The sequence below is a fragment of the Dromiciops gliroides genome, chromosome 4 (assembly GCF_019393635.1).
Source record: "Dromiciops gliroides isolate mDroGli1 chromosome 4, mDroGli1.pri, whole genome shotgun sequence".
NCBI classification, from domain to species: Eukaryota; Metazoa; Chordata; class Mammalia; order Microbiotheria; family Microbiotheriidae; genus Dromiciops; species Dromiciops gliroides.
In genome coordinates this window covers 378,665,849-378,810,027 of record NC_057864.1, presented here as the reverse complement: position 1 = coordinate 378,810,027, position 144,179 = coordinate 378,665,849, and the positions used below count along the sequence as shown (strand labels likewise).

The window sequence follows — 144,179 nt, the reverse complement described above, 5'->3', positions numbered from 1 at the left end:
TTCCACTGAGTCACCTAGCTGTCCCAAAGTATATGGTTGTGATGAAAAACATATTCTGCCTTGAGAAATGATGAGCGGGATGGTTTTAGAACAGTCTGGGAAGACTTACATGAATTCAGAAGTAGAAGCACATTGTACACAGTAACAGATTAATACAATTCCTACTCTGATCAATACAATTCCTAATGACCCATGATAAAAAATGCTATCCACCTCCAGAGAGAACTGATGAATTTTGAATGCAGATTCAAGTCCACCTACCCACACATACATAAACATATATTTACATATATATGTATATATACATATATATTTTTATTTTTATTTTGTTTGTGTTTTCTTATACAATGTAGCTAATATGTTTTGTAGAAATTCACATATAGAATTGGTATAAAATTGTTTGCCTTCCCAAGGAGGTAGGAAAGTTGGGACAGAGGGAGAGAATTTGAAACTAATTTCTTTAAATGCTTGTAATTGTTTTTACACATAATCAGAGAATATTTAATCAAATAAATAAAAAGAAAACAAAAATAGCAAATAATGTGAAGGAGCACACCCATATTAAGTCTTCCAAGTAATGAATCCTTTGGTGGACAATTGTTCTTTTATGGCTAGGGGCTTTAATTCCCTTTAGGTTATTATTCTCATTTTTGCTAAAAGTTTTGCCTGATTATAAATTATGATCTGGATTAGGAGTATTGTTTCAATGTTTCTCCAATATGTATTTGACTCCCAGAGGGAGAATTCTTAAACCTTATGCTGAAGTGGGATTTTTCCTTCTGTCATTCTACAAATCAATTCTCCCCCAGACTTCTATGAGGAATTCTGTGATTTATCACACAAGAATTAATGGTTTATATATTGTTTTATATAAAAGGGGAGTGTGATATTATGAATGGAAAAAAAGAATCAGAGTGAAGCAGATAAGTAAAGTTAATTGAATATATATTAGCCAGATAATAATATTTTATTTATTTATTTTAAAATTTATTTTAATTTTTTTTTTTTTAGTGAGGCAATTTTAGTGACTTACCCAGGGTCACACAGCTAGTAAGTGTTAAGTGTCTGAGGTCAAATTTGAACCTAGGTACTCCTGACTCCAGGGCTGGTGCTCTATCCACTGCACCACTTAGCTGCCCTGCCAGATAATAATATTAACTAAAGAAGCAGAAATTCCCTTCTTCCCCTTTATACACCTTCCCCATCTTTAAGGGGGAGAAAAAACAAAATTATAGCACACCGAGGCAGTTAGAGAAACTTTTTTTCTTTCCCCTCTTCTCAACAGAGGCAGAAGAGAATTAAATTAACTCTGAGGGCCATTTGGATTAGTTCATCATCATTCTAATTCTTTTTAGTTTATCAGCCAAAATTCTGTCTTTCTAGGACAGCAAATCACTAATTACAGCCACAAAGCAGCACCAGCAGTGGCTTGTTGAAGTGATTCAGAAATGAAAAGCTGGGAAGTAAATGTTTATACATTTTGTAACTGCTTGGTCCTCACATGCCTATATGATCTATGATCCTAAGATTAAAGACCAATTACTGAACTTGTTCTACTCTTTCTGGCTTCCTTCTCCTAGATATCTTTGCAACTCCTAATTTCAAAACATTAGAGTTGGTGGATTTGAAAATAAATAATCCATACTTGAGTACCTCTCACCTGCATGGAAACATGAGTGTAACAAAACAATATTTATTAATAAACTCACCATTTATAAAATGACTCTCATCAAAAATCCCTTTCTAATTAACAGAAGTGTCTATTCCCATCCATTAGGTTAATGTCATTGTTATCAGTCTCTTACCAATTGCTGATAGATATTACAAAAGAGAATTCCATTAATATCAACAGATTAAGAAATGAGAACATGGAAAAAACCTTTGGGATATTTTCCAATAATGATCTTAATGAATTTCCTTCAAATTTCAAATATGAAATGAAAGGTGTCATAATAAACTTTATGCAATTTCCTAAGAAAATTATATCTCCTCTATACCAAGTATGATGTTTCATTTTATGGTTCTAGAAATTATGAAAATAAGTTTATTTAAACATAATTTTGTTAAATATAAGATAACTTATTTTCATATGTGTTCATTTGTTTAATAAGGTGACAATCAAAATTTTCTCAGTATTTACTATGAAATATTATTTAATAACTACTATGTGACAAGCACTGTGCTTTTTTTTCTAGTACTAATTATATGCAGATTTCAACTTCCTAGATTTCAATGATCTTATATCATTTCATAATTTATTTTCCTTATACGGGATTTCTGGATTGTTATTTTGTAATTAAGTGATGACAATAATATGTGGTATACATGGCCCTCCCCCATGTTTGTGTGTATGTATTTTCAATTTATAGATTGGAATTTTATGTGGAAAATAATTTTTCTTCCTTTGGCTAATGATGTGATCCCCTCACTGCTTTAAAAGCATAAAGTATTTACATATCCATATGTATGTATGCATGCATGCATATCTATATACACATGCACAAATATTATATGTGTGTAGATGTCATTATTTGTGTATATGTATATGTGTAGATAGACAGACAGATAGATGTTATTATTTATCTGTTTGTTGGATGCTATATTCACACTAATAATTTTAGAGCTCTTCAGTCTAAAAAAATGAACAATGAGTGAACTCTAGGATAACATATTCTTGAATCTTCATAAAAATACTCTGAAAGCAAATTCTATACAACTCTGAAGTTATATAATTTGTGCAGATATAAATACTTAATTTATGTTCTTTAGGCATTTCCATATATGACATTTTTTTATTTATTTGTTTGGCTCTTCATTCATTCATTCATTCATTTATTTAATTCATTCCTTCATTTATTCATTTATTTATTTCATTATTTGTTTGCTTGTACATTTATTTATTTACTTGTTTATTTGTTTATTCATTCATCCATTTATTTGTTTGTTTATCCATTCATTCATTCATTTATTTATTCATTCATTTGTTTGTTTTTTGGGACAGTGAGGGTTAAGTGACTTGCCCAGGGTCACATAGCTAGTAAGTATCAAGTGTCTGAGACCGGATTCGAACTTAGGTCCTCCTGAATCTAGGACTGGTGCTTTATCCACTGTGCCTCCCAGCTGCCCCCTACAAGTTATTTTTAAGAGAATGCATACTACATTAGCCACCTTTATATTCCTCTCAAGATACTCTACCTCCCAATTATAGACATTTTCAATGACTTTCACCCATACTAGGAATTCTCTCCCTATTCCTCTCTACCTCCTGCCTTGCCAGCCTTTCTTCAAGTTTCAACTAAAATCTCACCTGCAAGAAATCTTTCTAGGTCTTCCTTAATTCAAGCGTTCACTCTGACATTATCTCCAATCTATATTGTATATATCTTATTTGTGAATACTTTTTCTCTTTTTTCTTTTTCCTTCTTTCTTTCTTTTTCTTTTTTTTGCATATTCTCTCACCCCTTAGATTGTGAGCTCCTTGAGGCAAGGGACTGATTTCCCTTTTCTTTATATTTCTAGGGTTTAGCAAAGTACTTAGACCATAGTAAACACTTAATAAATTGATGTTCTACTGACTTGACAACCCACTAGTAAGTATTATTGAAAAGGCTAGGTGGAAAAAAAACAACGTGTAGAACAAGCCAAAGTGCATAAGGTTCTTGATTAGGTTCCTTTCTTCCCTCTAATAGGAGATGTTGTAATGTAATTATGTGATAATTGTGAACAAATAAGAGAGTAGGAATAATTTTTCAGTGTATAAAAATATGTCACTGGGGTAGTTTTTTGATTTTCCAAAATGGAACAGCACTTCAAAATGCTCCAGGGTGGTTATAGCCCTACAATTTTGGGTAAAAATAGAAGTTGCAGAATTTTGGAGACAAGGGAGAAAAATGACACAGAATGAAGTCGAAAAATTTTAATACTTGTTACAATTGTCCAATATGTTGTTGTATAAAGCTAATTTATAACTAAATTATAACTATAACAGCAGTGCCAAGGGCAATATTTACTAGGCTTATGAACATATTTTGACACTGCCTCATACTCTAGTTGCATTTCTCACTTAATGAATATCACAACTAGTCTTGGGAATACTCTGACTGAAGTACACTTAGGAAGCTTCATGATTCTACACATAAATTGTGATATTTTCCCAGATAAATTATAGTAGAATCATTGATGAAATTAGCACAAGCAACAGAGTAGACATTTAATAAGAACTTGTTGAATGGCTGGAAGGCATTATACTATGAATCAAAATCCTTCTGAGACCATTTAATGTTGAGAATTTCCATTTCATATGGGCATGTTCATCCCCGATTTCAAAGAGAAATATCAAAATGGTCCTCATCATGAATATCTTTAGGGATAAACCACTTGCCATTGTATCTGTCTAAGCATATGACATCATTAGTAGGAACATGGTGATGTCCTATGTGTGTATTTATAATATATTAAGTAGATAAATGGTGTTGAATAAATAAGAGACAATACTTTTACCATAGAAGAGACATGAATGAGGGCTGAGAAAACAGTAGTACAGTAACCAATGCATCCAAAGATGAAGACAAGGACAAAAAGAAAAAAAGAAAAAAGAGAAAAGATACTGAGCTTAGTACAAGTTAGAGACAAGGAAGATATTATACATTTTATGTTCCAGGAGACAATTATCTCGATCTTTACCAGAATAGAAAAAAAGAGTATTAATGGTGGTGGAATTTAAGCAAGAATTCAGACTGAGAAGAGATCAGATGTTAAGGTGAAATATTGACTTGTTAATAGAAGGAAACCAGTAAGATTTAGCTTTGAAGCTCTAAGCTGTACTCTGTATTTATAATTGACACTTTTGATCTTTAGATTAACCTTATTTTTTAAAGGTGCTTACATTTTGTCAAAAGAGATAAGATGTATCTATACCACCCCCATGTGATATATGATATATACATCCATGGGTATGTATATAGCACCTCTCTCTCTCTGTACATATACACATGTACATACATACATACATATACATATACTCACACACATACAAAATATATGTATATATGTATGTGTGAATTATATATAAATATATGTGTATGTATAAGCTCAGGCATCACAGAAGTGATACAGCTGTGTATGGAATAAGATTATCCCTGGCATTTGGGAATTCAACTGTAGGGAGGAACAGACTCAGGCACCCCTTTTCAGTGATCTTCCCAGGATAGACAATGTATTCAGGGCACAGCATCTTAAGAACACGGAAATATCAGAGTAGCAGAATATCAGACCTCATATGTATTTGTGTTCTCTCTTCCCACTGATATAGTGTGTATCTGTGAGAGAATGAACACCTATTTTATGAGAAGAATATTGCATAGTTATTCTTAATGCATTCTCTTAGTACATAACTTTGTTTTGAGCTAAATGTCTACTGGCTAATTCCTAATGGTAAATATGCTGGAGGTGGGGGTGGAGGAGTCCATGAGTTGTAGTTTTAGTAGTTTGGAAGCACAGAATAATTTTGAACTTGGGAGTAGTCACTCTCCTGGGGACCCTATCTGCAAAATGTAAGTGTCAGAAGGAAGAGACAACTCAGGCAGATGCAACAAATAAAAATTAAATACATGAATACTATATTTGGAGCCAGGAAAACTGGTTGTGGGACTAGATCTATCACTACCCAACTGTATAATTGAAGTATCTCACTAATCTTTAATTTCCTTATCAGTGAAACGAAAACTTGGAATAGTGACCTTTAAGGTCCCTCCCAAATTTGACATCACATATTTTCTACCAAATAGAGTCTTTTAACTGGGGTTTCTCAGGTTTTACCAATTTGTCTAGGTCTTGAACTCACTGGGCTGTGGAAAGTGACTTCTTCCTCCATTACTGAACCCTCAGGCATTGGAAAACAATGGCAAGTGTGCATAAGTAGAGTTCATCATAAGACCAGATGGAGGATGATTTCCCCAAGTCTCTGTAAAGATGGAATATGATGGAATATGTTGGGCATAACAATCAAACTTAATTTTACCATTAATGGTTAGAAAAATAACTAACATAAGGCCCTAATGATCTCTCTTTTAGACCATTTAGACATCATAAAAAGCTGCCCAACCAAATACAGTATGTTGAATGTTCATATGCCTTTTGCTTGTTTGAAATAAGTCCAGCATTTGACAACTCAAACTAATAAAAAAAATGATGGGGATTTGGTAATTTCCCTACTGTATTTTAAAAGTGTTTGATTTATAAAGTATTTATTGTTTTGTATTGTTTATACAAAACTTTAAAGGAAAATATACAAAACAGAGGGCAGCCAGGTGGTGTAGTGGATAAAGCACCAGCTCTGGATTCAGGAGGACCTGAGTTTAAATCCAGCCTCAGACACTTGACACTTGCTAGCTGTGTGACCCTGGGCAAGTCACTTAACCCTTATTGCCCCAAACAAAAAAAAGATAGATAGAGATACATATACATATGCATATACATGTACATATAGATAAGAAAGTATACCTGCATTATTATAACTAAAGTACTTTTATCATTGTAGCTTGGGAAGAATGGAAAAAATAATATTACATTTATGATATGGAATAAAGAAGATACTTAACAAAAAGAACTTAAAACAGTAAATTTTTTATGATTAAACTATATAAAATTTAGAGAGGTAGAGATGAAGAAATAAATAATTTCTATCTATCTTTATATTTTAGTAGATTGGGAAAGAAATCTCATCCATGTGAGTACCCTTTTCAATGAGACCCAATGAAACAACCATATATTTTAATCCTGTGCCAATATCTTAAAGATTCTCCCTTAAATCCTCTTTGAATAGTTAATTCAAAATTCTGAAATCCTTTATCTATAACTTTTATCATACTGTATGTACCAGAGCACTTCAATTTAAGAAATATATATTAAACCCAATTATGAGCAAGGCACTCTGCTAACTTCTGGTGCTGCAAAGCAACTAAAATTTGTGGGATATCCTGCATATGTGTGTGGGTACATTTGAACTGACATCTTCCCGACTCAAGTCCATAATTAATTATATAACATATCACATATATAATATGTAACACGTGTATTATAGACATATAACATACAATAATAAATACATGCACTCATGTATGTGTTGCATGCATACATATATCTACATCTACATCATCTATATATAATACAATACAATACATTATATAATTAAATATGCACTTGAGTCAGGAAAATGTGAATTCAAATCCCACTTTGCATACTTAGCTGTGTGATCTTGTAAATTTCCAATTAACTTACTCTGGCCCCCCCCTCCCCAGAATCCTTAGTTTCTTCCCATTATAGGTGAAATGAAGCTCATAAACCCACATATCTCATATAATCATTGGAAATATCAGTTGAGATAATGTTCATAAAATTCTTTGCAAAACTTAAAGCATTATATAAATGTGAGTTATTATCATTGTTCAGTTCTCATCTTTCCCAGTAGAATCCAGATGGAAATAGTCCAGGAAAAGTAACTCTCCTGCTATTATTCTTTTATATGTTATGTTCTGCAGACTTTTGCCAAAGTAAATGAACTAAGAACTTAAAAAAAATGAACAGAAGTCTTCCTTCAGATATAAGTTCATTTTCTGTAGACTCACTAACAGGATTTTCAGGATTACTCCTGTCAGAGGTGATAGGTAAACATCTCTGTTTCTTCAAGGTTTTTCTTCTGCTAGATCTTCATATTTTCATGTCATGTGGTTAGGAGACTATGATTATTTGGTATAACAACATCCATCTAAATGTTAATAAAATGTATGTATTTTTAATGTTATTGTACAACAATATTGAGGTCTGAAAAATCATTTAGCCAGTCAATAAGAATTTTTGACATGAAGATCTTGCTTTCTTCCATACACTGTGCTAAATACCAAGGATATATAGGCAAAAATATAGTCCCTAATGTCTCTTGATAGATAGATAGATAGATAGATAGATAGATAGATAGATAGATAGATAGATAGATAGATAGATAGATAGATAGATAGATAGATAGATAGATAGAAGATATAAAGGTGACAGGAGATATTCTGATGGGGGGGGCAAGGCTATAGAGCCTACACAAGGGAAATACCTCCTGGAATAGGTGGGAATTGAGCTGAATCTTGGAGCAAGTTAGGGAGGCTAAGAGATGGAGGAATGGGAAGAGAGAGCATTCCAAGTATTAGGGATACTTAGTGTGGGGGCAGCTAGGTGGCTCAGTGTATAAAGCAATGACCCTGAATTCAGGAGGGCCTGAGTTCAAATCTGGACTCAGACACTTGACACTTATTAGCTGTGTGACCCTGAGAAAGTCACCTAAGCCTAATTTCCCAGCAAAAAAATAAAAACAAAAAATATGAAAAATAGGGATATCTAGTGAGAAGTGCAGTGTTCTGTTTAGGGGTGGGGGGAATGAAGGTTAAGTGAATTTCCCAGGGTCTCAGAGAAAGTAAGTGTCAAGTGTGTGAGGCTGGATTTGAAATCAGGACCTCCTGAATCCAGGAGGATTCAACCTTTTCCTTTACATTCACAAAAAACTTTCAAATATCTCAAAAAGTAGCTCAGCAAGAATATCTGCCTGTCCTCTCAGTACCCAGTGGTTTATTGTATATAGTTCTCATGAAAAAACTTAATGAGGACATCTTGGAACTCTTTTACCATGTCCATATTAATTTTTATTTTTATGTTCATTAACTATTTTTGCTCTGTTCTTCTAAATATACATATTATAATGTGAAATGCTCTCCATCATAAGCCCTGCCCAAGTTTCTTGGATTTGCTCAAATGACTATATCTTCTACTTTTATTTTTTGGTGAGGCAATTGGAGTTAAGTGACTTGCCCAGGTTCACACAGTTAGTAACTGTCAAGTATCTGAGGCCGGATTTGAAATCAAGTCTTCCTGAATACAGGGCTGGTGTTTTATTTACTGTACCACCTAGCTATCTTGTGACTATATCTTCTTTTTTTTCCTTTTTTTAGAATTTTATTTTTTTCCAAATTACATGTAAAAACAAATTTTGACATCAATTTTTTTTTTTTTAGTGAGGCAATTGGGGTTAAGTGACTTGCCCAGGGTCACACAGCTAGTAAGTGTTAAGTGTCTGAGGCCGGATTTGAACTCAGGTACTCCTGACTCCAGGGCCGGTGCTCTATCCACTGTGCCATCTAGCTGCCCCTGACATCAATTTTTTAAAACTTCATGTTCCAACTTCTTTCCCTCACTCCCTTCCTATCCCCCCCTCCACTTCCAAGAACTCTAGCAATTAAATATCAGTTATGCATGAGTAGTCATGGAAAAAATCTCCACATTAGCCAGGTTGTGAGAGAAAACAAACAAAAACAAAACTTCAGATTAAGGAACTATCAAAAATATGCTCCAATCTGTTTTCAGATACCATCAGTTCTTTCTTTGGAGATGGATTGCAATCTTCATAAATCCTTCAGATTTATATTGGATCATTTCATTGCTGAAAATAATCACATGCTTCCCACCAGGTCATCTTACACTATTGCTGTTCTTTTGTATACAATAGATTTCACTCTGCTTCACTTCATGCAGGTCTTTCCAGTTTTTTCTGATAGCATCCTCTTCATCATAACCTTTATATAGTACCTTATACTTGACAAAGAATTTTCTTCACAATAACCCAGCAAAGTAGGTGCCATACATTTTTCCGTTATAATTAATCATCATCATTATTTCCCTCCATCCTATTTCCTTCCCATGTTAGTTACTCTATTTTCTATCTTATTTTACCCTATTCCTCCTTAAAAGTGATTTGCTTCTGACTGCCTCCTCCCCTGCTCTGCCCTCCATTCTTTCACCCTTCCTTCCTTATTCTCTTTTCCTACATTCCTGCAGGTTTAGATTACTCTTCCCAATTGGGTGTGTATGTTATTCTCTCCTTGAGCCAACTTTGATGAGATTAAGGTCTTTGAGCTAGTTCTGTGTTCTAAATTTTCTTCGTCCCTCCCTCCTCAACCCTCCCTATGAAATCAAGAAATTCAATATATGTCAGACATGTGCAATTATGCAGAACATTTTCACCTTCCATGAAAAGGATTTTGCTCTGTTTGGTTGGAAAATAATCTCAGCCTGTCTTTGTGTGGGTTTTTCTGCTCTACAGGTTGTTTTATGGTTGGTTTTTTTTGGGTAATTGTGTCAAGAGCTCTGTGCATTTAATGTCTTTTCTTTTCTTTTTTATGAGATATTTTATTTTTTCCGTTACATGTAAAGATAGTTCTCAACTTTTGTTTATACATGCTTTACAATTTCAGATTTTTCTCCCTCCCTCCCCTCCCTCCCCCCTCCCCTAGACAGCAGGTAATCTGATATAGGTTATATCTATATATCTCTATACATATACATATATATATACACACACATATATATATACACATAATAACATTAATCCTATTTCTGCATTAATCCTGTTACAAGAGAAAGAATCAGAGCAGTGATGCAAAACCTCAAAATAGAAAAAAAAAACAACAGCACCCAAAACAAAAGAAATAATATGGTTCAATCAGCATCTATACTCCACAGTTCTTTCTTTCTTTTTTTTTCTTGGATTTGGAGATCCTCTTCTATCATGAGTTCCCTGGAACTCTTCTGTACCATTGCATTGGTGAGAAGAATATAGTCCATCACAGTAGGTCAACACTCAATGTTGATGATACTGTGTACAATGTTCTTCTGGTTCTGCTCATCTCACTCATCATCAGCTCATGTAAGACCCTCCAGGTTTCTCTGAACTCTTCCTGCTCATCATTTCTTACAGCACAATAGTACTCCATTGTATTCATATACCACAACTTGTCCAGCCATTCCCCAATTGATGGGCACCCCCTCAACTTCCAATTCCTTGCTACCACGTAAAGAGCAGCTATAAATATTTTTGTACATGTGGGTCCCTTTCCCCCTTCCAAGATTTCTTTGGGCAAAAGACCTAAAAGTGGGATTGCTGGGTCAAAGGGTATGCACAGCTTTATCGCCCTTTGGGCATAATTCCAAATTGTTCTCCAGAATGGTTGGATCAGCTCACAGCTACACCAACAATGCATTAGTGTTCCAATTTTCCCACAGCCTCTCCAACATTTATTATCTTCCCTTTTTGTCATTTTAGCCAATCTGATAGGTGTCAGGTGGTACCTCAGAGTTGTTTTAATTTTCATCTCTCTAATCATTAGAGATTTAGAGCATTTTTTCATATGGGAATAGAGAGCTTTGGTTTCTTCATCAGAAAACTGCCTGTTCATATCCTTTGACCATTTCTCAATTGGGGAATGACTTGGATTCTTATAAATTTGATTTAATTCCCTATATATTTTAGAGATGAGGCCTTTATCAGAAGCACTGGCCTCAAAAATTGTTTCCCAGCTTTCTGCCTCCCTTCCAATTTTGGATGCATTGCTTCTGTTTGTACAAAAAATTTTTAATTTAATATAATCAAAATCATCCACTTTGCATTTTATAATATACTCTATCTCACGTTTGGTCAAAAACTGTTCTCCTTTCCAAAGATCTGATAGGTACACTATTCCTTTCTCTCCTAATTTACCTATGGTATCACCTCTTATGTCTAAATCATGTATCCATTTTGACCTTATTTTAGTATAAGGTGTAAGATGTTGGTCTAAGCCTAATTTCTGCCATACTATCTTCCAGTTTTCCCAGCAGTTTTTGTCAAATACTGAGTTCCTATCCCAGAAACTGGAGTCTTTGTGTTTATCAAACACTACATTACTAGTGTCATTTACTACTGCATTTCCTGAGCCTAGCCTATTCCATTGATCTACCACTCTATTTTTGAGCCAGTACCAGATAGTTTTGATGACTGCCGCTTTATAGTAAAGCTCCAGGTTTGGTACCGCTAACCCACCTTCCTGTGAATTTTTTTTCATTATTTCCCTGGATATTCTTGATTTTTTGTTTTTCCAGATGAATTTTGTTATTATTTTTTCTAGCTGTATAAAATAATTTTTAGGTAGCCTGATTGGTATGGCACTGAATAAGTAAATTAATTTAGGCAGTATTGTCATTTTTACTATATTAGCTCTGCCTATCCATGAGCAATTGATATCTTTCCAATTATTTAGATCTGATTTGATTTGTGTGAAGAGTGTTTAGTAGTTGTGTTCATAGAGTTCCTGGGTTTGTCTTGGCAAGTAGACTCCCAAGTATTTTATATTACCTACCGTTACTTTAAATGGAATTTCTCTTTCTATCTCTTGCTGCTGGACTTTGTTGGTCATGTATAGAAATCCTGATGATTTATGTGGATTTATTTTATATCCTGCTACTTTGCTAAAGTTGTTAATTGTTTCAAGTAATTTTTGACTTGATTCTCGAGGATTCCTGAAGTATACCATCATATCATCTGCAAAGAGTAATAGTTTTGTTTCCTCCTTGCCTATTCTAATTCCTTTAATTCCTTTCTCTTCTCTGATTGCTAAAGCTAACATTTCTAGAACAATATTAAATAATAGGGGTGATAATGGACATCCCTGTTTCACCCCTGATCTTATTGGGAAGGCCTCTAATTTATCTCCATTGCATATAATACTTGCTGATGGCTTTAGGTAGATACTGTTTATTATTCTAAGGAAAGCTCCCCCTATTCCTAAACTCTCTAGTGTTTTTATTAGGAATGGGTGCTGTACTTTGTCAAAAGCTTTCTCTGCATCTATTGAGATAATCATATGATTTTGGTTGGTTTTCTTATTGATATGGTTGATTATGTTAATAGTTTTCCTAATGTTGAACCAGCCCTGCATTCCTGGTATAAATCCCACCTGGACATAGTGTATTATCCTGGTGATCACTTGCTGTAATCTCCTTGCTAATATCTTATTTAAGATTTTAGCATCAATATTCATTAGGGAGATTGGTCTATAATTTTCTTTCTCTGTTTTTGCTTTGCCTGGTTTTGGTATCACCACCATATTTGTGTCATAAAACGAATTTGGTAGAACTCCTTCTTCACCTATTTTTCCAAATAATTTGTATAATATTGGAATTAATTGTTCTTTAAATGTTTGGTAAAATTCACCCGTAAACCCATCTGGCCCTGGGGATTTTTTCTTAGGGAGTTCATTAATAGCTTGTTCAATTTCTTTTTCTAATATGGGTTTATTTAAGGATTTTATTTCCTCTTCAGTTAACCTGGGCAGTTTGTATTTTTGTAAATATTCATCCATTTCATTTAGATTGTCAAATTTATTGGCATACAGTTGGGCAAAATATTTCCTAATTATTGCTTTAATTTCCACTTCATTGGTGGTAACATCACCCTTTTCATTTTTGATACTGGTAATTTGGTTTTCTTCTTTCTTTTTTTTAATCAAATTAACCAATATTTTATCTATTTTATTGGTTTTTTCATAAAACCAGCTCTTAGTTTTATTGATTAATTCTATAGTTTTTTTGCTTTCAATCTTATTGATTTCTCCTTTAATTTTCAGGATCTCTAATTTAGTGTCTAATTGGGGATTTCTAATTTGTTCTTTTTCTAGCTTTTTAAGTTGCATGCCCAATTCATTAATCTCCTCTTTCTCCTTCTTATTCATGTAAGCATTTAGAGCTATAAATTTTCCCCTAAGCACTGCTTTGGCTGCATCCCATAGATTTTGGTATGTTGTCTCATTATTGTCATTCTCTTGGATAAAGTTATTGATTGTTTCTATGATTTCTTGTTTGGCCCATTCATTCTTTAGAATGAAATTATTTAGTTTCCAATTGATTTTCATTCTACTTTTCCCTGGCTCTTTCTTACATGTAATTTTTATTGCATCATGATCTGAGAAGGATGCATTTACTATTTCTGCCTTTCTACATTTGACTATGATGTTTTTGTGCCCTAATACATGGTCAATTTTTGAAAATGTGCCATGTACTCTTAGAAAAAGGTATATTCCTTTCTATCCCCATTCAATTTTCTCCAGACATCTATCATGTCTAACTTTTCTAGTAATCTATTCACCTCTTTCACTTCTTTCTTATTTATTTTTTGGCTAGATTTATCTAATTCTGAGAGGGGGAGATTCAGATCCCCCACTAGTATAGTATTACTGTCTAATTCCTCTTGTAACTCATTTAACTTCTCCTCTAAGAACTTGGATGCTATACCACTTGGCGCATACATATTCAATATTGATATTACTTCATTATCTATAGTACCTTTAAGTAAGATGTAATTTCCTTCCTTATCTCTTTTAATGAGATCTATTTTTGCCTGCACTTTGTCTGAGATAAGGATTGCTACCCCTGCCTTTTTTACTTTAGCTGAGGCATAATATATTCTGCTCCAGCCTTTTACCTTTACTCTGTGTGTATCTCTCTGCTTCAAATGTGTTTCTTGTAAACAGCATATTGTAGGGTTCTGGTTTTTAATCCACTCTACAATGCGCTTCCGTTTTATAGCAGAGTTCATCCCATTCACATTCACAGTTATTATTACTGACTGTCTATTCCCCTCCATTCTATTTACCCCCTTTGTACTTTTCCCCCCTTCTTTCACCCTATTCCTCCTCACCGACGTTTTACTTCTTACCCCTGCCTCCCCCAATCTGCCCTCCCTTTTTATCACCCCCCTCTCTTTTCTTTACCCTTTTCTCCCTTGCTTTTGTCCTCCCTTCTATCAGTCCCCCCCTTTCCCTTCCCCTTTTGTTTCCCTAAAGAATGAGTTAAGTTTCTTTATCCCAATGAATGTATATGTTATTCCCTCTTTGAGTCAAATCTAATGAGAATAGGGTTGAAACCATGTTCCCCCCTCCTTTCTTTCCCTCTATTATAATAGGTTTTTTCCACCTCTTCATATGATATAATTCATCCCATTCCACCTCCCCTTTCCTCTCCTCCCCATAGACTCCCTTTTTATCCCCTTAATTCTTTTGTATCATCACATCAAAGACAATTTATATTTATACCTTCTATATAAAGTCCTTCTCTCTGCCCAAATACATTTACAGTTCTTAAGAGTTATGAGTATTATCTTCCTGTGTAGGGATATAAACAGTTTAACCTAATAGGGTAACTTTTTTTTTTCCCCTCTGTTTACCTTTTTAAACTTCTCTTGAGTCTTGTATGTTGAGATCAAATTTTCTATTCAGTTCTGGTCTTTTCACCAGGAAAGATTGAAAGTCCCCAATGTCATTAAATGTCCATCTTTTCCCCTGAAAGAAAATGCACATTTTTTGCTGGGTAATAGATTCTCGGCTGCAATCCAATCTCCTTTGCCTTCCGGAATATCACATTCCAAGCCTTGCGGTCCTTTAATGTTGAAGCTGCCAGGTCCTCAGCAATCCTGACTGTGGCTCCATGATAATTAAATTGCTTCTTTCTGGCTGCTTGGAGTATTTTATCCTTCACCTGATAATTCTGGAATTTGGCTACAATATTCCTTGGAGTTTTCCTTTTGGGGTCTCTTTCAGGAGGTGATCGGTGGATTCTTTCAATGATGATTTTATCCTCTGATTCTATGATATCAGGGCAGTTCTCCTTAATAATTTCCTGGAATATGGTATCTAGATTCTTTTTCTGGTCATGGCTTTCAGGCAGTCCAATGATTCTCAAATTGTCTCTCCTCGATCTGTTTTCCAGATCAGTTGTCTTTCCAATGAGGTATTTCACATTTTCTTCTATTTTTTCATTTTTTTTATTCTGCTTGACTGAATCTTGGTGTCTCATGGATTCCTTATCTTCCAACTGTCCCACTTTAATTTTTAAGGCATTGTTTTCTTCAGTGAGATTATGCACCTTTTTTTTCCATTTGGCTAAGTGAATTTTTTAAGGTACTGTTTTCTTCAGTGAGATTATGCACCTTTTTTTCCATTTGGCTAAGTGAATTTTTTAAGGTATTGTTTTCTTCAGTGAGATTATGCAGCTTTTTTTCCATTTGGCCAAATGAATTTTTTAAGGCTTTGTTTTCTTCAGCTTCTTTTTCCAAGCTGCTGATTCTTTTTTCATAGTTTTTTTGTTTTGCTTTCATTTCTCTCCCCATTTTTTCTTCTACCTCTTGCAATTGATTTTTAAAATCCTTTTTGAGCTCTTCCAGGAAGGCTTTTTGTTCTTGCGACCAATTCACCTTCCCTTGAGAGGCTTCAGATGTAGACAATTTGAGGCTATTGTCCTCATCTGAGTTTGTGTTGGCTTCTTCCCTATTGATACAGAAGCTCTCAATGGAGAGGGCTCTTTTTTGCTTCTTACTCATTATTGCAGCTTATTTATTTATTCTTTAAGTTGAGGTCTGCTCTGGGGGCACCAGGGTCCCTGTTTTGGGCTTCTTGTGCAGGTGTATAGGTGCTGTGTGACCGGGCTTTTACTCTGAGGCCTTTATGGTGTGTGGAGATCCCCTGCCCTGCACTTCCTGTCTGATTGTGCTCGGCCAGCCAGGCGCCAGACCCCGGCGTCTGATCCCGCCGTTCGTGGCCCTCTCGGCCGGTGCAGGTAAGTTTTTCCACTGTCCTTCTTGGCTACCAGATTTTTGAACCAGGTTCCGGGAGCCTCAGTTGTTCGGCTGTGGCCCGCAGCTCCTGCTGACTAGCCCCGACCCCCTCGGCGCTGGGTTGCTGCCTTGCGCTGGGCCTCCCTTTTGCCCGAGTCAGACCGACCTTTTCCTGAAGTCTTCTAAATTATCTCTGTTTGGAGGACTGTGTCTCTCTGTCTCTTTGCAGGTTCTGTAGTTTCAGAATCTGTCCAGAGGCTTGATTTAATGTTCGTTTTGAGGGAACAGAAGGAGAGCTCAGGCAGCTTGCTGCTTCCTCTCTGCCATCTTGGCTCCCCATTTAATGTCTTTTCAACTATATCTTCTTAATGTAATTTGAATAACAACTCTATTGCCTAAGTTGTTCTTTCAGACCTAGAGAAATTGTCTTCAATATTAATATGGCTTTTGTTCTTCATACAATTGCTTTATTTCATCATTTACAACAAGAGATGTTGGCAAAAGCTCCACTTATCGTCATGATTGTCTTGGTTTTTCTTCCTATGTGAATGTTTCGTCTCAGGCTCCTTTCCTGATTTATATTGAATATCATGATCCTTGAATCTGAGTGTAACTCAAGGCTCTGTCATGGACTCTCTTCTATTCTCTCTCTACCCACTCTCATTTTCTGACTTCATCAGTTCTCATGGGTTTAGCTATCATCTCCATGTAGATGACTCCCAGTAGTCTCTCTGGAGTTCAAGTTGTATATCAGCAACTGTTTCTTTAGTATTTTCAATTTGATGCCCTATACTCAACTTGACCAAAATGCTTCACTGTCTCCCCCTTTCAATAGCAAACCAACTTCTTTTCAGGACATCCATATTTCTGTCATGGGTGCTATCCATTTCCCAGTCTCCTAGATTTCAAATTTGGCACATATCTAATCATTTGATGGATCTTACTGTTTCTATACCCACAATATTTCTAGCATCTATCCCTTTCTTTCTATTTATTCAGACATTATTCTAGTTTAATACCTCATCATGTATCACCTAGACGTTATACTATTCTTTTCCATCAAGTTTTTCCCCTCTCCCATCCATCTCCTACACAGTTGCCATAATGTTTTAAATATGTACATTATGAATATTTCATTCTCCAGCAATAAACTTCATTGCTCCAACCTAGGTTAAACCTACCTTTCTAACTTTGCTATGACAAGGTTATATTACTTCTCACCTTGTACCTTATGGCCAGTTGAAATTAATATTGCTGGGTTTTGTTGTTGTTGTTTGTTTTGTTTGTCTTTGTTTTTGATTTTATATGTTAAACTACATGTCTATGCCTTTATTTTGACTGTCTCTCATGGTTGTTTGCATTCCCAACTCACATCCATCTATTGAAATCAGTTGCTTTCTTCAAACTCTGCATAAATCACTCCTTCTATAGGATGCCTTATTTGATTCCCCAAATTCTTGGTCTTCTTCCCCTACAATTTTACCATGCATTTGCTTTCTATATATTTATATTTTGTTTCTTAAGATAGAATATAAGTTACTTTAAGGCAGTGACTATTTCATTTTTGTCCTTGCATCTTTAGTCCCTGACATAGTAACCAGAGAAATGGATTAATAAATGTTTGTTTATTGATAAATTCATTTTTTAAACTTTTGATTCTCATGAAAACACCAAGGCAAGATATCCCAAAGTATCAGCAAATGATATTTTTTTATATCTTCTGACACATGATTAAACCATTGCCTTTATGTGGCTTTCCAAAAATATTCTGTTACATATCCTTCCTTTTAGCTGTAACTTCCTCATATATTCTGCTTTCATTTGTATTGAGAATACCAATTTAAAAGTTTCCATTCATTATCTTTGAATCATTGGTGGTTGGATGTCCATAAAATCCCACATTCCTTTCTCATCCTGGTTTGAAAGTGACTAATAATTTTTCAACTCTGTTAATGGGAGCAAGCCTTGGAAGATTCTATCATGGTAGAAAATCTATAGTTTTGTTCCTAGTGACAGACTTTCTGCTGTCTGAGGAGCAGTTTAGCTAAGTAAAGTGAAACTCTTCACCATTTGAATAACTAATAGATCTTGAATTCTTTAGCTATGTCAACCTTTGAAACAACAAACAAAAATTGTTTGGTCCTGTTTTCTTTCTGTTTCTGCAGTGATAGAGTGGCATAAAAGGGGCCAGAGAGTATTGAGGAAAAGGGACTATGAAACCATCTCTAAATATGATCTTAGCTGTCAGTGTTCTAAATGTGATGACAATGTCTAATGATAAAGATAAATTAAAATTTAACATTTGAAAAAATGTAATTTTGGGGTAATGTGTGGAGAATGTCCAATAAATCATTTTACTTATGTGTATACACATGTATATATACATGATATATATATATATATAATATGTCATGTTATTTATATGTGTATCTATCTCTGTCTCTATCATCTCTATCTCTATCATCTCTCTATCTATCTATGTGTTTCTATTCTCAGTTTCACACAGTGTCCTCTTTGAAAATCTGTTGACCTCAAGTTAATGATCAATAGTTTATGCAGGTAGACTCTGCAATCAGATTAAAAACTGGCCCAAACTTCCAGAGAATGTTTTATCAATAGTGCTAATGTATCATTTCCTTTATATTATAATTGATTGTGATAATTGATAGTGACAGAATGGGCCTTAGAAATCACTTGCTTAATTTCTTTCATTCTACACATAAAACACAGCAATAAGAGGGAAATAAATTGGTCAACATCACAAATGTAAAAATAATAGCTTGAACTTAAATTCAGGTCTTCTAACTTTAATTTTAATGTTCTTTCTATAACATGAGACTTTCAGAGGATATTTGCAATTACTTCTACTTACTTTCTGGAATTGGATAGCAGAGAGTATGCATTGAGGATATTTATGAGCACTTACCAAAGTAGACCTAGAGAGAACCCCACTAACCAAGTTCAAGTCCTTTAGACAATTTCAATAAAGAAAATAACCAGGCTAAAAAGAAAATGTATAATGGTTAATACTAAAATTTGCTTTCCTATCCAAGGTATTAATTTTTCTACCTGAAGAACTAAGAAAAAAACCTGTAGTTATATTTTAGGAGGAAAATATTACAGGTCATAGTCAATATTTATCCTTAGTTGTGAATTACTAGTAAGCTATTAATACCATCTTTCGTACATATCAAGGATATTCTTGTGGGAAAGAATATAATAATAGTGGTTTAAGTCTTTGTAAGTCTAAGCTATATATGTAAAATGACTACTGAATGGCAACTTGGAATTCAGTTAGGTAATAAGGATCTTTTCAAAGAAAAAAACATCTCTTGCTCTGGTAGTGTGATTAATAAGGCCTATTTGAGATAGTTTCTAATGACAGAATGTTTAAAGTTCTCTTATTGCTGAATGTGTGCAGGTTCCCCTCCTCCCACCTATTCCCTGATAGCAGCTTACCTGTTCTGATGAGCTGGATCAGCCTTGTGACTTCTATAAATAGATAGCTTGCCAAAACCTCTGATTCTATTATTAGCGATTAGATAGATGACAACTAATCAGCATTCACTATTCTAATTGCACTGCATCTGGGTTCTTCACAGCCCCCTGTAATTTTGTCTGTTAGAAGTGAAAAATGGAAAAGGAAAACTCTCCCATTCTTATTTGAACATTTTTGCCAAAATTATGATTTAATGGCAATAAAATTTTCAACAGCAAGGCAATTTTTCCCTGTTTTTATCCCAAAGTCATATCAAGTGAACCTGAATCAATGATAAATGTCGACATTAAAGCCATCATTGCTAATAGTATTCTATATCATTTGTCTTTTGTTCAGTGAGACCAAATTACAATCACCACATGACTGTAGCTTATCTTGTGATTAATGATGGTTTTACTAAGTAACTGACAGTGAAGCTTCTTGGAGGAAAATCATAATGTATTTCAAAATTTATATATATATATAATTGTGATCCAGTTTTTAAATATCATTTTTAATTTCTTAATATTCCAGAATGTTTGTGAGTGTTGGAAGGGACCTTGAAGAACACTTAGTCTAACTCCCTCACTTTTCATATAAGGAAACTGAGTCCTTAAAACCTAGAAATTTGGATAGTTTGGACTGGAACCCTTTCTTTAATTACTCATAGTCCATTTCTCTTTTCAGTGCACCATTTGAGGGTGACAATAATATACCAGGTATCAATTCTAATTTTGTATATTTTCCAATGATCACCTATCAATCTAGTTAGAGTAGAAGACTTAAACATTGCTATGAAAAGGAACCATATTCAAAATACAATAATACCTTTCTAGGGAGAATTGTTCCCCCTTATTTTTACAGAATGACCAATCTAAATCCATATTGAGAAGGAAAAAAATCAGAAAATAAGGCTTACTGATGCATTGAGGGTTATTCCATGTGAGCTCTTGATTGACCTCAGAATCACTAAATTCTATTTCCTTGCACAACAAAGCCTTTGATGTGGGACCATCATCATCATCATATATTGATGTTTTGGTATTTTCTAAGTGACTTTAGCCTGGAACCTAATAGGTATTTACATTACTCTTGATCCTAATTGACATTTACCTGTCACTCTTTGAAAAGAGTGACATACTTAATTTATGTTTGTTTAAGGAAACAGCCATTGAGGATAGGTGACAAATGTGATTCCTGTAATTCTACTGATTTCTAATTTTAAATCTCAATGTCTGACCCTTTTCCAAAATTGGTTTTAGTTAAATTCAGTTCAATAGACTCTCTTGAAACTATCCCCTTAAAAAAGTAGAATAAATGCTCTAAAGTAAGTCACCAATGGCTCGAGGTCATGTATTTTAGTAATTAGTGCAATGGTGTCCTGGGCTATTTTCCCAGATCTTCCATATGCTAATTGGCTGTGCCTGTAGTGGTTGGAAAATGTTGATCTTCTAAAAGCTAACAATTTACCATAAGCTATTAATTCTACCAATGTCTTTGCAACACATTGGCTAAAAGAAAATTTTCTTTATTTTTTGAGATGTAGATATTTTATCTAGAATTTTGCTAGAATGTTGCACTTCATGTCTTACATGCTATATGCTATTTTGCTTCAAGAGGATCAGGAGATTATGTTGTTGTGGTTGTTATTGTTATTATTATTATTTAAATCTGAGTACATATTTGATTAATGGCTTCTTTCTTAATTAGTATCTATCTGTTAGTGAATCTAAATACTCTTCATATTGTTTTTAAATCTGAAAATGTGATTAAACATGCTCCTGTTTATTCATTTTTTGGGAGGCTGGTTATTATGTGCTCCATTTTGATGCTCTAAAAACTTCAATTAAGGCATTAAATTCACACACTTTTAGAAATATTTTTGCTTCTCTAAATCTATGAAACCAGTATATTACTAGGGATAGTACTATGTACAAAATGCTTATTTCTCAGGACTGGTACAGATATTTGTTTATCATTTGTACAATGCATCAATTTTCTTAATAGATAAAACTCCTTATTATGATGTTATAATTGAATGGACAAAATGGAATGGCTAGTGTACGTGATGACAACTTTTAGAGAGTCTCATCAGGTAAATTAAGTTGGAAAATTGTGCTAATTTTTCAGATTTTGCGGGAATAAAATAGTCTTTACTAACAAAAAGTGATATGCTTTATTGACCTATTTTGACTAGAAATATACATTAGAAATTATCATAAAATCATTCTACTGTCTTTAATTTTGCTTGCATAATGATATGGCCATACCAAATATATTTTTGGCCATACTAAATATATTTTGCATCTAAGAAGTCAGATTAAACTAACCCAAAAGATGATATTCAAAGACTTCTTTTTTTTTTTACTGGGAATATCTGCTCAGCTTTCAAGGAACTGAGAAAAAAATGTTCTAAAACATATTTCTTTTTTGTGTGAATTATTTATAAATATAATCTACTTAGATTCACTATTTCTATTTATCAATTTGAAGGTGTTTTAACCAAGTATTTCCCAATACAAGATTTTTCTGGACCTAAAAGAAATACCTCAAGAATGTACTTTTAATCTGAAAATGTCAGAACTTCTAGCAACTAAGATTATACCATGACCATGGCCTCTTTGGTTAGTGTATTTTCAAAATGTGTGGACATGGGCAGCTAGATGGTGCAGTGGATGAAACACTGGCCCTGGATTCGGGAGGACCTGAATTAAAATCTGGCTTCAGACACTTGACACTAGCTGTGTGACCTTGGGCAAGTCATTTAACTTTCATTGCCCTGACCCCCCCCAAAAAATGTGTGGACAGAGCTCCCACAAAGAGTATTTATCGACATCATCTTGCCACAAAAAGATGTTGACAATTTATCAGCTACAGTTAATCACCATTCATCACAACACTAATCCCAACAGTGCATTGAATCATGAATGGACGCAAGATTAGAAAAGTTTTGGAATTTTTTTGAGTCATTGAATTCCTTCTTCTGCCTGTAAGTAGGACTGCTAAAACCACCCATTACAATTTAAAGGGCCCAACAGTTAGTACATTAACTGCAGCAGTGTAGAAAGGATTATGCTTAACAACTAATTAGCTACTGTTAACAACACACATCTGTAAGATAGACTAGTAACTAACCCCTTCCCTATTCAATTAAAATATTCTCAGTTCAACCTTGTATTATTTCCACATCTTGAAGTTGAATATATAAAGTTGATTTGAGGCTGTGGGGCATGTGCTACTTGACCCGGGTGCCAACTTTGCTAGTTGTTGCTCAAGTTGAACTTAAACTATTCCAGATAAGTAGAATTTTAAAGTTTAAAAATGTTTTTCCCTTTACAGATCTCTGTGATAGGAAAAGTCCACATTAATATCTCTATTTTCCATTTAAGAAAATGGAGTCTTAGAGCACTGGGCCTTGAGTTAGGAAAACATGAATTCAAATCTTGACTCAGACACTTATTAACTGTGTGACCCTGGGCAAGTCATTTAACCCAGTTTGTCTCAGTTTCCTCACATATAAAATGAATTAGAGAGGAAATGGAAAACTCCTGACAAATCTTTGCCAAGAAAACAGTACATTGGGTCATGAAGAGTCAGACATGAGTGAAAAATGACTGAACAACAACAAATATCCATCTTCTCAACTGTTCTTACTTCCAAATGAGTATGTATTTAATTGCTTTATTTCTGTTTATATTCATTCTGTGTATATTTATATCTAATCTTATAGTTTCCTTTCTAAGAATGTTAATTCTTTTATACCTAGTAGTCCTTGGAATTTAGTAGATTCTTAATAAATGCTTGTTGATTTATTGCCTATAGCTTACCACATTGTTAAGAGATAGAACTAGAATTCAAAAACATATATCCTGATTTTAAATGAAGCAGGTTTTTAATTGCATAATATTTCTTTTCTTACTTAGTATTTATATAACACTTTAAAATCTGTAAAGCATAGTAAATGTGTTATTTCATTTGATCCTCCCAACAACCTTGCTAATAGAAGTGCTATAATTCCCTTTTATAGGATGAGAAAGGTAAGTGACTTGTTGAAGATCAAAAAGCTAAGCAATAATCTGAAGCAGAATTTGAACCCAAAACTTCCTAAGTATTTTTAATCACTATACAAGGCAACTTACTAAGCTGCAACTTCATTATATTTAAAATCATTTCTAGGGAAGAAGATTAACTTGAAAACACCTTCCAATTACATAACAATTTTGCCATCATGACATTTTTTTAATGGAACCCAAATATACCTTGAAAAAGTTATTTCAAGGTTAATTTATCCATCTCCTTTCAGCCCTTCTTTCAATCTCAGAGGGCAGCTTGTTCTACCTCAGTTAAGCTTATAGAATCATAGATTTAGAGTTGAGGGTACTTAGAAGGTCATATAGTTCAATCCTCTCATATTAAAAAGGAGGAAACTAAATAATGAGAGGTGAAATGAGGAATCTGATGTCACAGAGTTATTAGCAGACTCTAGATTTAAATATAGGCCTTTGGTCTAAAAAGCTTTCAGTCTTTATATTGTACCGTGATGCCTCAATTCAATGGTCAATTGTGGGTGATGTTAAAGAAGGAATTGTTGCTTGGTTCAGATATAGATGGAGAGTTTATACAATTTATTCCAACTCTGATATTCTTTTTTTTTTTTTTAGGGCAATGAGGGTTAAGTGACTTGGCCAGGGTCACACAGCTAGTAAGTGTTAAGTGTCTGAGGCTGGATTTGAACTCAAATACTCCTGAATCCAGGGCCAGTGCTTTGTCCACTATGCCACCTAGATGCCCCCCAACTCTGATATTCTTATTCCCTAGTTCAGCATAGAATTAGTTTAGTGTTATTTAATATTATCCAATTATTGTTTTTCTGTTTTTGAAAATTACCTTTGTCTCTCCCCCTAATAATGTGGATACAAAAGAAATAACATGTTCAAATTTCAATTTTTTTTTTTTGATGAGGCAATTGGGGTTGTGACTTGCCCAGGGTCACACAGCCAGTAAGTGTCAAGGGTCTGAGGCCGGATTTGAACTCAGGTCCTCCTGAATCCAGGACCGTGCTCTATCCACTGCGCCACCTAGCTGCCCCCTTTTTGTTTTGTTTTTTGTTTGTTTTTTTGATGTCAGTTTTTTTAAAGATTGTTTTCTACTCAGAATAATTCATTTGACTAACCATTTGTCCCACCCCCTCATGCTTAAGTCCAAGAATAGAAGAAGAGATTGTGAAGTATTTTAAAGTAGAGTGTAATTTGATGAAGGAATACATATCCCTGGAATATATTGCATTTACTAAAAGAAAATAGTTGGAAATAGGAGAGTAGAAAGGCTTTAACTCTGGTCAGTTGAATTAGGTCTCAGCAGTTGCTGAATAATGGTGGCTGTAATTAATGATGATGATTGGTGACTACTAGATTTTGCCAATTTAACAATGAATGCCTCCAAGAGAGAAGAGAGAAGAAAGAGGGAGCTATGACTAAATGAGACAACAATAGCAATAAATGACTAGAGAGAGTACTCTGCCATTAAATCACCAACTTCTTCTAAAAGAATGAATGTAACATTGAAATATAAATTGAAGGGCTCTATAAATTGTGAAATGTCATTAGACCAATTTTTCCCATTAGTTTTATATATGTTCTTCATTAGGGGTGTGAGAACAATAGTGCAATTCAGTGATATCAGAGGGCCAAAGTGAGAGAACAAACATTAGTTCAGCCTTAAGGGAGAGTCTTCCTTCAAACATCATTAACTTCTTCCTTGTTGCTCTTCTTCTACATTTACTCTGTCAAGATAAAATTCCTCATATCTCTTTTCTATTCTTGAAGATACAGAGATTTTTGTTTGCATGTGTGTGTATGTGTGTGTGTGTGTGTGTGTGTGTGTGTATTAATATGTTTTGGGAGGTTTTTGGAGGAGAGGTAGTATATAAATGTAAATTAGAAATAAAATGTAAACTACACCAGCTGCTTTCCACCTGCCAGTCATTGTATATAAACCCTCTCTAAGGGAACAATACATGTCTATTCCATAGTCCTCATGAGAAAAATTCTGTTCAGTGAATGGAAGTTAGTACTGACTCTCCATACTTTAACTTTATTACTTGGAATTTAGCAGTAGCATAGGACAAAATACCATCCAATTCATCTAGAAGTCCAAAGTCACTGATGCTGCTCAATTTATTTTTTTCTTGTTCAAGAGACAGAAATTTTAAAATGACTACTTTTATTGACAAAACAAAACAAAAACATGATGAATACTATTTGATTGTCTCATAAATGAGAAGGAACTAGAAGTGAAAGAATGTAAATAATAAAATCTAACAAACACAAAAGAAACCTACTCATGTTTGCCAATACATTTCTGTATGAAGACCATTAGTGCCTTATAATACAGGGCTCATAAATCAAATCTCATACATTATTGCAAATCTTGGAGGAATTACTTTTTCAATGAGATCTGGCATAACATCCTGCTCCTAATCTAATCGAGGAAAATGTTAAATTAGAATCCTTATTTAAGGACCGTAGATTAGAATGATAAAAATAACAAGATAGACAAAAACAACACAAAAGAACAAGCAGACATAGGTTTCTGTTTAAAACTCCAACTTGTATGTTGGCTAGAATATTATCAATGTATTATTTTCTTATTTCTACTTTAACATTTTTGGTTAACACTTTTGTGAATTTGACCAGATTGAATATTTGTCTTTTTCTATGTGCATGCTCAAAAAAAAAAAAAAGGAATTTAAATGCAAGTGAATATACAACACCCAAAAACCTAAAATTAGAATCACCCAAGCATCCCTGAAATGAAATTATGTTACCTGTGTACTTAGTCATGTGAGAGAATGAGAGAAAGGTTTTCTTCTGAATCATATTTGTTGTGGAGGAAAAATATACAAAAATGTATTTTCTGTACTTTTTAAAATAGAAAGGAGAAATTATTTTATCTTTAATATGATAAGTTCATACTTCTGAAAAGAGATAACCTTTAGTAACAAGCAGGTGAATCATAGATCACATAAAAATGCAGAGGAAATGCAGAAAAAATCTCTAAAACATTGAGAATATTCATGTAGGCAGTTATATATTTTTAAATGACCAAAAATTATTTACCTTCTTATCAGTTAAATGTATTTTCTTTACATATTTTTGGTTTCTAATTTATTTAAAAATTATTCATTCACACAGTTCAATTTTCATTAATTTACTCTCCAAGGAAAATAAAATTGTATTTCTTTTTACAATTGATCTAGAGCATCTTCAAGAATCTTTTTGTAAAAAATCAACTTCAAGAACTTGCCTTCCTTTCTCATGGAAATCTTGTGAATACTGAAAGTTTTTCAGGTGGGTTTGGTATAGATTTGGACTTATGTATGTCATCGATTCTCATAGATCTGTGTGGGGCAGTGTTTTGTTTCATTTGCTTTGTTTTCTGGGTTTGTTTTTTTAACCTTGTTTGTTTTTATTGACAAAGTTTCTCTAATGTCACTTGGTTTTGAACTCTAAGTGAATAGTATTTCATATAGAAATAACTAGATAAGCTCTCCATAAATTTGATTGTCCAAGTTTAAGAAAATGATGGGGAACAAATAGTTGTTGTTAGCACTTCTATATCTGTGACTGGTAGACTAAATCAAAGTAGGCTAGGAATAAGTGAAAGACCTGATAGGGATGATGATCTTCTCAGCTTGTTGGTAACCAAAATTGACAGCTGAAGGAATCATTAGAACTAAAAGGTGATAATCCCCATTACCACTTCTGCTGGTACTCTACCCTGAAAATTCTTAGAAAATGGAATAAGGTAGCTCAGTAGCTTAAAAAAACGATTTGAGTAAGGTAGAGCTCTCACTAGGATTTTTCATTCAGACCATAATTCATTTAAGGAAAACCAATTTTCAATGACTTCACACTTTGGAACATTTAAGGTTCCAGAAAGTTCATGTGTATCTCAACTTTTGGCAACAAATAATCTTTCATGAAAATAATTCCTCAAAATAAATGAAAAATATATTTTCCAGAATATCAAGCAACCATGAATGGGAGACATTATTATATTTTTAAATGAGGGAAACATTTTAAATGACAAAAATATATAAGCATTGCCCAACTTATATTTTGGATTGTATTCCAAAAAGCCATTAATAAGTCAGTTATTTGGAACTTAGAATGCATTTTCCCATAGCAGTGATGTTATAAGAGGTGGTTATGTTCCCAGGCCATTCCACAAATTTGTATTTTACCCATAAGCTACATGAAGTATAGTGTAAAAAGTTAACAATATTATAAAATCTAACCACTAGGAATGATGATGTATTAATGGCAAACTTCCAGGGAATGCAATTTAAAACCATGGAATATAAGATTGGCCTGACGGAACATTTACCCTAATGCAGAGAGTTCAAGGACCACTTCCCTCTCTTCCTCTTCAATCTTCTCTTCTTCACATCTATGTAGAGGGACTGGGGGCATCTTCTTTTCAAGTTTCTTATTAGTAGTTGCGCCTGTGGCATGGTGTGTTTGTGTGTGTGTGTGGGGGGGCCTCCTGTGGGTGAAAGAGATGTAGGAGGCCTTGTTTTCTTTACTTTCACCCTTATTTTCCTTTTCCTTTGTAGGGCAGGGATTGGCCATCCTACTTTTGTTTCTTTCCACAGACATAACTTGTTGCTTCATACAAGAATTACAGAAGAGCAGAACATATATGATAAATACTTCCTGTGCTTCTTTTCCTTAAAGAAGCAAATAGTTCTTTTTGAGGTTTGCTAAGGAATTTCACAACTGAGGAGGAAAAAGCAAATATGCCCGAGTTTCTCTTTCTCTCTCTCTCTCTCTCTCTCTCTCTCTCTCTCTCTCTCTCTCTCTCTCTCTCTCTCTCTTTCTCTCTCTGTTTTTCTGTCTCTGTCTGTATCTGTCTCTTTGTCTCATTTCTGTCTCTGTCTCTGTCTTTGTCTCTCTCTGTCTCTGTCTCTCTGTCTCTGTTTGTCTCTTTTTCTGTCTCTGTTTCTGTCTCTGTCTCTCTGTCTCTGTTTCTCTCTCTCTCTCCCTCTCTATCCCTCTTTCTCTGTCTCCTCTCTCCTCTTTCTCCCCTTGCTCCAATTAGATCTTTAGAGAATTGCCTGAGACATTGTAGTTTAAATGATGTGCTTAGGTTCACATAGGCAGAATTTATCAGACACTGGCCTGGAACATAAATCTTTCCGACTCCAAGGCCAGCCTTCTAGCCACTGTTCAAAGCTTTCTTTCTAAGACTATACTGCAAAACAGATGAACTACATTATTTTTTTTTAAGTTTCCCCCTTGGGAATTCCCTAAAGCAGTGATTTTTCCTATGCCTTGGAAAGCCCTCAAGGGATTGTGGCATCAACCCAGGGGAACATTACTTGGTTTTAATAGGTGTGTGACAAACCAATTAGAAGCTAGAAGTACAAGTTACACCCACCTTAACTTCCATTGCCAATCTTAGAGTCAAACTCTTAACACAACTGCCCTTGCCTGCACCATCTTTTGCTGTTCAAGATTCCAACTTCCCAACACTTCTGTCTTCTTAATATCTGTCTGAGGGGTTATAACATAAACTAACAACTCCTCTCAGCTTCTGTTGGGAAAGAAATTTTCACGCTTAATTCTTTTTTTTTTTTTTTGGTGAGGCAATTGGGGTTAAGTGACTTGCCCAGGGTCACACAGCTAGTAATTGTTAAGTGTCTGAGGCCGGATTCAAACTTAGGTCCTCCTGAATCCAGGGCCAGTGCTCTATCCACTGCACCACCTAGCTGCCCCCACACTTAATTCTTGATCCTAGATCACAATGTGACTACAGCAGACACCTCTTAGAGGGTATACTTTCTACATGGGGGAAACGACTAGTGAGTAAGAGCCTTTCCTTCCCTATTTTAATTTTAGATGGGATAAAATGAGTTGCATACTTCTCTATTGAAAGAAAACACAGACATAAGGATCTGACTTACAAGTATCATATTTTTCCCTCATCCAGCCTTCTCTCCAAACTCAATTATCTTCCAAACTTCCCTGGCATTGCAGAAGGCAGAGGAAGACCACCAAACTTCTAGTTACTGCAGTGTCTATAATCTTCATTGTTAACTTTGGCTTCTTACTTTCTGTCACCCTATATCTAATAGTTGACAAATCTTGTCTTTTTTGGGGGGGGTTTTGGGAGAGGAAATTGGGGTTGTGACTTTCTCAGGGTCACACAGCTAGTAAGTGTCAAGTGTCTGAGACCAGATTTGAACTCAGGTCTTCCTGAGTCCAGGGTTGGTGCTCTATCCACTGCACCACCTAGCTGCCCCCATTTTTTTTTTTACCTACACATCTCTCGCATATGTTTCCTGCTTTCTACTGACACAGCCACCACCATAGTTTAGACCCTCATTCTAGCCTAGGATAGTGCATGGTCCAAACATGTCACTCCCTTACTCAATAAACTACTATACCTCCCTATTCATTTCAACTCTAATGTTTAATCTTTATCACATTCTTTTTAGATTTCTCACTTGTTTAATTTTATAATGAATAAAATTTATATAGTACTGCATATATGTAATTTATAAGTAAATGAATACACATATATGTATATGTGCTCAAAAATTTGCCTGATAGAGGTGTCTGATCAAAAACGTTTGAAGCCTACTACGTAATACCAATAAAATCAAAGGTCTGGTTAAAAAAAAAAAGATGTTATAAAAGAGACCACCTTAAAAAATAGGGACAAATCATGAGTCTTTTTACAAAAAAAGGGAAAAAATTAGATTCCTCTATCTCAGAAAAAAAATCAAATATAGGCATTTTGTCAAGAATTAGGGTAGAGACAGTAGGAATGATGATAACCAATAATTGTACATATTTATATAATGCTTTGAGATTTGTAAAGAAAGGACTTTCCTCACAAAATCTTGTAAGTTAAAGAACAAAATGAGGTGTCAGGGTCTGGCTTAAGAAGGGTTCAGGGAATCCAGCCTAGTTTAATTAATGTAAGTAAGACTATAAGAGATGAAAGGAGCTCAAGAACAGAGATAACTGAGAACTGATAGAAAGTAGAAGTTTTCAATTCCTAATTAGCTTATATTCTCTATCAATATGAATGGTTTTCACATTGCAAAGGTGAGAACAAAACAAGCTGACAGGGGAAATGAAAGCTAAGGCAAATGAGGACATAGTAGAAGAGCACCAAGTTATAGTAAATGAATTTAAATTATCTGGCATGGAATAGATTACATACTAGGCTAGTGGCCTAATGCATGGAAGTGATTGTTGAAATATTGTTGCTGATGCTCAAAAGATCATCAAGAACTAAAAGGGCATCACAGGACTTGGGAAATTTTGTCTCAAATTTAAATGGGGAAAGAAGCAGAATATTTATGTGGCAAGATGGGCAATTGATAATCAGTTCCCAGCAAAAAGTGAAGCAATGAACATTAAGGATCAGCATAATATTTTGTAAATGGTTTCTACCATTTGATCCAAAGATCCCACTTCAGGTTAAATCCTTCAAGGAGGTAAGTGATTTAAAAAAATGTTTCATAAACAACAAAATGTGGCAGCATGTTTCATAGCAACAAAGTACTGGGGATGAAGTAGATACCAATTATTTGAGGAATAGCTCAATAAATTATGTTACATGTATGTGATGAATATTATTGTTCTATAAAAATGATGAATGGAATCTAAACAGATAAGCATGGGAAGACTTGAATGAACTGATTCAAAATTAAGCACAACCAAGAAATTATAGACATAATTACTACAACAATATTAATAGAAAAACAACACATAAAAAATTGAAAAATCAGTGCTATGAAATTATATTGATCAAGCATGGCCCTAAGAAAAGATATGAGAATAGATGTCCCATTTCATTCACTGCAGAGATGAGTCTATGATTGTAAAATACTACATATGATATCAGACTTTTTCAGTGCTTTGTTTATTTTTGCTGAGCTGTTTTTCTTCTCTATTAATGCTTTTTTTTTTATTACATAGATACCCTGTAGAAGAGGAGTAGTAAATTACAGATTAGGAAATGTAGGTAATGTAAAAATAACTAAAATAGAAGAAACCAATTTTTTAGAATATGATTGTTGAACTACTATCAGTAATATTCAAGAAATTATGGGAAACTAAAAATAATTGTTAGAGTTCTAATCAAGTCTTTTTGAGTTTAGAATACCAAAGAACTAGAACTGTTACTCTTGAGCCTAGGGTCATATTCCCTTTTTATGGGATAGAAAGAAAGAAAAATGAGTTGGTCCAGGGGCAAGATTAAAGATGGATAGTCTATGCACTTTTTTAGAAACATCACAGTATGAAGAGATCTTGAGGAGGGTGTCCTGAACTTTGGGGAGCAAACTTACCAATAACATGGATGAGACACAGGGTGGGCTGGTATGGATTGATTGTGATCTACATTGTACAGTTTCATGTTTTCCTTTCAGCTTACATTGTTGTAGTTGATCATCCTTTACATGATTTTCCTAGTTTTGTTTATATTAAAATGCATCAGTTTGCTTTTGTCTGTATGGAATTTTGTATTATTTTAAAAATAATCCCATCTCATATTTCACTAAAACAATTGTAAAGAATATTTTAAGGACATTGGGGAAAAATTAAATGTCATTCTAGGGTATCAGGTACTGGAAAAGGACTCTGAGTTCTGGCTTGATCACTGACTTTTGTGAAATAGATGAAGGAATTGAATGAATAAATGAATTGATGAATGAATGAATTATAAAGCATTGGTTTAGCACTTACTATGTGCCAGATGTGGTTTCAAGGACTAGAGACACAAATGCAAGCCATAGTAACATTTACCCTCAAGGAGTTTACATTCTAATTGTAGAAAGCATCACATTAAGGGGGAGGAGTACAGGAAATCATATGGGAGCAATGTGGAAATCTGGTCCTGGCAAATTAATTCTCTGGGGCTGAATCCAAAATCTTTTGGCTTCCACTTTTAGAAAAGGAATGAGGAAAATGAAGATAATGGCTAAAATATATAGAACATAGTTTGCCAATGGTTGGAGACTAAGTTTTCCCCACATTCTCTAGGAATTAGTGATGTTTTCAACAACCAAAGAAGAATATAAATATTACTTTAAGCTTTAGGAAGATACTATGAGGACTGCTAAGATAATGTTTGAGAAACCCTTTGATCTCCTAAAGTAAAGGTCCAAGATAAATATAAAGTAGTCTGGGAGAGAGAAATTTTGCTATTATATAAACAAGAACTTACTTTGACATTCTTTTTTAATAGGCAATTGCCTCTTTAATCAATTTTCTAGGTTGCTGCAAAGTGAACTTCTTTAAGGGTAATAAGGAACATGATTAAGTATAATATTTGCAGTTTTAACAGCTTTAGATCAGTCTGTTTAACTATTAATAGTATGCTTGGTTCTTGATGACAGATCTTGATGCTTTTGCACAGGTGGTAAGCAAATGAAAATTATTACACTCAGATTCTTCAGAGATTTGTTATGCCCTGAATACTGATAAACTCCACAGTATGAAACTCTATTTCAGAAGTTCATATGGTTGGTTCATTTTTCTTCGACTTCTATGTACTACTGAAAGTAAAGAGAAACTTAGCAATTATCTGATTAACTTGATCAAGGCAGTGAGCCAAACAGTATAATTCTCAGTGAAAAATCCTCATTGGGGTGAAAGTTTTATACTTTTCTCATTTGCCTGGACTAGATGAATATAACTGAGAGTTATTTGGATTTTTACATAGATTTACTCATATTAGCTTTAAAACAACCTTTTGGAGCAGGTACTATTGTTATTCCCATTTTATAGATGAAAAAATATTTAGACAGAAAAATTTTGTAAAAGGAACAATCACAAATTAGGAACCAAAAGCAACTCTGAAGACATAGTTGAATATATTGTCCAACTGAGGAATCTGAGTCCAAAAACGGATAATATTCCCTAGGTCACCTAGTAATCTTGAGAAGCAATATTTGAACATAGTTCTTCCAAAATAAGAACCACTTCAAAATTAAGTACAACCATATAATTACTCCAACAATGTTAATAGAAAAACAACACATAAAAAATTTAAAAAAATTCAGTGCTATGAAATTATATTGATCAAGCATGGCCCCCCAAAAAGATATAAGGGGCAGCTAGGTGGCGCAGTGGGTAGAGCACCAGCCTTGGATTCAGGAGGACCTGAGTTCAAATCTGGCCTCCGACACTTAACACTTACTAGCTGTGTGACTCTGGGCAAGTCACTTAACCCCAATTGCCTCACACACACACACACACACACACACACACACACACACACACACACCAAAAAAAAAATAAAAAAAAAAGAGATATGAGAATAGACTATACTAAGTGTATATATATATAACTTGTACATAGTCAGTAATGCTTGTAAAGTGAAAGAAGGAAAAACAAAAACCCAGGCCTTCCTGACTCTAGATTCACTGCTCTACACAGAGCAATTGCTTCATTAATTTAATAATTATAAACCCTCTCCTTCCTTTGAGTCTATGTAGGTCAGTTTAGGAGAGGTAGAATAAAGAGAATGGGATGATTATGTATTCTAATTCATCCCTTTGGTGATTTTTTTCAGTGGTTTGGTTCAGTGGTTTTCAGTGGTTTAGATAACCAATTAAAAATAATAATTACCATTTTAATAACAATAATAACATTTTTAGAACTTTAAAGTTTGCAAACTACTTTATACATATTAACTTTTTTTTTGAGTCAACCCTTCAAAGGATGGTTTACTTATTTTTATCCTATGATCAAAATCTGATCATATATATATCATAGCTGATATGGCCAGCTATGACAGTGTAAAGAATTAATTGTTATTTGAGGTTTTTATGCCTCGGTGCACACTGGCCTGGGGCTCTGCAAACCACATGGTGCTCCACCCAGTGTTTGTAGCTGTTGCCATGGCGCTGGCACCTCACATCATCACCACTTGCCAACGCCTACATGGGCCTGGCAAAATTATAATGATTGGAAGCCTAGTGAGGGTAGTCATGTGACTGTCAGAACAGCCATCCCATTGGCTGGGGCTGTGTCGGGTTTTTCTGGGATTGGGGAAGGAGAATTGGGCATTCTAGCTGGACGCTGGACTGACAGGAGTTCTGCTGCGTATTCTCAGCTGATTCCTGGGCAGTGGTGTCTTTAGAGGTTGTATAATTTCCCTTTCCCCATTTTATTTCCTTTCCCTTGATCCTACTGATCCTGTTTGTGTTTTTTTCCTTAAGTTCATTCTTATTAAAAAAAATCCTATTCTGTTTTGAGGGAGGCTGCCGGTCTCCTTGCTCCAATATTGTGGCGAGCTGCTTAGCTAACACTCCCCAATTAAAAATTGGTGCCCGCAACAGTTACCGTTTATTAATTGAGAAAAAAACAAAAGAGTTATGTGGTTATCAATTAAGGAATTATTAAATAAGTTGCCATTCAACTATTTAATAGAATACATTTCTATACTATAAAATGTTGAAAATAATGAATATAGAAATAGGAATATGTATATAGAGCTGGCACAAAATGAAGTAAAGACAATGAGAAAATATTTAAAATGATTACAATAATATACATGGAAAAAACAAAGTTTTAAAAAATAAAAATGAATGTTATTTATATGGTAGGAGCTGGACAATGAGAATCCAACTCTTAGAGCCTGGTCATATTTGCCCTTCCTACTGGGCATATACAGATAATGGACAAATATGTCCAAACTTCCTTTTAATCAAAACACATATGGGAACTTAGTGAGCCAACTTCTAGGCCTGAGGAGCTGAGGGTAGTGTGTCATTAGTAACAAGGAATATTCTTATTAGTTGTGGATCCAAAACCAATTGAAAACTAAAGAGTTGCTGGGCTAGAACTCTTTGATTACAAAAAGATTGTCTGCCATTCTTCTTTTTTTTGGTACATTTCTTTGTGAATTAAATGTATGTATATACATAAATTTAAACAATGCAGACAGAGAGAGAAAGCAAGAGAGCAAGGGGGAAAGAGAGTTAGTAATGTAGAGTTAGGCAGTTATATAACTTAATACAAGAGTTTTCTTTTTTCTTTTTTTATCTGTTTAGAATTTTATTTTCCAAATTACATATAAAAACAAATTTTGACATCAATTTTTTAGAACTTTGTGTTCCAACTTCTCTTCCTCCCCCCCTTCCCACTGGCACCTCCAAGAATTCAAGCAATTCAATATAAGTTATACATGAGTAGTCATGGAAAACATCCCCACCTTAGCTAGATTGTGAGAGAAAAAAGAAAAAAAACAAGACTTCTGTTTAAGGAACTGTCAAAAGAAAAAAAATATGATTCAATCTGTTTTCAGATACCATCAGTTCTTTCTCTGTAGATAGGTTGCAATTTTCATAAGTCTTTCAGGGTTATATTGGATCATTGCCTTGCTGAAAATAACCACATGCTTCCCAGCAGATCATCTTACACTACTGCTGTTATTTTGTATACAGTACATTTCACTCTGCTTCACTTCATGCAGGTCTTTCCAGGTTTTTCTGATAGCATCCTGTTCATTATAACTTTTATATAGTACCTTAAACTTGACAAAGAATTTTCTTCACAATAGCCCTGCAAAGTAGGTGCCATACATTTTGCCATTATAATCAATCATCATAACTATTTCCCTCTATCCTATTCCATTCCCATGATATTTACTTTATTTTCTATCTTATTTTACCCTATTCCTCCTCAAAAGCATTTTGCTCCTGACTGCCCCCTCCCCTGCTCTGCCATCCCTTCTTTCACCCTTCCTTCATTATCCTCTTCTCCTACCTTCATCTTCCTTGTTACTGAAGAAACTTTCTATAATTCTCAACTTTTTTTACTTGTTCATGAGAACTGCCAAATTTATGGAGAACTAATTCTCTTCCCCCCCAACCCCTAGTCCCCTCTTTCCCAGGCAGGTGAATTGCCTAGGGCTGACTGTCTTTGACATTTCCAGACTCTTGATGGACTTATGGACCTTCCCCCAAGCAACTTATCCCCACCCAATGTTCCCCACCTATTCAGAGTCATTTATGCCTATACTTAAATTAAGAGCTGTTCATTTACATTAATTAGCTATATGTCACTCTGGAGCAATCTTTTGGTTCCCTTTTTGTTCTGTTGCCCCATTAAAAACCCTGTCCTCTGTCCCCATCTTTGGGTATTCCTAGCTTCCCAGCTTTGCGATACCATGAGCTATAGTTCCTCTGCCCCGATTAAAGACCTTATTTCTCCTATATTGATTGTTTCCTTAATTTCCAGGTTAACATTCATCTTGCCATCTTTTACTTGACTTTTATCTCCCTCTTACAGTGGGGCCCTACTTCCAAGCTATACTGTCCCAAGCTTTAGAGAGTCCCAGGTTTTTCTGTTTGAGGAAGGGCAGAATTTTCTCTTGCCTGGCCAGTTCTCTGGTCCTAAACTAATCTCAAATCAACTTGCTAATTAACTATCCATCAGAACTTTGTGTGCTGTGGTGGTTCTTAGCTCCTACTAGCCTGTGCCCCTCTCCCATCTGGGCCTCCCACCTCTCAAGATTTCTTCCTGGTTCTCTGCTGGGTGGCATAGCTGGATTCCTCCTTAGGCCCCACAGACACCCCTGCACTACCCCCCAACCCCCACCAGAGCTGTTCAGCCCTCTCACCCAACCATAAGGTAAATTCCAGAAGATGCTGTAGCTGCAGCTGAATTGGAGGTATAGGGGTAAGTTTCTCTTGTGCAGCCTGCATGAGGACTGTGTAGGCACAATCGTGGGTTTTGCCTCTACTTTCATTCCAGCACAGCCCCCTTTAATCTGTTTTTGATTGGAAAATGATCTCAGCCCATCTTTTTTGTGGGTTTTGCTGCTCCAGGGGTGGTTTTATTGCTGTTTTGGGGGTAGTTGTTTCTGGAGCTCTGTGTTTTTAATGTCTTTCCTCTGCTCTCTTGGTTCTGCCCTTGGAAGTCCCAGATCTATGACAATGCAATTTTACATTTGGACAGATTATCTCTGTCAGACTCTAGGTTGATTGAGAAAGAGGCTCTTTAAGAAGGGCCTTCATATCCACAGAGAATACTCAAAAACAATCAACAATTCCACAACAAAAGACCTATTGAACCAGTTAGTTACTCCCTTCAGATGAGGAAGAAGTCAGACATAAATATGTAAATTTTGGCAAAAGGTCACTTTTTCTTGATCCTGGGTCTTTGTTTTAGTCAGAAGTGTTGCTCTCTTGTGTGAAATGAAAAGGAGGAGAAATCTGAGGACAGTCATAGAATAAAGAAATTTTACAACTTTCCATCCATACCCCCACCACCAGTCAGTTCTTAGTGTAACTTTGTTATTCTAATTACAGTTTAATGAGTTCCTAGAATGTCTGACAGAGCTATATTCAAATGCAAATACAAAACAGAATCCCCAAGTGATGTTAGTATTATATGTCATCCTGGATTATCCACATAAGATAAAATTTCCCAATGATCTCTAAGGAGAGCCTGTTTATCCCCCTAAACCCCACCCACCCATACTTCAAGCTTAATATAAGCAATGTTCTCATTTTCAGCTAGGCATTACATCTAACTTTGGGAAAAGTTGATGGTAAATGCTTCATATGCCAGATAACAGTTGGACAAAATCCAGAATGAAAACATCTTCTCCTAAACTTGGCTGACCTTTAATGATCCAAAAATCTGGGAATAACATCAGACATTGTAAAGTCTGACAGTATGTATTTTGTGCATAATAATGCCTTATCTATCATTGCAAGATAATGAAAAAGATAATAATGAGATTTTCAGTCATTTCAGTCGTATCTGACTCTTCATGACCCCATTTGGGGTTTTCTTGGCAAAGGTACTAGATTGGTTTGCTATTTCGTTCTTGAACTCATTTTACAGATGAGGAACTAAGGCAAACAGGGTTAAGTGAGGTACCCAGGGTCAAACACCTAATACATGTCAGAGGTAAAATTTGACCTCATGAAAATGAGTCTTCCTGATTCCAAGCCCTGTTTGCTATCTGCTGTGCCACCTAGTTGCCCAGCAATAAGAGAACTTTGTCTAAAAAAAATAAAATTCTGGTTCTCATACTCTTGCCATTCACTTTGTATTTCACATGCTGATCAGGCCAGAATTTATAGTATCTAGTTCTCATTGATTTCTTTTACAACACATTTTTTTTTTGGTCTCCATCTTTTTTTTCCAAAGAAGACCTCGTCTTAACATACAGGTTGTGCTTTAATGGTGGAAGGCAGGTAGCCATCCCCACACAGTGTTAGGCAACTCTGGCTTTCTAAGGGTTATTTAAAGCTTCTAATTGTCTTTTCTGTTTGCTGCACCTGAAATTATCTAAGTCACTCTCTTTTGTTTTATTTGTTAGGATCCTTTCTGTAGTGCACCTGGAATCTCTGTTACTGAGCCAAGTGTAAATTCTAAGAATACAGGATGATTGGCATTCTTAAAGGTGAACCAGGAAGTGTCTCAGCCAGATTCCATGGAGTACATTGCTCCTGCTGCTTCTGGTACAAATTTTGATGTCAGCTTTATCAGCCATGGTACTGAAGGCATAAAGGAGTACATACAAAGAAAAGTAAGTAAGCCTGCTGAAGAAATCTAGATATTAATCATTACCATAAGTTTTATCGACTTCTCCTCAAAGGCTAGGACATTACAATGAATAAAGAGAATGCGACCCTAATCTAAGGATCCCTTATGTGTACTGGTGAAACGACAGCTTCATAATCCAAAATTGTGTTAACTTGACTTTGATAGCCAAAAGTCTTTATTTGCCATCTGGACACATGAATATTACATTAAAAAGGTTGATATTGCTAATGGTTAAGAAAACAAACAAACGTTAAATCAATGCTGGATTTGTTGTGTAATCATTATTTTCAGTCTGGCAGGAACTGAGAACAATCAGACTACACATTATCAATATATCCAAGAATATAGTGTCATTGGGCATAAAACTGCCCATTTCCTTTTGTGTGTATTTGATTTTGTCCTACATTAACCACAAACCTGGTAATTAAACATGTAGACATTAAGCAAATGGTCTTCATGGTTAAAATGATTTTATCTTTCCTAAAAATTCAAAGATAGAGATTAGAGATCCCTCCACTTTGACCCTGGGAGCCATGGTATATTTAAATAATTAAAAATTGTTTTGTGTGTCTTGCTCCTAATTTCATTTTATACATTTATTTAATAAATAACCTTACTCCACTGGATCCATTTTATGACATCTAAGTGAATACTAGCTAGGATTTTTAAAGACCATGAGCTTTGATGACAAGATGGCATGGATAAAACATTTGCAACTTTCCAAAAACCAAATGGAAAGGGACACACTGTCCAGACACTGTCCCCTAGGTTTCATTAGCATTCTGTCCTGATAATAGTATTCTTCCCATTCAAATTTGTTTAAAGAACTCTTCCCAGAGGGTCTATCTCATCTTAGATGCAGGAGACAAACAATGAAAAACACTTCTTCCACAGCTATTAGCTACACCCCCACAGGTTTATCTCCCCCATTTTTTTTTATAAAGCCAGTAAAGGAAAATCCTAATGTGCAGGGAAACATTGAAAGATGGCAAAAGGAAGAAAGAAGATAGCTTTGTGGCTTTAGATTTCCCATGTGACTTGTCATTTTCTTTGAAATTTGTTGAAATGCAAAATGACAAAGGATTCCTGTAGATGAGCTCTGCTCATTTTGGGGATGGAAGACAGGAGGGGATAAAAGTGGATGAGCTCATCATCCTGATAAAATCTCAAAAGCAAGAGGAAAATATAAGGTATAAAGATAAAAAATTGGAATAGAACCTGACCTCCTGGATCTTACAATCTATTAGGCAAAGGGAAGTCAATACACATATATGCAAATATATACAAAATATATAAAATAGAAATACAAGATAATTTTTTAGTTGACAAGTGATAACACTATTAATAATTGTGTGCTAATACCTTTTCACCATTATCTCTTACTTTCAATATTTTCCTTTTTAACATTCATTGTGGGCATAGAAGTCAGCATCCTCTTTTGATCTTAGCTCAATCAGCTTGTCTTTAAAAGTTATTATGGGATCAGTTTTCACTGCATTTTGGAATATTTTCACACCTTCATGTTCTAAAATGATTAAAGTAGAGTGATGACCTGGTGTTATGGGGCAAAGAATCTATCTAAGTAGGGGAGAGGCCAGTGATTTACATTCCTTTGGGGTTCTCACCATGAAGTATGCAATCATGAATCCATCAATGTACCATTTCCCACTTAAAGTTGACAGCTGTCAGTCAGGCAAGATTGACTCTAGCTCATCACCAATCAAAAGGCATGCATGGGGCCATGGATGATAGCCCAGAGTGACAAACTATTTCAGTTTCTTTTACAAGACAATAATTTACCAGTTTGTCTGAAAATCTCTCTTTCCTGGGAAAGAATAATAATTTCCTAGAAGTGTTTTTAAGAAAGCTTTCGTCAAGTAGATCTACTTATGATACTCACATGTCCCAGTTTACTCTCCCCCCATCTGGGCTTTTTGTGGAAATAGTATTTAGTGAAGTACATGGAAAGAAAATTTGTTTCAGTGATTATTGTAAATAATTCCTGATGACTTGAGCAGTAATTCTGTTTTTAACATTGAAGTTTATGTGGTTTATTCAGCTTTTAACATTGAAGCTTTAAATTATCCCCAAGCTTCCATGCAACCAATGAAGACATTGCAAAAAGAAGGAGGCTGTTTAATGCTACAATTCCCTAAATACCCTCTGGATATACTCAGGGTCGAACAATCAGACAAGATTTATGTAATGCTACAAAATGACCTTTCTTTTATTGTTAGTGCAAATTGTCAGTGATGTTACTTTACAAGAGAGGTGGGTCATAACATGTTAAGAGTAAAAATTGTAATGCTAGGATTCTGAGGGTATTGTGCCATTAAAGTAGAAATTCACAAATTGTAGTTGGCAGGCCCTGGGTGACCATTGAGACCCTTTCATAGGTTCAATGAGGTCAAAACTATTTTTAAAATAATGCTAATATACTATTTATAAAATCCATATTAAGAAAATCACTTTGGGATCCTCGATATTTTTAAGAGTGTAAAGGTGTCCTGAGACCAAATAGACTGTGAATCACTGCTTGAGAGAGCACATGAGGAATGAAAACATAAATGATAACCTGTATGAGACTATGGAGCTGTTAATCCTAGACAGAAAGAGTGCCACTGCACTGAAACATCCCCCTCCCCCAAAAGTAGTTTGAAGAATACACACACACACACACAAATATGTATGTGTGTATACATATAAAACATATATGTGTGTGTGTATATACATGTGTATGTTTATTTATTAAATTCAATGACTGCTCATTAAACTCAAAACGTATTAGCCATATGAGTTCTGCATTTGGGCAGGACTCTGGAAAAGGAAGACAGGACAAACACTTGGATAATAAGGCCATGAGAATGATAAGCAACTTCTATTCACTTCCCTGGACTTAAATTCCAACTAAAATCCCATCTTTTATAGGAAGCCTTTCCCAAGCCCTTTTCATTTTAGTGCCTTCCATCTGTTAATCATTTCCTATTTGTCCCACCTATAGCATGCTTTGTATATATTTATTTGCATGTTTTCTCTTCCATGATATTGGAAACTCCTTTTGGGCAGAGACTGTCTTTTGCCTCTTTTTGTGTCCCCAGTACTTAGCACAGTATCTGACACACAGTAGGGAGTAAATAAATGTGTATTGACTGTTTTTTTTTTTTTAAGCTTTGTGGCCTCTAGAAATAAATCACTTTGTTTTCTTTTTCTACATCATTAGATTAAACTGAGTTTCATCTGAAGGGTAGATGTAAGAGGTGGCCTGGTACACTGAATAGAACATTGAATTAGGAAACAGGATACAAAATTTCTCTTCTCATTTTTACTACTGTGTGACTTTCAGCAAGTAATTTCGTGTTTTGTTTCACCATTTATTTTCATCCATAAAAATGAACCTGCTGAACTATGTGATCTCTAATATTTCTTCCACCCTTCATGTTTTTCATTATATTTTATTTTTCCCCGTACATATAGAGACAATTTTTAGCATTCATTTTTACAAGATTTTGAGTTCCTAATTTTTCTCCCTCCATTCCTTCACCTCTTCTGAAAATGGTAGGCAATTGATATAGATTATATATGTGTTATCATATTAAACATATTTCCATATTAGTCATGCTCGTGAAAGAAGAAACAGATTAAAATGAAAAAAAAACCACAAAAATGAAAAAAATTAAATAGAATATGCTTCTGACACTTGCTAGTTGTTTGACTCTGTACAAGTAACTTAAGTTTTATTCGTCTCAGTTTCTTTATCTATAAAACATAGGGATTAATAATAACACCTACCTCCTAGGATCGTGAAAGTCAAATGAGATAATGACTATGTTGTTGGAGGAGCTTAATGTTATGGGAGGAGCTCTAACCTGGGTCGGGAGGGCTAACTCACTCAAAGAATTGGAAGCTCACAGCAAATCTTGTAAAACAGAGAGATTTACTAAGAGAAAGGAATATATGGCCAAGAGACACAGTTAAGATGAAGACTGCCTCCTTGAATGGAAACAGAGTTGACCTTAAAAACATTTACAGAGAAGGCTACATGCCAATGAGGAGTTTGAATAACAACTGGGAAGGGAGTAGATGGAGGAGACATGAAAATGGAGAATTACAGCTTTGGGGGGGCTGCGGATACTTGAAACAGTTATGTTTATATTCCTAAGTTTCAAGGTCATCTCTACCTCCTAGTTCATATCACACACTATGCATACCTAGCCTCCACTAATTTGTATGTCTACTTGTACCCTTGAGGCACACCTTCCCCATTAGCAAGTTGACTGAATGTCTTGTTCTTTACAAGAAGAAAACTGTCAACAAGTTGCCTCGCTGTTTGTTCTTCATAGAAAAAACCTTCTCTCTGACCCTAGACCCAGTACAATTATAAAGAACTTAGTTCAGTGACTAGAATTTGTTTTGTTTTGTTTTGTTCAATCAATTTTCAGTTGTGACAGACTCTTTGTAGTAACACTATTTGGGGTTTTCTTGGCAGAGATACTGGAGTGGTTTGCCATTTCCCTGTCAAGCTCATTTTATAGATGAGGAAAGTGAGGCCAACCAGGTTAAGTGACTTGCCCAGGGTCACACAACTAGTAAGTGTTTGAAGCCAAATTTGAACTCAAGAATGAGTGTTCCTGACTTCAAGTTTGGCATTCAATCCACTGTGCCACCTAGTGGCCCCTACAGTGCCTGGTACATAGTGATATATTAAAGTCATTATTCTGATTATTAGACTAGGGATTAGGAAGTTAAGGTTCTCGGTCTAGCTTGGTCCAGGTCTAACTAGGTATATACTGGGGCAAATTGTTCAAGTTCTTGCTCTCAGTTTATTTGTAAAATAAAGAAATTGATTTTTATGATCTCATTTACTTTGATGTTTTCCATTGAAGCCCAACATTATATAATTTTATAAGTTTTTAAAAGATATTTTACCTTAATAAGTTTTCCATTCATTTATTATTTTGAATCTTACATTTTTCCTATGAGAGTTGGCATGGTATAGTGGCTAGAGATCTGGCCTTAGTATCAGGCTGACCTGTGTAGAAGACATGCCTTGAACATATGCTGGATGTATAACCCTGAGCAAGTTTTCTCTCAGTGTCCTGGGCAGTTGTCTAAGACTACATTTCAAAGAAGATGACAGTCAGCTTTGGTAGAGGGAGTTCCTCATCGTGAGGTCCTTATACCAATGGAATAAGAAATCTTGTTAAAAACAACTAAATAAAAACTATCTTTTATCTGCCACTATTAATAACAAAAACTCTTCACAAATCTAAATAAGTTAATGTTTTATTTCAGAGATATTATATGTTAGGTTAGATAAATGTAACTTTTTTTTTCTTTTTGGTAAGTTAAAAGGAATATATATTAACTAAAACAGTTACATTACTGAATGAATATTTAGAACCTTAATAAGAAAAATTAGCCTTCTAAAATTATCTTATGATAGCACAGTGTATGGCTTGATAAATGCTTTCTTACTGACTGAGAGATCTTCTGATATATTCCAAGAAATATAACCCCTTTCAAAAGATTTAAGTGGAAGGAACTCAACATGAGTAAAGTGGTTATAGCAGCCAATGGAGAGTTAATGTCCTAGCAAATGGAGAGGAAGGATGTAGATGTATCTTCATGGGATTAAAACAGAACACAGCAGGAGAATTCCCCATACCTTCCTTTCAAGCACATAACAAATCTTAGAAATGCAGAGAAACAGCTAAGTTAATGCAAAAGCTTTGCCATGACAAATCAGGAAAGGAAATATGATTAAATGAGAAAAGCACAGGACTGGGAATCCTAAGACCTGAGTCTTAGTTCCAGCTCTTTTACTAAAAAGTTATGATCCTCTAAAGGAATTAGTCAAATTCTCTCATCTTGCAATAAACTAATAGAGGGCTTCCCCATAAATGTTCATGACACTCTGACTTCCAATCTGTGAGTCAAAAATCAGGATGAATGATTTTACTGAGTTGGCTAACACTAATTCTTAAAAACCTGTTTTACTATATATCTCTGTGTTTATTTTTGAGTCACTAAGCTCCTTGCTATCAATTCTTTCAATTCTCAGATGCCTTTTTCTTCTATTTTGGAGAAAGGATATTTTCTTGCCCTCAGAGTCCACCTTTCAATTTCCTACTCAGCTGGTATCATTGGCATATGCTCTACAAATTCAAATCTAGAATTAGATGTTTGAAGCAGTTAATGCCCTAAAGCTTGTGAATAACATTCAGTGCATTGAGCAATTTTTGATAATGGGTTAATTCTCTTCTTTCAAACTTAACGATTTGCCTGAACAGAGAAAGGAAGCAGCAGTAAGTATTTTACTAAGTGTGTAATTTAAATACTTTGGAGGACCCATGAGTACCTTCTAATGATGAGTAATCTAACTATGCATTATCCACTCATGTAGTTTCTTTTAGTACAGGAATTTTTATTTCATTTTCAAGAAAATGCTGAACAAGGCATGCCTGAATTTATAAATTATCACAGGTTCACAAGAATGCAACTTTATTTGACCGGTGGGGTAAAAAGCAAGAGTGAAATTCTTCTGTTTCCCATCCCATATTTAACATAACATTTTATTCTGTTCTAAAAGGGAAACATAATGTAATTTCTAGACCTCTTATGTAGAGATTGTAGAAATTATGGAAGCATCCTTAAACTTTGCTAATTCATTGATACTTGAATTAAATTTTTAGCAGACTTATGATCAAATGATAATGACTGCACTTCTTAATTCATCAACCTCTCTATCACATGAAATAAGTCCACCTATATTATCTACATCACAGCATTGCTTTGAGGAAAACATTTTGTAAATTGTAAAATGCTATATAAACATGAGTTTTTGCAAATCTAACTTCTTCAACTGGTTTTGTAAGAATAGTTCAGGGGAAATTATGTATATGGAGACAGTTCCTTATTTAAAATGTTGCAGATAGACAATGGTATCCAATGGTATCATAAATGTATCTTTTACTAAATGAATGAACATAACTTATGTGACTACTATCTGCTAGCTACTAGAACACAAATGCAAAAATAAAACAATCCTTGTTTTAAAGAATATTAGATTTTTGGAGATAACAAATACACACATGTATATACACATACATATACAGAAACTATAATAACTCAAAATTTTGGGAAGACTTTTGGAGCACCATATATATATATATATAAGGAAAATAGATATGAAATAATTCAAGTTACTTTTGTGGGAAAGAGAGCACTAGTAGCCATGGTATAATGTATTTCATGATTTTGAAAGGATTTTGATGGGGAATTATTACATGTATTATTCTTATACCATTAGACAATTTTCAAGGTTCTGTCCATCTTTGTAAATAAACTTAAAATGAATCAATTATTTAGTTATTCAATTATGAATCAAATATTTTAGTACATATTAATGAATTTTTGATCTCATAAATCTTAGTATCTTTTTTAAAAGTACATATAACAAATGCAATTGTGCATCTATGTAACATCCACCATGTTGTGAACTTCCTCAAGTTTTCTTTACATTGTATGGCTCTGAGAGAAGTCTTTGAAGTGTTTATTTTAATTGTCCAACCTCTAATGATTCTTCTGATATTTCCTCAGAAGCAAATGCCTATGGTCTGAAATCAACACTTCACAGGGCATTCTGAGATTCATGATCCTATCACTATTTTCAACTTTTGCATTTATCCTTTCTGGTTAGATCATTTAGCAAAGGGTGACACTAAACATAACTTTATAAAATTATAGAAACATAGAATATCCAACATGGAAGTGCTCTTAGAAAACAGTCAATCAAATTCTTTAATCTATAGATGAAAACATTCAGGTACAGAATAGTACATGATTTTTTTTTTCAAAATCAAGGATTAATTTTTCACATTATATTGAGTCATATAGAGAGAAGGTCTAAAATTCCCACAGGTTATCAACTTGAAGTTGCCCTCATCATTACCAACTTTGAGTTCTTAGTCACAAGATGACTTATTTAATTAAAATGTGTTCAGTGGTGTTTCATAAATCAAACCTATCATTTCCATTTGAGTCCCAGAGGAATGATAATCACATGTAAACTATTTTTGGGTAGCCTAAAAGCCATTTAAAAACTTGAAATTCTGATAAGAAAAGCTCTATTTAATCAATCTGATAAAGGATTTAGTAGTTCTATGTCCTGTGTAAACTCTACCTTGGTACTTCTTTTGGTGAAACCTATACCTGATTTATTGAGTTTTAATAAATAACAGATATAAATGGTTACTATAAATAATAACACTGATTATCCTGTGTAATCAAACCCTTCACCTGCTGAGATATGCAGCACATTTATGCAGATCAGCTGTAGGCCTTTCATCCATGAAATTATAGAATGTATAATGTGATGGGCCATGATATATTCAGTGTAATTGCTTATTTATAAAAAGAGCTATCAACAGCCCACTTTAAATAAATTCAGAAATCACCGTAGGGCATTTAGAAATGAATATTTTATATGACATTTTAAAAAGATTATGAGCGTTTCTTTGAACAGTAAAATTAATGGCTGTTTTGCTGTTTAAACTCATCCAGTGTAGATTCAGGATAATAGCATATAAACTGTAATTACTGTATTTGTGTTTTAATTAGGAATACCCATCTACCTTTTGAGTAATTCAGGGAGTTAAAAAATCATAAAATTTTAACAAAGGGAAAAACAAATTTACAAATGTGGATTTTTCTTATGAATAATTTGAAAGTGACTATTCAAATGATCCAGGAGCAAATATATTATAAATCATACAAGTTTTGAGTAGTTCTTCCCCTTTTACTAAAGACCTCAAACTAGCTTAATTTTATTCCTATGCACCTAAAACTTATAGTATATTTAGAAAAAGTAGTTTTGTGGAGCTTTTGTTATAGTGGTTTATTCTTGGAACAAATGTATTATGTAATAAAATGGAATATAGTCTCAGTATTGTAAATCTCAAATGCATTACCAAAGGAAAGGTGACAGAAGTTCTAGTATAACTAAGTTAGCAAGAAAAAATGCCAAAAAAATAATATGTTGGCATTTATATCCATGGCAACAGGAATTTGACAAAATGAAAAGAGGTTGACAAAGTTAATTTAGAATCTAAGATTATTGTAGAAAGATAATGCAGATGATAAGAAATAAGTGAGGGGCTGCTTAAAACTCAAGATTCAACAAATATTTGTTTGGCACCTACTGTATTCATGGCATTTTGTTAGGTGTATATAGAGAAAGTCTAAGATTTTATCCCTGTCAAAGGAGATTTGAGTATATTAAATGCCTTTAAAAACATTTTTACTGTATTAAAAAGAAGTAATCATCAAAATAATCTGGTTATTGCCTAAGTAATAGTGTGATAGAACAGTGAAAAAATATTAGATGTACCCTATTCAGTAGTAAATTACCATAGTAATCTAGTATTTGATAGGCACCAAGGATTCAATCTTTAAGGTAAAAACTTGCCACTTGACAAAAATTGTTAGGAAAACTGGAAAGCAATTTTGAAGAAACTAGGCAGAGACCAACATATCACACTGTATAATAAAATAAGGTCAAAATGGGTACATGACTTAGACGTAATTGAGGATAACATAAATGAATTAGGGGTACATGGAAAATTCTTCTGGTCAGATATATGGAAATGGAAAAACATTTATAACCAGAGATAGCATCATTTAAAACAAAAAGGATAATTTTGATTACATTAAATTAAAAAGGTTTTGTACAAACAAAAGCAATGCAGCCCATATTAGAAGGAAAACAAGAAACTCAGAACATTTTACAGTAAGTTTCTCTGAGAAAGGCCTCATTTCTCAAATAAATAGAGAACTGAGTTAAATATATGTGTCAAGTATATGAGTTGTTCACCAATTTAAATGATAAAATTATCTAAATAGGCTGCTTTCAGAAGAAAATAAAGCTCTCTATATACCAATTCAAACTTGTCAGATTGATTAATATGAGAGAAAAGAAAAATGAAAGATATTGGAGGGATGTAAAAAAAAATTAGGAAACTGAAGCTCTGTTCATGGAGTTGTGAAGTCATCCATTCTGCAGAGCAATTTGGAATTATGATCAATGGACTATAAAACTGTGCATAGTATTTGAAACAGCAAAACCACTAATAAGTCTGTATCCCAAAGATATCAGTGAAAAGGGAAAAATACTATTTTTGCTAAAATATATTTATAGCAGCTCTTTTTTGCAGTGCCAAAGAAGTAGAAATTAAATGGATACTCATTAACTGGAGAATGGTTGAACAAGTTTTGGCATATGATTTTGATGGAAAACTATTATACTGTAAGAAATGACAAGCAGAATGGTTTCAGAAAAAAAAAAAAGCAAACAACTGGAAAGACCATATTCCAGGAAATTACCAAGGTGAACTGCCTTGAAATTACAGAATCAGAGAATAAAATCATCAATGAAAGAATCCACCAATCACTGGTCAAAAGAGAACCCAAAAGGACAACTTCAAGGAATATTGTAACTAAACTCCAGAATTATCAGGTGAAGGAGAAAATACTCCAAGCAGCCAGAAAGAAGCCATTTAAATATCATGGAGCCACAGTCAGGATTGCACAGGACTTGGTAGCTTCAACATTAAAGGATCACAGGGCTTGGAATATGATATTCAGGAATACAAATAAGCTTGTGTTACAACCCATAAACAACTACCCAGAAAAACTGAACATTCTCTTTAAGAAGAAAAGATCAACATTAAGTGAAATAGGGAACTTCCAAGGTTAAATTGTTTATATCCCTATGAGGGAGGATAATACTTTTAACTCTTGGTGTTTGTATCTCTGTAAAGGTATTGTTATTAAATTGACTTTGATGTGATGATATAAAGCAATTTAAGGGGGAATAAAATGAGACTAGTGGGAGGAGAGGAAGGGGGAGATGGAATGGGGATAATTATATTATATGAAGAGACACCAAAAATGTATATATATTACAATAGAGGGAAAGAAGGGAGGGGGTGAGCATTGTTTCAAACTTACTCTCATCAGATTTGGTTCAGGGAGGGAATAACATACACTTCAATTTCTATAAAGGAACTTAGCTTACTCTTTAAGGAAACAAAAGGGGAAGGGGAATAGGGTGATACTGATTGAAGGGAGGATAGAAGCAGAGGGGGGGAAAGGACAAGAAAAGGAAGAGCAACTGATAAAAGGGAGGGAAGATTGAGGGAGGCAGCAGTCAGAACCAAAACACTGGTCAGGAGGAATAGAGTGAAAGAAGGGGGAAAAATAGTGCAAACAAAGGGGAAAAGAGAATGGAGTGAAATAAATAGTAATCTTAACTGTCAATGTGAATGGGATGAACTCTTCCACAAATCAGAAGCAAATAGCAGAGTGAATTAAAAAACAGAATCCTACAATATGTTGTTTACAAGAAACATATTTGAAGCAGAGAGATACACACAGAGTAAGAATAAAAGGTTGGAGCAGAATATAGTATGCTTCAGCTAAAGTCAAAAAAGCAGGGGTAGCAATTCTGATCTCAGACAAAGTAAAAACAAAAATAGATCAAATTAAAAGATATAAGGATGAAAATTACATCTTGCTAAAACATATGATAGATAATGATGTAATATCAATGTCAAACATATATGCACCAAGTGGTGTAGCATCTAAATTCTTAGGGGAGAAGTTAAATAAATTACAAGAGGAAATAGACAGCTAAACTATACTAGTGGGGGATCTGAACCTTCCTCTCTCAGAATTAGATAAATCTAACCACAAAATAAATAAGAAAAAAGTTAAAAAGGTGAATAGAATCTTAGAAAAGTTAGATATGATAGATATCAGGAGAAAATTGAATGGGGACAGAAAGTAATATACCTTTTTGTCAGTGGTCCATGGCAATACTCAAAAATTGACCATGTATTAGGGCACCAAAACCTCATAGTCAAACGTAGAAAAGCAGAAATAGTAAATGCATCCTTCTCAGATCATGATGCAATAAAAATTACATGTAATAAAGAGCCATGGAAAGTGTAAGGGGCTAAAATTCTAGCTAGGCTGTTTAAAATATCTAATGAGTGGTTGCCAATAAATTATAAGCTTTAGCAAGAGTTTAGACTTTTAAGAATTTATTAAGGAGAATAAGAATTTGGTGAAGAGAAAGAGGAAGGCCTAGATTCACCTATCTATTAAAAGGAAAGCACATTTCTAGCTCTACTCTCCATCAGTGTCCTGGGGAACGAGAGTGAGAGAGTCAGCCTTGACCCCTCTTCTTCCCACCAGCAAACGTTACTTCCAGATGCCAAAAAAAAGCTGCATGGCCTTGCCCTCAGAGGCCTTTTCCTCATGGTGGAGCTTTGCTATAGTAAGTCTCCAGAAGGTGGCATCATTCCAATCGTTACAGTCTCCCCTTTGTTTCTTCAAGAAACATGGGGTGTTTCCTTGATGAAACAGTCAAAAATAACAGAATACAATACCCCATGTTAGCAAACAATGTGTTAATAACAATATAGAAAAGGGAGAGAGAAAAGTTTTGTCCAGAGGGGCGGTCCTTCATGAACTGATGCTTTGACACTAGCCTGCAGAGGGAGGGCCTATGCAGAGAATACATATTAGAAATGGTGTACGTAACAACAGAAAGGAATCAAAATCAACAAAACAAAACTGTTCATTTAATGTCTTTAAAAGTCTTTTCTCAGATCATTCTTGGGATGTCCTCTGGGTATAATCATGGAATGGAAGTCTTTTCAGGGGTTGATGTGTGGATGCTGGTAATCAGACAGGAAAATTTCCTACAAAGGTGAGCTTAACACAACTTTAAAATAGCTTTGTCAATAATCAAATCAAACAATGAGAGTTCTCAAAAACATGTCTAAGGGAATTCAGAATCTTAGTTGTTATTCATGAAACATAATAAAACAAAAATTGAAACATTCTCTAAAACTTAATATTACTATAGTCCCCCCTTGTAGAGGGTAAATTGAGAAGACAATTCCTGCAAAATTAATTTTAAAAAATAATTTTTATCTTTGTCTCATCATTTTTTTGCATCATTTGCCTAATTATCCTCATGCCATTATGAGAAATTAAAGAATCTAATATGATTGGCAACAGATGTCAAGGCCAAATACAACACTGTATTTATCATGACACCTGAGATAATTATGGGAGTTACCATAAAAGAACAGAGAAATGATGGGATATGAGTATTAGTACACTTGAGCAATATATACTGTCCATGCAGTATGCCAGGCTTAAAATAGTTGGATGGGATATACATCCATGCCACCAAACATATTGGAGGAAACTGAGTCAGACTTAATCAGATGCATGGGATTGAGATGTCCATGACATCAGGTATATAGGAGGGGGCATAGGAACCAGGTGTAGAATGAAATAGGTAGGATGAAAACTTCCAGCCATCTGTACTTTATTGTGGGAAAAATATTAAACCAAGAGAAACCAACCTCAACATTTGTCAAAAGCTATTCCCTCAGCTGTACCTTGATTTCATGCATGTCTCTCTTCATGTGACAGTTCAATGTCTGCTCTTGCATGTATTCCTCTTGTGATTGGATCGCATCTTGGCCAATTGGCATCTGATAACTCAGAATGAAGGCAATTAATGTCTTAAATGATAAATTCCCATAATCCAAGTCTCATATAGATTAAAAAATTGAGGATAATATGATCGCAAAAAATTTGAATGTACCTTAACTCAGAATACAATATACAATTACACAATAATTTCAAATAATACCTTTTTTTACTAAGTATACAATTGCTTTTGTGAAAAATCATAACATATACAAATACAAATTAAAACACAACACAATCTTAAAGAAAACTTTTTTTTTTGAAAAAAGAAAACTTTTACAAATGTTCCCCTCTTTTTTGGGGGGAATATACTTATCAAAAATAATACTTCTAGAATCAATTTATACTTGCCATGGCAACCAATTTGCCAGGGAAATAGAGTTCGATCAAATGATCAGTTGAGAGAAAAAAAATAACAAATACAAACAACTCAGAATATGGGAGCACAATACTCCCAGAATTCACATTGTATTATCAAATCAAAACCATCTTGCATTGTTTCAAAATTAGATAGATGAATGAATAGAAGAAAATACACATGGAAGAATAAAAGACAATGAAATTCAAACTAGGGAAATCTAAATGAATATGAACTTAATATTAATAAGAGTATTACAAAATATAAACTTGATTATATGACTATATAAAGCTTTTAAAAATATTCTCTTTTTTAAAAAAGCTAAGTATAAAACACAATCTCAAAAGCATGAACATCTCTATGAAAATATACCCATACCATTAATTTCAAAATGTAGATGTAATAGCATAGATATCCTATGTAACCTCTAAACTGATATTATTTCTCTGAGTGAATTTAGAACACTTTTGATTCTGATATCTAAAATCCCCAATACCCATATTAATACCTTGCTGCTTACTTCTACATTTCTATAAAATATGTCTTCTTGAAATATGATGATGATTGTCATTTTTATTCAGCTTAAGTTTGTCTCTTTAACCCCTCTATTTTCTCTGTCAATCCTTTCATAATACAAATGCTTTATAAAGTTACTAAATAAAACAAAATCAGGTTAACAAAGTTATGAACAAAATGAGCATATCTTTAATTTAAAGGTTTTTTTAAGGTTGGTTTGGGAGAACCACAGCCAGTCAAGTCAGAATCACAGCCAGGCTGGGGAAGTGTTGAGCCTGACTGCTACCATACCTGAATAGAAGCTGCAAATGCAGGTAGAGAAAGCTATGCATGCTCAAACTCAGATCTCTGGACTTCCCTGGCAGGAGGATCAAGGGACTTGGCCATGGGAGGAGTAGGAGGTGGTGACAGAGGAGGGGAAGGAGGTGGGATCTGGAGAGGAGGGATGAGATCACCTCTCCCATGTGGTACACAACCAGGGAATCGAACTCAAGCCTGATTTCCCCTTCCCCCCCCTTTTAGGGGATTAAAGGCTTCTAGAGGCTGGGTCATTGTCTCCAGGCATTCAAAATTAGAGCAACAATTAGTGTTAGAATTTGGAAAAGCTGCAGGAGTCAGAGGTATCTCTGAAAAGGCATGGTTGGGAGAGGAGGGGGATATTTATATTCCCTTATCTGAGCACCTTGCTGCCTCTTCTAACAAAAATAAAAATAGAAAATCCACAAAACCAAAGAATTAACATTATCTTATCCCCCATTTGTCTGGTTAAACAGACTTAAATCAGGAACAGGGTACTTAGGTAGTTGAAAAAACCCATTTGAAAATTTAAAGGGTAAACAGCCAATACTTTAAAGTTTAAAAGGAGAGAGTAAAAGAAATTTCTTATTCAACCAGCAGTTCAGAAGATTGTAGGTTTAGTTTTTCTCTTTGTGGTCAGCCATCTGTAAGGGGCTAAAATTCTAGCTAGTCTGTTTAAAATATCTAATGAGTGGTTGCCAATACATTATAACCTTTAGGAAGAGTTTAGACTTTTAATCATTTATAAGGAGAATAAGAATTTGGTGAAGAGAAAGAGAAAGGCCTAGATTCATCTATCTATTAAAGGCAGAGCACATTTCTAGCTCCACTCTCCACCAGAGTCCTGAGGAAAGAGAGCGAGAGAGCCAGCCTCGCCCGCTCTTCCTCCCACCAGCAAACATCACTTCCTGAACCCAAATAAAAGCTGCATGGCCTTGCCCTCAGAGGCCTTCTCCTCATGGTAGAGCTTTGCTATAGTAAGTCTCCAGCAGATGGTGTCATTCCAATCCTTACAAAAGGTAGACTGAAAGTCAATTGGAAGCTAAACAATCTCATCCTAAAGAATGAGTGGGTCAAACAACAAATCATAGAAACAATCAATAACTTTATCTAAGAAAATGAAAATAATGAGACAACATACCAAAACTTACCAGATGCAGCCAAAGCAGTGCTTAGGGAAAATTTTATACCTCTACATGCTTACATGAATAAGAAAAAGAGAAAGAGGAGATCAATGAATTATGCATACAACTAAAAAAGCTAGAAAAAGAACAAATTAAAAATTCCCAATTAAATACTAAATTAGAAATCCTGAAAATTAAAGGAGAAATTAATAAAATTTAAAGCAAGAAAACTATAGGATTAATCCATAAAACTAAGAGCTGGTTTTATGAAAAAAAAACACACAATAACATAGATAAAACTTGGTTAATTTGATTTAAAAAAAAAAAAGAAAGAAGGAAACCAAATTAGTAGCATCAAAAATATAATGGCTGAGTTCACCACCAATGAAGTGGAAATTAAAGCAATAATTAGGAACTATTTTGCCCAACTGTAAGCCAATAAATTTGACAATCTAAATGAAATGGATGGATATTTACAAAAATACAAATTGTCCAGATTAACTAAAGAGGAAATAAAATCCATAAATAGGCCCATTTTAGAAAAAGAAATTGAACAAGCCATCAATGAACTCCCTAAGAAAAAATCTCTAGGGCCAGATGGGTTTACAAGTGAATTCTACCAAATATTTAAAGAATAATTAATTCCAATACTATAAAAGCTATTTGGAAAAATAGGTGAAGAAGGAGTTCTAGCAAATTCCTTTTATGACACAAATATGGTGGTGATACCTAAACTAAAGAGGCAAAACTGAGAAAGAAAATTACAGACAAATTTCCCTAATAAATATCAATGCAAAAATCTTAAAGATATATTAGCAAGGAGATTGCAGCAAGTGATCACCAGGATAATACACTATGACAAGGTGGGATTTATACTAGGAATGCAAGGCTGGTTCAACATCAGGAAAACTATCAACATCATCAACCACATCAATAACAAAACTAAAAAAAATCATACGATTATCACAATAGATGCAGATAAAGTTTTTGACAAAATGCAACACTCATTCATATTAAAAACACTAGAGAGCATAGGAATAAGTGGAGCTTTCCTTAAAATAATAAACAGTATGTACCTAATACCATCAGCAAACATTATATGTAATGGGGATAAGTTAGAGACCTTCCCAGTAAGATCAGGGGTTAAACAGGGATGTCTATCATCACCTCTATTATTTAATATTGTTTTAGAAATGTTAGCTATGGCAATAAGAGAAGAAAAAAGGAATTAAAGGAATTGGAATAGGCAAGAAGGAAACAAAATTTTTCACTCTTTGCAGACAAACAAAGCTCAACAGCAAGAGATAGAAAGAGAAATTCCATTTAAAGTAACAGTGGACAATCTAAAATACTTGGGATTCTACCTGCCAAGACAAACCCAGGAACTCTATGATCATAATTACAAATTACTTTTCACACAAATAAAATCACATCTATGTAATTGGAAAATTTTCAATTGCTCATGGATAGGCCAAACGAATATAATATAATATGTTTTTTCATGATTTAACATGTAAAATTGATATTATATTTATTGCCTTCACAATGGGTAGGAGAAGGGTTAGAGAGATGGAGAGAATTCAGAAATTTTTAAAAGAATATTCAAAATGAGGACAGCTAGGTGGCACAGTGGATAAAGCACCAGCCCTGGATTCAGGAAGACCTGAGTTCAAATCTGGCCTCAGACACTTGACACTTACTAGCTGTGTGACACTGGGCAAGTCACTTAACCCTCATTGCCCTGCCAAAAAATTAAAAAAAAATATTCAAAAGGGGAGTGGGGAGTGAGAAAAATTTGGAACTAGATATCTTATAAAAACAAATGTTGAGAACTATCTCTACATGTAACTAGAAAATAATAAAATTCTCTTATGATTAAAAATATTTAAAATAAACAATTTAAAAAGATATTTAAAGCTTTTTTGGAAAAAAATAGGTCAGGAATTAACATTATTTATTAATTTAAATATTTAATGTATATCCAAAGGTACAAAATAAAGGAAGAAAAGGACTCAAAGAAAAGAATGCCAGTTTTAAAAATGAAACTCATCTGTGAAATTTGTGGAAAATCAGAGGAGAAAAAAAAAAGATGAATCCAATGACTCCTTATGATTGCATCTGTTCCCTAAGCAAAGTGGATGCATTAGTGTTATTTACATGATATCTAAATTATATTTTCTAAAGGAACACAACTTTACATATGGTTATGTGTAGATGAAATGCCTTAATTGATTTGGTTGTGTGTTCTCAGGAATTCTATGTAAAGGATGTAGACTATGGAGCTATTATAAATTATAAAGCATCATTGGGGTCTATACTGAGCCTGACGTGTAAGTATTTGTTTGTTGGTAGTGTACATACTATAAAAGTTCTTTGCAAGGGTCAAGAAAAGTCAGAGTTGGCTACTTGACAGGTGTTTTTGTCAGTCATTTTCTTTTCTTTAGTTAGGAATGTATGGGTGGGTTTGTCTCTGTAAAGAGGGCTATAATATGTACAATGGAAAGGAGGAATGAGAGATTTTTACCCCTTCTCCCCAGGAACTTACTAGTTTTTCTTTCTCCTGTGGTTAAAATTGAAAGAAGTGGTGGAGAGAGAATTAGTCCCAATCTTTTTGTGCTTCACATTGCACTGTGTCTACATTAGTTCTCTTTTCTCTGTGAACATTTTATGAAAAATAGAGCTCTCTTCATTATCTGTCTCTTAATCCATGCAAATCTTTTAGAATTAACCTTTCTGAGGTTGTATTTTTACAATATGTCTATTTTATAATAACATGAAACTGGAGGAGTTGAATGAAAAGTAAAATAATTTGTTTTTTTAAAAAATCAGGGGGAATTACTTGTACAAAATTTACATTATAAATACCTTGAATATTTATGCATATTTACACATTCATAGATTTAATTTGAATAAATGTTGGGAAGAGTGCTTCTTAAAAGGTCATAGAAGTGATGCAGTAGACAATGTTGGATCTAGAGTCAGGATGATTGGAACTCAAATCTTGTCTTTGACACTCGGGACCTGCATGACCCTGTTCAAGTGATTTAATTTCTGACTGCCATCATTTCCCCATCTGGACTAAAAAAGAAATAACAACACCTATTTCCTAGAGCTCTTGTGAGGTGATATTGGTAAATTGCTTTGAAAATGTTGACATTGTATAAATGCTAGATTTTATTATTCATAGGAGTGTTTGTCTAAATATCAGAATAGAAATATTTGAAAATTAAGTTTTTCACTTCTATTACTGCTTAAAGTAAGTTTGATTAATCTAAAAGCTTAAAGGATTAGATTTCAGTTGAAAAAAATAATTCCTGTATCTTTAACATTTTATAGGTAGCAATGCCTTTGATTCTTATGAAGTAGGTAGCATAAACATTACTTCATCTACTTTTTTATATTTGTTAATATAAACTAGCTCAGAAAGGATGAGTGGTTTGTCCATACTAACACAGGTAATACATATTTGAGTTGGGATTTAAACCAAGAACCTTTGACTCCAAATAAAGTACTTCAGGCTTTCCCCCCTAATATTAATTTGACAATATACTAAGAATATAATACCTTGCATTTTTTTATTCTCTCCTTTGATATAGAAATAAAAACATCAGTGGATGAATTGGAATGATCAGAAATAAATAGTCCAAGAATATAATATAAATACTGATAATTACACTATGTACCACAAAACTGGTAGGGCACATTTTGAGAGCTAGAACTGCTAATATTTTACATATAGCTCTATTGTGATAAATTATTTTGTACCTCATTTTTAGGCCCTATAGAGAAATAATTCATGTGAGTACATATAAAAGAGATGTAGAATTATTGTACTAAAATATTTTATTAAATGTCCATCATCTAGTTATGGAGAACTATATATGATAATAACATATTTTCATAGTGCTTTAAAAAATCTTTCCTCATAACTACTCTGTGAGGTCATTATCCATATTTTATAGATCAAGAAACTTAAGTGACTGGTGCACAATGACATTTAGTGTTGGCAATACATAGCATGCAAATAATTACTGATTTCAAGTTTAAATAATTCTTCATGTAGCAGTAGTTTTTGCTCTTTAAATTAATTTTAGCTTTTAAAAAAATAACATAACTGCCCGAGTTAAAGTCTTTACCATCTCTTGCCTCTATTATAATAGGCTCTTTATGGGTCTTCTTGAATCCATCCTCTCCCATCCCTAATGCATCCTCCAGTTAATTACCATATGGCTATTCAGAATGCAAAAGTCTGACAATGTTACCCCTTTGTACAAAAGTCTTCAGGGATTCCACCTAGCTACCCTCTGGTAAAGAGTTTTTAAAAAATGAACCTATGAAGAAAAAGAAGTTGGTAACATTTAGTGTGAATTAGAGAAAGGGTGAGGGAGATGATAACTTTCTTAGGATGAGCTAATGTAAAAAAGACACTGTCAAATTATACTTCATCACCACATGGACTTCAAATAAGGAAAAGGATTTTTTTGAAGGATTGCTCCTCAATTTGCATACCTCCCTTTATCACCAGGGGTTGGAACCCCTCCATACTTTTTAATCCTCTGTGACTTTGATTCCTGAAAAATAAAATGTAATAGTCTTTAGTATGAGGGTTTTAAAAAAATTCTTTGTATTCACAGTGCCTTATATACAGGAGGTACTTAAAATGCATAGCATGATAGACTTAGACTGTTAAAGAGTCTCAGAGACTATCTGGTCTAACCTCATTTTACAGATAAGGAAAATGAGATAAAGAGATATGGTGAGATTTGTCACATAACTTTTAAATGAGAAACTAGTCCTTTTTGCACTGTCCCTTTTTGTAATGTATCTTTATTTTAAGAATTGACTTGAGTTATTTTTTTCAGGTAGATATAAAGACATTCAGAGATTCAGAGCCTTTGTATCAGTATGACTCATGAGGTTCACTATTTACATTCTTCTTCCAAATGTCTTCTTCCAAATTTTCTCTTCTTGGGGTAGAAAGCTTTTCTATGGGACACCAGCCCTTCCTCCAAATTCCCCAATGCTTTTCTGCTGATCTGTGCTCAGATATCACTGCTAGCATACCCTGGTATGGCCCAGCCATAGCCTCTAGGTATTCATTGCATTTTTTGCCTTACTTTCCAAGTTCTAAAAGAATTTTCTTTAAAGACAAATCTGAAACCATCTCACCCCAGCTCACCTGGTTTTTGACGTGGATGTTCAGTTGTTTTTCAGTAATATCTTACTCTTTGTGACCCTATTTTGGTACTTTCGTGGTTTGCCATTTCCTTCTCCAGCTCATTTTACAGATGAGGAAACTAAGGACAAACAGGTTTAAGTCATTTGTCCAGGGTCATAGATCTAGTAAGTGTCTGAGGCTGTATTTGAAATCAGGAAGATGAGTGTTCCTAACTCCAGACATAGTCCTTTTGCCACTGAGCCATGTAACTGGGTGTCCCATAGACCATTTACCTGTGGAAAGTTCCTTTAGTAAGGGAAGACCATCCCCCACTGGTGGTGGCTAGAGGAATTGGGTGAGGAGTGGAGGACCATTCCCCACTGGTAGTGACTAGAAGAACTGGGTGAGGATTGGCTACTGATCTCTCAAGCCATCTCTCTCTTCAGGACACAAAGGCTGCAGCCACACCCAAAGTTATCTCTCCAGGGGTAAGGGAGATCAGAATGGAGGGTGGAGGTCTGGAAGCTAGCTCAGTCTGATCTGGTTCCACTTATCTCTCTAGACATATCTGTCCTCTGGTTTCGTTTCTCAAGGACAAGATTCCTTGATGTGCCCCAGAGAACTTCTGGGGTACTTTGGGCCCACAACTTATGATTCAAACCAGTAAAGAATTATTTTATAGAACTAGAAAAAAATAATAATTTCATCTGGATGAATTAAGGGTCAAGGATATCAAGGGAATTAATGAAAAGATATGTGAAGAAAGACAACCTACCAGTATCAGAGTTTAAACTTTATTACTAATTGATAATCATGAAAAGCATCTGTTACAGGTTAAGAAATAGTATGGTGGATCAGTGGAAAATATTAGGTATAATAACACTGTAGTTAATGATGATAGTAATCTAAGGTTTATCCAAGTTTAATCCAAACTTTTGGGATAAGAACTCACCATTTTACAAAACAAATTCTTGGAAAACTGGAAGAAACTAGGCATAGACCAACATTTCACACTATATGGCAAAGATAAGGTCAGAATGGATAAATTATTTAGACACAAAGAAGATTATAAATAAATTAGGGGAGCATGGAAAAATGTCCCAGCCAGATCTGTTAGTAAGGGAAGAATTTATGACTAAGCATGAGATAGAGGAGATCATGGAAGGAAAATGGATAATTTAATTATGTGAAATTAAAAAGGGGTTGCATAAACAATATTAATGCAGCCAAAATTAGGAGAAAAAGCAGGAAATGGGGGTGGAAGAGAAAAATTTATAGCAAGTTTATCTGATAAAGGTCTTATTTCTCAATTATCCATGGAATTGAGTCAAATTTTAAATGAGTCATTTCCCAATGGATAAAAGGGCAACTTATATGAAAAGACAATTTTCAGATGAAGAAATCAAAACTATCTGCAATCACATAAAAATACTCTAAATAGTTTCCTTTGGCTCTTCCTGAGGAGATGCAGCTCTCTCTTCCCTGGCCCATGCCTCCCCTCAGACTGCTCGTGAAGCCCATAATTTTCAAGAAGAGGACCAAGAAGTTCATCTACCACCAGTCAAGCCAATATGTCAAGATCAAGAGAAACTGGCATAAACCAAGAGGCACTGAAAACAGAGTGTAAAAATGATTCAAGGGCCAGATCTTGATGCCAAATTTTGGTTATAGAAGCAATAAGAAGACAAAACATGTTACCTAGTGGGTTCAGGAAGCTTTTGGTGCACAACATCAAAGAGGTAGAAGTGCTGCTGATGTGTAACAAATTGTACAGTGCTGAGATTGATCACAGTGTTTCCTCAAAGAATTGGAAACCATAATTGATAAAGCAGCTCAGCTAGTCATGAAAATCACCAATCCAAATGCTAGACTGAAGAGTGAAGAAAATGAGTAAAACTGTGCACATTTTTATTTGTGTAAAATAAACCACCAATGACTAAAAAATACTCTAAATAACCACAGATTAGAAAAATACAAATTAAAACAATTCTGAGATACCACATTATACCTATTGGATTGACTAACATGACAGAAAAGAAAAATGACAAATGCTAGTGGGGATGTGAAAAGAAATGGGACACAGTCCTACAACTTAAAAAATTCTTTTTACCTATTCTACATTATAGAATGCACTAATGCACTGTTAGTGTAGTTATGAATTAGTCTACCCATTCTGAAGACTACTTTGGAACTATAATGAAAGGCCTATAAAACTGTGCAGTATTTGACCCACCAAAACCACTACTAAATCTGTATTCCAAAGAGAGGGATGAAAAAGGAAAAGTACTTTCAGGTTTTTTTTTGCTGTCAAAGAATTTGAAATTTTGGGAATGCCCATCAATTGAGGAATAGCTGAACAAGTTGTAGGAAATGATTGTGATAGAATACTATTGCTCCATAACAAATGATAAATAGGAAGTTTTCAGAAAAACTTGGTAAGAATTATGTGAACTGATGCAAAATAAAGGGAGTAGACCCAGGAAAGTATTGTACTTAGTAATAGCAATATTCTAAGGATGATCAACTATGAAAGATTTAGCCACTTTGATCAACACAACAATCCAAGTCAATTCTGAAGGACTTATGATGAAAATGTTATTCACCTGCATAGAGAGAACTGACGAACTCTAAGGGCAGATTGAAGCATATTTTTTTTGGCTGTCTTTATTTTTTGGAAAGATTATTTGTCTGTTTTCTTCTGCAATCTGGCTAATATGAAAAATATATTTTGTATATTTTTCATATATAATTGATTTCATATCACTTACCTTCTCAAGGAGCATGGAGGTATATGTGGGAAGGAGAGAGATAATTTAAAAATCAAAATTTTAAAATGAATGCTAAAAAATTTAACATGGATATGGGGAATATAAAATAAAATATATTAGAAATTTCAAAAAATAGTATACTTAATTGTTGGAGAAAATATAAGCTTTCTAGGATTTTATTTGATTAAAGTAAAGCAGTATTTTTTTGAAGTAAATCATTTTTAGTTTTATTTTTCCCTGAGCATAGAATAACTAAATAGATAACATTAAGCTGTGGAACCACAACAAAATTTATTTAACAATATCTTCTGACATTTCTAGAGAATAATATCACATAGTTTTAAATAATTTTATTCATCTGCCCAAAAACAAATAGCTATTCTCTCAGAGGGCATCTAGAGAGAAATAATTTGGAATGAAAAGATGAATTTACTTTTACATAAGGAAAATCCTACATCTTAAAGTCAATATGAACATGTACAAAATGGGTTTCCCTTGAACCATACTATCTCTGTTGTTTTTGTTCTTTTTTGACGTTTTTCTTTTTTGCTCTGATTCTTCTCACATAGCATGACTAATGTAGAAATATTTTTAATATGATTGTACATATATAACCTATATCAGATTGTTGCTGTCTTGGGGAGGTGGGAGGGAGGGGAGTGAGGGAGAAAAAATTGAAATTAGAAATCTCATAAAAAAATGTTGCGAGCTATCTCTACTTGTAACTGGGAAATAATAAAATACTTTTATGGGGGAAAAAAGGAAAAAAAAAACTGAATGGGTTTCCCTACACTTAATTACTTTGAACATGCTGAAAAAAATGTGCCATAGGGATTCACAGACTGTGCTGGACAAAGCAAAGCAGTCGCCAATTTAATCATACATATTTCATGATACATTTTGGTCACATACTTTGGGATTATTCATATATTTCAATCATAGGCTCAATAAGGAAGAAATGGAAGTAACTGGAAAAATATTGGGGCTTAGGAGAAACAAAGGATAACAGATTCTGTTAAATGTAAATCCAACTCAATGATTGTGAAATAGTCCCTCATAAAGGTTTTGTGGAAAACATTGCCATATCATTTTTTTAGTGGAGATTTTCCATGACTTCAGGCTTGGGGTGGCAAGGGAATTCAGATGAGCAATTATAATACCCTGGGTACTTAACAAAATAGAAGAAAGAAAAATAGCATTAGGGAACAGTGTGTTCATTTGATCACATTCTCCTTTAATATGAGAATTTCCTCTTTGGCTATTGTCCCAAAAAAACCTCTGGGCAAATTGAGGTTGATCCATCATTGATAATATTCAAGAGCTAAGTCATTAAAGGACAACATTTGCTTCTTTTTGTATTTTCTCTTATACTCATTGTTTGATGAAGTATTGAGGCTATTAGGCTGAGGCCCAAGGCAAATCATGAGTGCTGTCTGATCATTTCCTGTTTCAGATTTAAACCTTAAGATCTAAAATTCTACACCAACAGGGTATGACAACCACAGAAATGCACTGCTTGCTTTAATGAATATCTAAACTATATTCATTTTACAAAGCAATTTTTAAATAGAAAAAATACAGCATTTAAACATATATGTGTGCATGTGCTCAGGAGGGGGGGGATTTCTACTAGTTTCTACACAGTAAGGTTTTATATAATCCTATGTAAGATGTACCTTCAGATAATTAACTGTTGTTATGTATGCCTAATCTAATCTACATGGCTTTAGAATCATTTTTTACCTCTTATAATCTCTAATACTTCTTGAGATTTACTACTATCTCCAGTACAATGGCTGGATAAAGAATAACAATAATTGCAAGAATTTATACACCACCTTGAGAGTTACAAAGTGTTTATTAATGTTAACTCACTTGATCATCATGCAAAATTTTGTGGTAAGTGCTAGCTATTACCATCCCTATTTCCAGATGAGGAAACTAAAATGTAGAGAAGCGAAATGATTTGCCAATGGATATTTTTTCAATAATTGCCTGAGACAGAATTTGAACTGAAGTTTCCTGACTCTAAGGCTCACCCCACACTCTACCCATGACACTACCAACCTGCTTAGCCTAGGTAGATGCCAGGTTTCTACCCCATCTTTTGGTAATGTTATTCTACTCAATTATTTTACTTTTATTTTGTATATAATTTGTAAGTCTTCTCTGTATTTATGTTTCTTTCCTTCCAGTAGAATGTAAGTTTCTTGAGCACAGAAGAGATTTTTTTTCTTTTTGTATACTGTGTCTTGAAGAATATCATATAATATCCTGACTGACTTAGTGTCTACTCATTTACTCCTTATTGCTATCCTGCCAAAAACAAAACAAAAACAAAAACAACACACACACACACACACACACACAAAAAGTGCTGTTCTCCTCCATAATTATTCCCTCAATTTCCCTTTCTTGTCTCGCACCAGTTGCTAACATTTCTAGAATTATATAAAATTATAATGGTAAGATTTAATATTCCCACTTTACCCTTGTTCTTTACATAATTACCTGTAGTATTTTTTAATTTATGAATTAAAAAAAAAATTATGCGGCAATGAGGGTTAAGTGACTTGCCCAAGGTCACATAGCTAGTAAGTGCCAAGTGTCTGAGGCTGGATTTGAACTCAGGTCCTCCTGAATCCAAGGGCAGTGCTTTATCCACTGCATCACCTAGCTGCCCATGTAGTATTTTTCAAGTAAAAATAATGATAGTTGGTGGCTGATGGAAAATGGCTGAGTATGAGATAGGACTCAGCTGAACTTTCCATAAACTCCACTCCTGACAACTTTTAAACAATACTTCAAATCAAATTTTGGAGGAGCAGAGCCAACAAAAGGTCAGAGGTAGACATTTTTCCATCATGAGACAACTTAGAAGGTCCACAGAAAAGATCAACAACATCAGGGTGGGCACAAGCACAGAGCCTGGCAAGAGCAGCAGCAGTAGGCCTTGGAAGTGGGTATGATAGCAGCAGCAGAGAATTTTGAGGGGAGGCTAAATTGAGGGAAGCAGTGGTTGGAAGCTAGACATATTTTTGAGGAGGAGCAATATAAAAAGATAGAGAGAAGGATAAACTAAAAATATGGGATGGAAGAAAATACAAATTTAGTGATCATAGCTGTAAATGTGAACAGGATAACCTAACCCATAGAATGGAAGCAGATAGAAGAAAGGATTTGAAACCAGAATCCAGCACTATGTTGTTTACAAGAAACAAACTTGAAACAGATAGATACATATAGTGTAAAACTTCTTAAGCTGTGGGTCACAACCCCATAAGGGATTGTGGGAGTCGTGAAAAAACTTGACAATAGTAGAAGGTTATGTACACCCATTTTATGATCTTATGATCATGTAAAAATTTCTTGTTTCTTGGGCATAAAGGAGTCAAAAATGGAAAAAGTTGAACATGCTCTAACATAGTTACAAACAAAAGGCAGGATCAGCAATCCTGATGTCAGGTAGTAGAAAAGTAAAAATAGATCTAATTAAAAGAGATAATTAATGAAACTGCATTTTGGTAAAAGGTACCATAAAGAATGAAATCATATGAATATTTTTAAAGCCAGATTTCTCAGATAAAGGTTTTCTTTCTCAAATGTTTCAGGACATTAGTAAAATTTATAAAAATAAGAACCAATCCCCAATTGATGAAGGGACAAAATATCTAAGCAGGCAGTTCTCAAAAGAATAAATCAAATCTGTTTATAGTCATATAAAAATGTTTTAAAGAACTATTGATAAAAGTAAGGCAAATTAAAACAATTCTCATGTACCAACTCATAACTATCAGAAGTGAGAAATGTTTGAAGGGATGAAGGATAATAGATACATTAATGAACTGTTGGTGGAATAGCAAACTGGTCCAACCATTTTGGAAAATAATCTTGAACTATGGCCAAAGGACTGTTTTTTAAAATGTTAATTTAATTTACTTTTGTTACATTTTAAAGTCCCAAACTATCTCCCTTCTCTCCTGACCCCACATACACAGAGAGAGGTATCATAGGTACATATAAACACATATATGGCTGTATGTACATGTATGTGTATATGCGTATATGTAGATATATGCATATATATGTATATGTATAGACATGTATTTAAATGTAAAGGTATACTATGCATAATTCTATTTATAAGTTCTTTCTCTGAAGATGGATAGCATCTTCTTTAATAAGTCCTTTTTAGTTGATTTGAATTTTTGATAATACTCAAAATACTTTAGTCATTTACAGATATTCTTTGAATATGTCCAAAGGACTATTAAATGCTGCATAACATTTTATCCAGAAATACCATTACTAGGTCTATACTCCAAGAAGATAAAAGAAAAAGGTAAAGAACCTATTTATACAAAAATGTTAATAGCAGCTCTTTTTGCATTAGCAAAAAAATCAGAAATCAGGAGGATACTTATCAACTTGGGAATGCCTAAGCAAGTTATTGCATAAGATTGTTATGGAGTACTATAAAGCTATAGAAAATAATGGCAGGGATGATTTCAGAAGAAAAAAACACATGGCAAGACCTATATGAACTGATACAAAGTGAAGATAGAAGAAGTGGTAGATCACTATGCACAGAAGCAGCAATGTTGTACTAATGATCAATTATGAAAGACTTGGCTACTGTGATCAAAATAGTATTCCAAGACAATCTGAAAGAACTCATGATGGAAACATGCTATCCACCTCCAGAGAGAGAGAACTGGTGAACTCTGAGTGCAAATTGAAATATAATGTTCTCACTTTCTTAATTTTTAAAACTTTTTTTGTTATATGATTAATGTGGAAATTATTTGCATGATTTCATATGTATAATTAATATCCTATTGCTTGTCTTCTCTATAGGTGAGGGATAGTTGGGAGGGAGTGAAGGAATCTCAAACTCAACAATTTTAAAAAGACAAGAATGCTAAATAGAAATAATATTTTTAAAAAACAAAAAAAGAATTTTACTATTTCTTGGTTATAGATAAGGATTATATGGCAGTGTGTCAAATTCTAATAGAAAGGCAGGGCACCAAATTGTACATAAGGATCCTTGCAGGTGCATATTGATTTAGTAATCCACATGTTAATATCTATATATTAGTATATTTTTTAAAAATTGTTCAATATTTCCTAATTAAATTTTAGAATGATCTTGGCCATGGCCGGTGTATCTAACACCTTTGTTTTATAACATTAAAGGAAGGTAATATTTTTAAAGAACATAAATGGGTATTATATTTTATCTATTTTTCCTAAATTGAAACATAGAAATTATTTTTCTATTTTAATATGATTTTAAATCAATATAGCTAGATATGTATGTATATATAGGGATGTGAATATATATCCCATGTGTGTATTATTTATACAGACATGTGCATGTATATTGTATTCTAGTATATATCCAGTCTAGGGGGCAGCTAGGTGGCACAGTGGATTAAAGCACCAGCCCTGGATTCAGGAGGACCTGAGTTCATATCTGGCTTCAGACATTTGACACTAGCTGTGTGACTCTGGGCAAGTCAATTAGCTCCCATTGCCCTGCAAAAAAAAAAAAAAAATCCAATCTAAATGTAGTTTATAATCCATTCTAATATCTTGTGTACCTATTACTTTAGTTAGTATTATTACATTAAGAGATATTTGAGATACTGGTCTAGAAACATTTTTTCTCCAATTTTTCTCTCCTTGGTTTGAGAATTAGATCCATATTTATCTCAAAGAAGGAATTTTGAAGAAAGTTTTATCTTTGAGAACTATTTATCTACTATTGGAATTAATTTTTCTAAGAATATTTTATAAAATTCACTTTTAAGTGCATCTGTACCTGATATTTTTCCTTTGAGAGTTATTTTATGACTTATTCAATTTATTTTTCTTCAAGATATTTATTTAAATTTTCTATTTCTCCTTTAGTTAATCTGTGTATTTTACATTAATGCAAATATACATCTATTTTACTTCAGTTATCAATTTATTTGGCATAAAATTTGGCAAAATAGTCTCTAATATTTTTTTCTTTATCCCCTCTTCATTGCTTATGATTTTTTATTTTCATTTTTGGGTATCTTAATTTAGTGTTTCTTTTTTTTTTAAATAAAATTAATTAATTTTTTTCCTTAAGTAAAAAAGAGTAACTAATTTTATTTATCAAATAAGAGGGCCAATGTTCAATTTTTGTATTCTTGTTTACTCCCTTAGTAACTTTCACTAGGTTTTCCCATCTCCTCAATTTCTCACAACTCTTTCTCAGCCAAACTCCTAGAAAAATTTGTCTACATTCCTTCCACTTCCTCTCCATTCATTCATTACTTGCAGTCTGGTTTCCTCTCTCATCACTAAATTGAAACTCCTTTCTGTAAGGTAAGTAATCAAATCTGGTGGTCTTTTTTTCAGTCTTCATTCTAAACCAATCTGCTACATTTCACATTGTTTACTACCCTCTTCTAAAGGATACGCTTTTCTCAATGTTTTTCATGACAACATTCTCTCTTAGTTCTCTTACCTTTTTGGCCCCATCTCAGTCTCATTTTCTTGCTTTTCATATTATCATGCCCCTTAACTGTGGTGTTACCTGAAGCTCTGCTCCTCCCTTCATTTATTCTCTTCTTACACCTTTTCTGTTGCTGATATTATTATTTGCCATGAATTTAATTGTAATCTTAATGAAGATGGTTTCCCAATCTCTTCTATATCCAATGCCAATTTTTCCCCCTTGGGCTTCAGTTCCACAGCACAAAAATGATCTATTGAACATTTCAAACTGAATATCCTCTAGAAGGAATTTATTCTCTTTTTCCCAAAACCAACAAATTCTAAACTTGCCTATTTTTGTGGAAGGTCTGACTCTTCTCCAAGTTTGGACCCTTAGTGTGATCTTCAAATCAGTACTTAGTCCTAACCATACATTATCTATAATTTCCAAATCTTATCAGGTATTTCTCTGTATCTCTCACATGGAGCCTCTTCCTTTATATTCCCATAGTCACAGATTTATTTTATGTATTTAACTATGCATACCTAGAAAATTCCAAAAACCTTCTGACTCCTAACAGGTCTACCTGCCTTCTGTTTTTCTGCTTTCCAATCTAAGTGTCACAGACATATAAATAAATTTCTTCAAGCATATTTCTTAGCACATTGCTCAATACATATGGAGGACTCCTAATGTTCTATTTGCTTCTATGATAAAATTTCAACTTTTATTTTCAATACATATTTAATCACTATTTTCCCCATTTTTTCAGTTACTCACACATGGGACTCAATTTCCTGCACATATGTTTGCACTAACTGGACCCTATACTTCAAATGAATTCCTTCTTTACCTCTGCCTCAAAAAGAGTTTCTTACTTTTTTACATTATGTGTTGATCAACTGTGATAGACTTGATGCTTCTCAGCAATTTAATGGTCCAAGATATTTCCAAAGGATGCATGATTGTAAATTCTCTCCAAATACAGAAAAAAAAGAACTGTGGAATCTAGATACAGATATAACCTTACTATTTCTATTGTTTTATGTTGTTGCTGTTTTTGTTTTTTTGAGGTTTTTCCTTTTTGCTCTGATTCTTCTTTCACAGCATGACTAATGCAGAAATATGTTTAATGTGATTGAATATATATATATATATATATATATATATATATATATATATATATATATATATAAAACCTATATCAAATTGCTTGCTATCTTGGGGAGGGGGGAGGGAGAGGAGGGAGGGAGAAAATTTTGAAACTAGATATCTTATAAAAACAAATGTTGAAAACTATCTCTACATGTAACTGGAAAATAATAAAATATTTATATAAAAAATGTCTCCCTAATGTCTCGTTCAATGCTTGCCACATAGCAAACACTTATTAAATGCATGTTTATTGATTTATTCATTGACCATTGCAAAATCATGTAACTTCCCTGGGTTCATTTTTTTATTTATAAAAGAAAAAAAAGGAAGAGATTTGATGTGGTACGATGCTCTCTTAGCAACTTCCAAATATCATTTTATAATCTTATGGTTCTATGATTATCATTCTTGAAGAATGAATTAATATTTGAAATTCATAGAAACATGGGGAGACTTATATGAACCAAACCTCACTAGTTTCATTTCCTAGGATTTTCATAGTGATTAAAATAGTATGATGAAAACAAAATTATAATTGCTATTTAATGTTAAATAATTTTAATTCTGAATCTCAATTGCAAGGAATGGAAACAGAAATATTTCTCTTTACTCATAATGGAAAAGTAGGGGACTGTGTGTATATCATTTGACATATCCCTTCAGATGGTGTCAGTTGTTTTTACTTAATTATTTTTGTTTGCTATAGAGAAGAACTCCAAAGGATTAGGAAGCATATTAGCATATTTCCTTCTTCTCTTTTTTTTTTGTTATGTGAAACAAGATGAATCAATAAAACTTGAAAAATGATTAAGTTGAACAAAATTCCCATAAATTAAAAAAAATATCACTGTTGATATTGACTAATGTAAATTCTAAATTTGCTAGAGGACAGAAACTATGAGCATTTAATTCAATTTACAAGTTTTAACCTAGGTGTTAAGCACATGTTCTCAATATCAAACCAGAGTTTTTCTTAAAATGTGTGTTTCCATTTGAAAAGTTTTTATTATTCCTGGGAATGTGAGGTGATTGATAGATACATTTAACTTCTCAATGATTCAATCAAAATTCCCTCAGGCTGGCAATGGACAGTATGTCTCCAATTTTAATTTGTCTTTATGTCATGAGCTCCTCTTAGCCTAGTGAGAACCATCACAAAAACAATCAGCCATGTTGATAATCATGACTGAGAAGAGAAACAACTGAAGGAAATAGAGACATGATGCTCTTAGGGGGAAGTTAAAAGGATTATCTTATAGACAGATTGTCAGAAAGACTGATGCTCCAGTTATTCCAACAACTTGTGTTAGACATGTCAAAGTTGTGAAGGCAGTGGGAAATAGCACATCTATACTAAATCCTTAAGTGAAAAGAGGAGCACATGGAGAAAAGTAAATAGCAAGGTAACTTAAACAGGATCTTTGGCAAGGAATTTAAAAATAAATATATGGTAACCATGGTTTCAGTAGCAAAAACTAAAGACAATATTCATGAATGAATTAAGATTTTAGTGTTTTGATTACAACTACAACCTACCAATGTTTCTGTGTTCTTGAAACTGTAGTTGTATTACCCCTTCTTCCTAAGCATTATTAACATGAAATTAAATCACTGATATCTATTGATCATGAATTTTTTCTTCCAGATTTCTTCTCTAATCTGTCCTTTGCATATTTTTAAGGATTGAAGGGGAAAAAATTACATATAATGTCTCTGTTTCTCTCTGAGTATGGATGAGTTCAAAACTGAATTGAAATCACCAACTTATGCAAATTCAGGGGAAAATGATGCAAATCTGGAATCTGTTACTCAGGGCTTTGTTATTATTATTATTTTACATGTTACTTTTTTCCTCCTGAGAACTGTCATGTTTATTGTCTTGGTAATAATCACATGCTTATAACTAAGATTAAAATGTAACTGCAAGTTATGAATATACACTTTATTTTAATAAACTGCTAATATAAGCTTTAAACAACAGTTAGTTCAATGTAGTTTAACAGATTTGTGGTTGGCAATGAAAGGTATCCTAGAAGTTACCTAGTCAACCCCTCTCATTTTACCTATGGTATAAAAGTCCATAAGAAGTTGATTTTTTGATATATATTAGTTGGTTTATACTCTATTTTATGATTGTTGACATTTACATGTTTTGAAGTCATCTCAAGTTTCCTCGTTCTACAAATATTTAAAGGTCCTACTAGTTGCAAAGCAGAATATTAAGGTTATGAGTAAAATACAAAATTTTTCATAACAAATAGTGCTCCTGTACTTAGAGTACTTATAATTTAGTAGGAATGTATTTTCACAATTATTCATCTTATACTTACAAAATAATAATTTAATTTCTAGCTATTTAACTATATTGCAAAATCAGTGATATCAGGAATTGTATATTTTGGGGGGAGGGTGGGGCAATGAGGGTTAAGTGACTTGCCCAGGGTCACACAGCTAGCAAGTGTCAAGTGTCTGAGGCTGGATTTGAACTCAGGTCCTCCTGAATCCAGGGCCCCTGCTTTATCCACTGTACCATCTAGTTGCCCCCTTGGAATTGTGTATTTTTTAAAATATTTTTCCAAAGGTCCTGGTATAATTTTATGAACAAAAAAGGAAAGTAATAAATGGTCTGACTGATTTGGCAAAAAAAAAAAGCTTTATTTTAACTAATTCTATATTCAGAAGTAATACTTCATACAATATGCTCCAAATGTGAAGAAAAAATATAAGCATGAGGTTATTATATTCAATCATATCACGTTTTACCAACACTAGCAGTTTGGTTGTTATTCCTTTATAGAATGAACATTATCCTGTAAAGTTTGTCTGCCACATTTGGTATGATAAAGGGCCTTTCTAGATACCCTGGTTATAAAGAAGCACATACTTTAAAAAAATTTTAAAACACAAAACAAAAAAAAGTATCCTTTTTCAGGATGTTGCTGTTCAGTTGTTTCAGTCCTGTTTGACTCTTTTTGTGACCCCATTTGGTATTTTTTTTTGCATGTGACATCCCCAGGGTCACACAGCTACATTTAGTATTTTCTTTGCAAAGATACTTGAGTGGTTTGCCATTTCTTTCTCCAACTCATTTTCCTGATAAGGAACTAGGCAAATAGGGTTAAGTGACTTGCTCAGAGTCACACAGCTAGTGTCTGAGTGAATTTGAACTAGTCTTCTTGTTTCTATGCACTGTATTAACCAACTGCCCCTTTTTGGGAATGTAGGCCTTATGAAGTAAGTAATAATAAAAATAAAAGTTACTAGTTGTGTGATCCTGGGCAAGTCACTTAATCCCAATTGCTTCACAAAAAAAAAAAAAGGGCAGCTAGGTGGCACAGTGGATAGAGCACTGGCCCTGGATTCAGGAGGACCTGAGTTGAAATCCAGCCTTAGACACAACACTTACTAGCTGTGTGACCCTGGGAAAGTCACTTAACCCCAATTGCCTCACAAAAAAAAGGTTAACCTGATTCTCTACAGGCCCAAATGGAGGATTCCACCCCCCCATTATGATTCAAATCTTTTATCTACTCCCTGCTAAGACCATGCCAGTCAGAAGAGCAACTATAGCCTCTCCTCTGTTCATTCTCTTCCACCAGAATCTGGACTCAGGTATTTGTAGTTCTATATGAAAATAGAAGACCATAGATGGATGAGACTACAAAGAGAAATATTCAGGCTCCCCAACAGTCATAAAATCAAGAGTAGGAAGAGAATTGAATAAAATAAAAGATGGGGGGGGGGGCAACTAGGTGGTGCAGTGGATAGAGCACCAGACCTAGAGTCAGGAGGACCTGAGTACAAATCTGGCCTCAGACACTTGACACTTACTAGCTGTGTGACCCTGGGCAAGCCACTTAACTCCAATTGCCTTACCAAAAATTAAAAAAAAAAAATTAAAAAGAAAAAAAAAGAAGAGATAGAAAAGTTTGATTTCCTTAGTCCTTGTCCTAATACACTTTTATTTGTATCAATAATTCAATATACTATAAACATTAGTTCCAGAAAGTGCAGTAGGCTATAAACTTTCTGTGTATATCATCTATCCATCTATGTATCTATCATGATAACATGGCATATAGTATTTGGACTTCAATACTTCAATGGGACCTAGATATCATCAATGCAAGTTCTTTCCTCAAAAGTGGTAGAAATAGTTGATCATCATCTGCAACTCCTACCTGTGTCCTCATAGAAGAATCCCTCGACATTGTAGAGGTCCTCACTTTTTTGTCTTATAATTTTCTTTAGGTATCAACCCATGAAAAATAAAATAATTACTAGGCCATAGAAATAAAGTAATTTGACTATTTGAAAGAGGACATTCTTGTATATAGAATACTGGCAGCTAAAATGAAAACCCCTTAATCAAGCAGCTTGCCTAAAAAACGTATCTCCAAAAACATGATAAATTTTCATCAATCCATGTGTAGTTACAGAGAAATTAATTTAAGTCTCTTGTTAATACTTGAGGATAACAGCAACTTGAGGAAAATTGGATAATAAATTTACTATATAGGACTACATTAGAACACCCCAAACTGAAAGTTGTTTAGAGGGAACAATAGACTGTGGAAAGTGTTTTTGCTTTTGAGTCTAAAAGAACCTGGACTCATGTACTGACCCTAGAACTTAGTAACTGTGTGATCTTGGACCAACCATTTAGCCTATTTTAATTTCATCATGTGTAAAATAAGGGACTTAGATGATATCTGAATTTCCTTCCATATCTAGAACCATGATGTGATAATTTCATATTTGTTTATGGGTTATGCTTGATCTACCCTGGTAACTTGGCCTGATGGTTAGTAAGATAAAAATTCTTCTGGAAGGAGTGAACTAGTTAATGGAGGGAAGAATGACAATCAATCCTAAATCTATCTTTCTTCCACACTTCAGACCCACATTTCCAATGAATGATAAAATATCTCAATGTAATATTCCAATAGCACCTGAAACTTAACTCACCTCAAATTGAACTTTTTTTTTTACCCCTCCCAAACCTTCTTCTTGGGATTATATTATTTCCATTTGTGGAATTAAAAAAAAATTACTTCCTATGTTTGAAACATTGAACCATATTTGACATTTTCATCTTCCCTCATTTCTCACTTTCAGTTAACAAGTTCTATCACATCTTTGTTCCCACAATATCATATACCTCAAAGATTATAAAAATAGTTCACCTCCAGTAGTTTTCTCCTTCAGTCAGTCAAGGTTTAGTTAGTTCATCTGAGTGAAACCCAACCGAAGTTTAAAAATAATCTTGTGTGGAGACATCCTTTTGTCTAGATAGCCTAAGGACTGATGAGATTAAACCACACCCTGGTGGAAAACTATTTTGAATGGGGGGATCCACATTTCTTCTCTGATGTCAAGAGTTGTGTGACCAAAGTCACATATCCCCAGACATCATTTAAATATAACCCACCTCTAATCATGTAAACCAATTAGATTTGCTTACTATGTAATGAACCTTCCATGAACTGAGGTCCCACTGCCATGTAGGTTCTTAGGTCTGAGAGAGATGGCCAATAGACCTCCTTTTATAAATAACCCAGCTGGCCTATTAATAAAATGGTTAAATTCCCTAGAAACAATGTATTTCATATTTTTAATAATTTCATTGTTCATATTTTTGATAAATTCAGGTTTCTGCTTAATATCTTTCAGTCCAGGTGGCAGCTAGGTGGCACAGTAGATAAAGCACTAGCCCTGGATTCAGGAGGACCTGAGTTCAAATCCTGCCTCAGACACTTGACACTAGCTGTGTGACCCTGGGCAAGTCACTTAACCCTCACTGCCCCGCTCCCCCCAAAACAAAAATATCTTTCAGTTCATATTGATTGCCAGAAGAGGGGAAAATGAAGTCCAAATTTTTTAGCCTAGGATACCAGTCCCTTGACAACCTGGTGGCACTAGACCTTTGCAATCTTCATGCATATGTCTTCAATTCTCTAAGTACTAGCTATTATAAACTACATAATTTATTCAATATATACTTAATATTTTCCTGGCTATATGTCACACAGATCTCTGTTTTTGAAAAGACAAACTTGTTGACCCTCAGATCTCTGAATTTCTATTCATTCCTTAAAGTTTCCCTCAAATTCCATTTATCCAGAAAATCTTCCCAGTTCTTCCCTCTACCTCTAATCAGGAAATACCAGTCCTCCTTTGGATTTCTCACATATTTTATCATGTGTTATTTTGTATTATGTTTATGTGTCATATTTCTAACAATGTTTTAAGTTATCTAAGGACAGAAGTCAAGTAATATTTAAATTTTAATTTTCACCTAACACTTACCACAGTGATCTACAAATAGGAGACATATTTTTAGAGACTGAAAAACAATGGACTAAATTCAACTGAATTGAATGAAAAAATCCAATAATAAAATAGTATTAATAACATTCATGAATAAAATAATACAAGCATAATTAGGACATCCTTTCCACTCTCTTGGAGGTTGCTTCTGAACAAAGTACAAAATGAAAAGTGCTTTCCTATAGGTGTTGAGGTCTTCCAGATTTTCCTATTTGGAAATAATATTGTGCTCATAGCCACTATAAAAGAAATTCCATGCAATTGAGATTAGGTATATATTGCACACTCCCTCCCCAATTTTCTCAAGCATCATAGAAAAAATCTTTAAGAGACAGAAACCTGGGTCATGAATTTATAGAACTCAGAATAAGAAGGTAGTGAAATGGTAAGGACAAAAGCTCAGCTCACACTTCCTCCCAGAAATGCAGAGTTGAGCCCTAACAATGTCCAAAGACAAAAAGTAGACTGGATGAATTGGCAAATGAACAACCAAACAAATAGACAAACAACATTCTATGATAAAGAACTATTATTCCCCAAGGAAATTCAAGACAGAAACTTAGATGAGAATACATATACATAGGGGTCAGCTAGGTGGTACAGTGGATAAAACACTAGCTGTGTGACTCTGGGCAAGTCACTTAACCCTTACTGCCCTGCAAAAAAACAAACAAAAAGAGAATACATATACATGCATATATATGTATATATACATGTATACATATATTTATGCAGATATATGTACACATCTACACATATAACATACATATAGACACACAGTCACATATATACACACATGTGACTGTGTGTATATGCATGTATGTGTGTATAAGGTTAAATAACATAGATTTACAGGTAAATTTTGTAAGAGGAACATTTATCAAGAGGAACATTCTCAAAAGTTTGTATATTGTGACTAGTTTGGATATATGCCTAAAATTCAGTGTGTATATGCATGTATGTGTGTATAAGGTTAAATAACATAGATTTACAGGTAAATTTTGTAAGAGGAACATTTATCAAGAGGAACATTCTCAAAAGTTTGTATATTGTGACTAGCTTGGATATATGCCTAAAATTCAGTGCTGATTCAATATTATGAAAACAAATATAATTGCACAAATAATTAAAAACACAAATATCAAATGGATAACTTAATAAATGAAGAAAAAGCTTTTAGTAATATTCAACATTCATTCCTACTAAAAGATTAGAAAACAAAAGAATGAATAGAACTTTCTTTAAAATGATTAATATTATCTATCTAAAACTAATATTGGGCATTATCTGAAAAAAGGATAAACTAGAAACATCTTTGTTGAGATAAGAGGTAAGGCAAGAATGTCCATTATCATCATAACTATTCAATACTCTTCCAGAAATCATAATCATAACAATAAAGCAAGAAAAAATATATGGTGAGGATAAGCCCTGGTAAAGAATCCTAAGGATTCTGCTTTTAAAAAAAATGAGAAAGTACAATTTCATTTTTTTTGAGGGGCAATGAGGGTTAAGTGACTTGCCCAGGGTCACACAGCTAGTAAGTGTCAAGTGTCTGAGGCTGTATTTGAACTCAGGTCCTCCTGAATCCAGGGCCAGTGCTTTATCCACCACACCACCTAGCTGCCCCCGAGAAAGTACATTTTCAACAAAGTTTCAGAATATAAAATAAACCCACAAAATCATTGTCATATGATTTATATCAATAAATAACAAAAAGAAAAACTGAAAAGAGAACTTCAATTTATAATAACTAAAGAGAATATAAGATACTTGAGATTCTACCTCCTAACACATACATAGGAAATATATAAACATCATTACAAAATGCTTTATAGTCAAATAACGAGAGTAGGATATTACTACTAATAATTGGTAATGATAGTAATTATATAGTGCCTGCTATGTTCTAGGAACTGTTCTAAGAATTTTACAAGTATTATTTGATTTGATCCTCACAACAACCATTTGGGCTAGGTGATATTATTTTACGATTGACAAAACTGAGGCAAACATAAGTTAAATAACTGTATCAAGGTCTGATTGCTAGTATGTATCTGAAGCTGTATTTGAAAGTAGGTCTTCCTGTCTCTACAACCATCAATTAGTTCACTCTGCCACCTAAACACCTACAAATAATTAATGGATGATAAAAGCAATGTATGAATTTAAAAGAGATAAATCCAGCTTAATTAGGCAGGAAATTATGATGCTACCTAAATTTATTCAGTTATTTAATGTTGATAAAAGTATGAAAAGATTTTTCATAGTTAGGAAATAATAATAATAGTATAATTCTTCTGGAGGAACAGGTCAAGAATACCAAAAGGAATTAAGGGGGGATATTGGGGGAAAAAAATGAATGTTACAGTGCCAGATTTCAAAATTTATTACAGAGCCTTAATAATTAAGTTTATAGTGAGTATGAAATAGAGAAGTTGATCAATGGAACAGATTGTATACATTAAAAAAAAACTAAGTAAAATAGTCGCTGACTGATCAAAAAATGAATATCATAGCTCTTGGAGGTGTCAATCACTACTCAAAAGGAAAAAAAAAGAAAAATATAAATAACTTTGAGGGAAACTGGAAAACCATATGACAGAAATAAGTATTATAGAACAACATTTCAAAGCGTATACCAATAAAATTCCAAATGTATATGTAATTTAAAAATAAAAGTTGATGCCATAAAGAAAACAAAGGAGCATGGAACAAATTACCTGTCAGATCTGTGGAGAAGGGATGAAACAAGATATAGAGAGGTTCACAAAAAACAAAATGAACAATTTTGGTTCCATGATTTTTAAAAAAAGTTTGTACACAAGCAAAACAAATCAAGATAAAATTTGATGATAAACAGGGAATTAGAGAAAATATTTGCAGTGTTTGTTAAAAGTCTAATTTCTAAGATATATAAGGAACTGATATATTGATAAGAATAAAAATAAATCACCTGATTGATAGACGAATAGGCATTTGTCAGAGGAAGAAATCTAAGTTCCCAATATCCTTATGAAAATATATTCTAAACTACTAACAATTTGAGAAACGTAAGTCAAAATAACTCTGATAATCTGCACCCATAAGTTTAGAAAAGTTGATAGTAAAGTAAAATGACACTGGAAGGAATGGAAATACAGATACATTGTATCTGTATATTGAATTGTGATGGAACTTGTGAACTGGTCCAGTCATTTTGCAAAATAATTTTGACTTATAACAAAACAAATAAACAAATAAAAAGTGTTTAAACTGGGATTATCCTTTGGCCAAACAGTACCACTGTTAGGTTTATATCCCCATAGAGAAATTAATAAGAATGAAAAGACTTATATGAACAAAAATATTAATAATTTTATTGTAGTAGCAAAGATTTGGAAACAGTAGGTACCATCATTTGGGGAACAGCTGAATAAACTTTGGTATAAGAATGTGATGTAATACCATTATGTTAAGAAAAGGATGACTAGTAAACTTTGAAAATTCATATGAAATGATGCAAAGGGAAATGAACATAAACAAGAGAAGAATATACACAATGAAGACAGAATTGAACAACACACAACTTTGAGACTTAGGAACTTTAATCAACACAAGGACCAAACATAATTCCAGAGAACTCATGATGAAATAGCCTATTCATCTTAGGTGAAGGCATCTATATACCCCTATTTATAACTATTTCTCTTACTGTGTCTGTGTGCAGGGGGCAGTTAGGTGGCGCAGTGGATAAAGCACCGGCCCTGGATTCAGGAGGACCTGAATCCAAATCTGGCCTCAGACACTTGACACTTACTAGCTGTGTTACCTTGGGCAAATCACTTAACCCTCATTGCTCCATAAAATAAATAAATAAATAATAAACAAACAAACAAACAAATAAATAGATAAATAAATATTTGGATGAATGAATAAATAAACTATGGCTGTGTGCACTGGCACAAATATGCATGTACACATCCACACACACACAATTTGTACTCCATTCTTCCTGAATGTATCTAGTGCTTTAAATATATTAGTACTTAATTTTCTTTAGGTATGAGGGATGCTGTAGAAGGAATTCTTGGTTAGTTTTAGCTTGGATTAATTGCCTTGTTCTCTTCTTTACAACTCTGAACTTCTCTGATCCATAATGTATGTAAAGGATGGCCTTTATGGAGGAAGTAAGAGTTTCATCAATGTTTTGAAATCATTGTATTCCATGCTGTCAAAATTATTTGTTAATTTTCAGGAAAGTAGGCAACTCTAGACCTTTAAGAAGCATATTCATTCCTTTTCTTTCATTTTAGAATATGAACAAATTTAGAGGCAGCTGACCACCAACCAGATCAAACATGCTTTCTTCCTTTCCTCACTACTGATTTGTTTTGTAGGCTCAGGGAATTTACTTAATCCCCTTGTGCTTCAAATTCTTTGACAATGAGAAACAATGCCAACTGTTCTTCTACCTCATTATCATTTATAAAGTCACTAGGATATTCCAGGCACTACTAGACATGTAAATAAATGTGCTAGAAATTGTATCCAGCTGGAAAAAAATAAATATATTTCTTGCCTTCAAAAAGGTTATATTCTAAGAGGCTCATGGATATTTAAATATATTTTTGATTGATTTAGGATTTTCCTTCAAGCAAGAAGATTTTAAACTATCCATCCTGCCTGATCACTGTTACTTTTGTACTCTTCCTCGAAAATGTTTGTCTCAATATCTGAACAACAATATAGCAGAGGCTCCCTTGCTTTCTCCTGGAAATTTCATATTAGAAGAACACACTGGGCATTTGTCAACTCTTACCTTCATCATTTGACCAGCCTATTTTCTCTTAGCAATAATGTTAATCTTGATATGGTTCAAGTTATAAAGTAATATGTCTATTAGTTCATAATTGACTCATTATCTCACACTTAAACTATTTATATTTAAATTTTATTGATCTTTAAAAAGGTGTGATTCTTAGCACTCTGCTCCCTTTCTGGCTACCAGGCCATTTTTATTATAAAAATGGAAGTGTGGAGGGAATATGCATAAGACAGAAGGTCATTTATTGGTTTGTTTATCTCATGGGTTGTCCTGACTATTATTATTGAATTGTTATTTTATTGCTTGTTTATGCATGTTTCTTGACTTCTATTTCAATACCCATCTAACATTTATGAGTCTTTTGGTTGGAATATGTAGCCTTATCAAGCATTATTAAGTTGTCAATATTTATTAAATAACCATTAAGTGTACAGCAGGATATTAGACAGTTTGGTCAGATGTTAGTGGATTGGAAAAAGACCTTGCATTTTAGAAACTTAAAATCTTGTCAGTCATTCCATAAGAATTTAACTGCCTACTATGTGTCAAGCATTATGCTAAGTGTTGGGGATATAACCAAAGGCAAAACAAAACAAAACAAAAGAACAATAACAACAATAACAAAAAAAATAAAATAGTACCTGTTCTCATAAAGCTCACAATTTAATGAAAACTAGTATATACACACAAGTGTTAATCAGGATAAATGGGAGGTAATCAATAGAGGAACAATGCTGGAATTAAGCAAGATTTGAAAAGCTCCCCTACAGATGGCAGGGTTTTATCAGGAACTTGAAGAATGTTGGGGATGGGAAACTGAAAGTGAACAATGAGTTTATAGCTGGATAAACAGATTTGAGAATCATTAGCATAGAGATATCTATAAAGATAGAATAGCCACAGAAATGTAAAATTCGTATGAGTCAATGTAGCAGAAGATATACACACAACCTCCACCCATCAAAAACAAAAAACAAAACATAAAATTATTTTTGAGGTTAGAGTCCAAAGTAAGAAAAAATTCTTTCAGTTAAATGAAATAAACCTACCATATGTCAGACACTGTTCTAAGCACTAGAGATAGAAATAAACAGGAAGATAGTCCAGCACCCAAGGAGCTTACAATTTAATGTTAGAATACATCATACAAAAAGATACTGAAATGTGAAGGAGGGGCACAATGGAGCACACATCATAAAATCATGTTATTCCATGTGTTTAGGGCTAAAATTCTAGCTAAACTGTCTAAAATATCCAATGAGTAGTCGCCAGTAAATTATAAGCTTTAGCAAGAGTTAGACTTTTAAGCATTTATTAAGGAGAACAAGAATTTGGTAAAGAGAGAGAGAGGAAAAAAAAGGCCTAGATTCCTATCTATTAAAGCGAGAGCACATTTCTAGCTCCGCTCTCCACCAGAGTCCAAAGGAAAGAGCCTGAGCCCAAGGGCCAGTCTCTTCCTTCCTCCTCCCACTTGCCCGCGTCACTTCCTGACGCCAAAGAGGAGACTCCTGGTCTTGCCCTCAAAGACCTTCGCTTCATGGGTGGAACTCTTCTACAGTAAGTCTCCAGCAGGTGGCCTCATTCCAATCGTTACACATGGAATAGAAATCTAACTGATTTGCTGATATCAGTGGAGGGTTACCTAGAGAGTTTAGATCCCAGTCTTTTATGGGGCTTAGAAGAGTAGAGTAAGGGGCTTATGTTTTGACTAGTTCTACTACTTTATAGATCAAGAAACTAGGGCTCAAAGTGACCTGCCCCAAGTCACATTGTTAAGTCACAATATCCAGAGCAGAACAATTCTCCCTCATTTCCTTTCTTTCTTTTTTCTTTTTCCTTTTCTTTCTTTCTCTTTCTTTCTTTCTTTCTTTCTTTCTTTCTTTCTTTCTTTCTTTCTTTCTTTCTTTCTTTCTTTCTTTCTTTCTTTCTTTCTTTCTTTCTTTCTTTCTTTCTTTCTTTCTTTCTTTCTTTCTTTCTTTCTTTCTTTCTTTCTTTCTTTCTTTCTTTTTCTTTGTGAGGCAATTGGGATTAAGTGACTTGCCTAGGCTCACACAGCTAGTAAGTGTTAAGTGTCTGAGGCCTGGATTTAACTCAGGTCCTCCTGACTCCAGGGCCAGTGCTCGATCCACTGTGCCACCTACCTGTCCCTCCCTCATTTATTTTCTAGAAATCTCCTTTTCCCTTGATGAATTTAAAGAAAGATAGTGAGTGGAGATCTATAGAACAGAGAGGAAGGCAAGATAAACAAATGGGTAAAGCTGAAGAGAAATGCAGTGACTATAAATGAGATAATCTAGGCTAAAATCCTTGGAGCAAATTCTCAAATTATGCTGTTAAGGAGAGGACTACAAATCTCTTTCTCCTGCTCAATCCTCTGATGCAAACTGGCAATCTGGCATTCTAAGTGAGCTCAGCTTGGCTGTCACAAGCAGGACTGGCTGTGCAGCTCTAGGAAACAAGGCATTGCAGTCAATCTTTCATGGCACAACTCATTAATTACATTAAACAACTGATAACACCCCAGCCTTTTTTGTTGGCTGCACTGTTGGTGCAGTAGTCAGTAAATAAAAAGAAAAGGGAGGGAAGAAAAGAATAAGAGAGGAGGAAAAGGTGAACATATAGTGTCTAAATCTGAAAAGGGTGTGTGTTTGTGTGTGTGTGTGTGTGTGTGTGTGAAGTTCTGGCATACTGTAATGCTCATATTGTTCCTTCTTGCCTTATATAGACATGGCACGCTTTCAAAAATAGCCTGTGCTTTTTTAGACTGTTAAAGACATCATCAATCATTGTCTTCTATGGTAATGCTTCAATTACCCAGGGGAAAAAAATACAGTAGCCATGAAAGTGATGTTCTGATGTGCTAAAAATCTCAACTAAAAAGGGCAGTGTTTGCATATTAGCAATGTAAGCAGTGGAAGAACGGTGATGAACCATTAATAAGCCTCTCTCAGTGCCTTCTAAGTATTCAGGAAATGTGCCGCCTGACAGCCAAGATCTTTATAGGATTAGCTTAATGGTTTGTCACTTTCTGCACTGCCTGCTGCCCTTGTGTCTCTTCTACGTTGAACAATATTGTATTGAGCATCCTCTGTAGCTGTACAAGCCCACTGTTTTCCCATGATAAGCACTACATTTGAGACATTTACAGTTCATACATGTTAAATGGCATAAGGCAGAAATTTAGCACTGTTCGTCACCCTATATACAAATCATTTTGATTTCTCACTGCCAAGGTTGTTCCAAATTGGCCACTCCCAGGTGATCACCCAGCATAATGAACACCCAGGGGGCATGGCTACAGCCACTCTACAACATTTGTATCTCTGGGAAATGAACACATGCAATGTCAGTCTATAGAGCCACACAGGTGCAGCTTGTTTGAATGCAGCCTATGTCAGACTCCCATATGGTACTAAAATAGGGAAGCCATGTGTTAGTGAGAAGGCAAAGGAAATAAAAATTTTATCACATTGAGGTGCCTGTGTGACCCACTCGTGCTGCAAAGAAAAGCCCATTTGTCATTAATATAATTTGAGAGAGAGAGAGAGAGAGAGAGAGAGAGAGAGAGAGAGAGAGAGAGAGAGAGAAAGAGAGAGAGAGAGAGCACTTGATGTGGACTATTTTCAGTCTTTAGGAAATTGCCTAATTGTCTATTTGAATGGATGATAGAATAAGAAACTTTTCATGGATCAATATTTCTAAGGACTGTTATTGAATATATATCACCAGTACTATGTTGATGGGAAAATCTCACACAGCAATAAGTCTGTAATTAGAGTTTCCAGATTATCATCTGTGACTGCTTTATGATAAGTACACCAATTCCCTGGAAACATTTGAGGGGCCTGCTGCCTGCACCATTGGTTTTATGGAGGATTGCAATCTGTGAATGCCACTGAATTTAGACTTTTATATGCCATCCACACCTCTGTATACACATTCAGTCACAAAACCACATTTTTTCCTCCTCACCCCTCAATCCATATACACATAATATTTATAGCACTTCAGGGTCCCCCCCAATTGTTTTAATTCTCCTCAAGGGGTTGATAATAGAATAAAGGCTTTTATACTCCTCAATTACTTTGTGTGAACCTAGCCAAAGTCAGTAATGACCACAAATTCTCAATTTGAGAAGATGGTTGCCTGAAATTAGCATTCATTTGGATTGTTTACACTCCACAAAGGCTGGGTTTTGAATTTCATATTGGCTATATCTCAGTAATGTTTTCCTTTGTTTTATTCTGTTTATATTTGGAGAGTAGGGGTTAATTTTTGGTATGATAATTTGATAATGGCAGTCCATTTTTATTTCAGAAAATCATGATTTCCTTCCTTAAATTGTTGGAAGAATCAGGAAGGGAAGTTCATCATTTTGTATCACTAATGCTCTTTTGGTGGAGAGAGTTACTGCTTACTTCACAAGGAACCTCATAGCCTTAGCAGACATACCATATTTAAAATCAGAAAGACTCTATTCTTTTTTTTTTTTTTTTTAGTGAGGCAATTGGGGTTAAGTGACTTGCCCAGGATCACACAGCTAGTAAGTGTTAAGTGTCTGAGCCCGGATTTGAACTCAGGTACTCCTGAATCCAGGGCCGGTGCTCTATCCACTGTGCAACCTAGCTGCCCCAAGACTCTATTCTTAATACACCTGTGTATCAGCAATTGGAATATATTGAATGTACAATGGTTTTAGTAAGTTAGTAATACAATGAACCTATTACCTAAAAGTAAAATGGGGACCACATAAATGGACTAGGAAAATGGATGACTAAAAATGTATATTTGATGTAGAAACAAATTTTCAGGTTGATTTTTGAGGGACAAGGGGGAAAATTCAGAACAAAAAATCTTGAATAAAGAAAAAAAAGTGGCCACAAAGGAAGAAATAACAAGAGAGTTGTTTGTATTAAGAAAACTCTGAAAGAAGCCTTAGAGAAGCATATTGTTGAACTGGTCAATAATGTGGTTAATTGGATCACAGGATGATTATCTTTTTAAAAAACAGGAAATAATTTTTAATAGAAAGCTAGAATGGAAGTTACACAAAGACAAGCTCTTTGACATAAGGAGGTATTTACCTCAACTTTCACCTTTATATAGGCACAGGTTTGAATTCAATATAAACTAGTAGAAATAAATGTTATTGGAAAATCTGATCATATATATGTTCTAGATATTTTTCTTCCCTGGGATACAAAATTCTTCATTCATCTCAATGAGTACTTTCAATATTCCTTTATATCTGAGGGGAGGAGAGATAAACATCTTATTCTTCACCATATTCTTGAAACAGAATCCAATTTTCTCCATTTAAAAGGGAGCAGGGAGGCTTGCTAAGCACTTTTGTGGTCCATTATGCATTTTGTTTTGAGAATGGCACTTCATAGCCTTAGCTAAAACTTTTCACCATGGTCATAGACTTGGAGGACTAGTCAGGACTCAGTTGCTTTCAGGAGCTTTAGAGGAGTCAGATGATGAGTGTAAAATGCAATACCTTTTTTTTCCGGGGCAATGAGGGTTAAGTGACTTGAGCAGGGTCATACAGCTAGAAAGTGTCAAGTGTCTGAGGCCAGATTTGAATTCAGGTCCTCCTGAATCCAGAGCCAGTGCTTTATACACTGTACCACCTTGCTGCCCCCTGCAATGCCTTTTTTAAGGCTGCATCACAACAACAATGAAACTTTTAGAGAGAAATCCAGGAAAAAAATCAAAATGTTCACAAAAAGAGAACCAGGAAAAGAGAATAGAAAACAAGCATAAAATTAAACCATTGAAGTTTTGGGTACTAGGGCAATGGGTGGGGAGAGCAAAGTAAAGTCAAATCAAGTTATTATTTGTGATTACAACTGAAGGTCTAGGACTCAATTTCCTGGGAAGTTCTGGAGATACATTGATGTAATGACAAGTTTGGACTTGTTGTTTGGAAGGATTTGGATTCAAATTCTAAGACATTTAGTTTGTATGTCATTGGGCATACCACTTAACCTTTTGGAACATTAGCTTTTTTTTTTTAATCTATAAAGTGGGGATAATAAAAACTATGCTACCCCTCTTATAGTGTGAAGGTCATGAGATACAATAAAAATAAGATGCATTGTAAACTTTAAAGTACCATGCAAATGTCAACTACAACCAGCATTTCTATGGATTCTTATATTAAGGACCTCAATACCCACATTTCACCTATTCCTCACCCAACCCCCCCAAAAAAAACAACCCCCCCAAAAAACTATACATACTGTCAAAAAATTAACTTACATGAAAAAAATATATATATAAAGAGCATCAAGATAATCAATGGAAGTTGAAGTCACTATTGTAATTTCTTCTGAAAAATAATCCTAGGATCACAGAAGTAGAACCAGAGAGGTCCTTAGAGGGCACTTAGTCGAAACCCTTAATTTTATAGATAAAGACCCAGTTATATTCCATGACTTGCCCAACGTTACCAAGGTACTAAGAAGTACTTCTGAGATTTGAACCAATGTTCTCTGACTCCAATTTAGATATTATTTCCACTGCACCAAATGCTGGATGGTGATGGTGGTGAGGTTGGCTTTGATTCTGGCAGAAATAGTGATAGTATTGACATTAGTGGTAGACCATTCAAAATTTAAGTTTCCTTGATTGCTCACTAACAACAGCAGATCATAAGCATTGTCACTGAACTTCTATTTTAGGTAGGCTCTCAAAAGGGAACAGGGCTCAATAGAGACTAACTGATGCAATTATCAACTGTACAGGATAGACAGAACTGAACTGAGGAGACTAGAGACAAGAGTGTCAGGAATCAAACAGAAGTTTAATTTCAAAATCAGGGAAATGACTTGCAAGCAAGGAGGGGATATAGACACATGTATCATGGCCCCACCCCTAATGGGGTGATTCAAGACAGTGTGGGGAGATCTCAGTATTTATACCAATGGCTATGTAGTGAGCTGTAGCCCCAACAATGAGGGGTAACAGGAAAAATGAGACAAGTTTGATTCATAGCAGAACTTCATGACTAGAACATGGTACTTGTCCAGGCTTGTCTGGTGCTTGTCTGAGCTCAGAGAACACCTGGTGCTGGTCAAAGTCATATAATAATTGTGAGATCATCCAGAGGGTTAGTGTAAAGGATTTTTGTTATGCCAAGTTCAGGGCACAGCTTGCTTGCTGGGCCTTAGCTCTGAAAACAGGGTATCTCCTAGTACTATCCCAATACAATAAAATATTAAACAGGCTCAGTTAAGCGGTCTGAAATACTGTAGGGTCCTAAAATCATATGTAGGTCATTTTGTAGTAGCCCACTTAGTAAATCAGGTCTCTGGAGTCAAGATTAAAAAATTACGTATTTTAGGGGCAGCTAGGTAGCACAGTGGATAGAGCACTGACCCTGGAGTCAGGAGTACCTGAGTTCAAAGCCGGCCTCAGACACTTAACATTTACTAGCTGTGTGACCCTGGGCAAGTCACTTAACTCCAATTGCCTCACTAAAAAAAAAAAATTAGGTATTTTTAGCTATCCACGATCTAGATGAGCTTTTTTACACTGAAACAGAAATACCTTGATTTTCAAGACAGATAATTTTGAATTAGAATGCTGACATAGGTGACTAGCTCAGTCCGAGACAGAGAAAATGAAAATATTAATAAATGTCTATTTGTCATCTAATTCTCTTTTAGCTCCCAATGGTGCTAGATATGAATTTCAGAATCACTCCTGGAATAAGGCAATGGCTCCTGCATCTCTTTCCCTCGGAAGTTCTGGTGTTATATGATGACATAACATTTAGTTTAAATGAAGTGAAATTCACATTTGAAACCTTCATTATTTCATTGTAACTATTTTGGTGAGGCAATTGGGGTTAAGTGACTTGCCCAGGGTCACACAGATAGTTAGTGTTAAGTGTCTGAGGCTGGATTTGAACTCAGGTCCTCCTGACTCCAGGGCCGGTGCTCTATCCACTGCACCACCTAGCTGCCCCCATTTTAACTATTTTGATGCCAATCATAAGGTTGATTTTTTAAAACCGAAAAAACAATATCACTTAGAAAAAATGTTAATTAGAAATAATACATTCAGGGTTAAGAGACAATGTGGCATAGTGAATAGAAAGATGGCCTTGTATTCAGAAAGATTCAGTTTCCAGTATTGCCATTTAACTATAATGTCTGTGATACCCAGGACAACTCACTTAATTTTATAGAGTTCTACACAATTTTCTAAAACTATAATCTGCATAGAAGGTGCCAAGTTACCCACATTAGTAAAGCAGTTTTTTGTTTTTTGGATTTTTTTGCCTAGGATTTCCATGTACCGTCCCATTTTCCATGTAATTTAAGGTTAGATAAAATATTGTTATTACTATTATTGTTTTTATTGTTATTAATATAGCACTTTAAGTTTGGAAAAAGCATTTTACAAAAAGTATCTCATTTTATGACCTAATAAACATGGGAGGTAGGTGCTATTATTATATCAGCTGATACTGAGGCAGAAACAATAAACGATTTGACAAGAGTCCTTCAGTTAGTACATATCTAAGGCAAGATCTGAACTCAGGTCTACCAAGATTCCAATTCTTATGCCTCTAGGTTATAGAAAATAATATTTCCCTATTTATCCTATGTTTCATGAATGAATGGTATAAAACATATCTAAGCTTTTCTTTAGCTTCAAATGCTATTATGCTTCTAGTGAACACTTTAATATTTAATTGTATATATATACATATATGTGTATGTATATACTCATTTGCATGCACATGTATACATGCATATGCATAAACATATATACCTATACCATACACATGCACAAACCCCCATGTGTGTATGTATGTGTGTATTTATATATGTATGTGTATGTGTATATATATATATATATGTGTGTATATATGTATATCTAGATTGATAGATAGATATATAGACAGATAGATGTACCCACCTCGCCCATTTACCCACCCACAAAAAGAAGTTGAAAAGCGGAAGAGAACAGTTTCATTCCAAGTCTAATTGAGACCAGTTGAATAGAGGAAGCCAGGCTTTAAAGTTGCTTCCGGAATCTGATCCAATTGTTGAAGGAAACCTCTGCTGTTCAAAAGAGCTAATTGGAGGCAACAAGAATTCTAAGACTTGTGAAGAGATAGTGTTAAGTGCATCCTATCCCAATTCTTTAAAAATTGTTCACACATGGATATCATGTGGTAATTCTCTGAAAACCAGAATATTTCAGTAACCAAAACAGCTTGCCAGCTTGCTGTACTCTATGATGAATATGTGCTATTGTAAAATGATTATAATGAGGTAATGATAGAGACATAGAATCACATAGCACAATTTTAGGTGCTAGATTAAATAAGTAGACTATACTTAAAAAAATAAGTACTGAATGTCCAATACCTCAATTATGTAAAATAATTCAATTAAAATCTGTGTTTATATCAAATTCTGCATCTAGAAGGCCAAAAAAAGAGAATCAATCATATGGTACTTTTGGCACTGCCAAAATGCTGGCATTTTCTATGAATTCCCTTAAGTTACAATTTATATATTTTTATTACCCTTAGTCAATGAGAATATTTGTATATCATCCAATATCTGCTCAGTTATTCAGGTACTATGACAATTTCCCCTGGAATTATATGCAATCCACTTTGGATTAGTCCTTTTCTTCCTTCCTTCTTTTCTTTCTTTCTTTCTTTCTTTCTTTCTTTCTTTCTTTCTTTCTTTCTTTCTTTCTTTCTTTCTTTCTTTCTTTCTTTCTTTCTTTCTTCCTTCCTTCCTTCCTTCCTTCCTTCCTTCCTTTCTTTCTTTCTTTCTTTCTTTCTTTCTTTCTTTCTTTCTTTCTTTCTTTCTTTCTTTCTTTCTTTCTTGCTACCTTGCTACCTTGCTACCTTGCTACCTTGCTACCTTGCTACCTTGCTACCTTGCTACCTTGCTACCTTGCTACCTTGCTTTCTGTCTTTCCCACTTTTTCTCCTTCTCAACATAAAACATGATTGCTTTCGATGATACTGGTGGACTTGTTGGCTAAAATATTCTGACTTATCAATTGGTCAGATTTTTATCTTCTTTAATTTTCTTTCTCTTTCTTTCTCCTTCTTCCTTTCTCTTTTTACAAAAAATAAAGTGGAAATGAATCATTCATACTGGATGAATGATAAAGCAATATATTTAATTTTTAGCCTGCTTCTGTATTCTCCCATCATTGAAAATTTATCTGAACCAGATACAAGTTCTCAGCTGCATGTTAAAATTAACCTAGCCCACTCTTCGCCTTGGCAGGTAGGTTTTCCAAACGCCCACAGCTCCCAAAATAATTTACCTATTAAAACAGTCAGGCAATTGAGGATATGGATGTATTTATGACTTTTAATTCTGGCAGTGCACTCACTGCATGCACACGAAATGAGCACTGATAAGGAGCCTGACAGATTGTGCATTTCTGTGGATTTATAATCAGACAGAGCTCGGTGGGGGCCAATCTAATGCAGTTGGGTTTAAATGTGTAGTACAAAAAGAGAAGCATGTTTCTCCATTTAAATCATTCCAAACAAAGTTAGCTCAGGTAAAAATGTTTTAACAAAAATGTTTTAAGCTTGTTATTGTCATTTTAGCATGACAAAATAGTGTAATAACTCCATGTTCAAGTTTTCTTTTTATAGGCTCCCCTCGGGGTGTTGAGCAGTAGATCTAAAATTCATAGCAAGCCTTTCTGACTCAGTCCTCATGAAGACTGATTTTATGTTTCAACAATGAGAGAATCAGAGGAACAGCAAGACACTTTAAAGGGAACAGTGGTTATAAAATATAGTGCTTTCAATAAGTATAGAAACATTTATTAAACAACAATATATGAGTTTTCTAAATAGCTCCTTTATGTACCTTCACCTGTTTCATCAGTTCTGCAACTTACAAAGATGTTGGTACACTGTGATATGAATTGTCATTAGACTGAAAATATGGAGCAAGAAAGGAAAAATCTATTCTCAGAAATGCCTTTTGGTTTGAGGTGATAAAAGAGCTCCAAAGGACACTGAGAAACTTTCCTGAATTCCTTATAAATTTTTACATGCTCAGAAAAGGAAGGAATAGAAAGTACTACAAATTCAAAATTTTAGAATCCTTCTAAAACTCTTGGGATATCGTCTCATTTTTAGAGGTCTTCCAGAATAGAGGCCAGACTATGAATAGCATGAACTCGAATAACTATGCAACTGTGTGTCCTATTTGCTCTGAAGTATATAATTCCTCTAATTTATTAACTCCATTCATTCATTCATCTCACATTTATTGAACACCTATTATATTAAATTGAATTCTTTCAAAAATAATTCATGATTGAGGGTTGTACTTTGGGAATCATATTACTTATTTCTTAATATAGATGTGCATATATATATATATAATATGCATATGTGTGTATACATATGTGTGTTATGAAATTCACATACACAGAAGTATGTTCTACTTTAAGAAAACCAGATATACAAAAATCTGGATTTAGAGACTAAGCATTAACATTTCAAAAGAATTCTTTACTTCCTAAAAGGATTCACCAAAGGGTTCCTTTAAATAATGTGCACTCCTGGTGAATTTAAAATGATTGAGTTTACTGGGGAAAATAAAATTTACTTTCAATGTTTTGGGAGCCCATCTGCTACAAGATAAAGGACCTGGCTTCAAAGTTCAGACTCAGCCATTGTGTGACCTTGAACAAGTCACTGAATTCACCGCATTGCCTCAGCTTTAATCATTTATAAAATGTAGCTGTTGTTTTAGATGATCTCTGCAGTCCAGATCATTAAGGTGTCTATTTACCATATGTGTCATGTCCACAGGAGGTGGTGACAGCCCTAGAACCTTCAAAAGGTAATCCATTCATATGAAAGAAGAGAAACCAAGGACCCTTTCTCAGGGTTTGGGGTTTTCCTTCACATTTCTTTCACAGGAGCAGGGAGAAAGAACTAAAACAACTAAAGCTGGGTAGCTTGACTATTCGTTGTTAACCAAGGCATGGTAACTAAAGGAGATGGGTTCTACTGGGTAACATTAGCCTTGACATTTCTTGCATGTAAATGTACACTTTCTTTCCATAAACTCTACTGGCTCTGTAGAGTGAAAAGGAAAGCATTCTGATGACAAGTCAGGCCTTCCTAGCTCCAGAATTTGGTTCTATTTCTGCCTCAGCTAATTACTTTGTGTTGCCTTGGGAACTTCAGTGAGGTTACTTAATCTCAGTAGGACTTGATTTACTCATTTCTAAAAGAAGAGGAAAAGTACACTGGTATATTACCTAATATAGAATAAATGTACCCTTTAAAATGACTGTAAAGTTAATTTTCCAGAAGTCAAATGATATTTTCCTATTCACTAATCAAATGGAAGGTATGCCCCTTTTAGTATAAAATGTCACAAAGATATTATAGTATACACATAGAGAGCAAACTACTGATCCATGTATATAGGTATATTTTAAGTAATATATGCTATATTATATACATGTACATACATAAAACAACATAGCTACATATCCTTGCTTATAAATTCAGAAAAAAATTGTCTCTTTCTCACTCTTCTTCTTGATGAATTTTTATTTCTTGAATTATTTATTTCTAAAAGAATAGAACACTGGTATACTCATTTCTAAGAATTAAAATACTCTTTGTCCCTCATCCATCTTGTATATTTTCCACTATCTATTGGTTCTACAACATGCCTGGCCTCCTTAATCCTGACACTTAAACAATCATTTGAATAGAACAATCATTATAGAACCTCAAGCTTTCCTTCCATGTTAATTGCCTAACATCTAGAATAAGGAATCTACAATACAAGCATAAGTATGCACACATACTATGAAACCATAACTATAAAACTACTTCTCCCACTTCATCACCCAACCTATCTTTTCTCTTTTGGAGACTACTGGAGATCCAGAAGTAGGATATTAAGGTCTCTCAGTATTATGTCACCACTATTCTCAGACTTCTAATCACTCCATTAGGAGTAAGGAAAGATCCAAAGCATAATCCCGAACATAGGCTGGGAAATACCCTTCCATGAATGTGAATTTGAGTTCTCATTTTTACCAAGTAATGACTTTTAACATAGCTATGGAAAAAATCTTTAAATCAGGGTGTTTACATCCTCTTCATTTTTATCTTCATCTTCCTTATTGGGTTTATTCTTCTTCTTAGATCTTCTTGGTCTTCCAGGGTCCTCCTTCCCTACATCTCCCTTGCTTTTGGTCTAACATGCTGCAAACATCCTTTTCCTATTTATTTAGTTTAGTGACTTTTGGGTCATAAGTTACTTGTTTTTTTTCAATGAATATTCAAACTATTTTTTCCACAATTTGTTAGCAATATTTCCAAAAAAGGGATGGAATGTTCACTTTTGATCTTTGAATGATGTTAAGCACAGAAGATAAAGTGGTCTTTTAGAGACATTAGAATTATTTTCCTTTCCCTTCATATCACCTTTGTGAAGAACATAATTTTCATTGGATCATACTAAACTCTGTCTCCTTTAGCAAGATTTTCAAATTTTGACTTTTATTCCACAGACTTGTTCTTCCATCTCTCATAATACGTTTTTGGAGAACTCTACAAAGTTGATGAAAGATTCTTGCTATATCTTGTGTTCTTCTTGGTAGGTTTGCATTTTGCCCCTTAGCTTGTTGGGGGTTTCATTTACCCATTCTGACTCATGTTTCTCTTCATGATTAGAGAATAGGGAAGGAGAAGTGCAAAGGAAAGAGTATAGAATATTACCAGAATACTTCAGAGTAACACTTCACTCCCCCATTCTTCTTTTCTTCTTTAGACCAAAGTTTTTTTTTTATGGATAACATCAAACTTCTGAAGATCTATACCTCAGAAATACATGCAGAACTATTATGTATTAGTTCTATACTCTCAAATGTCTGAATACCTCACTCCAGTCATGATTATATTCTCTCTGTCTCTCTCCTTCCCTCACTCTCCTCTTTGTTTCTCTTTCTCTATCTCATTCACTCTATCTCTCCTTCCATACTTCTTTTTCCCTTTCTTGCTCCATCTCCCTTCTATATTGGACACAATTCAACAATCAAGCAAGCAACCTCTACTTTTTCATTAGGCCTCCTGTTCTTTCTGTTATTTATCATTATTCACGAATTAATGAGATAACAAGAAATGTTATTAAAAAAACAAACAAAATCACAAGGTTTTTAAAAATGAAAATGGGCATCTCACATCACAAGCAATTGACCTGAAAACAGATTAAAAAAAATGAATTAAATAACTATCCTGAAAATCATGAACAACAACAACAAAACACTCTGGATTTCATATTTCAAGACAACATGAAAAGTTCCCAAGATATATTTAAATGAAAGGGAAAAGTTAAAATAAAAAGAATGCTTCCATCACCCCCTCAGAGAAACTCTAAACTGAAAACTCCCAGGAGCATCATTGACCATATCCATAACTTCAAGTAAAAGAAAAACAAACAAACAAACATTGAGAGAAACCACAAAGTAAGAGTTTATAAAGAACTACAGTCAGGATCCCACAAGATTTGACAGTTACAAGAAAGGTACACTATACATAAGATATGATATTCCAAAATATAAATAGTATAACCTTATAACAAATGATAATTTACCTCACAGAATTGAATATAATCCCACTGGGGTAAATTGGACTTTAATGAAATAAAGGATATTCATGTATTCCTATTGAAAAAAAAAGTAGAGATGAGTACAAAATTCAAAATACAAATGGAGAGACAAGAGAAACATTAAATACAAGTACTGGCAAAAGATTTTATTATAATAAATTGTATTCTAATGGGGAGGGGAAATGATACAAGAATTCCCTAATAACCATAATATCAGGCATCATAAAAGGAGTTAAACAAGATGGAGGACCTAGAAGGGATTTGTTGTATATTTTGATGGTCATAAAAGAAGAAAAAAGGAGAAAGTAAGGAAACTTTAGGGGAAAAAAGGGAGAATAGGGGAGACATCTCACATAATTGGTGTGTTTAAATAGAATTATATATAAATGAGCAAAGGATGCAATCTTACTTTCATCTGAAATGGTCGAAGGAGAGTAGAAGTAGATAAACACACATATTCATAATAAAGGATTTGGTTGAGTAATATATTCAATTCAACAGGAAAATAGAACAGGGAAAAGAGAAAGAGAAGGTAGAAGAAGGTAACTCTAGAGAGGGATTACTTTTTAAAAATAATAAACATTTTTACTTAAAGTTTTGAGTTCCAAATTTTATCTCTCCTTCTTCCTGTACCTTCCCTCCTCTCTGAGGTGGTAAGCAACCAGATATAGATTATACAAGTAAAATTATGTAAAATATTACTATATTAGTAATTTTGTATAAAAAAACTTGAATAAAAGAAAAATAATGAAAGTGAAACTAGCATGCTTCAGTCTGTGTTGAATCAATATCAGTTATTTTTTTGGAGGAGGACAGTCTTTTGGGATTGTCTTGGATCATTGTATTGCTGAGAATAGTTGTCATTCACAGTTCTTCATCAAATAATATTACTGTCACTGTGCACAACATTCTCTTGGTTCTGCTCACTTCTCTATACATAAGTTCATATAAGTCGTTCCAGGCCTTTCTGAAGTCATCCTGCTTGTCATTTCTTATACCACAATGATATTCCATCTGTTGTATGTCTTGTCACTGGACCCAGATGGGTCTGGAGGAGGGAGTGAGGTTGGTAACCTTGCACAACCCTTCCTCACTTAAATCCAATTCAGTGCAAGTCATGACATCAACATGAGGTCAAGTGTTGTCTTCCCCATTAAATTCTGAGCCTCTTAAGGGTACAGACTGGCTTTTCCTTTCTTTTTATTCCCAGTACTTGGCATAGTACCTGCAATAAAATAGGCACCAATAAATCTTAATTGACTGATTAAATCACACCCCCCAGGATATCCAATAACTTGTCAAGTCTGATTCTGATTTTGTAACATCTCTCATATATGTCCCCTATTCTTCTCTGTCACTGCCACCACCCTAAGGCTCCTCATGCCTGGGTTCCTCTTTAACTTTTCTGAGAAGGACCCCTCACACCCCTTTTTGTGTCTTTAGCATTTATAACAATTCCTGGCACATGGTAGGTTCTTACTCAGTTCCTGACTTGACTATCAAAATGTATGCAGGAATTACAGGAACCCAACTACAAACTGCTGTTAAAGGAAACAAAGATTAGTTGATTGGAAAAATCCTAATTGATTCAAGGATAGGAGAGGAAAAAATAAAAATTTCAATACTATATAAATTAATTTTATATGTATTACAATATCAAACTAGGAAAAATTGTAAAATTCATCTGGAGTAAGAAATGGTAAAGAATCTCAAGGGAAATTTTAAAAATCAACAAAAAACATATAGCAAGAAGACTTAACACGAATTTGTTACTTAAGCTAAGGTACATGTGCTGTACCTAAGCTTCAGTCATATACTATCTGAAATATACTCCAGGTAGGGGCATAGTGAGCTAAAGAGAGAAATTGTTCATTTAATAAGCACCTCATTAACTTAAAGGTTCTGGGTGGGCACTAATTCTTAGATAGCTATTGAATCTAAATTTTTAAAAAGCTTTATATTCATCCATATTAAATTTTATATTCTTAGACTTGGCTCAATATTCTAAACTGCTGAAATATTTCTGGATCTTGATTTCAATACCTATTGGTTAAACTGTTTTTCATATCTTATGTTATGGCAAACCTAATCTATCTCAAAGGATTCATTATAATTTGCTTTTTATTTTTGCTCTATTCTCTATATTGTACTTTTCCTATATATTTTCTCTATAATATACATGTACATACATGTGTGTATACAGATATGTTTTATATCAGCATTTATAGCCCATATATGTGTGTATACATGCATATGTGTTTTTATATGTATGTGTATATATGAATATATATATATATATATAGAGAGAGAGAGAGAGTATATGCATGTTTTGTGTATATGTGTGTGTATCCATCAGCTCATGCCACTCTCAGTGGTATTCTACAAAAGTGATTTGTTTCTGATTTTTGTATTTTAAGGGAGTAGCTAGAGGTCTCCTAAAGACATCACCATGCCACAGGGAATTCTACTAATATTTAAAGGAGCTTTGGCGACACAGGGGTTCTTCTTGCATATGAAATTTCTCTCCTTCAGATGTGTTCTACATTTCTCTTCACAGGTAGTGCTATGTCCTTCATTTGGGTTGAATTTATACAAAAGTTCAGATGGGACTTGACCTCAGAAATCATTCATGTTCATGCCCTTTCCTTGATCTGAGGACATGAATTATATCACTGCAAGAATATGTTGACCATGGACTTTAAAAGTTTCAGTTGCTGCCCTGTTATTAACTCCCTTTGTCACCTTGGTCTAGTTATTTAATGTTTCTTTCTCTCTTTTTCCTCATTCATTAGGTCAACTAGAATTTATTAAGTGCCTGCTATGTGACAAGCAAGGTACTAGGCGCAGGGAATACAAAGAAAGGCAAAATACAAACCAACTTTTAAGGAGCTTATAGAGTAATGAGAGATAACATGCAAGTATCTATGTACAATCAATATTTCTATGAAAGAAAATTGAGGTAGTCATAAAAGGAAGGCACTTGAATTATGAAGATCAGAAAAAGTTTTCTTAGAGAAAGTAGGACTTCAGTTGAGATCTGAAAGAACTCTTCTTATCCTCTAGCCAGGGGAAATAGAAGGCATATAAGATAAGGGAGAAAATTCCAGTAATGGGGAATAGCCAGTGAAAACATTTAATGCAAGATGGAGTGTTGCATTTGTGAAATAGCAAGGAGGCCAGTGACATTAGATCACAGAATATTTATCATCCATAAAAAAAGAGATAAGAAAACCTACTTCACCTATATCATTATAGATATTGTAAGGATTAAATGAGATAATGGCTTTGAAAATTATCAACTGCTCTCCAAAGAGAAGATATTACCATTATCATTATTATCCTTTCCCTAGCTGTTGGCAGCCTAGATCACTATAATACTAAAAAGAAATGTGATTGTATGGATTTTTCTTTTTGTAGTAGTGCCTGCTGTTGATAGAACTCAGGAGTAGTTCTCCTGTTTATATAGCATGGACTATTGTAGAGGGATTCCTATGAATAGAACTATTTGATACTGATGCTTCTTGTTTTATGAATAAATATCCTCCCTACATGAGAGCTAGAAATACAATATTGTAAGCAGGTCCTTTGGTAAGTTTTTGCAGTTGTTGTTTCTTTCTTTTTCTAATCTTTCTAAGACATTGAGGAAAATGTGAAAAGCTCACAGGTGTAACAAGAGAAGGAAACGATCTTATTATGTTTGGAATTAAATTATTGTGTCAATTAGGAGAAAATGAACAATGAAGTCGAAATCAAATCCATTCCTAATTGTAGAATCCTTTAGGATTTACATAAAATTACACTCATCTAGAGTCATTAGTTCAGTGATCAGTTTTCATGTTTTTTAGATTAATTCCACCTGGGAGCAAGGAAAAGCATAAAATTAGTATATGTTCAATTTTACACTTGAGTTCTAAGAGCTAACCCTTAATAACATATCTGTTAAGAGAAAGAAAGAAAGAGAGGAAGAAAGAAAGAGAGAGAGAGGAAGGGAGGGAGGGAGGAAGGAAGGAAGGAAGGAAGGAAGGAAGGAAGGAAGGAAGGAAGGAAGGAAGGAAGGAAGGAAGGAAGGAAGGAAGGAAGGAAGGAAGGAGGCATAATACAGGGGAAATATTGAAATATCCTTAGCAATATTTTTGACCTTTATGCCTAAATGTTTATCAGTGATTTGAAAAATCTAAAGTCTTAAGCTTTAAAAAATCAAATTTATAAGTATGGGGTTTGGAAACACAATTAGAGAACAGTTCTTGTGGGGGAAAAGAGCTGAGATTTTTAGTAGGCAAGATTTTCAACATGAATCAAAACTATGATATGTCAAGAAAAAAAGCTAACATGATCTTAAGCTGAGAAATCTAAATCTAATGTGATCTTAAGTTAAGAAAGAAATGACATTCATGGACAATAGTCTCACTGCACTCTTTCTCAGACCATATCTGGTATATTGTATTCTGTTCTTGTCACCAAAAAAATTTTAGGAAGAAGCTTGACACACAGAATTTGAGGTAGAAGCTTAACTTTCTCATGCAGGTCAGGTCCCTGACAATATAGCTGAGTCACACTCTCCAAGCTGTCCCCACTCTGGGTCCTAAGAAAATTAAGTTTCTAAAAGTTCCAATTATGGTATGTTTCCTCTATATCATGTCCCAAGAGCAGTTATTATCTTCCCCATGTCATTTAAGTAGTTGATATTTTCTCAAAATTATTGATAAATAATTAATATCAATTAGTATTTACAGAAAAATATAGTAAGAAAACATTTCAAAAATGCTTCTCCCCTTTCCCCAAACTGGTGAAAATTCTTTTTGCTTCTAAATCCTGTTCCCTGCATATACTGGACTTAAACTTGAAGTAGTGGCTATAATCATTCCTCCTTTTTTTTTTTTTGTTTGTTTTTTGTGGATCAATGAGGATTTTGTGATTTGCCCAGGGTCACACAGCCAATAAGTGTCAAGTGTCTAAGGCCAGATTTGAACTCAGGTCCTCCTGAATCCATTAACCCTCATTGCCCCACAAAAAAAAAAAATGGTCCCTGGTGGTGGGGATGGTGGTTAAAAGAGGCAAAGTGTTGAAGTCCAAAAATCCAGATTTCACATGGCTGTATACAAAAGGAAAGAAGGCACAAATAAGGCAATCCCATTACATACACAGGTTTGCCCAGGAGGCCATTTCGCATGGGTCACCCTGGTAGTGAGGAAATTTATTTCCAACACATACTTTTTTTTGTTGTTAGTGTCTTTTGTTTTCACATTTTGTTGCATCTTAGTAGCAAACTAAATTGCTTTTCTTTTCAACTCAGTAAGTAGAAGGGAAACTATCCCAAAACATTTCTCCATGTTTTGAACTGAAGAGAAAGGCCATTCTATTACATGATATCACATCTAGAAATGTTCCCCAATCACTTCATGTGGATTGTCAGCAGGCAGAAAGTGTGTTTGTTCCCAGATTCAGCCCTCATTCAACTCTCTCCTTTCACCTAAAATTCCCCAACCTGTCAAATTGGTCAAGATGTATTTATGAAACATTGTCCCTATACTCAATCTAGAATTGTCCTGTAAGTCCCTGGGGAGGCATCACTATTGTCTTGTCACTTATTTCCCCAGTGATATAATATAGGAAAGATTCTCAAAAGAATCAAAATGGAACAGATTTTATATAATTCCACATATACAGACAAAAAATGTCATTACCCCCAAATACAGAAAAACAGAAGAAAAAGGCAAAGGATATCAAAGTTCCTCTCCCCTAAGGAAAACTGATTTCTTCACAGCTTTCCTAACTATTGGGGATTTGATGTAGTATCCAGGCTGGGCCAGGAGTCACCCCCTCCCTTTCAGGTGAGAAAATAAATTAACCTGTATGAAAATGCTTCCCTATTTCTCTCAGTATATCAGGCTATCCAAACTGGCATCTGGACAAAATTTCTAAGTGTTACCTTTTGCATTTTTGGTTGAGTCATTTTTGTCATGCCCAACTTTTTGTAAACCTATTTGGAGTTCTCTTGGCAAAGACACTGGAGTGGCTTGCCATTTCCTTCTCTAGGTCATTGTATACATGAGGCAAACAGGGTTAAATGACTTGACTGAGGTCACATATCTAGTAAGTATCTGAGGTCAGATTTGAACTCAGGTATTCCTTCCTCCAAATCCAGCAGTACTATACCATATAGCTGTCTCTTTTGCATAGGGAACACCACAACTTTTCTAGGGGTTCCTGCATCATAGACATTAACTTTGGAGGTACAGAAGAATTTTTGATGTCACCTTATAACAAAAGGTAACTAAAATTTCTCCTAAAAAACAAGTGTCACTGAAACGGGATTCCTAATTAAAGTATAAACTCATCCATCAATAGGAGAAACAAGATCAGTATGATCAGAAAGAAATGAGATCATACAGGTCTGAAAAAAAGAAGAGATTCCATAGAAATGGGATGGTAGTCATATGTTTGATTACTCAGGGTTTCGAGGCCAAGAGGCAAACATCCTATGAGTCTATCTCCTATAAGTATCTCATGAAAAGTCAAGTCTGTTTAAAAGAAGATGAAAATATATGAACACTTAGCAGTTAGGCACCAGTATCCTGGGGAAACAAAATCCATGCTTCTCATATCAGCTTCAAAATCAATATGTGTAAAGGATTCAGTAATACAGTAGATAATGGTGCATAAACATTCAAAAAAGCAAAGGTTTTCACAAAGAAACTAGACTGAGTTTTGAAGGGAACACAGTGGAAAATCTGATCATACAATTGCTGCCTTAAAGAGCTGAGAGGGGAAAATATTTGCTTTAGGATCCTGAAAACTAGGCAATCCAATAAAGATCATCTTGGGAGGAGTGAAGGGCCCAATGTTTATCCCAGATAAAAACTTACATTGACAAATACTAGGTGGTTTATGAGTGACATGAATATGTAGATAGACATGGAAATGCCCCACACCTTGACTCAAAGGCTTTAGTAATGCCACCATTGAAGGTACTAGAAAAGAGGATGGTAGGTACTGAGGTACTCATTCCTTAGACTTCTTATATTCTGATGGGTATTGGGCTGGAAGTATGCCTAACAATTACATAGTAGTTATTTGAAATTTAGTGGTATGATTCTTTTGGTTTTCAGGATAAAAGCCCATCTACCTGGCTGCTCAAAACTACTTTTTCTCATGCCTTGCTAAGTCAGCTGGTTTATGGGAGGGGGTAGGGAGTGGGGAATGGCTCCACTCCAGACCCTAAGGGTAACAGTTTCATTTCAGTCTTTTATCATAAAAGAATCTTAAATGGTGAGTAAACATATTTATCAAAATAAACAAGTCAAACAGTAATCAGGAAAGTCATGTATATTAATTTAGGCTGCAGAATACATATTATTCAGGTTGTTTCATAGCCTGACATTGAGATGTAGTTTCAGCTTCACCAGGGAGAAACAATTATGCTCCATAATTCCAATCTTAGCTGTCTCTGGGACTTGAAGTATACTGGTAATTGAAGCATATATTAAGGTCCAGTATTTTTTCCAACATGCTTGTATCTTCAAGGGTTCTCCTGTTCAGCACTGAAAGTCAGTACCTTGTCTCTTCTTTTACTATCTCTTCTTTCTCTCCCTCTCTCACCTTTCAACTCATCAAGAGTCATATGTCCTGAGGGGCAGCTAGGTGGTACAGTGGATAAAGCATCAGCCCTGGATGCAGGAGGACCTGAGTTCAAATCCAGTCTTAGACACTTGACACTTACTAGCTGTGTGACCTTGGGCAAGTCATTTACCCCCCCATTGCCCTGCCTCCCCCCCCCCAAAAAAAATGTCTTTTGTTTCTATACATATATAGTATCACAGTGATTCTTCTAAAAAACACCAAGCCAACCACAGGTTTGAAGAAGGGTAGTATATGCTTAAAAAAAGGACAAGTAATTATCATTAAGAATTAAGAAACAGGGAAATTATCTCAAAGTTTCTCATAAGGCCCAATCAAGAAGCTTATAACAGTTTTTGGAGTTTTTTTTTTTTTTTTTTAGTATTTTAAATGAATTCCTCTCCTTCCACATACCACATCCACATCATTTTCATTGTGTGCATCTTATTTGTTGCTGCCAATAAATGATTAACCATTTCTACAAGTTGATGGAGTGCTATAAGCCAGCAATAGTGTGAAACTGAAAGTGAAGTCATGGGACTTCAGTTAGCTAAATATTCTGTCTTTATGGAGGATGATTAAAAATGCTCAAAAATTGGTATAGGTCACCTAATCGATTGCTACATTATTCCATCTGCTATCCAGCCATCATCCTTATTCTCATCTCCCTACAACCAGAACCTTAAAATTTGCTCCTGAGTGCTTTGGCTCTGATACATAAGATTTTATAAATTTATTGTGCAGAGGTCTCAACATTTCTTGGCAGCCTCCACACAATTCCCACAATAAAGATTCTTACCAATGCCCTCTTCAGCACCCATCAATATATTGTGTTCTCCCAATATAATACAAGCTCCTTGAGTGTAGAGCTGTCTGAATTGGTTGTATTTATACCACTTGTGGTTAACACCATGCCTGACACATAGCAATTAGTTAATAAATCTATTTTATCTGTCATCTACTAAATGTGTGGAATGAGAAAGGAAACACATTTGCCCTTGTCTAATTCTGAAATACCCCTTCTATTCTCTATGAGCTTTAAAAAATCTGCATTTGAGATTTAATGATTTAGCCTTCATATCTACTAGTTCTTTTATTACACTAGAAAATTTTTTCCTGGGCTGGATGGCATCAACCAATTAAAAGACTTAAATGATGCTAAACATCTTTTTCTTATCTTGATTATTGACTATTAACAATATGTGTTCTATCCTTTCCAGTTTGAAAATCATTGTCCTCTTTAGAGAAAAGTGGATCAAAATCACAATTGATAATGCTTTCTATCATCTGTTGGCATCTCATCTGCTCTGAACTGTGGTACTATCCCCTCATGGAACCTCATCTTTTTGTTAACACAACTCATGAAAACTTTTGGTATCTTTAACTTTCTTCAACAGCTTCACTGCATTTTGAACTTTAACATTCCTGGTACTTTTCTTACAAAAACATACCACACAGAAATATTCTCTATCAATTGCCTTTGTTTATATCATCTGTTTACATATTTTAAAAATCTAGATTGGCAAATTCCCTGTATACTGCTATTGTACTTTGTAGAGTCAGATGCATGTTAGACTTTTTACACTGGTGATTTCTTCATCTTATGAAGAAATTATCATAAATCAAGTTGAGAAATGATTAGATGTGTATTTGAGAGAGATTTCTAGAAGATTTCTAGATAACTGAAGTCCTCATTCAATTTTATATCATTATTTCATTCCAAAGTTTTTCCTGGATTTTATAGCTATTTCCTCTTTGAACATTAGTGGTACCACAAGACTGTTCACTCAAAACAATATTTCATTTTGTATCTACCTTCAGTGATCTTAAACTAACTGTTGCCACCATGTTTCTCCCTACCCCTTACCAATTTCTACCATTCCTCAAATAAGTATATCTTATTAATATAATGTGTTATTCTCTACCCTTTTAACTTATCTTTCTTCCTTGACTAAACTATTGCTTTCCTAGGACATCATAAAATGTTTTGTTAGAGTCTACAAAATTTCAATTATATAAATGAAGTCAAATTTGCTTTCCTTTACTCTTGATCTACTTGTTAGCCATATGCTGTTTATTTGTCCATTAACATATCAAGTCATATGTTTTATTGCTTGTTCCATTATTGGATTTTGTATACATTCAAATTTGAATGTGTCTGTAGCTTTCTACATTTTACAGGAGTGGTATTGAATATTTATGACATCTAACAAGATGGTTATAGGCCTATATATAGGCTTATATATAAAAATTTGCCCATGTGTATATATGTATATACATACATATGTAATATGTATACACATATGCACACACACACATATATATATATATATTTACATAGCCATCCATATACACACATAATGCATTTTACTCTCACTAGATTGCTGTGCAAAATACAATATTATAACCCAGGGAATTAATGAAGAGAAAGAGGCAATTTTCTATATATAAACCAATATATAGGTTATAACCATTTCCTATATATATGTAGATCTATAGATATATAGATATGAATATATAGACTATATATATGCAATTTTCTTTTTTCAATCTAAAATCCTTTCTGTTAGATTTGCAAGAATAATTTAAAAATGCATTATTTATAGCCCTTGTTAAGTGTCTTTCATTCTCATGAGAAGCATGGCATTAGTGTTTTTAGCTTTCTTTCTTTTTTTCTTTTTTTTGACATCAATAAGTTATACATGAGTAGTCATGGAAAACATCCCCACATTAGTTAGGTTGTAAGAGAAAACAGTTAAAAAAAACAAAACTTCAAATAAAGGAATTGTCAAAGAAAAAAAAATGTGTTTCAATCTGTTTTCAGATACCATCAGTTCTTTCTCTGTAGATGGATTGCATTATTTATAAGTCCTTCAGGGTTATATTGGATCATTGCCTTGCTGAAAATAACCACATGCTTCCCAGCAAATCATCTTACACTACTGGTGTTTTGGGGATTTGTTTTTTGTTTTTTGTATACAATACACTTCACTCTGCTTCAGTACATGTCAGTCTTTCCAGGTATTTCTGATAGCAGCCTGTTCATCATAACTTTTATATACTACCTTAAACTTGACAATGAATTTTCTTCACAATAGCCCAGTAAAGTAGGTATCATACATTTTGCCATTATAGTCAATCATCATAAGTATTTCCCTCCATCCTATTCCCATCCTGTGATATTTACTCTATTTTCCATCCATCCTCTTTTACCCTATTCCTCCTCAAAAGTGTCTTATTTCTGACTGCCCCCTCCCCTGCTATGCCCTCCCTTCTTTCACCCTTCCCTCCTTATCCTCTTCCACTACTACTTTCTATAGGGTTAAATAGATTACTCCTCCCAATTGGGTGTGAATGTTATTCCCTCCTTGAACCCACCCTGATGAGATTAAGGTCTTTCACCTAATTCTGTGTCCTAAAATTTTTTTTCTCCCTCCCTCCTCAACCCTCCCTATGAAATCAAGCAATTCAATATGTCATAATTGTGCAGTTATGCAGAATATTTTCACATTCCTCAAAAGTGTTTTGCTTTGTACTGCTCTCTCCCCCAATCTGCCCTTCCCTCCTTCCCCTCTCCTCCCCCCCTTCCCTTTTCCCTCCCCTCCCACTTTCCCTCAGGGGAAAAATATATTACTATACCCACTTGAGTATGTATGAGCCAATTCAGATGATAGTAAGGCTTTATCAATCCCTCATTCATTTCCCCTCTTCCCTTCCTCTCCATAAACTTTTTCTTGTTTCCTTCACATGAACTACCTCTCCCCAATCCACCTCTCCCCTTCCCCCTCCCCCAGTCTATTCCTCTTACCCCTCAACCCTATTTTAAAGATGTCATCATGGGTTAGCTCAATGGGACAGTGGACAAAACATTAGCCCTGGACCCAGGAGGCTCTGAGCCCAAATCCAGTCTCAGACACAAGACACCCCACCCTGTTTGTCCCACAAAGAACAAGGATAAACAAAAAATAAATGCTTTACAGATATCATCCTTTATATTCAGTTCAGACCTGTGTCCTCTGTGTATTGAAAAAGTTATTATGAGTTTAAAGTATTATCTTCCCAAGTAGGAATGTCAACAGTTTAATCTTTTAATATCCCTCATGATTTCTTTTTTCTTGTTTACCATTTTATGCTTCTCTAAGGTCTTGTATTTGAAAATCAAATTTTCTATTCAGTTCAGGTCTTTTCTTCACAAATGCCTGAAAGTCCTCTTTTTCATTGATGTCCCATTTTTTCCTCTGAAAGATTATATGCAGTTTTGTTGGGTATGTGATTCTTGGCCGTAGTCCCAGTTCCTTTGCCCTCTCCAATATCATATTACATGCCCTCTGGTCCTTTAATGTAGATGCTGCTAGATCTTGTGTTATCCTGACTGTAGCTCCACAGTATTTGAGTTCCTTTTTCCTAGCTGCTTGCAATATTTTCTCCCTGACATGGGAGGTCTGGAATTTGGCAATGATATTCCTGGAGGTTTTCCTTTTGGGATCTCTTTCAGGATGTGATCGGTGGATTCTTTCAAAAATAGGAATCTATTTTACCCCCTGCTTCTAGAATATCAGGGCAATTTCCCCTGACAATCTCTTGGAAGTTACTGTCTAAATTCTTATTTTGGTCATGGTTTTCAGGAAGTCCAATGATTTTCAAATTATCTCTCCTGGATCTATTTTCCGGGTCATATGTTTTTCCAAGGAGATATTTCATATTGCCCTCTATTTTTTTTTCTATTCATTTGGATTTGCTTTACTGTGTCTTGGTTTCTCATAAAGTCACTAGTTTTCATTTGTTCAATCCTAGTTCTTAGGCAATATTTTTCTTCATAGAGCTTTTTTTTTGTTTTTTGTTTTTTGTTTTTTTGTTTTTTTGTTTTTTTGCTTTTTGTTTTTTTGTTTTTTTGTTTTGTTTTTGTGGGGCAATGGGGGTTAAGTGACTTGCCCAGGGTCACACAGCTAGTAAGTGTCAAGTGTCTGAGGCCGGATTTGAACTCAGGTACTCCTGAATCCAGGGCCAGTGCTTTATCCACTGTGCCACCTAGCCGCCCCCCATAGAGCTTTTTTATCTCCTTTTTCCATTTGGATTTTCAGGCTGTTGACTTTTTTCTTATGACTATCCTACATTGCTCTCATTTCTCTTTCCATTCTTTCCTCCCCCTCTCTAAATCTTCCTTCTATCTCTCCTACTTTCTCTTCCAAATCCCTGTTGAGCACTTCCATGGTCTGAGACCAATTTATATTTTTCTTGGAAGCTTTCAATGTAGGGGCCCTGAGGTTGCTATCCTCTTCTGATGGTGCACTTCCATCTTCCTTGTTGCTAAAGAAACTTTCTATTGTTCTCAACTTTCTGTGCTTGCTCATCTTGCTGTCCTTTACTTGACCTTTAACTCCCTCTTACAGTCAGGCTCTACTTCCAAGCTACAGTGTCCCAAGCTTCAGAGGGTCCCAGGTGTTTCTGTGTGAGGGAGGGAAGGTTTTTCTATGGCCTGGCCTGTTCTCTGCCCAAGATAACCTCAAGCCAACTTGCTACTTAACTACCCAGCATAGTGCTTTGGTGGTTCTTAGCTTTGATGTGCCTGTACCCCACCCCCACCTGGGCCTCCCAACGCTCAGGATTTCTTCCTAATTCCCTTCTTGGGTAGGAGAGCCAAATTCCTCCTTATGTCCTGCAGACACCCTTCCACTTTCTCCCCACATCAGCCATTCAGCCTACTCACCTGACTGTAAGATTAGTTCCAGAAGATGCTGGTTCTGCAGCTGATTTGGAGGCTCAGGCCAAATTCCTCTTTCGCAGCATGTCTGGCGTCTGTTTTGGTGTAATCACAGGATTGGACTATGCTCACAGCCCAATATGCCCCCCTATGATCTGGAAAATAATCTCAGACAGTTTTTCTGTGTGTTTTGTCACTCCTGGGCTTGTTTTATTGCTGTTTTAGTGGTAATTGTGTCAGAAGCTCTCTGCTTTTAATGTCTTTTCTCTGCCATGTGTGTTTTTAGCTTTGGTTAATTTTAAAGCATCATGGGTGTTTTTATTATAAGAATATAAGGAATTGTGTAAAATAAAGTAGGAAAACCAAACACTAAAGAGAAGAGAAGAAATATTCATAGAGGAGAAGAAATTAATGTTGAATATTGATAAAAGAAATATTGGTAAAAAAATTAATCTAACTCATACTAATCAGATGACTTAGCCTAAATGAGTCTACATAGAGACTCTGAGAGGGACAGTGCTAGGGAGTAGGGATTGGGCCACTGTTAGCCTTTTTCTTGCTTATCTGCTCAAGTGCCATAATTATCAAGGTGATTGTGGGAATCCAAATGTCTGGGCTTTCCTGTTGAATAGGATCAGCTTAGTGTTACCACTATTTAGTGATGGATAAATTCAGCATGAGGAATCCTCTAATGTAAAAAGATTTGAAATATATAAATGGGAAAATTAAAATGTAGACCACATGGAAGAAAAAATACAGGAGATTTAAAAATGTGTAGGAATATTGGGTTATAGATTTTGGGAAAAAAAAACAACCCTTAGTAGTCATCTAATTCAGTTCCTTCATTTTACAAATAAGGAAACTGGGACCTGAGGACTTTTAGTGACTTATCCTGGGTTATACAGGCAATAATAATAACTGAAATTTACATAAAACTTAAAAGTTTGCAAAGTGTTTTGCATCCAATGTCAGGTTCAAACTTCAAAATAAACCTATGAGTTAGAGGTAACATATATTATTCTTCCCCCTGTTACACATGAGAAAAGAAGTTCAACAAGTAATATGTCCAAAGTCATGTAACTAGAAAGCATCAGAGGTAGGGTTTTGAACAAAAATACTTCTGACTCTAAATCCAGCATTCTCTTTACTGTGGCATGCTGCTTCTTAATGTTAAAAAGGTTAAAATATGTAGGAAGGTTGGTAGTTGTCACAGGCAGTATTTAATTCTATTTCCTTTCACTTTACATTTAGCACTAGAGATAGGAATGAACACAAGGATCTCCTGTTTGGTGATAAAGAATAATTGTTTTCTAGTACATTATATATTTTGTCAATTACACGTAAATAATGTAAAAACTAATTATATGTCAATATTATGTATTCATGGTTGAAATCTCCTGTGAACCACAATTTGACAAATATGCTGAGTAATGGAAAGAACACCAAAATAGGAGTCAAGAAACCAGGCCTGTGTCTCAGTTCTGACAAGTTACTGGGAAAATCATAAATTCCAAAGGCAAACTGAATAATTTTATCTGAAAATTCAAAATGTATTTCACACTCAACATGTCCAAGAGAGAACTTATTATTTTCTTCTTCAAATATTTTTTCCATATTTTTCAATCTCTTTCAAGGACACAATCATTTTTCCAGCAATCCAGGTTTATAATTTCAGGATAATCTTTGATTCTTTACTTTCTTGCTTATAAATAAGGAGAAAGTAGAAACATCATGACATAGTCTTGCTATTATAACTAGGAGAGCAAAAAATCATTTTAGGTCATTTAAATTAAATTCAATAGACATTTATTCAGTATATAGTAATTATATTACAGTATGATACTTAATGGGTTCTTAGGGAGAATGTCAAGAATGAAAACATTTCTTTCTTTTGTAAAGAGCTTATATTTAAGGGGGCAGGTAGGTGGTACTGTGGATAAAGCACTGGCCCCGGATCCAGGAGGACCTGAATTCAAATCAGGCCTCAGACACTTGATACTTACTACCTGTGTGACCTTGAGCAACTCACTTAACACTGATTGCCTCACCAAAAAAAAAAAAAAAGCTTTTAATTACTAGAAGGTTACAACATGCATGCAAATAAGTAGAACAAAAGGAAGACTGGAAGACTTCAGGATGAGAAAGCACTAAAAACTGGATAAAAATCAGGATGTAGCACCTGAGCTAGACTTTTGAAGGAAAATGATAATTATAAAAGACATATATGAGTAGGGATTATGTTCCAAGCAAGTGAAATGGTATGTGCAAAAGTGCAATAGTGGAAGTTAGAGAATTTTTCTAGAGAAGCTAGTATTTGAATTTAATTGGAATATAGTATTATGGAAAGGAAGTTCCATAAAATAAGGCTAGAAGGGAAATTGCAATCTAGATGGTGGAGCATTGTGGATACCAGTTTGACAGATTTGTCAAATCTGTCTATTAGATGGTGAAGGGCTATTGAAGTTTGGATTGTACATAACCAGTTGATTTGGAAATCACACCCAGCATGATTTGCCACAATAGTTGAAATCTTCAGAGTCACAATATCATTAAAAAAAAAAAAACACTTGTAAAGAACACAATACAATTTTGTCAGTTGCTGTCTTTTTACAATAAAAAATAATTTGAGTCCATGTAACAAAGTGTAATATTCTAAGACTTTAGTCTATCTTCAAATAAAATAGTTTTTTTTAAAGTTCATACAAAATTCCTTAATGGATGTTACCAAAGAAATTGTTTTATTTTAATGAAATTTTTACAAAGAGAGGCAGAATATTATAAGCCATGGTCACCAAAGTTGTTCACTATTGTGATAAGAGATGAATGGTTCAGATTCCATATAAAAAGTTTCACTCACAATGTCAAGATCCTCTAGTTACTTATATTTACAAAGGAGATAGTATTTATGGTTTCAAGCTACAGAATACTACATTCTTAATTCAATCAAATCCTTAAGCCTTTCAGGAAATATTGACCTATCATGTAACATGGGAGAAAAAGGAACAGGGGATGAAGAATAGCTATTGTCCACAAGATGAGATACAGATGGATTGGAATGTTCCACTGAGTTATCCTTACAGTACATACATCTTAGATTCTGTAAATGCACAATCATCTTAATCCAAAATTAAATAGGAGTTACCTTGCCAACTCAATCATATTTGGAAAACTGCACAGTTCCTCTACTGATTTCAAGGTTCTCCCTGACACAAAATCCCATATTTTAATGCCATATTTTAATTTCTCAGTGGTACTATATGGACTTAAACCAAGAAACATCATGGTCTTAAAAGAATCAAAACAATGAATGATCCTAAAGGGCAATGGGAAGATGTAATGTGGGTGTGAGTGTGCTATAATACATTACCAGTGATGATTCATGTGCAAAAAATAGCATAAAATATATCAGAAATTATACATATTATCAGAAATGGAGATGGGCCAGTCATTTAGCAAGAATTGGTGATAACAGCTAGAAACCCAGTATGTTTTAGCATTTCATACAAAATATTAAAAGCCCTCAAGAAAGGTCATCAGATATCTTCTTCAGTGAAATATTCATGGAAAGATATGGACAGAATGGGAGTGTGGGCAGCTTGCCATTTGAATCAGTGGAGAGAGAAAACGAATCAATGAGATCACTGATTCATCAAAACATCAAAGTATAAAACTGGGTGGGTGGACTAAAAAAGCTCTAATGTTATTTCTGGCTATAAAATTCTATCTATAAGTTAAATACTTCAGAGTAAAAATACAGTGCCCAAGAAGCTATGAAATATGACTCAACTTCTAAAAAAGAGGAAAGTTTTCCTAGGACTAGTATCTGAGTTTTACAAGGTTTTCAAGTATTGCTTGAGTAAATCTCTGCCAAAGTTTGCTTTAATGACACAATGAAAAAATGAGAAAAAGCACAAACTGCAAGAATAATTTATTGGAGAATTTTAAAGGAAAGATGGAAGATAAAAGGAACTAGTAGTCACTAACATTGCTTAAGTCAGTGTATAAGGTTATAAAGTTGTGGGAGTTTTTGTTTTGTTTTTCTGGAAAAGATAAATGATGGAACTATGCCAATAAAAAGGTTTTTTTTTCAAAAGTAACTTATTATATAGAAAGATGGTAAGGTGAACTATATAGTAAGATAATAAATAGATGCTTAGAAATCTGTGAACCTGATGGGTAATGCATTGGGAAAAATATTTATTCCCTGCACACAGTAGGTACTTACTATGTATTATTTGTATTGAGCTGAATTTTTGTGAGAAGAAAAGGGGGGAGGAAGAATAAAGAAAGGAAAGGGAGAAAAGGGAAAAAGAAAAATAAATACATTAGGGACAGTTTAGTATGGGTCATTTGGTCACATGAAGGAAAAACAAATAAGTCCTTGACTTAGATCATAAAACTGGCACAAAGAATATACTGTTGGTTTGTATCTAGGACATCTGCTAGACATATTTTTTTGCTTAAAAAATATCCAATAAACTTTTAATTTACCTTGCTTGATAATATCATTTTTGAGAACGTAACCATGATAATAGCAATGATATTGTGGAACAGTTTGGAAATGAAAATGCTTCCATTCAACTACAACTAACAAGTCTTTATAAAATATTTACTATGCAAACTGTATTCTGGGCCATGGACAGAGAAAGACCAAAATGCACCATTTGCTATATTCAAAGGGCTAAGATTTTATTTGGTATAATACAGAGATAATATAGGGATAATAAAATATAAGCACAATTACTCACATCATATTTGTGTGTATTTGAATAGAGAAATAGCACCAACAACTGGAAAGATCAAGAAAAGCTTCACATAGGAGGTGGTCCACAAGCTAAACCTTGAGAGATGCTAGGGATTTGATGGTATGGAAGCTAAGAAATGAGTATCAGGCAGCTGTGTGCTATGGAAAAGCAAAGAGCAGTTCTTGGATATAAAGGCCTTACATATAGATGATTGACCTCTGCCATTGCCTTCTATGGGATCCTTCATTTGAGAAATGTGTTTTCTTTTACACTAGGACTGATGAGGTCTTTAAAATGTTTTATGTAAGGACTTTATTTTTTCCAATTTTTTCAGGGTTTCATTTTTCTTAGATATAGGTAAGAAAACTGTAAGTGTGTGTGTGTGTAATTGTATGTGCTTTCACAATGAGAATGGTGGAAGATACATTGGGTTTGAGATGCACTCACTTATTTTTTCCTTTTATTTTGCCTTATTATTTATTTCTCAAAATTTGCTCTATTGGGTTATAAATAGAATATCACAGGGTATAGGTTATGTTCAGGGAAGACTAGTAACTCTGTTTACAACCCTTTTCAGGGTTGCTTGCCACCTTTAGTATCCATTCGATTCACCCAACTCTTACCTCTGGCTCCAAGAAGCTGTACTATATACAGTGGTCACACCCCAGCAAACAATTTTAGCACATGAGCTAAACCATGTTGAGGATAAACAGGAGTCTCAAACAATTTAGTAAGTTAATGGAGTCTCTACCCCAAGCATGTAAAGATTTCCCCGGTATAATGGGTAGATGAAAATAATTTGTTACAATGGACATGAAGGTGGCTAAATCAGTTGCTACAGAATACTAAGCTTGTTTAAACATTGAAGATGCCAAGGTTATGCATTACATCCTGAGCTATAATTTTTATTATTATTTTGATTTTTGTCTTGCCACTGGACTTGATGATTGGAAGGGAAAATGTGGCTAACAACTTTGCCTCACTTAAATCCAATTTATGCATGAATCAAAAGAAATCACCCATACCATTTGAACATTTTTACCTACCTCAAAGTCCTGTGAGAAGCCAGTGATAACGTAGCAGGTACAGATACACTAGGATCTGTAGTCATGACCCTGCATCCAAAGAACCCAAGCCATATGGTCATCTTCTCACTCAACTGAAGTAGCAATGGGATTCAGCAGCCTCCTGGGTATTTGAGCAGCCTTTTTGAAGGACCCCATTGCTCAATTCCTGGCATGAGGAAGGGGCTAGAAAAGGTGCTCTGAAAAGTTATCTACTTCATCCAACCCTAGCCTGCTTTGACCACCCTGGTCAAAAAGATACAAATACTTTTCCAAAGATGATTCTACTCATCATTAGTACATGGAATGTTCTCATGCTTATGAACAAAATGAGGTGCAATAAAACTTAAAAAATCAACAGCTCTTGTTGCAAGAGTACCCAGCAGGTATCTCATCCAAATAGCAGCCCTGAGTGAAATAAGCCTGTCAAATGAAGGACAGCTTACCAATCCCAAAGCCAGATATGTGTGTGTTTTTTTCTAAAATGGCAACAGTGAAAGGGAGTGTCATAAAGCTGATGTAGGTTTTTTCAATCAAAACTAATTTTTATGCCTTCCAAAAGGAGTAAATGGCAGGTTCATGACAATGCAATCGCCACTTGTAGGAAAGCACCATGCCACCATCGATAAGTGCATATGCTTCCACCATGACAAATTCCAATGAGGTCAAAGAAAAATTTTATGCAGACCTCATCATCAATGTGTTGAAGGAGGACAAGCTTATAAATATAGGTGATTTTAATGCAAGAATAGGTACAAACTACCAGACATGTAAGAAAGTCTTTATGAAGAATGGAGTCAGAAACAGCAACAGCAACATCAACAATAATTTACTACAGAAGACTTAAGGGTCTCATGCTGTTTTTATCACCAACACTGTCTTCTATTTACCTAAATACAATAAAACCTCCAGGATACATCCTTACAGCAACTATTGGCATTTAATAGACTATGTCTTTGTACAGAAAAGAAACAGGGTATTAGAGTAACAAATGTGATGTGTGGTTCAGAGTGCTGGACTGATTATAGACTTATCTTCTGCAAGCTAAACATTTGCATTCAACAAAAGTGGTGGCTCCAAGAAAAGACAATTACCTGAAGATTTTATGTCAACAGAATAGAGTGCTTCTCTAAAGGGGAATAGTTCACTGCTAACTTGGAGGGAAAGCTGAGCCAACACACAGTTGATAACAGTGGAGCAGGAAAAGACTAGACAGCTTTCAGTGATTTTGTGTATTGCACTGCATTCACTCATCTAGCTTAGATCACTAATAAACACCAAGATCAGTCTGATAAAATCGCTTCTTTTGGGCGGGGGCAGGGCAATGAGGGTTAAGTGATTTGCCCAAGGTCACATTGCTAGTAAGTGCCAAGTGTCTGAGACTGGATTTGAACTCATGTCTTCCTGAATGTAGGGCTGGTGCTTTATCCACTCCACCACCTAGCTGCCTCCACCCCAGAAAACCTTCCAACTGAAGAAGAGGTCTTAATTCCTTTGGTTCCTTTCATGTAGGAGCCTGTCCACATTAACCTATTCCAGGAGAAGAGTCACTCAAGGTGGACATTTAATCTCTTTCTCAAGCACAAAAGTTCTGTGGCTTCTCCTCTAGTTATCTCTCTGCTCTCTTCACACCTAAACCCCTACAGTTCCATTATAATTATTTCTTTTGGCTGGGCAGAATCAATATCTTCAATATTTTGTAGTCTGGGGTGTGCAGTTCAGAATTATTTGTTGTTATTATGGTGTTCTACTGATATCTGAACAGCAAGCTCTTGAAGGTCAACCCTATAAATTGGCTTGATTTAGCAGGATTTGTCATGCTACCAAGGTTTGTAGAAGAAGCACTGTGTAGGATTACTCAGAAATTGCTACTGTTTTTCATTGTTATTTCATTAGAGTTTTTTTCATACAATTTCCCTACCTTCTAATAATGTGATTTTGCATTAGTCAGTCTAATAAGGTTTTTAAATTTTTTTTAAATTCATATTTTGGAACAGTATGTAGAAACTTATTTGACCATCTTACTAATTATGAGACAAACCAAGCACTTTTTATCTGCTTCCCAAGAGTCTACTTATTATGATTTTTTTGTGATTATTGAGAATAAGCTGTCTAAGCTACGATAACTGTAGCCAGAGGTTATTATCTTTGAACATAATGGATCAGATGAAGTGTTTTAGAGGTCCTGCATGTCCCCATTGTAGGAAAAAATCATTGATGATAAACCATATCAGAATGTGCATGAATGAACTTGCAATACCATGCACCTAGGAATGAGGACAGTGTTGTTAAATCCTCAGCCAATCTTCTCTTCTCCATGATGATAGTTATCAGTTGACCAACATAACATATAGCAATGTATTGGACTTGAAACCACCTGGTCCCAGTACTGCTAGATTTATTGGTTAGGACATTTGAATGTAATACTGAGGTATGACCCCACCCCCCATTTTCATCTTACAACAAAGCATCCTTGAAAGTAGAACTATGAAAATATTTTAGTTAGCACAAATCAGAGAAGTTGCCTTCACTCGGATTTTCAATTGAGTGTTTCAAAGAGCTCCAATTCTGGCTATCCAAATCTCTTTGTTGATTAAACTAGAAACAACATTCCAGTGGGAATTCTTGGAAAAGAACCAGAAGGCAGTAATCCAGCAAACCACCTCCTTACCCAGAGCCACTGAATTATTAATTAAAAAGAAAATATTTGGGCAAAGCTCTGAAAAGATTAAAACTCTTTACAGGGGACAGATAGGTGGCTCAGTGGATAGAGCACCAGTCCTGGATTCAGGAGGACCTGAGTTCAAATTTGGCATCAGCTCAGACACTTAACACTTACTAGCTGTGTGACCCTGGGCAAGTCACTTAACCTCAATTGCCTCACAAAAAAAAAAGTCTTTGACATTCATAAATATTTGGGGTTAATATTCCCTGTCCTTTATATGTTATCTTATACAAGTTACAAATACATGGTGTCTCCAAAGTTGTAGTGAATTAAAAAAATTAAACATTAAAACTGCACAAAGGATTTGAGTTACCTTCCAAAAATCTCAAATCTCTCTCTTTTCCTCCCTCCCCCTTCCTCCTCCTCCTCCCTCCTTGTCTATGCTTCTCTCTCTCTCTCTCTCTCTCTCTCTCTCTCTCTCTCTCTCTCTCTCTCTCTCTCTCTCTCTCTCTCTGTCTCTCTGTCTCCTACACACGATGTTGTCTGGATACAAGAGGATGCTGAAAAGAACATATTTTCCCAAATATAATGTGTATTTTCTAAATAATGTATTATATCATCTAGATTCTATAATGCATCATACTGCTCTAAGGTATTCCCTTCTTCTTTCAGTTGGTTAGCAGTCTATGAATGTGGTATTTCATGATCTATATGGTCAAAGGAGGTTTTTCCCCTTGTTGATTTGTTTATTTGCTCCTGGCATCATTTCTCAGTATGATCAAATTGTCTAAGCTATTCTTTAGAAGAGCAGCTCTCAAAGTGCAGTCTAGAGACTTCTAAGCATTCCTAGGAACATTTTAGGAGGTCCGTTAGATAACAATACTGATCTTTTAAAATTTCTAATATGATAAAGAATTACAGATATAAATAACATAAGCTATAGCTCTTTGGGGATCATCAATAATTTTAAGAGTAGAAAGGAGTCTTGAGACCAAATAAAAGTTTGAGACTATTGCACTATAATCATTATAACAATCTATTCAACTGATTGAAGAAATACAATTTGAGAAAGAAAAAAATGGAAAATCTCCAAAGATCAGCTGAAGTTTGTGACCTCTACCTCCTATGCTTTGGGGTTTCTTAACATATCTTCATTTTCATGGTTTCTGCCTTGGCCTCATTTTCCTCTAATATGCTGAATTACTCAAAATGTTTCCAGTGTATGTGAGAGGCAGAAGAGCCTTTTAATGACCTGAAAACAGTCTCAAACCTTAACATGATCTATCTAGATTAAGGTACAATTTCATTATAGAAACTAATAAATGTCCTCTAATAGACCATGGTATTCTTTTCTATTCTAGGGCCCAGTGTATACTTCTCCACAAGATCACTGACACAGAAAATGATTTTAGAGTTTGGGAGATATAGCAAGGAACAATTAAAATTGCATTTATGATGCAGAGGCACTGCTTTGGGGAGTGTGATAATCCAACAATATTTTTATTGACTCTAAGAATTTAAGGGTACATAAGACCATCTTATAGAACAACCAATACCAAGACACTATTTTACAGTAGTTTCAACTTTGTTGTCACTTATGGTTTTGTACTTTATAATCAACAAGTAAATATGAAACTAGAAAAATAAATTTGAACAATTAAAAAAGAGCATAAGATCATAGGATCATACAGATAATTCTTGATGGAACTTAATCTAGTCCAAAAAAACTTATTTTGTAGATATGGAGACTGGGCCTTCAGAACATTAATTAATTCTCCTGAGGTCACATAGAAGTTGTGTGAGAATTGGGATTTGATACTAAGGCCTCTGTCTATAGCATTGGTGCTCTCAACACTATACTGCTTTGCCTGTCATCCTAACAGGCCCTTCTACAAACCAAAATCTTTTCACCTACTAAACTATGATCTGAGCTGCTAGAAATAAAAGTTAGTGGAGAATTGAATTGGTTCATAAAAGGGTCAAGATTGGGAGGAAAGAAGGCTATAACCAGTTCAGAAGTTATGGCCTTAGAATTCACTGCATGGTAAAGAGATTAGACTTCATGGTGAGAAAGAAAGAACTGCGTTAGAGTTTTAAAGCCAAAAGAAAGATAGAATGATAAAAGATTATGATTATATAAAGGCATTTGGGAGCACATGTAAAAAGGAAGTGGAATACTTGTGAGTAATGACAAGATGAAGGGTAAAACATCACTGTGTGTAGCTGAGGTACAGTAGAATAATAGGTTGTAGGACCTAAATGAATTGATAACCAGCAAAGTTAGGATATCTGAAGAAACATTGAGGGGTGTGATAGAAAGTATAGCTAGAATCAGAAAGGGTGGCCTAGGAGGCAGTATAGCAAGAGTAATCCAGGTGCCAATTAGTGTCTCTAAATGAAAGACATGAAAGAGAAAGGAGTTTAACATAACATGAAATTTGTGAGCTATAAGAATAAACATTACAGAAATTACAGTGAAAGGAATAAGCAGATATAGTTTAGAACATTACAGGTTAGACATGAGGTGGATATGAATAAGGAATACAAATATCAGTGGAATAATTGAAAGTTCATATGTGTGTTTCTCTGTGTGTCTGTGTGTATGCATACATACATATTCACACATACAGACACACACACATATATATATATATTTATATATGTTCTGAGACTAAAATAGATTAAATGAACCTCAATTAATATGTAAAATATTAAGAATAATGTATAATATGAAATTTAGAGGAATTAAAATACATGACCTAGAAGAAAGTTTAAAAGCTTTAAACTCCTATAATAGCAAAGAAGTCTAGAAAAATACACAAATAATAAAGGCATTAAGTAATTCTACACTATGGACAATAAAAAAAAGGAGAGAAGACATTGAACAGAGAAAAGAATAATTTTTTTTTGGTGGTGTGTGTGTCTCTCTGTTTTCATTTTGAAAATTTATTATTTATTTTAAAACTTTTCTTTTTAAATGTTGAATTAAAAATTCTCTCCACCAGGCCCTCTCACACCTACTGGGGAGTCAAGCAATATGGTACCAATTATAAATATGGTATCATACAAAACATATTTACATATTAGCCATCTTTTTAAAGCAAGAAAAATAAAGCAAGTGAGTAAATTATACTTCAATTTGCACTTAGAGTTCATTAATGCTCTCTCCAGAACTGGTGAGTATTTTTTCACCATAAGCCCTTTGGAACTGTCTTGGATCATTTTATTGATAATAGTAGCCAAGTCTTTCACAGTTGAACATTATTACAACTTTGCAAAATAATCTATCTCTTTGTTTTCATTTCATTTTGAATGGGTTCATATAAGGCTTGCCATGTTTGTTTGTTTCCCCTGAAATCACCCCTTTCTTATAGCACAAGAGTATTCCATAACAATCATATATGACAACATTCAAACATTGAATGCCATGCCATGTTTCTCCCTTTTCCCCCTATACAGAAGCTCTTTTTGTATACTACTTTTATGTGAGAAAATCATCCCTCTTCTACCTGTCTTGCCCCTCCTCCCAGTATCAGTATCTCTCTCTCTCTCTCTCTCTCTCTCTCTCTCTCTCTCTCTCTCTCTCTCTCTCTCCACAAATATATACTCTGTCTTTGCAAACTCATTTTAACTGCCTTAATAATGATAATGTTCTTAGGAGTTATGTCTAACATATTCCCATAGAGAAATGCAAATATGTAGTTATTCTTTCATGTATACCTTTTTATGCTTCTCTTGAGTCTTCTGTCTCAATGTCAAATTTTCTATTTCATTCTGGTCTTTTCATTAGGAATGTTTGAAAGTCTTCCATATCATTAAATATCCATTTTTCCCTATTAAAGACTACACTTAGTTTTTCTGGTAAGCGATTCTTGGCTATAATCTGAAATCCTTTATGTTTTTTCTTTCAGGTTAAAAATTGTTTTAATATTTTTCCATTCCAATCTCCATCCCTCCTTCCCTCCCTCCCCTATCCACTTACCGAGGTGGCAAACAATCTGATATGGGTTATACATATATGATCATGCAAAACATCATCAGGGTCAGCTAGGTGGTGCAGTGCATAAAGCACCAGCCTTGGACTCAGGAGGACCTGAGTTCAAATCTTACCTCAGACACTTGAGAGCTAGTAAGTACTAGCTGTGTGACCCTGGATAAGTCGCTTAACCCCATTGCCCCACAAAAACCAACCAACCAAACAAAAACAAACAAAAAAACATCATCATGTTTGTCACTTAAGAATGTGAAAAATAGCATGCTTCAGTCTGTTCAATCAATAAAAGTTCCTTTTTTGGAGGTGGATAGTATGTTTCATCCTTTGTACATGTACTCCCAAAAGCCTTTATCTAATCATAATGTTTTATCATTCTATCTTTCTTTAGGCTTTAAAACTCCTAATCCAGTTCTTTCTTTCTCACCATGAAGTTCACCGTTCTCACCATAAGATACAGGCCTGAATTGCTCACCTTTCCCCCCTGGATCTGAGACATAAGTAATAAGAAAAAATTTAGAGTAAGATCAGGAAATTCTTGCCTCCATTGCACTTTTGGGAAAAAAGAGAGTGATTTGTTGCTTTATGTTTTGGAGTATCATATTACAAGCCATCAGTTTCTGTAATGTGGTAGCTACTAAATCTTGTGTGATCCAACCTGTGATTCCATAATATTTGAATTGTTTCTTTCTTGCCTCTTAAAGTATTTTCCCTTTGAGAAGAAAAATCTGGAATTTGACTACAACATTCTTAGGAGTTTTCATTTTGCAATCTCTTTCAGGAGGTGATCAGGGGATTTTGTTTTCAATTTATATTTTACACTCTAAGATATTGGTGCAGTTTCCTCAATCAATTTTCCAGGGTTTTTATGATACATTTTACATTTTCTTCTTTTTATTTTGTTTTATTGTTTATTGATTCTCATGACAATTTAATGATGCCTCAGGTTAATTGATATTTCATTACTTTCAAGCTGCCTAATTCTAATTTTTTAAAATCTTCTGTGAGATTTCATAATTATTTTTTTCCCATTTGGCCCATTCTGCTTTATAAACAGTGTTTTTCCCCCATAAATTTGAGTCCCTTTTTTTTAGTTCAATTCTGCATTTTTTAAACTATTTTTCCCCCATTATTTTTGTGCCTCTTTTATGAAGCTGTTAATTCTCTTTTTCACAATTTCCTTAATAACTCTCATTTATTTACCATTTTTTCCTCTACCACTCATATATTTCCTTAATTTGTCCAGGAAATCTTGTTGGACTTTGGTTTCATTAGAATTTTTCTTTGAGGATTTGGTTGCAGATGTTTTAACATTGTTGTCTTCTGAGTTTATTTCTTGATCTGCCCTGCCACTGTAATAGCTTTTTAGTTTAAATTATTTATTTATTTTTGCCCATGTTTCAGCCTATTTCTTAAGTTTGAACTTTAAGTCAAAGTTGGTTTTATAATTACCTGAGGGTGCTAAGGCACTATCCCAAGCTTCAAGATTTTGTGCTATTGTTTTCAGAGCTAGTGATCCACCACTAGCACATATATGAGCCCTGTGACTGTGACCATGACCATGAACTGCAATGAAGAACTGCATATGGGCAATAGACATGTCAATTAGGCCAAGTTTTACCCAGTGCCAATAAAGTGCTCCCTATAATCTCTGAATAATTTTCCAACTCCCTTACTGTTTCTAGGCTGAGAGTTCTTGATGTTCCTGTTGCCACATATGTGGGTTCAGAACAAACACCTACCATCCTTTTACCGTGGTATACAGAGTTCTGCCTAACACTTAAATTTTATTAGGCTAGAAAAATATCTCATCCCAAATTTGTGTTCACTTTTCCATTCCAAAATTTTATTTGATGAATTATAGTAAAGTGGTTTGGAAGGGAATATGGGGAGATTTCACCATGGTGGTTGCCTCTAATCCTCCTAACTGGCTTTGCTGTGGCATGTGTGTATGTGTGTGTGTGTGTGTGTGTAATGAAATGCAAACAAGTGTTTGAGAAAGAATCTGCTCTGTTAATTCTTCCCTTCTCACCTTACATTAATAGTAATGAAAGGAAGAAAGGAGTGAAGAAAAGAAGAAAAATAAAGGGAAAAGAAAAAAGAGGAGAAAAAATAAAATTAAAGCATAGGAAAGAAAATAATAGAGCTCACATTATATAAATTTTTGATTCCTTAGAGAGTTTGTTTGTTTGGTTGGTTTTGGTGAGGCAGTTGGGGTTAAGTGACTTGCCCAGGGTCATACAGCTATTAAGTGTCAAGTGTCTAAGGCCAGCTTTGAACTCAGGTCCTCCTGACTCCAGGGCCAGTACTCTATCCACTAAGCCACCTAGCTGCCCCTCTTGAAGAGTTTTAAGGAGAGAATAAGAAATTATCTGTAAATTCAATTCTTTCAATTGGGAAATTGCTTGATTTTCCAGAATCATGGTTACTTGTCTGGCCTGATTTCTTAATTTAAACCTTGTCACTTGACTTCCCCATGCATGGTACCCCATAAATGCCTATCTACTCTTTCATCTTAGCCCAGATTGGGAAATAATTTTTCGTCCTTGGAATTGAGGTACAGGTTAAGTAATATAAATAATTTCATTGTTATCTATAAATACACAGACATTTAATAGAAAATTCAGATAATCTCTAAGTCCATTTTCATCAATATCTTTTGTTGTAGGGAAAACATTATATGAAAAAATCACTACACTATACCAAATGACCTGCTACAGGCCTTGAGGCTCACAATTTCCTGGCTGTTTATTCAGAAAACTTACTTTTCTCAGTTCAGTTTCTCTCAATTGAATAATCCCTAGGCCTCTCAAAGAAAAGGAAAATTCAGGTATTAATTTTACATTAGTAATGTAAAGTTTGATAAACCCAAAGACCCCAGCTTCTGGGATAGGAATTCAGTATTTGACAAAAATTGCTGGGAAAACTGGAAGATAGTATGGCAGAAATTAGGCATAGACCAATATCTGACACCTTATACTAAAATAATGTCAAAATGGGTACATGATTTAGACATAAGAGGTGATTCCATAGGTAAATTAGGAGAAGGAATAGTCTACCTTTCAGGTCTTTGGAAAGGAGAACAGTTTATGACCAAGAGATAGAGAATATTATGAAATACAAAATGGATGATTTTGATTACATTAAATTTAAAAGTTTTTGTACAAACAGAAGCAATGCATTGCAAATTAGAAGGGAGGCAGAAATCTGGGAAACAATTTTTATGGCCAGTACCTCTGATAAAGGCCTCATTTCTCAAATATATAGGGAACTAAATCAAATTGATATGAATCCAAGTCATTCCCCAATTGAGAAATGGTCAAACAATATGAACAGGCAGTTTTCTGATGAAGAAATCAAAGCTATCCATTCCCATATGAAAAAATGCTCTAAATCACTATTGATTAGAGAGATGCAAATTAAAACAACTCTGAGGTACCACCTGACACCTATCAGGTTGGCTAATATAACAAAAAAAAAAAGGAAAATAATAAATGTTGGAGAAGCTGTGGAAAAATTGGAACACTAATGCATTGTTGGTGGAGCTGTGGACTGATCCACCCATTCTGAAGAGCAATTTGGAATTATGCCCAAAGGGCTATAAAGCTGTGCATACCCTTTGACCCAGCAATATGACTTTTGGGTCTTTTTCCCAAAGAGATCATGGAAAAGGGAAAAGGACCCATATGTACAAAAATATTTATAGCTACTCTTTTTGTGGTGGCAAGGAATTGGAAATTGAGGGGATGCCCATCAGTTGGGGAATGACTGAATAAGTTATGGTATGTTAATCTATTGTGCTGTAGGAAACAATGAGCAGGAGTTCAGAGAAACCTGGAAGGACTTGCATGAACTGATGATGAGTGAGATGAGCAGAACCAGAACATTATACACAGTATCATCAACATTATGTGTTGATCAACTGTGATAGACTAGATTCTTCTCACCAATCCAATGGTACAAGAAAGTCCCAAAGGACTCATGATGGAAAAGGCTCTCCAAATCCAGGGGAAAAAAAAGGAACTTTGGAATATGGATGCTGAGTGGACCATACTATTTCTTTCATTTTTGGTGCTGTTGTTTTTGTTTTTTGAGGTTTTTCTTCTTTGCTCTGATTCTTCTTCTATAATATTTCTAATGCAGGATTTCTAGAACAGCAAAAGGTCTGGAAGACTGTGGTCCAAGGCCATGTTTGGTGGCTACATGCGAGGCCCACAAAACCAGAGGGAACATACAGCTCTTTTGAAAATTGAAGGAGTCTGTGCTCAGGATGACCCTGAATTCTATTTGGGCAAGTGATGTACTTATATGTACGAGGCAAAAAACAACACAATGACTCTTGGTGAAAAACCCAATAGAATAAGAGTGATCTGGGGGAATGTTACTTGGGCTCATGGTAATAGTGGAATGGTTTGGGCCAAGTTCAGAAGCAATCTTCCTGCCAAGGCCATTGGACACAGGATCCAGGTGATGCTGTATCCTTCAAGGATCCTTCAGTCCTTCATGGATTGAATAAAATTATACATGTTTTTGCAAATGTAAATAAATAAATAGAAATAGAAATAAATAAATAAATTCATTCTAAGATTTTACTGAGTATTAATTCCCAAGACATGAAGCTTTAGCAAAACGAGGAACAAGTTTTCCTTTACCTCCTTATAGGCCATTCTGCTTGAATGGCCTGAGATCTTTGAGGCTGACTCCTCACACTGTGGTTTACTTAGTCACACATACTAATATGAGTTCATTGTGTCAAAAAAGGTAAAGTCACAAAAATTAAAGTCAGAATATTTCTCTTATTCAGCCCCTCTGTCTTCACCTGTCAACACTTTACCCATTCATCACCCCACCTGTCAAAGTTGACATAAGCATCCGAAGGGATGGGAGAAGTGGATGCAGTCAAATCTGGATAAATGTCTTCATGATCGTCTTTAGGAATGTCAGCTGCTCAGCACTCTTCGTATTTCAGACTTGTACGTGACAGCAATTCCACTTGCACTGAAGCTGCATTCCAAATTGATATCTGTGGATGGTTTGGATTCTGGGCTATAACAATGCCTTAGGCAAGCCAAGTTTTGAAGTTTGATACCAGTAAACAATATGATCTTTCTTCGTGTTAATGTGGATGAGATGGAGTGGAATGAGGGATATATAACCTCAAATGACAGCTACCATAGGGGATTATTTCATTTTGTATTTTGCAGATTGACTCTGTCTAAGTTGGTTTAAATTGGATTTCCCAACCATCCCTTCACTTAGAAGAGAAACTGAAGAAAAAAAATATTTGTTGATCTGTTGTTCAAAAACAAGGTTCTTACTACACAAAAATGATGTTAATGACCCCACTGTGAGTTGGGCATGACTTTGAGATGATTGATCTATGCTCTCTTGCACAATAATCCTTATGAACAATCGTATACACTTGTGGGAGCTATTTGGTGTTTGAGAAGTAGTCAGGGATCATAAAACACAGTAAATCTTTCTGTGCTGTGTCAATAGTCATAAAGTGTATAAAATCCAAAATTTACTAATATCCCATATTTACTAGAATACTAATCAATTTGATGGTTTCTGGTATGGGACATCTGTAAGCACTAAAAGAGTTAGACTCTTCTAAATGGAAAATATTAAACTAATCACACTGAGAATTTGTACAGCAAAGAAATGAATTAATTTTAAAGGGAAGAAAGGGAATGGAGAAGGATGATTTTAAATGTCTAATGGAGAAGAAAAATTGCATAGATAGTAAAGCTTATAAACCATAACAAAATCTTTTGAGAATAATACAATCTTAAATGGTCCTTTTGAATAATTTAGTTTTGATTTTACAAATTATAATTTATCAAGTGATTTAATAAAATTTACCACATATATATCTTTCTAGTTTAGTGGAGAAATATTCTTAGGATTTGTGATTCCAAGTGAAAATATTAGGATTTTCTACTTTCTCTTTGCTCAGTCAATAGTTGGATGTTACACTGTGATTACTTGACATACATTCAAACAAATGTGAACCACCACATTGATTTATGTCCCTCCAGAGAATTCTGCTCTGCAAACCACTGTTCTTCAGTAACAAGGTCAGAGTGAGCTTATTCCAAATACTTTCACAAGAAATTTCTAAATGAAGAAGAAGAAAAAAATAACACAAAGAGCATATAAGTAGATATATACCTCCCTCCTAACATAGGGCCACCTGGGTATTCTTGAAAATTAGGATTTCAGTGAAAATAGTGAGGTATAGTTGTGTGCAAACTATTTAAATTAAACATTCCAAAGGGAAGAAGGCAAAGAACAAATAATCCAGAAGAATGCATAATCTAAAATGCATATATAATGAGTCACATAATATATTCTCTATAAGTATATATGAATATACATAACCCTGAACCTTTTTGTACCTGTCCCCAAATATGTCCTCCTAATTTATTGATAAAGTAGTTCTTTGTTAATACATATTTTAATAATTTAATTCTTTATTTGTTGTAGTTGTTGATCCAATACATTTTGTTGAACATCTTGCATGGTACATTCCAGGCACTGGGGATAGAGTATAAGTATTTAAATAGTACAAAATTGAATCAAACACTATCCCTCAAGGTGATTACATTCCTAATAGGGATAAAAAACACAGACCTATATATAATTCTCAGTAGAGTTTACTGATTTCACATTAATATGCAAAGTGCTATAAGAATTCAGAGTGTGAAGAATCACTTGATAAAGAATACTTTTTATGGAATGATAAGGAATTTTTATTTTATTCAATAGGCAATTGAGAATCACCAAATATTTTTGAAATGGAATAATGTGATAAAATTATGGATTATGAAGTTAAATCTGGGAGCTTCTTTAAAATTAATTGCAGGCAGGGAAATATTGACGTGGGAATAAGGTGTCAGTTTTAAGGAAAGCAGTCAAGTGGTTATAACAATATAGACAAGAGTTCAAAAAGGAACGATCTGAGGTGGCAAGAATAGAAGGAGGGATTGTGGGGGGACAGAGCTAAGATGGCAGAGAGAAGCTGGGAACTTTCCTGAGCTTTCCTGTATTTGCCTTAAAAACAACATTAAAGGGCAGCTAAGTGGCACAGTGGATAAAGCACTGGCCTCAGACACTTACTAGCTGTGTGACCCTGGGCAATTTGAGAGTGGGGCAGCTGAGAGTGGGGCAGCTGAGAGCAGTAAGAAGCTTGCAACCCTGAACCATGTGCCCCAGGAGCAGACTTCAACTTGATAAGTTTAAAAATAGCCTACAACATGAGCAAAGAAACAAAAAAGGGCCCTTACCATTGACAACTTCTATGGTGAAAGGAAAGACCAAAATTTAAACACAGATGAGTTAGTCAAAAAGCCAACAAGTGAAGACTCAAGAGGGAAGATGATCTTCTCTCAAGACCAAAAAGCCCTCTTTGAAGAGCTCAAAAAGACTTTTAAAAACCAAATAAGAGAGGTAGAAGAAAATATGGAAAAAGAAATCAGAGAAATAAGAGCTACACTGCAAAAAGAAGCACAAAAAATGACTGAGGAAAACAATTCCATAAAAAATATAATTGGCAAAATGAGAGAAATAATTAGCCAAAAAGAAAAAGAAGTGCAAAAGCTTACTGTGGAAAATAACGCCTTAAAAATTAAAATTGAGCAGATAGAAGTGAATAACTCCATGAGACAACAAGAATCTGATGAGCAGAATCAAAAGACTGAAAAAATAGAAGAAAATGTGAAATACCTCATTGGAAAAACAACTGACCTAGAAAATAGGTCCAGGATCGATAATCTGAGAATTATTGGACTGCCTGAAAGCCATGATCAAGAAAAGAGTCTAGACAGCATATTGCAGGAAATTATTATAGAGAACTGCCCTGAAATTGTAGAATCAGAGGATAAAATCATCATTGAAAGAATCCATCAAACACCTCCTGAAAGAGACCCCAAAAGGAACACTTCAAGGAATATAGTAGCCAAACTCTAGAATTATCAGGTGAAGGAGAAAATAGTCCAAGCAGCCAGAAAGATTTAAATACCATGGAGCCACAGTCAGGATTTCTCAGGACCCGGCAGCTTCAACATGAAAGGACCATAGGGCTTAGAATATGATATACAGGAAGGCAAAGGAGCTTGGATTACAACCCAGGATCAACTACCCAGCAAAACTGAATGTCCACATTTTCCTCTGAAAGAAAATGCTCAGTGAATTAGGGGACTTCCAAGGCTTCCTGAGAAAAAGACCAGAAATGAACAGAAAATTTGATCTCCAAATACAAGACTCTAGAGAAATATAAAGAGGTAAACAAGGGGGAGAAAAGGGTTGTTCAATGATATTAAACTTCTTGAGTCCATATAAGGGAGGATAATACTTTTAACTCTTGAGATCTGTATCTCTGTAAAGGTATTGTTATTAAATCTACTTTGCTGTGATGATATAAAGAAACTTAAGGGACAGAATAAAAGAAGACTAGGGGGAGGAAGAACCCATTACAACAGAGGGAAAGAAGGGAGGGGTGGGCATTGTTGCAACCTTACTCTCATCAGACTTGGTTCAGGGAGGGAATAAAATACACTCCCATTTGTATAAAGAAACTTAGCTTACTCTGTAAAGAAACAAAAGGTGGAAGTGGGAAAAGGGTGATATTGATAGAAGGGAGCACACAAGTGGGGGAAAAACGGGCAAGATAAAGAAGGGCAGCTGATAAAAGGGAGGGCAGATTGAGGGAGGCAGTGGTCAGAAGCAAAACACTGGTCAAATGGAATAGGGGGAAAGAAAGGGAAAAAAAGTGCAAAGGGTAAAAGAAGATGGAGGGAAACAAAGAGTTAATAATTTTAACTGTGAATGTAAATGGGATGAACTCTCCCATAAAACGGAAGTGAATTGCAGTCGATTAAAAACCAGAATCCTACCATATGCTATTTACAAGAAACACATTTGAAGCAGAGAGATACACACAGAATAAAGGTAAAAGGCTGGAGCAGAATATATTATGCATCAGGTATAGTAAAAAAAGCAGGGGTAGAAATCCTTATCTCAGACAAAGCAAAGGCAAAAATAAATCTCATTAAAAGAAAAAAGGAAGGAAACTACATCTTGCTAAAAGGTACTATAGATAATGAAGTAATATCAATATATTAAACATGAATACACCAAGTGGTATAGCATCCAAATTTTTAGAGAAGTTAAATGAGTTATAAGAGGAATTAGACAGTAATACTATACTAGTGGGGGATCTGAATCTTCCCCTCTCAGAATTAGATAAATCTAGCCACAAAATAAATAAGAAAGAAGTGAAAGAGGTGAATAGAATACTAGAAAAGTTAGACATGATAGATGTCTGGAGAAAATTGAATGGGGATAGAAAGGAATATACCTTTTTCTCAGCAGCACATTGCACATACTCAAAAATTGACCATGTATTAGGGCACAATAACATCATAGTCAAATGTAGAAAGGCAGAAATAGTAAATGCATCCTTCTCAGATCATGATGCAATAAAAATTACATGTAAGAAAGAGCCATGGAAAGGTAGACTGAAAATCAATTGGAAACTAAATAATTTCATTCTAAAAAATGAGTGGGTCATACAACAAATCATAGAAACAATCAATAACTTTATCCAAGAGAATGACAATAGTGAGACAACATACTAAAATCTATGGGATGCAGCCAAAGCAGTGCTTAGGGGAAAATTTATAGCTCTAACTGCTTACATGAATAAAAAAGAAAAAGAGAAGATCAATGAATTGGGCATGCAACTTAAAAAGCTAGAAAAAGAACGAATTAGAAATCCCAAATTAGATACTAAACTAGAAATCTTGAAAAAAATTTTTTTTGTTTTTTAGTGAGGCAATCGGGGCTAAGTGACTTGCCCAGGGTCACACAGCTAGTAAGTGTTAAGTGTCTGAGGCCGGATTTGAACTCAGGTACTCCTGACTCCAGGGCCAATGCTCTATCCACTGCGCCACTTAGCTGCCCCGAAATCTTGAAAATTAAAGGATAAATTAATAAGATTGAAAGCAAGAAAACTATAAAATTAATCAATAAAACTAAGAACTGGTCTTATGAAAAAACTAATAAAATAGATAATATATTTGTTAATTTGATTAAAAAAAAGAAGAAAACCAAATTACCAGTATCAAAAATGAAAAGGGTAATCTTACCACCAATGAATTGGAAATTAAAGCAATAATTAGGAACTATTTTGCTCAAATGTATGACAATAAATTTAACAATCTAAATGAAATGGATAAACATTTACAAAAATAAAAACTGCCCAGGTTAACTAAAGAGGAAATAAAATCCTTAAATAAACCCATATTAGAAAAAGAAATTGAACAAGCTATTAATGAACTCCCTAAGAAACAATCCCCAGGGCCAGATGGGTTTATAGTTGAATTCTACCAAACATGTAAAGAACAATTAATTCTAATATTATACAAATTATTTGGAAAAATATGTGAAGGAGTTCTACCAAATTCATTTTATGACACAAATATGGTGGTGATACCAAAAACAGGCAGAGCAAAAACAGGGAAAGAAAATTATAAACCAATTTCCCTAATGAATATTGATGCTAAAATCTTAAATAAGATATTAGTAAGGAGATTACAGCAAGTGATCACCAGGATAATACACTATGACTAGGTGGGATTTATACCAGGAATGCAGGGATAGTTCAACATTAGGAAAACTATTAACATAATCAACCACATCAATAAGAAAACTCACCAAAATCATATGATTATCTCAATAGATGCAGAGAAAGCTTTTGACAAAATACAGCACCCATTCCTAATAAAAAACACTAGAGAGCTTAGGAATACGTGGAGCTTTCCTTAAAATAATAAGCGGTATCTAACTAAAACCATCAGCAAGCATTATATGTAATGGAGATAAGTTAGAGGCCTTCCCAATAAGATCAGGGGTGAAACAGGGATGTCCATTTTCACCTCTATTATTTAATATTGTACTAGAAATGTTAGCTTTAGCAATCAGAGAAGAGAAAGGAATTAAAGGAATTAGAATAGGCAAGGAGGAAACAAAACTATCACTCTTTGCAGATGATATGATTGTATAGTTAAAGAATCCTAGAGAACCAACTCAAAAATTACTTGAAACAATTAACAACTTTAGCAAAGTAGCAGGATATATAATAAATCCACATAAATCATCAGCATTTCTATACATGACCATCAAAGTCTAGCATCAAGAGATAGAAAGACAAATTCCATTTAAATAATGGTAGATAATATAAAATACTTGGGATTCTACTTGCCAAGCCAAATCCAGGCAATCTATGAACACAATTACCAAACACTCTTCACACAAATCAAACCAGATCTAAATAATTGGAAAGATATCAATTGCTAATGGATAGGCTGAGCTAATATAATAAAAATGACAATTCTACCTAAATTAATGTACTTATTCAGTGCCATACAAATGAGACTACCTAAAAATTATTTTATAGAGCTAGAAAAAATAATAAGAAAATTCATCTGGAAAAACAAAAAGTCAAGAATATCAAGGGGAATAATGAAAAAAAATGCACAGGAAGGTGGGTTAGCTGTACCAAATCTGGAGCTCTACTATAAAGCAGCAGTCATCAAAACTATCTGGTACTGGCTAAGAAATAGAGTGGAGGAGCAATGGAATAGGATAGGCACAGGAGACACAGTAGTAAATGACATTAGCAATGTACTGTTTGCTAAACCCAAAGACCCCAGCTTCTGGGATAGGAATTCAGTATTTGACAAAAATTGCTGGGAAAACTGGACGATAGTATGGCAGAAATTAGGCATAGACACCTTACACTAAAATAACATCAAAATGGGTACATGATTTATACATAAGAGGCAATACCATAGGTAAATTAGGAGAAAAAGGCATAGTCTACCTTTCAGATCTTTGGAAAGGAGAGAAGTTTATGACCAAAGAAGAGATAGAGAATATTATGAAATACAAAATGGATGATTTTGATTACATTAAATTAAAATGTTTTTGTACAAACAGAAGCAATGCATTGCAAATTAGAAGGGAGGCAGAAATCTGGGAAACAATTTTTATGGCCAGTACCTCTGATAAAGGCTTCATTTCTCAAATATATAGGGAACTAAATCAAATTGATATGAATCCAAGTCATTCCCCAATTGAGAAATGGTCAAACAATATGAACAGGCAGTTTTCTGATGAAGAAATCAAAGCTATCCATTCCCATATGAAAAAATGTTCTAAATCACTATTGATTAGAGAGATGCAAATTAAAACAACTCTGAGGTACCACCTGACACCTATCAGGTTGGCTAATATAACAAAAAAGGAAAATAATAAATGTTGGAGAAGCTGTGGAAAAATTGGAACACTAATGCATTGTTGGTGGAGCTGTGAACTGATCCACCCATTCTGGAGACCAATTTGGAATTATGCCTAAAGGGCTATAAAGCTGTGCATTCCCTTTGACCCAGCAATACCACTCTTGGGTTTTTTCCCCAAGGAGATCATAAAAAAGGGGAAAGGACCCATATGTACAAAAATATTTATAGCTACTCTTTTTGTGGTGGCAAGGAATTGGAAATTGAGGGGATGCCCATCAGTTGGGAATGGCTGAATAAGTTATGGTATGTGAATCTATTGTGCTGTAGGAAACAATGAACAGGAGTTCAGAGAAACCTGGAAGGACTTGCATGAACTGATGATGAGTGAGATGAGCAGAACCAGATGAACATTATACACAGTATCATCAACATTATGTGTTGATCAACTGTGATAGACTAGATTCTTCTCACCATTCCAATGGTACAAAAAAGTTCCAAAGTACTCATGATGGAAAAGGCTTTCCAAATCCAGAAAAAAAGGGAACTGTGGAATATGGATGCTGATTAGACCATACTATTTCTTTTCTTTTTGGTGCTATTGGTTTTCTGATTTGAGGTTTTTCTTTTGTACTCTGATCCTTCTCGTATAACATGACTAATGCAGAAATAAAAAAAAGAAAAAAAAAGAATAGAAGGAAGAATGGAATGAATAATAATTCCTAATATTAGCTAACATTTATATAGCACTTACTATGTTTCAGACAATATGCTAAGTGCTTTACAATTATTATCTCATTTGATCCTTACAACAGTCCTGAGAGGGGATCAGCTAGGTGACACAGTAGCCCTGGATTCAGGAGGACCTGAGTTCAAATCTGGCCTCAGACACTTGACACTAGCTCTGTGACCCTGGGCAAGTCAATTAACCCTCATTGCCCTGCCCCGCCAAAAATGTATTTTAAAAAAATCCCTGAGAGGTAGGTACTATTATTATTTCCGTTTTACAGACAAAGAAACTTAAACAAACAGGTTAATTGACTTGCCCAAGGTCACACAAATGTTAGTCAAGTGTCTGAGAAACATCTAGCTGCTCCTAAAGGAAGAAAGGAAAGAAGGATGGGAATAAGTATTAAGTGCTTACTATGTTCCAAAAACTGTGATAAATCCTGAGTATACAAAGAATAAAGAAATACAGGAAATACAAATACAAATACAAATATTTTTAAAATATAAGAATAAAGGAAGTCTCAATGCAAAGAAATGGTATATATATATATATATATATATATATATACACACACACACATACATACATATGTATAAATATGTGTATATATACACATACATACATACATATATATATATATGCACACACACACACATATATATACATTATTTTTTTTTTTTGCAGGACAATGAGGGTAGGGTGACTTACCCAGTGTCACACAGCTAGTAAGTGTTAAATGTCTGAGGCCAGGATTTGAACGCAGGTACTCCTGACTCCAGGGCTGGTGCTCTATCCGCTGCGCCACCTAGCCACCCCAGAAATGGTATATTCTAATGGGGAAAGATGACACACAGAAGGTAGATAGAAAGCAAAGTGAGGACAGGAGAAGTATAAAAAGTCAGGAAAAGAGTCACAGGAAGAATGAAAGCAGGTTGGCCTGAACCTCACCCACCCAAACACATACACACACACACACTCACACAGAGTAGAGATTATAAGGATAGCTCACAAATGTTAGAAATGGGGGGGGCAGCTAGATGGCACAGTGGATAGAGCACTGACCCTGGAGTCAGGAGTACCTGAGTTCAAATCCGGCCTCAGACACTTAACACTTACTAGCTGTGTGACCCTGGGTAAGTCACTTAACCCCAATTGCCTCACTAAAAAAAAAAAGAAAAGAAATGGGGGGAGGAGAGATGTGTGGAGGGATATTCTAGAATGAGAAGGCCACAGGGACATTAGTATGTTCTAGAGTTATGGTCCCCCTGAGCAAAAGCAAATTCCAGTATAAACCAACAGTAGAGGAGACATGGTTATAAAGTCCAGAATGTAACAGGGCCACGAGGCCCTGTTATTTAATTTTCTCCATCTTTTTCTCTCTAAGTAGACAAATAAAATTCATCATCCTTTCTTCCCCTTCAACTTATTTTACTTGTTAGTTTTCTTTTCCATTTTCTGTGCCTTTTTATAAAATGAATCTCTTTCGCTTGTTCTCTTCATTAATTCTCTACCCTTTCTATTCTAGATGTTTATCTTTTGATTCATACCTTTTAAAGCCATTCATTTCTTCTGCAGTCTGTGTATTTCTCATTGAAATAAAACTTCTAAAGTACCTCTTTTGACTTCCGTCCTCTAAACAGTTTCTGTTATTGCCTTGTAGATTTTACCCACAACACTCCCCACATTTTTTCATTGTCTCACTCTTAGAAATATAAATTCTCACAGAATAAAAATGTGATTGTGCAGTCCATTTTCACCTATTCAGATCCCCATGGTAATTTCCTCCATTTCCCATAATATCCCTTCCTTCTATCTTTTCACCTTTCTCTTTTCTATAGAGAAGTTGCTCCTAAGAGATCTGATTTACCTTTTCCTAAGGCAAGATTCTATCTATGAAGGTACAACACTCTTTCAGAAGTCACTACAAGCACCGGATTCCTAAAGATTATATTCATTGCAAGACCCACATCTTACTTTATAGAATAAATCCCTGCTCATAGAAGTGTTGTCCAATCAGACCCTCTCCCACCACTGAATCAAGATTTTCTAATTCCCGCCTATTTCAAACCCATATTATGTATCACATATTCTGTAGATTCTGTTCTTGAGAGACTACAAGAATTATTTTCCTTTTGACTTGATCAGGTTAAATCCCACATTCCCATATAGTCACCTCATCATCCCTTCCCTTTAACTCACTCTCCTATTCCTAATTTTAACCCCACAAAGAAAATATTGACTCACTTGCTGTCATGGTACTGGGCAGTTTAATGCATGATGTTTTGGGCTTATTCCTCTTCTATTATTTATTCTTTTTAAGTTTTGCCCTCACCCATAACACCTTATGTAATTCTGGAAAGAAATTATAAACTAACAAATTCCTGTTATATTGCTTTTTTGTTCACAGGACTCAGAATGTGGCTTAGATATATTAAATGGCTAGTTTCCACTCATCCCTTCTTCCCTAAATCAATCCCATGTTTGACTTCCAGCCACAATTTCTCACCTAGTTAGTCATAAAATGTTTTGTGGAGAAAATGATAACTAAGTAAAACATTCCTGGATATTTCATGATTTAGTATTTTTGGGAAATATTCTAAGGAACACAAAGAATCATCTGTCATAGAATTAGGAAAAAAATACTGGTTACACAATTAGGTTTGCTGTTCACACAATGTATAATGTATTTTTCCCCTCTGATATTCCCTGTTTAGTTTAAGTAGTATAATAGGAAGAATATATATATATAGATATAGATCTATATATATCTATATGTAGATATATAATATTCAAATAGAGGAGAGGGACTCAACCTGTAATTTCATTGTAATAGGGAATTCCGGATGAGAAAATTCCTTCTATTAATTCAGGCTGTCACTTTCTTTCAAATGTATAGTTTTAGAGTAACCTAGAGTGATGAAAGGTTAAATGACTTACCCCATGGTAACCTAGTCAGTATGCATCAGATTTAGAACTTGAACCTGGGTGTCAAGCCACCTTTCAAATATGAAACAGGAATTAACTAGGACTAGAATTCAAGTTAAAAAAAAAGATCAGGAAAAAAATAGGTATCATATGTCAGGTGTGCTGAAAGTTGTTTTACTGAGAAATCAACTATGGCAGGATGTTTTAGGCAAGTACTTCAGGTCTAAGCAAGCAGGCAAATTCAGAATTCATTAGGTCACAGACCTTGAAATCATGGTATTTAAAAGTGAAAAGAGTTTTGTTTCTATTCTTTCAGTATTTTTTAAAGATTTATTTTTGAGCTTAGAGATTTATATAAGATATGTATATGTATGTGTATGTGTCTATGCATATATGTATGCATAGGGGTAGGTATATGTGTGTGTAGGTATAGGTACATATATGATATATAATGATATAGGGTAATGATATATGGGTATTATATAATATTATATACATGCACATAAACATACCTATATTACACACATGCATATACACACATGTAGATGTGTCTGTGTATATACATACACACACACATATATATGTATGTATGTATGTATAAATACCCTTATCTGTCTTTCTTTTTCGTTATATTTTTATCCCTACCATTTTGCCCAGTACCTATCACATAGTAAACACTTAATAAATGCTTATTTCTTTTTTCTTTTCTTTTCTTTTTTTTTTTTTGCAGAGCAACGAGGGTTAAGTGACTTGCCCAGGGTCACATAGCTAGTAAGTATCAAGTGTCTGAGGTCAGATTTTAACTCAGATCCTTCTGAATCCAGGGCTGGTGCTTTATCCACTGTGCCACCTAGCTCCCCAAAATGCTTATTTCTTTCCTTCCTTATCAAAGATAAATAATAGGGAATTATTTTCGCCCATTCATTAACTTCCCTACTTTTTCTAGGTTTTCTATTTTTAGTACAAAAAACTTTTCAGTTTGTTAACTAAACTTTTTCTGTTTGTCTGACCATATTTCTGTCTTTCTCTCTCCATCTACTCACATATATTCACATGTAGACATATTTGCTCACATCCTATAAATGTATGTATATATGTATATACAATACACAAATGTATACAGATCTTATTTAAATATGATATACATTTTATATTCTTTTTTTGATTACCCTTGTCTTTTATTTAAGAATTAAAAGTTTCAAAATTTATGTGATTTATTTATTTTCCATTTTTTATCACAATTTATCTTTTAAACATCCTGGAAAATGTTTGAAAACAGTATAAGAAAGCAACTCAAATATCAACTCTCTTTGATCCAGAGATCACATTGCTAGGCTTATACTCCAAAGAAGTCAATGATAAAAGTTAAGGACCTATGTACTTAATAATATTTATAAGAGTACCTATTATAATAGAAAAGACATGGAAACAAGGTAGAGTACAATCATTTGGAGAATGGCTAAGTAAATTTTGGCAAATATAATGGATCATTACTATAAGAAATGATGAATATGCAAAATGTAGAAAAGCATGGAAAGATTCACTGTTAGATAAGCAGAATTAGAAAGTCATTATACACAATGGCTAAAGCAGGATAAATGGGGATTTTTAAAAAAATATCACAACTGAGTGCTGTAGAATTTCACTGACCAAGCTTGGAAGAAAATGAAAAATAAAGAATTTCCAATTGTCTTTAAGATATGGAGATCTATATATAATGTTGGATTTTCTTAATGGATTGATTAGATTTTCATAACTACTTTCCCCCCGTTTCTTTTATTCTTTTTTAAATAATGAATATCTCTCTAATTTAAAAGATTGTAGAGAAAAGGCAAAAATATGAATGATTAAAAACAAAAGATACCAATGAAATATTTAATATCAATAAAACTTTTTATAAAACCCCTAATTCAGAAAATATATGAAACTTTATTCTGAATCAAAAATAAAGAATACAAAAAGGTGAGTTCCCCTCCCCTCCTCCCTCTACCCCCCATAAAACCCTTGATGCCTGTTGTATTTCTTCTGTCATGTATCCAGGTGAGGCTGGCCTTATTCCTTTTGTTACAAGAGATCTGAGGTGTCCAGCTAAATTCTTAGTTGCTTAGTATTTGGCTTGTCACATATTCATATATTACTATTCCTCTTAAGTTAGACAAGAGAATAGAGAAGAACTTTGAATCATGATCCAGAAAATAGCAAGTAAACTTAATGCCATATTTTTACAATTTACATTGCTTTGTTTGTTGATAGATAGAAATGTTTTGTCTTCCACAAAGTCTAATTAGATGTATGCTTAAAAGAATATCATTACTGAGTCTGTCAAAATAATCTTAATATACCACTGTTTATAATCTTATGGTATAGGAAATAAGCATGGGTATTATGTACTAATAATTCTCATTTACTGAAAAGCATAACATTTTGTAATAATTTTATCTTATTTAGAATCATATCAGGTGATATATGATCATTTCTGTTCAAGCATAGGTTTTTTATTCTTCTTCCTTTATTAACATAATAACAAAAGTGAGGAGGATAATGATAACAAAGGAAGAAAAAGAAGACACTATTGTGACAAACAAAATTAATTACTTATGTTAAAACTATGACAAAGTCATATCTATACTCCCCAAAGGACAGCGATTGGTTTTGGTTTTGGTTTTTTTGTATCCTTCAGCAATTTTGAGAGGCTCCTGTGAACCAAAAAGAGAAATAGAAATATAGGACTGAAAGCCATAGTATTCTTTACTCCAATTAATGATCAATCAATTAATTAATTAACAACCTGAAATTACGTCTGCCAGTTTTATAAATAAAAGATCATTAAAAAGAGAACTTTATTTGGCATATATATATGCCAAATAAATATAATATAATAATAAATAAATAATAATATACATATATATATTTGGCATATATATATACATGTGTGTATATGTGTACCTACTTTTTAGGACACAGTTTGTAATATTTTCTGTGAAAAATAACTTATAAAATATATAATACAAATATTAAGGACAAAACATTTTCAACATTGATGTTTAAAATGAAGGCTTTCCAAAAATACATGATTTCACTTATATACAAATATCTGAAGGGCTATAAGATCTAATCTATTCCAGCTCCTACTTAATTACACCATCTGCAACAAGTGGCCATGTAGTTCTCATTTGAAAATAGAAAATATTTGATGATAGAATCTCACTGTTCCTCAATAATTTATTATTCTTTTTTCTTTACATCTAAACTGTTCTAAAGAACAATTCTATTTATTGGTAAGTACTCTCTCTATCTCTGTGTCTCTATCTCTTTTTCTGTTTCTCTCTGTCTATCTCTCTCCCCTCCAAATTTTTAAAATTAATCTGCAATATGCCTCTATGTTACTTTCATCCAAATGAACTTAGTTCTGCTTTCATTGGTGAAGCTGAAGAGTTGAACCCTTTTCCCAATCATTAAAATTTTAAAATATGGTTATCACACCTAAGACACTCCCCAAACTAAGCTTATACTTAATGACTCTACATTTTTAATACATGAAAATTATTTTTTACTGTCTTACAGTCCCTAAAATTTATAAATTTCAAATTCTAACTCATTACGTTATATTCATTCACCTAACCTAATTATAAAAAAATGAGAATATGTGGATAATGCAATTTTTATTAATTTAATTATTATAAAAGGAACTTTTTAAGAAGAGACTCATTCAATATTTTTTTTTTTAGTAAGGCAATTGGGGCCAAGTGACTTGCCCAGGGTCACACAGCCAGCAAGTGTTAAGTGTCTGAGGCCGGATCTGAACCCAGGTCCCCCCGAATCCAGGGCCGGTGCTCTATCCACTGCGCCATCCAGCTGCCCGGAGACTCATTCAATATTAATGGGGGCAAACAATTAGTTCCCTAGATGAGCACTAGGAGAAAAATCAATGTAATATTTATTTGTGGTTTAAGGGTTCTTTTCTGCCTCCCTTCTCAACTTCTACTCCCATTCAAGAGCTCTCTACCATTTAATTAATTAACCTGTGCTAATATGGAAATATGTTTTGCAAAGCTTCATATGTATAATGAACATTATATTTCTGGCCTTCTCAGTGGGTGGGTGAGGGAGAGAGAGAGGTAGAGCATTTGGAACTGAAAATAAAAATTTAAAATATACAAAATATCAGTGAATCAATAATTGTTTATAAAGTGCATACTATGCATCAGGCAATAAACTGAGCAACAGCGACAGAAAAAGAATAAAAGGGCATACCCTGCTCTCAAAGACTACAATCAAAAGTGGAGGCAACATGCAAACAAATAAGCATAAAACAAATTATATACAGGCCAAATAGGGAATCATCAACAGAGAGAAGATGATAGAATTGTGAAGGATTGAGGAAGGTTTCCACTAAAAAATGGTACTTTAGTTGAGACTTGAAAACAGGGAAGTTAGTTGGTAAAGTAGAGGAGGGACATCTTTAGAGGCATGGGAACAGCCAGAGAAAATGCCCACAGACAAGAGAGGGAGTATTGTTTTTGGATATCTTGGAGGCCAGTGTCACTGAATTGGAGAGTACATCCAGGGGAGTAAGATATAAAAAGACTGAAAAGGTCAGAGGGGGCTAGGTTACAAAGGCCTTTGAATGCTAAAAAGAGAATATTATTTTTGGTCCCAAAGATGATAGGGAGACATCTATCTTCTAGGTGGCTCTAGTAAGAGAAACATTCTAGTAAAGGTAAAAAAAATAAAATCCCATGGGGAGATAAAAGCTATAAAATATATGCAAAATTTACCTCAGTCTACCACATAACTCCTACCTATCTAAGAGGAATGGAAGAGATGTGTAGGGGAGAGGAGGAGAGTATTTTACTGCCATCTATTTTAACTGGGATGGTCAGTTAGTCAATCTTAGGTCATCCCAAGATAAGAAAAAAATAATTTAGGAACTAGAGGCTTAAACATAGAACAGACAGTAGGGGAAAGAGTACTCATATTTATCTTATTTACTTGCTATTTCAAACTATTGTTATTTGTATACCTGAAAGTCAGGAAAGAGGCAGTCAAAAGCACAAGAGATTGAAAACCAATAGATTTGAGTTCTAATCCTCATTAAGTCATTTATTAACTTTGTGATCCTGTACAAGTCAGTTGGGGCTAAAGTTCCTGGGACTAAAATTTCCTAATATGCAAACTGGAGATGGTATTATTTATAATGTTTACTAATTTATTAGTTATTCTTAATAATAATAATGCCACGTCCACATAGAGCTTACTATATACCAGTTAGTGTGCTAAATGCTTTACAATTATTAATATAGTCAATCCTCACAAAAACCCTAAGAGGTAGGTTGGGGTTATTACCTCTATTTTACAGAGGAAGAAATTGAGACAAATGGAGGTTAAATGACTTGACCAGGGTCACACAACTAGTCAGTGTCCAATGTTGGATTTGAACTCAGATCTTCTAGGTCTACCATTCTATCTACTAGATCACTTACTTGCCTCATGAAGAAAACAGTAGGTTAACTTGAAAAAAAAAGCACTAACTTAAACATGATTTATAATTGTTTATCTCATGAGTGTTTTGATCTGTGTGATCTGTAATCATCATTTTAATTCTAATATTCTTTGATTCTGTCATTTCCAGTTCTACACTGTAAGGTCCATGAAAACAGAGGCCATATTCATTCAACAAAACATTGCCCATCATTTAGTACAGT

General features: G+C 34.4%; 1 pseudogene; it reads left to right on the top strand.

The window, feature by feature from the left end:
• The first annotated feature begins 66,177 nt into the window (after positions 1 to 66,177).
• LOC122755148 lies at positions 66,178 to 127,029 on the top strand (annotated as a pseudogene).
• The last annotated feature ends 17,150 nt before the right edge of the window (positions 127,030 to 144,179 follow it).